Source organism: Phytophthora cinnamomi, assembly GCF_018691715.1.
Source record: "Phytophthora cinnamomi strain GKB4 chromosome Unknown Contig44, whole genome shotgun sequence".
NCBI classification, from domain to species: domain Eukaryota; phylum Oomycota; class Peronosporomycetes; order Peronosporales; family Peronosporaceae; genus Phytophthora; species Phytophthora cinnamomi.
Window position 1 is genome coordinate 728816 of NW_027150977.1, and position 137377 is coordinate 866192.

The 137377-nt window shown below is 52.3% G+C and overlaps 35 protein-coding genes across 36 annotated transcripts; 18 read left to right on the plus strand and 17 right to left on the minus strand.

Annotated features, from left to right (window-relative positions):
* Positions 1 to 12372: 12372 nt before the first annotated feature.
* IUM83_13765 (Secreted RxLR effector peptide protein) lies at positions 12373 to 14831 on the plus strand (the record flags this gene model as incomplete). The annotated part of the gene is made up of 3 exons (XM_067938463.1): positions 12373 to 12404; positions 12480 to 12601; positions 13396 to 14831. 3 exons carry the CDS (start codon positions 12373 to 12375, stop codon positions 14829 to 14831), a joined length of 1590 nt encoding a protein of 529 aa, XP_067790770.1.
* A 1346-nt stretch (positions 14832 to 16177) lies between these two features.
* IUM83_13766 (uncharacterized protein) lies at positions 16178 to 29517 on the minus strand (the record flags this gene model as incomplete). The annotated part of the gene is made up of 2 exons (XM_067938464.1): positions 16178 to 16257; positions 29238 to 29517. The coding sequence occupies 2 exons, from the start codon at positions 29515 to 29517 to the stop codon at positions 16178 to 16180; spliced, it is 360 nt and encodes a 119-aa protein (XP_067790788.1).
* A 1416-nt stretch (positions 29518 to 30933) lies between these two features.
* Positions 30934 to 31149, minus strand: IUM83_13767 (uncharacterized protein; the record flags this gene model as incomplete). Its single annotated transcript, XM_067938465.1, has 1 exon — positions 30934 to 31149. The coding sequence occupies one exon, from the start codon at positions 31147 to 31149 to the stop codon at positions 30934 to 30936; it is 216 nt and encodes a 71-aa protein (XP_067790736.1).
* Positions 31150 to 39992: 8843 nt separating this feature from the next.
* Positions 39993 to 40315, plus strand: IUM83_13768 (Histone-lysine N-methyltransferase EZH2; the record flags this gene model as incomplete). The annotated part of the gene is made up of 2 exons (XM_067938466.1): positions 39993 to 40145; positions 40214 to 40315. The coding sequence occupies 2 exons, from the start codon at positions 39993 to 39995 to the stop codon at positions 40313 to 40315; spliced, it is 255 nt and encodes an 84-aa protein (XP_067790694.1).
* Positions 40316 to 40557: 242 nt separating this feature from the next.
* IUM83_13769 (TKL protein kinase) lies at positions 40558 to 41785 on the minus strand (the record flags this gene model as incomplete). The annotated part of the gene is made up of 3 exons (XM_067938467.1): positions 40558 to 40897; positions 40965 to 41152; positions 41213 to 41785. 3 exons carry the CDS (start codon positions 41783 to 41785, stop codon positions 40558 to 40560), a joined length of 1101 nt encoding a protein of 366 aa, XP_067790718.1.
* A 504-nt stretch (positions 41786 to 42289) lies between these two features.
* Positions 42290 to 44519, plus strand: IUM83_13770 (Glycosylphosphatidylinositol-mannosyltransferase I, PIG-X/PBN1; the record flags this gene model as incomplete). The annotated part of the gene is made up of 8 exons (XM_067938468.1): positions 42290 to 42416; positions 42487 to 42563; positions 42647 to 42679; positions 42757 to 42991; positions 43057 to 43739; positions 43812 to 43921; positions 43996 to 44185; positions 44262 to 44519. 8 exons carry the CDS (start codon positions 42290 to 42292, stop codon positions 44517 to 44519), a joined length of 1713 nt encoding a protein of 570 aa, XP_067790794.1.
* Positions 44520 to 44713: 194 nt separating this feature from the next.
* Positions 44714 to 45688, minus strand: IUM83_13771 (uncharacterized protein; the record flags this gene model as incomplete). Its single annotated transcript, XM_067938469.1, has 1 exon — positions 44714 to 45688. One exon carries the CDS (start codon positions 45686 to 45688, stop codon positions 44714 to 44716), a length of 975 nt encoding a protein of 324 aa, XP_067790795.1.
* A 746-nt stretch (positions 45689 to 46434) lies between these two features.
* On the plus strand, positions 46435 to 47061 carry IUM83_13772 (calcium-binding protein; the record flags this gene model as incomplete). Its single annotated transcript, XM_067938470.1, has 1 exon — positions 46435 to 47061. The coding sequence occupies one exon, from the start codon at positions 46435 to 46437 to the stop codon at positions 47059 to 47061; it is 627 nt and encodes a 208-aa protein (XP_067790796.1).
* A 101-nt stretch (positions 47062 to 47162) lies between these two features.
* Positions 47163 to 54303, minus strand: IUM83_13773 (putative microtubule-associated protein; the record flags this gene model as incomplete). Its single annotated transcript, XM_067938471.1, has 3 exons — positions 47163 to 47288; positions 47368 to 48208; positions 53285 to 54303. The coding sequence occupies 3 exons, from the start codon at positions 54301 to 54303 to the stop codon at positions 47163 to 47165; spliced, it is 1986 nt and encodes a 661-aa protein (XP_067790797.1).
* A 198-nt stretch (positions 54304 to 54501) lies between these two features.
* Positions 54502 to 54933, plus strand: IUM83_13774 (translation initiation factor SUI1; the record flags this gene model as incomplete). Its single annotated transcript, XM_067938472.1, has 2 exons — positions 54502 to 54532; positions 54635 to 54933. The coding sequence occupies 2 exons, from the start codon at positions 54502 to 54504 to the stop codon at positions 54931 to 54933; spliced, it is 330 nt and encodes a 109-aa protein (XP_067790791.1).
* A 346-nt stretch (positions 54934 to 55279) lies between these two features.
* On the minus strand, positions 55280 to 55869 carry IUM83_13775 (Mitochondrial/chloroplast ribosomal protein 36a; the record flags this gene model as incomplete). The annotated part of the gene is made up of 3 exons (XM_067938473.1): positions 55280 to 55417; positions 55525 to 55586; positions 55680 to 55869. The coding sequence occupies 3 exons, from the start codon at positions 55867 to 55869 to the stop codon at positions 55280 to 55282; spliced, it is 390 nt and encodes a 129-aa protein (XP_067790792.1).
* A 170-nt stretch (positions 55870 to 56039) lies between these two features.
* Positions 56040 to 65204, plus strand: IUM83_13776 (Phosphatidylinositol kinase (PIK-L4); the record flags this gene model as incomplete). The annotated part of the gene is made up of 3 exons (XM_067938474.1): positions 56040 to 57056; positions 63141 to 63294; positions 63436 to 65204. The coding sequence occupies 3 exons, from the start codon at positions 56040 to 56042 to the stop codon at positions 65202 to 65204; spliced, it is 2940 nt and encodes a 979-aa protein (XP_067790695.1).
* A 205-nt stretch (positions 65205 to 65409) lies between these two features.
* On the plus strand, positions 65410 to 68140 carry IUM83_13777 (uncharacterized protein; the record flags this gene model as incomplete). Its single annotated transcript, XM_067938475.1, has 13 exons — positions 65410 to 65476; positions 65544 to 65608; positions 65687 to 65845; positions 65931 to 66199; positions 66265 to 66532; positions 66614 to 66701; positions 66795 to 66835; positions 66936 to 67187; positions 67267 to 67312; positions 67383 to 67489; positions 67554 to 67687; positions 67760 to 67843; positions 68134 to 68140. 13 exons carry the CDS (start codon positions 65410 to 65412, stop codon positions 68138 to 68140), a joined length of 1587 nt encoding a protein of 528 aa, XP_067790793.1.
* A 64-nt stretch (positions 68141 to 68204) lies between these two features.
* IUM83_13778 (uncharacterized protein) lies at positions 68205 to 69034 on the minus strand (the record flags this gene model as incomplete). The annotated part of the gene is made up of 4 exons (XM_067938476.1): positions 68205 to 68634; positions 68695 to 68825; positions 68893 to 68955; positions 69032 to 69034. 4 exons carry the CDS (start codon positions 69032 to 69034, stop codon positions 68205 to 68207), a joined length of 627 nt encoding a protein of 208 aa, XP_067790798.1.
* Positions 69035 to 70115: 1081 nt separating this feature from the next.
* IUM83_13779 (putative HECT E3 ubiquitin ligase) lies at positions 70116 to 72369 on the minus strand (the record flags this gene model as incomplete). The annotated part of the gene is made up of 2 exons (XM_067938477.1): positions 70116 to 70154; positions 70240 to 72369. The coding sequence occupies 2 exons, from the start codon at positions 72367 to 72369 to the stop codon at positions 70116 to 70118; spliced, it is 2169 nt and encodes a 722-aa protein (XP_067790697.1).
* A 1466-nt stretch (positions 72370 to 73835) lies between these two features.
* On the plus strand, positions 73836 to 75227 carry IUM83_13780 (uncharacterized protein; the record flags this gene model as incomplete). Its single annotated transcript, XM_067938478.1, has 6 exons — positions 73836 to 73902; positions 73994 to 74004; positions 74070 to 74123; positions 74187 to 74345; positions 74417 to 74685; positions 74777 to 75227. The coding sequence occupies 6 exons, from the start codon at positions 73836 to 73838 to the stop codon at positions 75225 to 75227; spliced, it is 1011 nt and encodes a 336-aa protein (XP_067790799.1).
* A 1409-nt stretch (positions 75228 to 76636) lies between these two features.
* IUM83_13781 (iron sulfur cluster assembly protein 1) lies at positions 76637 to 77116 on the plus strand (the record flags this gene model as incomplete). Its single annotated transcript, XM_067938479.1, has 1 exon — positions 76637 to 77116. The coding sequence occupies one exon, from the start codon at positions 76637 to 76639 to the stop codon at positions 77114 to 77116; it is 480 nt and encodes a 159-aa protein (XP_067790731.1).
* Positions 77117 to 78308: 1192 nt separating this feature from the next.
* Positions 78309 to 79886, plus strand: IUM83_13782 (ESTERASE/LIPASE/THIOESTERASE DOMAIN-CONTAINING PROTEIN; the record flags this gene model as incomplete). Its single annotated transcript, XM_067938480.1, has 3 exons — positions 78309 to 78746; positions 78860 to 78941; positions 79021 to 79886. The coding sequence occupies 3 exons, from the start codon at positions 78309 to 78311 to the stop codon at positions 79884 to 79886; spliced, it is 1386 nt and encodes a 461-aa protein (XP_067790800.1).
* Positions 79887 to 80016: 130 nt separating this feature from the next.
* IUM83_13783 (uncharacterized protein) lies at positions 80017 to 81408 on the minus strand (the record flags this gene model as incomplete). The annotated part of the gene is made up of 6 exons (XM_067938481.1): positions 80017 to 80467; positions 80559 to 80827; positions 80899 to 81057; positions 81121 to 81174; positions 81240 to 81250; positions 81342 to 81408. 6 exons carry the CDS (start codon positions 81406 to 81408, stop codon positions 80017 to 80019), a joined length of 1011 nt encoding a protein of 336 aa, XP_067790732.1.
* Positions 81409 to 82128: 720 nt separating this feature from the next.
* Positions 82129 to 82989, plus strand: IUM83_13784 (zinc finger protein; the record flags this gene model as incomplete). The annotated part of the gene is made up of 1 exon (XM_067938482.1): positions 82129 to 82989. The coding sequence occupies one exon, from the start codon at positions 82129 to 82131 to the stop codon at positions 82987 to 82989; it is 861 nt and encodes a 286-aa protein (XP_067790728.1).
* Positions 82990 to 83369: 380 nt separating this feature from the next.
* Positions 83370 to 85160, plus strand: IUM83_13785 (T-complex protein 1, zeta subunit; the record flags this gene model as incomplete). Its single annotated transcript, XM_067938483.1, has 3 exons — positions 83370 to 83481; positions 83559 to 84037; positions 84129 to 85160. The coding sequence occupies 3 exons, from the start codon at positions 83370 to 83372 to the stop codon at positions 85158 to 85160; spliced, it is 1623 nt and encodes a 540-aa protein (XP_067790727.1).
* Positions 85161 to 85365: 205 nt separating this feature from the next.
* On the minus strand, positions 85366 to 85854 carry IUM83_13786 (Vesicle-mediated transporter; the record flags this gene model as incomplete). Its single annotated transcript, XM_067938484.1, has 2 exons — positions 85366 to 85656; positions 85723 to 85854. The coding sequence occupies 2 exons, from the start codon at positions 85852 to 85854 to the stop codon at positions 85366 to 85368; spliced, it is 423 nt and encodes a 140-aa protein (XP_067790730.1).
* Positions 85855 to 86033: 179 nt separating this feature from the next.
* On the plus strand, positions 86034 to 87223 carry IUM83_13787 (T-complex protein 1 subunit zeta; the record flags this gene model as incomplete). Its single annotated transcript, XM_067938485.1, has 5 exons — positions 86034 to 86088; positions 86181 to 86382; positions 86476 to 86855; positions 86956 to 87086; positions 87176 to 87223. The coding sequence occupies 5 exons, from the start codon at positions 86034 to 86036 to the stop codon at positions 87221 to 87223; spliced, it is 816 nt and encodes a 271-aa protein (XP_067790729.1).
* Positions 87224 to 87300: 77 nt separating this feature from the next.
* IUM83_13788 (FAD synthetase) lies at positions 87301 to 88158 on the minus strand (the record flags this gene model as incomplete). Of its 2 annotated transcripts, none has more annotated exons than XM_067938487.1 (1): positions 87301 to 88158. In XM_067938487.1, one exon carries the CDS (start codon positions 88156 to 88158, stop codon positions 87301 to 87303), a length of 858 nt encoding a protein of 285 aa, XP_067790733.1. The 2 variants fall into 2 exon arrangements, with proteins under 2 accessions (XP_067790733.1, XP_067790734.1); XM_067938486.1 differs by having other exon boundaries at positions 87301 to 87900.
* Positions 88159 to 88960: 802 nt separating this feature from the next.
* Positions 88961 to 89947, minus strand: IUM83_13789 (alpha/beta hydrolase; the record flags this gene model as incomplete). The annotated part of the gene is made up of 1 exon (XM_067938488.1): positions 88961 to 89947. One exon carries the CDS (start codon positions 89945 to 89947, stop codon positions 88961 to 88963), a length of 987 nt encoding a protein of 328 aa, XP_067790753.1.
* Positions 89948 to 90594: 647 nt separating this feature from the next.
* IUM83_13790 (Elicitin-like protein) lies at positions 90595 to 91629 on the plus strand (the record flags this gene model as incomplete). The annotated part of the gene is made up of 1 exon (XM_067938489.1): positions 90595 to 91629. The coding sequence occupies one exon, from the start codon at positions 90595 to 90597 to the stop codon at positions 91627 to 91629; it is 1035 nt and encodes a 344-aa protein (XP_067790833.1).
* A 2010-nt stretch (positions 91630 to 93639) lies between these two features.
* Positions 93640 to 94386, minus strand: IUM83_13791 (DDE-domain-containing protein; the record flags this gene model as incomplete). The annotated part of the gene is made up of 1 exon (XM_067938490.1): positions 93640 to 94386. The coding sequence occupies one exon, from the start codon at positions 94384 to 94386 to the stop codon at positions 93640 to 93642; it is 747 nt and encodes a 248-aa protein (XP_067790690.1).
* Positions 94387 to 94437: 51 nt separating this feature from the next.
* On the minus strand, positions 94438 to 97824 carry IUM83_13792 (uncharacterized protein; the record flags this gene model as incomplete). The annotated part of the gene is made up of 3 exons (XM_067938491.1): positions 94438 to 94715; positions 96573 to 96891; positions 96985 to 97824. The coding sequence occupies 3 exons, from the start codon at positions 97822 to 97824 to the stop codon at positions 94438 to 94440; spliced, it is 1437 nt and encodes a 478-aa protein (XP_067790819.1).
* Positions 97825 to 99323: 1499 nt separating this feature from the next.
* Positions 99324 to 100307, minus strand: IUM83_13793 (Histone-lysine N-methyltransferase EZH2; the record flags this gene model as incomplete). The annotated part of the gene is made up of 1 exon (XM_067938492.1): positions 99324 to 100307. The coding sequence occupies one exon, from the start codon at positions 100305 to 100307 to the stop codon at positions 99324 to 99326; it is 984 nt and encodes a 327-aa protein (XP_067790820.1).
* A 744-nt stretch (positions 100308 to 101051) lies between these two features.
* IUM83_13794 (Histone-lysine N-methyltransferase EZH2) lies at positions 101052 to 101687 on the plus strand (the record flags this gene model as incomplete). The annotated part of the gene is made up of 1 exon (XM_067938493.1): positions 101052 to 101687. The coding sequence occupies one exon, from the start codon at positions 101052 to 101054 to the stop codon at positions 101685 to 101687; it is 636 nt and encodes a 211-aa protein (XP_067790705.1).
* A 449-nt stretch (positions 101688 to 102136) lies between these two features.
* On the plus strand, positions 102137 to 103120 carry IUM83_13795 (Histone-lysine N-methyltransferase EZH2; the record flags this gene model as incomplete). Its single annotated transcript, XM_067938494.1, has 1 exon — positions 102137 to 103120. One exon carries the CDS (start codon positions 102137 to 102139, stop codon positions 103118 to 103120), a length of 984 nt encoding a protein of 327 aa, XP_067790823.1.
* A 1414-nt stretch (positions 103121 to 104534) lies between these two features.
* On the plus strand, positions 104535 to 106352 carry IUM83_13796 (uncharacterized protein; the record flags this gene model as incomplete). Its single annotated transcript, XM_067938495.1, has 2 exons — positions 104535 to 105467; positions 105561 to 106352. 2 exons carry the CDS (start codon positions 104535 to 104537, stop codon positions 106350 to 106352), a joined length of 1725 nt encoding a protein of 574 aa, XP_067790821.1.
* Positions 106353 to 109892: 3540 nt separating this feature from the next.
* Positions 109893 to 110117, minus strand: IUM83_13797 (glyceraldehyde-3-phosphate dehydrogenase; the record flags this gene model as incomplete). The annotated part of the gene is made up of 1 exon (XM_067938496.1): positions 109893 to 110117. The coding sequence occupies one exon, from the start codon at positions 110115 to 110117 to the stop codon at positions 109893 to 109895; it is 225 nt and encodes a 74-aa protein (XP_067790822.1).
* A 263-nt stretch (positions 110118 to 110380) lies between these two features.
* Positions 110381 to 110818, minus strand: IUM83_13798 (Glyceraldehyde-3-phosphate dehydrogenase; the record flags this gene model as incomplete). Its single annotated transcript, XM_067938497.1, has 1 exon — positions 110381 to 110818. One exon carries the CDS (start codon positions 110816 to 110818, stop codon positions 110381 to 110383), a length of 438 nt encoding a protein of 145 aa, XP_067790688.1.
* Positions 110819 to 112258: 1440 nt separating this feature from the next.
* On the plus strand, positions 112259 to 112567 carry IUM83_13799 (uncharacterized protein; the record flags this gene model as incomplete). The annotated part of the gene is made up of 1 exon (XM_067938498.1): positions 112259 to 112567. The coding sequence occupies one exon, from the start codon at positions 112259 to 112261 to the stop codon at positions 112565 to 112567; it is 309 nt and encodes a 102-aa protein (XP_067790689.1).
* Positions 112568 to 137377: the final 24810 nt, after the last annotated feature.

Genomic DNA, 137377 nt, shown 5'->3' on the forward strand with positions numbered 1-137377 from the left:
GCTGGCATCGGCGGTGACCAAGGTGACGAATGGAAAAGCACTGATCCCTGCAATCAACACATACGGAGGACGCGTCAAACTACCAAGCAGACGAGAGTTAGGTGTATGGATACCTATAAATCGAGATGTTGAACTCTTACGGATGCATTGAGAGTTGGAAATGGAGCGTGTACAGACTTGGTTGGACGAACTAGGTGATACTGATACGCCCTTGGACGACGAACACGATGTTGACATTGGCGCAGATGAACCCGAATCACGAGTACTTGTATTGAAATTACTACGAGCCTACCGTGACCTAGCTAACGCGCAAGAAGAATGCCCTCCCGCTACGACGCTCAATGTTGAGCACCACATTGATATGGGAGATGCTGCTCCGATTATGATGCGGCGGCGACGACAAGCGCAGACAGAGGACGCTGTAGTGGACTCTAATGTGGACTCTATGCTGTCGGCGGGTGTGATTGAGCATGGAGAAGGTGCCTGGGGCTTTCCCGTGGTGCTTGTTCGCAAAAAGGATGGATCCGTACGATTTTGTGTTGGCTATAGAGCCCTCAATAGCATTACACGCAAGGACGTCTATCCGCTGCCACGAATAGACGAAACCTTGGAATCGTTGGGTGGAGCACGGCTGTTCACTACGCTAGACCTACGTTCTGGTTACTGGCAGATTCGTGTAGCAGAGGAAGATCGTGATAAGACGGCCTTTATGACGAAACGCGGGCTGTATCGATTTAGACGGATGCCATTTGGCCTAACTAACGCCCCAGCCACCTTTCAACGACTGATGAATGGAGTTCTTCGTGGCCTGACCTGGATGACCTGTCTTGTCTATCTGGATGACATAATTATCTTCACGAAGGGCGGAATCGAACGCCATGTGGTGGAACTCGCAGGTGTCTTAGAGAGATTAAGATCGGCTGGTTTAAGTCTCAAGCTTAAGAAATGTACGTTTGCAACTACTTCTATCCAGTACCTGGAGCATCATTTGAGTGATCGAGGAGTGCAACCGGCTGAACGACTCATAAAGTCTGTGCGAGAGTTCCCACGACCTGTGGATGCGGTAGAGGTCAAGCGATTTGTCCATCTTGCCGGCTACTACCGTAACTTCCTTGCTGCTTTCGGATCTATTGTCGAACCTCTTACGCGACTACTCAAGAAAGACGTGAAGTGGCAGTGGAGTGAGGCACAAGAATTTGCCTTCGAACGGGTTATGATGCTACTAACTACGCGGCCCCTGTTGCTCTACCCTAATTTTGAATTGCCGTTCCGCCTGGTGACAGACGCCAGCAAGATTGGTTTAGGCGCCTGCCTCGTGCAAGACCATGGGCATGGCTGGCAGCCGATCGCGTATGGTAGCAAGGTGAATAGTGCAGCTGAATCAAATTATTCGATCACTGAGCTTGAATGCCTCGCGGTTGTCTGGTCCGTGAAGATGTTTCGCCCGTATCTGTACGACAGGGCATTCAACCATCACGGACCATGTAGCGTTGAAATGGCTCATGACACGACCGAACCTGGCTGGACGACTACATCGATGGTCACTAGTTCTACAGGAATACGAGTTTCAAGTCGAGTATCGACCTGGTGCTACGAATGTGGTGGCTGACGCTTTGTCGAGAGCGCCTGCAGCAGTAAGAGCAGCGGTAGGACGGCGACGGCGACGTCAACCGGCGACAGCGAGGGCAAGTGATGTGACGGACGCGGGCGAGAACTCGCTGACTGACCATGAGACGCTGGTAGCGAGCGCAGATGTGACGAAGGATGGCGGTGGTTCAATGGAAGCCGCAAGGCCTAGCGACAGCGCGCATACGGTGACTGCGGGCGACGGACAAGATGCCGCGGTACTGACGGCGACGACGGCGGTGTCGACGCAAGATGGAACGACGACTACGGACAAGGCGATGATGCAAGCGGCGCCAGTGAGCGAGGCGGTGCAGATGGCTGCAACGGGCAGAACGACGACGGATGACTGCACGGGACGCGCTGCTACAGCCATTGCTGAAGCGGTACGCGCGGACGACATGGACGGCGAGGCAGATGTGGCGGCGCTAGCGATCACGGCACCGATGCCAACCCGGATCTCGACGGACGAGACTACGACGACGCCGGACACCAAGTCGACAACGAGCGCAGGCGTCCAGGAGGTGATCGGCGTTGAAGCAACCCATGGACACGGACACGACAACACGGCAAGGATGCAGCTCGTGCAGCGACCGACGCGCGAGAAGCGACTGGTAGTTGCACAGCCCCTGACGACACGGTGATCGACGTGATGATGGACCAGCGCGACGACTCCAAGGACGACGCGGTCGAGAAGCAGGTCGACACGACGAACGCGGTGAGCTACACCGTGACTACCGTGAACGTCGCGGAGCGCGAGGAAGACGACGAAGTACCGACGTACAGCTCGGCACCTGCGGCGAACGACGGGGTTTCGGTGAGCGGCTCCGTGCAGTACGACGATGACGATGACTCAGTGACGCCGAACACTTACCGAAGCGAAACGAACACAGCGACGACGACAAGTGCACGGGTGCGCGATGATGACGCGAGCCGCATGGTGACGGGCGCAAGGCCAATGGAAACAGCTGCGACGATGTGGAGCCCAGGACGATGATAATGACAACGACGGCACCAAGTGCGAGTGACGTGAACGACACGGCACCGGGCAATGGGTCACCAATGGCCACGACGACTACGACCTGGACGGCGAGCATGGATGCGCCGTACGGCGTACGAGAGGCAATGACGGAGACCGCAGTGACGCGAACGACGCCGAACGCGGCTCCTCCCCTGACGAGAATGGCGACCCAGCAGAACGACGATGCCCCTGTATCGCGCAGTGATGCCGCGCGTGATGATGGATGGCTTACTGCGACGACCCCGAGACGCACCAAGGGCACAGTACGCGCGAAACCAACGACGACGCCACGCCACGCGTCTGTAGGTCGACGACGCACGGCGACGGCACCGACACGAACGAAGCAGGCGAGCACGGATGCGCCGACGACAGTGCCGACACCGGCGGTGACAACGACGGCACCGGCGGTGACAACGACGGCACCGGCGGTGACAACGACGGCACTGGCGGTGACAACGACGACACCATTGACGACGGCGAAGCCCGAGACCAAGGGCGCGACCCACAAGAACGCGACGAATGCGACGACCGTGGCGACGCGAGTGCCACGACGCCCAAGGCCATGGCGAACGACGCCACACTGATGACCAACGATGCTGACGACCTGTGCGACGATGCCGAGGCCAACCCTGCAGACGACTACACGCTCCAGTTGAGCGACGATGAGATCATGACGGCCCAGCAGCGCAGCAAGTTCGTGAAGAGACTACTGGTAGCAGGCAAGTACGGCAGCATGGAGATAGTGAGCAAGTACGGACTGGTGACGATTGAGACGGCGAATGGTTGGCGAGTGGTGTTGCCACCAACGCTATGGTCTACTGTATTCAAGGAAATGCACGGCAGTGTGTGGAGTGGACACTTGCGTGGCCCTCACACGTATGATCGCGTGACCCAATTATACTGGTGGCCTGGACTCTATCGAGAGGTCAGACACTGGGTGCGCGGATGCCCAGAGTGCGGCTCCAGGAAGGCGAAGCCGCGTGAAGTGATACCGCCGCTACGAAGTTTGTGCGGTGGTGCAGTTGGAGACCGGTGGGCGCTTTATGTCGCCAGACCCTTTCCAGTAGCCGACGGTGATGACAGATATGTCATCGCTGCAATCGAATACATAACGAGGTATGCAGTGGCGAACTGCGTGACGGAGCACACGGCTGAGACGGTGGCGACGTTCGTTATGCAGGAAGTGGTGCTACGGTTCGGGGTGTTCCGCGAGCTGTTGACGGACGGAGCTCCGAAGTTAGCTGGCAAGGTAATCGAGGAGTTAGTGCAGCTCCTACAAGCTCATCAAATCAATCCCGTGCCTTACAGACCTCAACTTGTCGGGCTGGTGGAGCGCTTTCACCGCTCATGGAAAGACTGCGTGGCGACGTTCATGCAAGACGAAAGACAAGTCGATTGGAACCTTTGGGTAAAATTCGCTGTTTATTCTTATAACTCGGCTAGGCATTCTACGGTGGCGTTGAGCCCGAACGAGCTTATGATGGGACGACGACTGAGAGCTCCCAACGAGCTTCTGCGACGAACGGAGGTGACGGAAGCCGGTGAGCTGCCAGCTTACCACGCGAACCTTTTGAAAGCAATGGAGCGGAGTCATGAGAGCGCCGAGCAGGCTCGAAGACGTGAACAAGAACGACAAGCTCGGTACTACAACCGCAAGACGCGGAACAAGCGGCAGTTTCAGGTCGGCGATTTGGTCTGGATGCACAACCCGCCCCGTGGCAAGAAAGCGACGAAGTTCGTGCACCAATGGATGGGACCACTACGGATCGTGGAACCTGCTGGCTACGACAATTTTGTGCTGACACGAGAGGATAAGACAGGGAAGGCGGAGACGTTGATCGCCCACGTGTCTTTCCTCATTAGCTATCACTATCCTGAGGCGCTACTCGCGCAGGTCGCGCGTGACATTGACGAGCAGCTCGATTATGAAGATCAGCGGCCGACGCGGGATGAACCGGAGACAGCAGCGGCTGTACGGTCAGCGAAGGCGCCTGCTGGGCGAACGACGAGAGCTGGAGGCTCGAAACGAATGCGAGCAGCCGTGGACGACGCTGTTGTGCGCGACGTCACGCGTGGACTCGTGGTGGAGCGACGTAGGCGACGACGGCGCAACGGTGTAGGGCAGTACGTGCTCGAGTATGAGCTGTGCCCATGCAGTGACCCAAGTCGATGGACTACAGGTGACAGCGGGCTATGGCTCGACAATGGACGTGCACGGGCGCGATGGGCGTCAGTGGCGGAGTACGAACGGCTCTACAGAGACGACCGGGTCGTGGAAGACCCGGGTGTTGAGGAAGTCGTGTAAGGAGGCCAGAGTCTCGGCGGAGAGCGAGATGGCAGACGTGGCACGGATATCAGCCTACGACGTTGAAGCTGGCGTCAGCGTGGTATATGAATCCGGTCGGCCTCGCAGTCAACAGGATCTGTTGCACGGAATCTACGGAACCTCCGGGATCTCCGGACTCAGCGAGCCTCGCGAGACGAGCTCATTCGAGATTTGGACGGCCAGCGAACAAGCCGACTGGATCCGAAACGTGTATTCCGGATTTAGACGGCCAGCGGACAAGCCGCCTGGATCCGAAACGTGTGCTCGGGAACGAGCACGACACACGAACGTACGGTAAGCTAGACGTAGCGTGAGGCTACTGACGACCTCGGTGGACGGCTGCACGGCGTGGACGACAACGGAGTACCGGACAAGGAAGCACGTGGCTTCCAAGTCTCTCGACGGCTGCGACGAGTAGGGTAGGCGCGTGTGGGCGTACACCCGAGTGGCTAGAGCAGGCGTACGAGCGGAACTCAAGTTGTGCACGGCAAGTGGGCGTGTATTGTAGTTAGTCAGTAGTGGCTACTGCGACTAGCCTGTCTAAATAAAATAGGTGTCGCTGCCAGTCGGGCACGCACCGGCGCGGTGTCTTGCGCTTGGACACCGTCGGCCAGACGGACTTCGGACTGCATCAGCACAGTCACGACCAAACCCCGAACGTGTGGGGTACCGAACACGTTGCAGGCCGGTACAATAATAAAAATAAAAAAGCAAGAAAAAAATCCTGTACAGTAGATAAAATGATTTAAGACACGCTAACAGTTTCATAAAACACACGTATATGTGGAATTACCTTATCTAAGTGAAAGAGCACTTAGATGTGCTAACACATGGCGTCTGCCCGCCATTCACTTAGTAGTGTTTGACTAGGTTCGCACACTAGCTACTTTAGGTTCGCACCTCACTTGGGAAGCACCAACAATGCCCACGGAACTCCGCACGCAGCCCGGTCGACCACGCCAGCACAAGCCGCGCACGTGCTGGAAGTGTGCGAAAGTATTCGCACGACCTGCCAACTTGCGCCGTCACCTTCAAAAGGTAAACAAATGCGACAAGAAGTCGAAAAAGGCGCAGCAGGAGGCGCGGAAGATAGCGAGTCGCCTCAGCAGTCGAGTCCACTACCTAAAGAAAAAGCTCGAGCGCTCCGGCGGGCTCGCTGTTGATGATGCAGCCAAAGCGGCTTGGGAAGATCCCGCCGCAGCCCTGGCGTCTGCCAAAGAGCTCGTCAAGGTTAACTTTGCGGACCTCGTAGACCTTTGTTAATCGGAGATTAATAAATTGGTGCTCCCACTCTTACCACTGTTATGCAACCATTCAGTTTTGTACCCATACGTGTTACCGAGAGTGTTCATACAATTGTGTCCAATTTCCGTCAGACCTTTCGATTCCCAACTGCAATGGGGTGTCCGAAAGGTGGCAGAATCACTGCTAATTCACTTCAAACTCACCACAACCAGTGCGTAAACGTACATTTTTAAAAAATAATCCTCTAAAATTGATCAGATAGCATTTCTAACTAACAAACGAATTTCTAAATGAAGTGACGCAAATTGCTACCGACTAAAACAAACGATATACACTCACACTCTCCATTTTAGACGCCTTTTTGACATTGTTAACTAAAAATAAATTTCTACATGAAATTATGCGAATTTCTAAAGACTAAACTAAATGGTATACACTCAGACTTTGCCTTTTAGACGGCATTTAGTAACTGTTAACTAAAAATAAACTTTTTTCATGAAGTTATGCTAATTTCTACCAGCTAAAATGAATGATATGCACTCAGTCTTTGCCTTTTAGACGCCGTTCTTCGCTCTTTTGCGCTTGTGATTCTTCTTGGGACCAAGCTTTTAGCCACGAGATCCCATTTCCTCTGGTTCAATCAAGACAGTGGGCACTCGCACGGTCTCATCTCGGGAAAGAGGAACATCAGTTGGCCTTGGCTTGAACGGAAAATTGTATGTGTCGTTGTAGTGACGCATAGAAAGTCGTTCGTTGTCAGAGAGTGTCCAGTGCTGAACCTTCAACGATTGCAGCTTTTACTGCGTGCACACACGGAAATTCAAGGTCTACCCAGTCTCCACAAGTACACTCTCTGTCGGGTAGGTCGACTTGGCGCCAGGGATGGATGTACCCGGCCTGCTTGATTGGTCCTATGAATTGGATTGAGTAAGAACCAGCCATGCATGGCGTAAATTGGAACTTGTCTGCTGCCTTGGTTAAATCGCTGAGTTTGGCTTGTAACCTTGGTATGAGATTGGTATCCGCTGAATTACCGATCCATTTAGCGGCAATTTGGCGTCGAGCTGACCGCAACTCACTCCGTTTTCGAAAGTAAATGCTAAAAGCATCTAGGGTCTTGGCACTCCGACACTCGTTTCCGATCCAATTGTTGGTTTGCTCCAATAAATTTGACGTGATCTCCCCATACGTTTGCAGTTTGTAGTATTCTGTTAACTTGTATTTTATCCAGTTCTGAGGAGCCAAATTTTTGTTGTCTTCTAAGTAAGCCATGACCTTGGGATTGACAGCTAACAACTCGGATTTATACAAATTGTAGTCGTTCTCACAGTCGGTTCTCGCGAGGTTGCAGATCATACCACGATCTTCGGTGGTGAGCGGGATCTTGCTACTTGTCATGTTGCGCATAATATGCCATAGACAAAACCGGTGACCAGCGTGCGGAAAAACCTCTGATACAGCAGAGAGGAGACCTTGCTGACGATCCGATACTGCTGTAAATTTGTCGAGCCTACAGAGAGCTTGCTTGACGAGGTTTAGAAACCAGCACCAATGCTCGTAATTTCCTTCGGGACAATGCTAAATGCAAAAGGCACAATAGACTTGTCGAAGTCTTTTCAGTAGCAAACCAAAAACACGCCATACTGGTTCATCTCCCCTTTTAAATGCGCACCATCGAAACCAAACAGACGTCTAGTGTTTTTGGCGATGTGAATCCCAACATCAGGAATAAATCCAGCTCGCATAAATGTGCCATCGGAATACGTCTCGAACCTCCAAACTGATCCAGGATTCTTTACAGCCATCAGCCGCAAATAGGCTTCCAGTTTTTGATAGCTATCCTGTCTATCTCCATGGAGTTTGTAATCAATCTGCATTTTGATGCGAGAGATTGCCGTACGGGACACACCGAGGCCTTTGCTTCTTAGAAACGTCGAAATTACAGTCCCTGTCATGGTTGCGGTAGAGCGGTCGTGAGCAGGCAGCATCTCCTTTCTACCAGCGAGACAATTTCCGCTGTTTGTTGAGTCGTGTTTCGCAGCGCTTTCTCTGCTCCTTGCACGATCATTCTACACACGGAGCAGACGTCGATTCGACGAACATGACGTGGTTGTGACTGAAGTTTGGATTAGTCAATCTTCAAACTCCGTCTGCTCCAGCTGCATTGAAATAGCAGGGACATTCTTGTGCAGGTTTAGCGCCGTCATTGAGCTGTCGTCCGTTCAGTCTTTTACAACAATACTTCGCGTTGCCGCCGTTGTTTTTCTTGGAGCTGTTGCCTTTCACATACAGCTGGAAGCCGCATTTCGTAGCAAATTCCTTGCACCGACGTTGAACAGCACTCTGAGAGCCAAATGTATCCAAACCGATATTCTTGCGCGTTCTGTATGCTTCCCCAAACTGAAAAGTACGTGGTGTCGATTCGTTCACAGGCACATCAGGACGAAGTATTCCCATTGAATGGGCTGTCTGGATATGGTCTCTTGATAAGACCCAGCCTTGACAAGTATCACCCGGAGTGGATCTCATCCTGGGCAAAATGAAGAGTGAAAAATGAACCAAAAATGCTGTGCTTATCTCTTTATATAGACATCTTCCCCGAGTGAGACGGTGAAGGCTCAACGGACTCAGCTTAGAAACACGTAGCCATTTCTAATTTGCGCTACCCGAGATATGGGTTATTTCTAATTTCGTAGCGAACTTAACTTCTTACTACAGAACCGGACTTAAAGACCAGTCCACTTAGATGCTGCAACTGCTCGCCATGTGTTAGCACATCTAAGTGCTCTTTTACTTAGATAAGGTATTGTGAAAAGCACTCAGAATGTCTAATCGGATAGTAAGTCGGCTGATTTAGTGCCTTATTTAGAGACGGGAACCCTTATTTATTTCGACCCATCCCTTATTTAGAATTGGGTACCCCTAATTATAATCGGTCTTATGCAGCATCTCGTCAAAGCTATTTTAGAGTCGGAATCGATTTGGTCTCTAAATAGACTGAAATGTCAGCTCCAACCTAGGCATTCCGAGGAAGTCCGCACAAATAAATCCACCGAGCAAGCGGCTATGCAAACACTAGCCAAGATATCAGTTAAAATAGGAGGAATCAACAGGACGAGCAGAACCAGCGTCCGTGTCGAGGACGCGGAGTTTCACTTCGACCCAGAGGGCAGCTTTGATGACCTCTACGCGAGAGCGGAAGAGCGCATCGTAGCCGCGCTAGCTGCTTTCGATATTAGAACGTTGCGCCCTGATACTAATCTCTACGCTAAGCCAAGTCAAGGCGCCACTAGTAGTGCAGCACCACAGCTCTCCATCGAAATTCTGCGGCATACATCGTGTCTCCGCTGTCTCTCTCCCTCACCACTGATGGCTTTAGAGCCCAGTTCCCAACTCCTATTTAAGCCGACTTACTCAGATTAGTACCCACATTAACTTCCTATTCAGTACAAATTACCACGTATCGTTTTTGCTCACAGCCCTGATTTACAGAGCTATACGGAGTGACAAAATCACCGGTTTTCACAATAATTCCTCCACGTAAATTCATATGCGTAAGTACTCAAAATCATATGGCATGCAAAGATGGCTGGTGAGTCCTTGTTGTCCATTGCACGACTTTGTCTGCCAGCTTTTTGTGTCTGCCGGCTTTGTAAGTCGTTGTCTGTAACCAGCTGCTTCAGCTGCAAAATAGCAATTTCACTGCAAACGTGAAAGTCGAACACAAAATTAAATTTTGTGCATATTTAGGCCGTGTTCGACTTGTGCAGGTAATAACTGGATTGGGGCGTAACCAGCTGCTCAGCTGCAACATAGCAATTTAACGGTAAACGTGAAAGTCGAACACAAATATGCGCAAAGAGCCCTAAATGACTGGTTCCGAAAAACAGGGTAGGGCTTGTTTTCAAAGCAGTTCAATCTCCTGCCCCTAGGGACCACATAATGAGATGTGGTCCACATCTCGTCTTGCAAGACCGCCATGGCGGCATCAGAAAAGAAGAAGAGGCGGTCTTGGACCCAGAGGAGAACCATTTTCTTCAGTGCTATTTAGCGAGCGTAACAATGCGTCGTTAAGAACCGACAGCGCCACCTTGCCTTCTTGACAGCAAGGCAGCAATAGCCTGTACCAACCACAAGTCGTCGTCGTCACCACCGTCCATTGGGGTTTTGCAAAATGCTACTCCCTGGAGGATTTATACCTCTCTTTAACAGGCGATCCAGTTAAGAAGAGGGAAAAAAGGGCCCAAAATGGGGAAAATCGTCGAGCCAAGTAATTGCGGTCTTTATTTTCAGGTCGTGAAACTAGCATCATCAGATAGATCGATATTTCAAACCTATAAATATGCTGTCTTTATTCACTTGAACGCAGCTCACATCTTAGCATGAGCGCTCGAAAACAGCGCCTCCGCCTGATTGCCCTTGGTGTGAATGTGATGCATGTCTAAATTCGGAAAACGAGGAGGTAGAGTGGTCTGCATTGCCCCATCTCTCCACAATGTGTAGCTTCGTCTCCACAAGGACGGCAAGACGGCGGTGAGCTCGTGGGAGGGTGAACACTTTGTCCATCGCGCAGTTCGGCAGGGAGAGCGCGTAGTACGCACCACCTTCGGTCCTTGCACTCGGTCTCTGTGGCTCAGGTAATGAGCGGATAGATTCCGCACCAGAGTCTTCTCGTTCCCCCTCCATTTGGAATTCTGCGACACTGAGAAATCCCCCCCTCCAACGCATCGAGACGTGCACGTGGCCGAGCCGTCTGTACCACTATCAAATGTCTCATACCTCCAAATCCCTACAAATGCTTCAAACAGCGCTAGTATCGGCATGCTGCTTGCATGCCTTGCCATGGCACAACCAGTGCAGCTACGAAAGCCGGGCTTGATTCATTCGTCATTAGAAATTCTAGTTATGTTCCGACTAAAATGTCATTGAAATAGGACAATTTCCGCATTTTTTTTTTTAGTTTCCCCCAAAAAAGTCCCTCTTCACTGGATCGCCTGTTAATAAACAGGTTAGTATTTATGATGAGGTGACCGGATTTGCGGTTGCTGGTTCTGTATCTCCATTCAACCAGTCGCCCACAATACTGTAGCAGCATTTGACGTTTTGAAGTCGAACACGCCCTTAACGTTTTGGATCGGACATATTAGAGGAAGACATTGCAGGGGAATAGACCAGCGGAGGACAGAAGGGAGATGTCTTGGGGGAGGAAGGATGCCCGGAGGTGCTTGTGTATTAGCGGTCAAAAGACGGAGTGAGGACTGGTGGTCCCTGGTGGAGGAGATAATTCCCCTGAGTGTCTCCTCCCCAAGGCGAAAGCATACGGGTATCCGGGCCGAAAGCATACGGGTTTCCAGGCACAAAGCACACCAGTATGCTTTAGCAAAAGGCAGTGGCTATATAGCCCGACTGGGGTGGAAAAGAAAGGCTTGAGGTGCCCGACAACGCCCGACCGATGCCCGACACTGCCCGACTAAAAAAAAGATTCAGTCCAGCATTCGTGTGAAACGCAATGCATGTATACATATATTCGGATGCGAAATACTTGGTGAGCTAAGCGATAAGTGATGCTCGGTAACACCCAACTACGATCTATTGAATGACAGATGATCCAGTACTATTGTAGTCAAATGTCTTACGAGTACTCCTTCCAAATGCAAACCCTTAATTCTGTTTTGCAGACCCGCAGTTATTTCTCTACGCAACCCACTCAGTTCCTTGTCCAATTATTGCGCTGAGCTATCATGTGTAGCGCACGTTTCACTAACCTTAAAAATGGTAAAGAGCAATGCAATTATCAACTTGTTGAAAGGGTTAACTTAGCGCACATGGCAATGTATCTGTAGCGCAGATACTGCATATGTGAATTGTTGTAATAGACGTCAAGCTTGGTCTTATGTACCGTTGGAGACAAAAGCGGAATGCATTTCAACTCGGCTGGGAAATCAGTCTGCTGCGTGAGCCCCCGACTGGCCCGACTGATCGACTTGCCCGACTGACACCGACTGACTCGACTGACTGACATGCCTGACTGACCGACTTGCCGACTGACCGACTGACCTGGATGGCAATCCGACCCGATTAGGCTCGACCAGACCAAACCAAGACCAGTCTCACCTGTGCACTGCAGCCCTCCGCCGGGGTTTCCTGCCGAGATCACTTGCTTGTTGACTTGGATTTGTATTTTCCGTGGTGCGTGCACACCAACGTCCTAGCATAATGTCCCCACGAAGCGGAAATCACCCTCATCAACGTCACCGTGTCCAGCCAGAGCCCGCTTGGTCGCGACACGCTCACGAAGCTCTTACGGAAGAGGCGCAAGCGAGCAGAGCAGAGAGCCGTTGCCTCTCGTTGGCACTCGCCGTCCGTGTGTCTCTCCGCCGAGTCCCGTGCGTCGGCCTCTATCTGCACCGCCGAACCACCAGGACCAAGATGATGATGCTGCCCGCCGACGAGGTGCCGCCGCCGCCGTCCTCCCGCGGCGGAAGCAGCTCCGCCGCGCTCGTGCTGGCAACCACCACCGCCGACGACGACGACGGCGCGCTCCGTTTCCCCCTCCCCGTTTGGCGCTCAGAAATTTTGTGGCTGGCAGCGGTATACGCGAGGTACCTATACTATCCGCAGTGCGAGGAGCAATTGATTTGCTAGGGAAAGGGTAACCCAGTCGGGCAAAATAGTCACTCTCTTAGCAAAATTAAATAATACAGTTTGTATCGAATAGCATGTGTTATTCAAGAGAAATACCTTCTTACACAGAAGAGTCAATAACAGCTGTAGTCGAGAGCGAGTCCCATGTTCTTATCATGATGCTTTGCATCATGCAAAGCATCATCAGAGATGCTCACTTTTACCGGTAACAAACAACATTCGGTCATTACAGGTAAAGCCTTACTACACCAAAGGTAAGGTACTGCACCATCTTCATCACCACTCCTTAAAAAAAAAAACTATGTATTAGTCTCCACCCTCATGATGATGGCCCTCAGAGGGCCTCGTCGGTACAAAGGTACGGTGCTGCACCATCTTCATCTCTACTCCTTAAAACAAACTACCGTAGTCTCCCCTCATTCCGAAACGGATTGTCAGTAGCGTAAGATGCGTGGTGCCTCTATGGCTGTACTCTTGGCTGTTGCTGTTCTTCTGGCATGTATTGACACCGGAACCGCCCTCGCCGTGACGTCAGCCGCCTTCACAACCGCAGATATCCCGTTTGGTCACGAAAGCAGCACGCGGTCCTCGAGATTGCTGCGACGATACGAAGATATTGGCGAGGAGAGGGCTGGCGTACTTGACAAGGTCACGGAGCTGGTTAAAGCGGGCGCGTCCAAAGTCAAGCAGGGCGTGGCCAAGGCGCACGAAGTTGGGCTATTCCAGGCATACCTGTACTCAGCTGATGACGGACTGGAGGTGATGAACAAGTTGAAACTCGGCGATAATATTGCCGACGTTTTGGCCAACCCAAAACTGGGAACGTTATCCGAGTACGTCGGCATGTTCAACTACAAGTACCCAAAGAATAAAATATCGGTAAGTGGAATTCTCTCGGCCAAATACGGGGACGATGTTGTGGCGATGGCGCTGGTGGCCGCCCCGAGAAGTGGGTCAACGAGTCAATTCCGACAAGAAATGAAAATTTTGAGGAAGGAGCAACGGAAAGAGTGGTTCAAGGAGGGCAAGTCCGCTGACGATGTTTTCAATCTACTAAAGCTTGACGATGGAGTAACATCAGCGAAGTTGGACGTGCTAGAAAACTACATCAGGTTTGCCAACAAGAATAAAGTTCAACAGACGGATCTTCTCGAGACTTTGACGAAAGGATATCATGGCGAAAGCAATCTGGTGTCGGCTTTGAAGCGCGCGAAGAACGATGGGCATACAGGGGAACTTGCTCTCCAGATGGAGAATTTGTTACTTATGAAGTGGCTGGAGAAAGACGAATTGCCAGAAAAAGTCTTCAAGATGTTGAAGCTGAACGATGACTTCGCGTACGCTTTCCGATCCGATAACATCAAGTCTATCGTGGCCTACACAGTCGAATTCAACAAGAAGAACCCCGCCAAACATATATCCCCTATCAATATGTTCACGGCAAGTTACAAGGAAGACGAAGTGGCACAGGCGCTAGCAGCTGCCATAACCACGAACAGAGATGATTTCGCTGAGAAGTTGTTGGGGGGGCAGTTGGTAGATTGGTTTCGGAGACGCAAGTCTGTTGACGACGCGTTCGCATTACTGAAGACCGAACAGGACGCAACAGCAGCAATTAGTAGTGGCAAGGTGGATGTACTGGCTGAGTACATTATTCTCTTGAAACGCAAGGGCCAGCGCGAAAATTTGATCAAGACATTGGTGAAACACTTCGGTGGTGACGGGAATCTTGCAGTATCCGTGGAGAGGGCAATCGCAAACCCAAGAGTAGCCAACAAAGCCAAGGCGTTGCAGGAAAAGCAGTTTAGCATGTGGCTGAAGGCTGATGTGGAACCAAAAACCCTGCTTTTGTCGGTATTCAAGGTCGAACGGGCAACTGATGAGCAGAAAACAATTGCAGCCAAGTACAAGACATACTACGAGAAGTCTCCACTAACGCTCAAGGAGTTCCTGATCCCAAGGCGGGCGTAGAGTGCTGAGTTTAAAAGGGCATTTTGTAGCGGCCAGAATGCCTTTAATACTTACAGAGGTATGGTAGGAAGAGAAAAACACATTAAAACCGCGAACGGTTGGCATTTACATTGTAGTTACGCAAAAGTTAGCTCAGGCTTTCAATATTAAACCGGTGAGGACACATCCGGGTTCACCCTACAGATATAATAATGTTTGTGATACCGGTAGTAAGAAAACAGCAGCGGTATAGTGAAGTCATAGTTGTCGTTCGTGTTACTGGACATGCATATTGTAATGGGGCATCGGTAGAGCGTGGCCACAACACGTTGGTCGGCGGAGATGAACGGCAGCGGCATGCCGTACAAGTTGGGCGACGAGCCCAGCATGGTCTACGAGAACGACTGGCACGAGTTAGTGACGGAGGGTCGCTGGACGGCGGAGACGACATGCCGAACGAGTTGGGCGACGAGCCCAGCGTGGTCAACGAGAATGGCTGGCATGGGTTCGCGACGGAGAGTCGCTGGATCCAGACGGTGGCGAGCACGGAGGACCGCACGAACACGATCTTGGCAGCGAGCGGTCGCGCCGAGACGGCGGCGGCCGGAATAGACGGCTGGTAGTGGCTGACGGCGAAGATCTCGTAGCTGAAGGGTCTGCAGCACGAGCTGGCCCAAAAGCTGCGGTGAACGATGGCCGCTCAGTTGAGAATTGGCAGGCGCGGAGGCAAGCGGACCCAGTTGAGAATCTGCTCGCACGGAGACACGCGGACAGACGGGAATTCGCGGGCTCCGAGACAAGTGGGCACATGCGACATTGGCGGCTTGGTGACGAGCTGCTGGACGACGAACGAGGGCGACAGCTCTCATTGAACGAGAACGAGGGACGGTGGAGTGCCGACAGGTACTGTGCAGTCATTGGACGAACGAGGGACGGTAGAGTGCCGACGGGTGCTCTGCAGTCCATTTGGCGAACGAGGGACGGTAGAGTTGGTGCTCTGCTGTCCGTGGCTGCAGCTGGACGAGCAGTTGAGTGGTTAGCTGGGTTTCAGGCGGCGTGCGGTGCCAGCGGGTGGTGGACACAAAGTCCGTCATTAGCCGTGTACATACTTGACGTGGGATCTGGGGACGGTGAAGCTGCGTGATTGCTAGTGTGGCTGTGATTGAACGAACGAACGAACGAACGAACGAGTGTGGAGGTAGCAGCTCACGTGAGGTGGGTGAAATCTCTTTGTATTGATTGAGGTCGGTTCTGGTTGTTAGCCGTGGGCTAGTGACTACGAACTACCTGAGGACTATTGAGTAATCTAGCCTCTTTAATAAATTGGATCCGTTCGTGTATACGAGCGATCCGGCGCAGTAGCTCGGTTAGCTGCTGCCGGCCAGTGCGGAGTTGACTTCCAGTCCTGCGGTCGAACGGACGCAGCGGAGCAGTGCGATCTGCCCAACTAGCCGGGCAAGATACAAGGCTTGTTACAATATAATCAAAAGACTCGAGGGCAATCAGGGAAATAATAGGGGTTGCCAATGCCCGCAGCAGCAACTAAAACTTGGTTTTGATCAACATGTTTATTGACCAGTCGCGAGCAGAGAGTTTGACCACCACAGATCAAGATTTCAGATGCCATGCCCGACAGCGCGCCAGGAGGCGCTTCGAGAGCTGCGCACAGCTTTAGTCATTGTGCCAAGGGACTCTTTGGACTACTTGCGCTGAGACCTTGTGTTCCGACTTTAGAATCGCGTTGTAGCAACGCTTGCTGCACACAACCCGATCAAACGAGGCCTCGGCGTCAAATGACACGTATAATTTGAAACAGGCCAATGTCTTGCTCACTTTGGAGCAAGTCGTGTAGCTGCTGCTGCGCGCTGTCTCCTACTTCGGGAACGTCCTGGATACCTGCTGGCCGACGCCAATATCTGGTTCCCACCCCTGATCGTCCGTTTGCACGACCGACCGAATTTTATTAGGTGTCACGAAACCTCTGTGCAACACTGAGCTAATGTCAACCAAAGTCGACACTAACTCCTCTCACTCCTCGTCCTCCGTTTGGACGCAGGTGTCGCCAGCGATGCCAGTCCCACTGACGCTTCCGTCAACACCTCGTCTGTAACGAGGGGGGGTACACAAAATATCTATTGAAAGTTTAGATGCTGTATTTACTATAATAGTGCCCCATGGAGCACTCCGTTAGTACCCCCTGCTAGGGTGGGGTACAATTAAAGGGATGGGGGCACTACAGAAGTCAAGTGAGAGCCATGTTGATTTAGGAAGAGTCCTAAAAGCTGCATGTCCTTGCTTAGAGATCAGTCTCTCCAATGATGTCGATGAACGCGTCGCCATCTTCAGACTCGCTGCTGTTTTCAGCTTCCACAACTACACCGTCGTTGGTAGGTAGATGCAGCCGCGCGATGTTCAGTCAGCAAACTGAAAATTGCCGCTCATTTTCCACTCGTCAATGTTTCCTTGGAGGTTTGAAGCACGCGTAGTCTGCAACTCCTTTTCCGTGGTGAACTTGCGCTCCATTGTCACGACTCACATTTGACAATGAGAGAGATTGCACCAAACCGGCCAGACCTTGCTTTAAGCGCCAAAGCTGACTTTTTGCTTACGATGTCTGATAATTCTGATAATTTGAATCAGTGGTGGGGTACTATTAAAGGGATGGGGCATTATTATGGTAAATACAGCACATCCTCACCTTGGTGTAAGTCAAACCAATGGATACATTGAAGTGGGCCACCACAATGAGTGGTCCACACCTACCCAAAGATCCTATTGGTAGAAAGCAGCATCTTTCTACCAATTAGAGACGTGCATATTGGCGGGGCTCTCACAGCCAGCCGCTGTCAACCCTTTCATAGATGATAAACAGTTTTAGCAGATTTAGGAGGAAGATCAATTTACAATCAATACAGTTCTCATTTTACCTTAAACTAGCTACTTGGTGTTTTCATTTGGATTATTTTATACTTGTGTACTCAAGTATAATTTATTCTAATTAAAACTAATCTACAACTTCCTCATACACGTAGCGCAACGTGTAAGCTTAAGTAGTGAACCTAAGTATGCCCACTACACCTGGTAGCACTTTGTAGTCCGTTGACCGACCGACTACTTGACGTTCGTACAGGGTGTACGAACGCAGAGCCGAGAACCCCATGAGCACGGAGGTGCCTATGGAGAGCTCCAATACGCCTGCAACGCATGTTGCACGCGCGCACTGCCCCCACCTGTCTGCCCCAGAGTGGGAAGCCCTCCAACGACTGTCAACAGTCACCGGAGAGGTGGCGATAGCTACGATGCTGCGTACGCTATCGCCGACGGAGCAACATGGTGTTGCTCTAGGATTCATCATGAAGGAGCAGCGTGATGCTGCTTCCTCAGTGACGGCGTCGTCAGGGACTACACCGCGTGCTCAATCATTGAAATTGAGCGTAAGCAATTACGTGGGAAGAGAGAGAGAGAGCCTCTCCTCCGGTGGTTTGTCGAGCTTGACACAGCCACAGCGGCTCGACGCATCGTCGACCCGCTGTCGAAGGTCGCATTCGCCATGTCCTGCCTTGGCGGACGCACAAGGAGTTGGGCGTATGGGCGCCGACTCTCCGATCCTACGTGCTTCAGCACGTACGAAGTGTTCAAAGAGGAGCTCAGACAAGCGTTGGAGCCCCTGCAAAACGAGTTCCGGTCGAGGGCGGAGTTCCTCGACCTACAGCAGGGTAAGCATGACGTCCGTGCTTATACGCAGCGTGCACGATACTTGGTCTCAAATATCGTGACTAATCCAATTGACGAGGCGATCAAGGTCGTCACGTTCACGAAGGGACCGAGAGATGGCCCTGTGAAGACCTATCTCTTCCGAGAGTATCCGAGTACTCTCGAAGCTTCAATCATGCAAGAGGAGTTTAGCCTGCCGCAGGCTAAACTCCATGCAAACGTGCCGAGGCCGCAACCGCGCCCGGTAGTGAGGACGGGAGGTCCGAAACCGATGGACATCTCGAACGCAACGACCGATGGTTACCAGCAGCAGGGAGGCAATGTGCAATGCTTCCGTTGCGGAAGGATCGGTCACTTTGCACGGGAGTGCCCAACGCCCGTGCCCTCTGGAGGTGGCCGTCATGGCGATGCTAAGCATCGCCGCGGACCAACAAAAAAGCGAACATCCGGTGGGCGCGGGGCGGCCTGCTGGTAATGCAGTCATGCGTGCCGACATCGAGCACCCGACACTGAGGACTGCAGTCTCCAGTGATACTAGCTCTCGTTGAGATAACAGGCCGAACCTAGTCATCTTGGCGGAAACGTCGAAGAGAGCAAACGACTCGCTTCGAGCTTTGGTAGATTCGGGCGCGTCGAACACCTTTGTTCGACTACGAAGCTTACCGAGGCTTGACTTCGAGCAGATACAGGTACCTCGAAGTTTTCTGGAAATTTGATTGGCAACTGGTGCCATCGTGAAGACCGAGAAGCGCGTCGTGAGTGTGCACTTCTCGTACAAAGAACGAGTGTTTGTCGAGCACTTCATCGTCCTGGACCTGGACGATAAGTAGTAATGGGCATACCGTGGTTTGCACGACATGATCCGGTAATAGACTGACGCTTGTGCACTTCGGTCGCGGCAGTGGAACATAGAGCGATGGCCCTGTTACCGCAGCGCACGCACCAGCAGGTATGCGCGATTCGCCAGTCGAGACAGCGCTTAATGCTGTGTCCCGGAGTGCTCAAGGGGTGCGCGTGGATGCGCACAAGTTGGGATCCCCGTTGGTGGTGCTGCCGACGTCGGAAGACGAAGATGTGTCGGTTCCGGGAACCAACACTCGAGTTCAAGTGTGTAAGGGACAGTCCCTGACCCGAAGAAGTCAGGTCGTCGACGACGCGTTGGCTCCGGGAGCCGACGCACCCTCGGTCATGAGGGGCTCCGCCAATGCATGGCGTCGAGGTGACAATGGCGTGTCAACTCCGGGAGTTGACGCTGCAAACAGTGCGGACGGTTGCAAACGTACCACACTGAAGCAATTTGCATGCTGTCGTGCAGCCGGGCTGCAGGACGAAGCGCCATGCGGTCAAGCCGGGCTTGATACCGCGCGCCCGCGGACAGGGTCCGCCGGCGAACAACTGTCCACGGCCCGGCCTGGGCCAGAAGAACAACTGTGCGGAGCCGGGTTCCGCACAACAAGAAGACGGCGCATGCGAAGAACGCTGCGCAAGTCTCGGTCCGGGACCGAGACGCCACAAGAACTGTCTGCCGGGCAGACTGAGGCGGTGACGCCGGACGTCGAGACGCTAAGCGTCTTGACGCGCACCGATACTGGGTTCCAGTATCGTGAAATAGAGCTCGCTAATCCCCCGACGAAAGCGTCGGAGTCGACTTCGCTTCCAGTCATGAGCTGGAAGCGCTTCACGCGCGACTTGCACGATGGACGCATCGAGCAGGTCTGCGTTCTTTCGGACAGAGAAAGAACGAAAAGCGAGAGAGAAGACCTGAGGCAGCTCTTCATGAGAAGTACCACTGAGTGAAGACACGCTCAGGGCGAAGACGAAGCGAGAGCGCTTCGAGGAACAAGGCTGGGACTCGCTGAAGTCGAGTCCCTATTACGAATTGCTGAGGGAGTACAAAGACGTACTCCCGGAAGAGATTCCTGCAGAGCTTCCGCAGGACAAAGACATATAGCACGAGATTGATCTCATGCCGAGCACGAAGTACTGTGTCACTCGGCAGTGGCCACTACCGCGAGAACAAGTAAAAGCGATCGATGACTTATTTGAAAGTCGTCGCAAAGCAGGACAAGTACGGGAATCAAAGTCCCCGCACAGCGCTCCGACGTTCTGTGCTAAGACGCCACAGGACGGGTGGCGCATCGTTCATGCGTACAACAAGCTGAACGATGCGACGGTACCTGCTCAGACGTCGATACCACAAAAAGATGTCATCATCGATTCGATGGCCGGGAGAACCGTTTACAGTGCTCTCGACTTGCGAGACGGGTTCTATCAGATCCTAATGCGTGAGAGCGACACCCCTCTCACGGCGGTGAGCACGCCAAGCGGCATGCTCTGGGAGTGGCTAGTGATGCCACAGGGGCTCAAGAACGCCCCTGCGACCTTCAACAGGTGCGTGACGCATTTGTTGCGCTCGGTGCGCGACTTCGCACCGAGCTACTTCGATGATGTGTTCATCCACAGCCGGGCTGTGGACGGGAAGACCGACGTAGAATGCATAGGGTGCATCTCCGGAAGCTACTTGAGCTTATGCGAAAGCATAAGCTCTACGCGAACCTGAAGAAGTGTATCTTCGGGGCGAGCGAGATACCCGTCCTCGGGTGTCTCGTAGGGAAAAATGGTGTTCGCCCTGACCCAGAAAAGGTCAGAGTGATTAATGAACGGCCAACGCCTTCAAGTGTCAAGGAACTGAGGCAGTTCCTTGGATTGGCCACGTACTTGTGCAAATACGTGGAGGATTATGCGGGCGAGATCCGTCCGCTGTCACAACTTCTTCAGAAAGAAGCTGTGTGGAATTGGACAGCCGATTGCCAAAAGGCATTCGATGCAGTCAAGCGGGGCTTAACTGAGGCGCCGATCTTGGCAGTGTCTGACCAAGATCGCCCATTTCACGTAGTGTGCGACGCATCCGATTTCGCGATCGGATGTGCGTTGATGCAGCACGATCACGAGGGCCGTGATCGTGTCGTCTATTACCAATCGTGTAGTGGGTCTAACTTGACTCACTACTGTTGCTTACACGTTGCTCTACGTGTATGAGGAAGCGTAAGTACTTATTAACAACTTGAGTTAAGTATGCCTGAGTGCACAAGTATAATATAAATCGAATAAAGACTCCAAGTGACTTTGTTTAGGTAAAATGAGAACTGTATTGATTGTAAATTGATCTTCCTCTAAAATCTGCTAAAAACTGTTTATCATCTATGAAAGGGGTTGACAGCGGCTGGCTGTCAGAGCCCCGCTAATATGCATGTCTCTGATTGGTAGAAAGGTGCTGCTTTCTACCAATAGGATCTTTGGGTATGTGTGGACCGCTCATTGTGGTGGCCCACTTCAATGTATCCATTAGTGTGACTTACACCAAGGTGAGGAAGTATCTAAAAATTTTAACAAATATTGTATCTGTTAAAATCGCAAGTGGCTTGTAGCCACTTGTGCGTGTCACCCCGTTACACCATCACCCCCTTAAGGTTAGACGCGCGGGGTCCCCGCACGTCAATCTCTGAACTGGTCATTCGTCAATTCTCCGCGTTTGGAGAAGAACCCCGCGCTCATTCAACGATGAGCGCGCCCCAAGAGAAGAAGAACCCGAAGGCGGTGGAGAGTCATCTCTCCATCGACGACTACTTCGAACGCCAGAAGGCGAAGTATGGCGACGTCCTCGACTTCGACGACGACGATGATGATATGGAGGGCGAGGAGGACTCGTCCTCAAAGCGCAGAGACTCAGTGTCGAGCGAATCACTCGACCCCTACGCTAAGAACATTCGCCCGCGTGAAGGGGACGAATTGGACGCTTCGAGTTCGAAGCGTTCACGAACTGAGAGTGATACCCCACTCGCTTCCGCTGGGGCTATCAGTTCTCCGCGCGCTGCAGTTGCAGCGGGTGATTTTAAAGCTCAGGGCTCTCCGCGCGCTGCACCTGCAGTGCGCGATCCATGGATGCCGTCCGCGTCCGAGATCGCGGACCGGTTTGGGAACTCGGTACCTCCGAATGAGGTGCCGCTATACGTATGCAGCGCCATCAAGGATGACGCCGCGGCTGCCGAGCTGCACTTTGATGCGGAGAGTCATCAAAGGCGCGATTATTACATCGGACGCTTGCATGAGCTGCGATGGGTTCAAAGCAGGAAGATATCTTCTCGCAGCAAAGTGCCCGAGTGACAGGCACTTTGTCAAGGTTGGAATGCTTTTCTTGAGAACTTCAACAAGAAGCCGAATGCTTACCGTGATCTGATTAAGCAAGCGCGTAATCGCTTCGAGACGTACTCGAAGCGTGGAACGTCCACCAGCAAGACGTTCCGCGGCTCCCATGTATCTTGATGGGGAGGAAATCCTCTCCAACGAATACGAAAACGAGCCCCTTGAGTGTTCGTTTTCGGGATACTATGGTCAACAATCCGCTCAACAATCCAGCGGGTTGAGCCGCGGGCGTCACGGATCGGCGGTGGCGGGGGTGGGAACACGCCCCGGGTATGATCAGCCCCGGGCTGATCAGAACGCGTCTCTCCACGACCGGGTGACCGCCGTGGAGCGTCTGCAGGGCGCTGAGTTCGCTGCCCTGAAACAGGAGCTGGCGAACCAGAAGGCCCAAGTCGCGGCGGTCTCGCAGACCGCCTCGAATATCCAGGTCGAGTTGGGGACCCGGATGAAGAAGTTGCTCCAGCGCGTCCGCGCGCTGGAGGAGAGGCTGCTCGTCGCCAGGGCCAGGGCTTCCGCTTCTGCCTCGGCTCCTGCCGAGGCTTCGAGTCAGCCGAGCTAGATGGTTCGTGCTGCAGGTATGGCTTCAGCCGTCCGACGTAAAAGGTCGGATGGAGGCGCATGCTAGACGGTATGTCTAGCGTGCAAGCGTTGCCGTGCCGTGCCAACACAGTGAACGGCCCGATGAAGCGCGGAGCAAGCTTACTTGCTCCGAAATCCGAAACTGCATGTTTAAGCAGGTTTTGGTAGATAACAGAACACTTTGAATTCATTTGGGTTGCCCCTACCAACATTATCAGCACTCAGCTTCTGTCTATCCACAGAAGCTGCAATCACGTCCTGGACAAACCGAATTACGGGTTGTTTGCGATGGATGAAGTCTATCACATCCGAGCTGAAGTATTTCAGCTCGCTCTCCGCTAGAGGCCCGGTCTCTGCGTGGTTCTTCGCGGTGTCTGCGCCCTGCGCAGACTCATGCGTATTGTTGGTCGTTGCAGCTGACACTGTGCAAGTGTCAGCGGTTTGATGCGGCTGCTGTATTGCAGTCGTAGATCCTCCCCCACTTAAAGTGGGTGCCATCACTCCGAGTAAACTCGGTAGACGGGGATGCCGCATGGTATTCACGTAAAACGGTGTATGCCCGGTCGAGGCATGCACCGAGTTATTGATGCCAAACTCTGCCATCGATAAACACTCGCTCCAGTTTTGGAACGAGTGAGCGTAGCTCTTCAAAATGTCGACGAGCACGCGATTCACGCGCTCGGTTTGGCCGTCCGTCTGCGGATGATCCGCAATGGACATTGAAAGTTGGCTCCCAAGAAGTGTAAACCCTTCTTGCCACAGGTGTGCTGTGAAGCGCGGGTCTCTGTCAGACACAATGTCGGACGGCATGCCATGGTGTTTGAACACCATGTCGACGAACAGACGGGCCGTCTGCTTCGCGGTCACTTCTGCCGGCACCGCAGCAAGATGGTACATCTTGCTGAAGCGGTCGACGAAGACCACATCACCTGTATTCCCTCCACTATCCGGGGGAAGCCTAAAGATGAAATCCATAGACATGGACTTCCAGCACTCCGACGGAGTCGGTAGTGATTGCAAAGGAGCCTGCGCAAACGGCGCAGGCTTTACGCGTTGACACACCTCGCAAGCACGGACGTACTTGTGCACCCACTTGTACTGGTGGGTCCAGTAGAAGTCGCGCGTGAGAAGGACGTATGGCTTTTCACGTCCGAGATGTCCCGCAGTCGGGGAATCGTGATATTCATACATGATCCTGAGTCGCAGGTCATGGTCATTCGGCACGACAATACGATCCGCGTTGTCGTCGACTGCATTGCAAAGAAGCAGTCCATCGTGCACCCGATAGCGATGTGCACGCGCACGAAGATGCTTGGGCAGCTGCTGACGAACCTTGTCAGAAGGTGCTGTGCCATAGGCCAGCAAGAGGTTCGCGTCCGCGTCGTGCGCGTACGCGGCCTTCACGTCGTCCAACAGAGACGATGTGGGTTTGCTCGATCGCATGGCATCTATGACATTGACGTCAGCAGCTTCTGCATAGTCGGGCTGACGTGATAACGCGTCGGCCACTACATTCAATCTTCCGGGTTTGTATTCGACCCGGAAGTTATACTCCGCAAAGAATGAGAGCCATCTCGCCATTCTTTGTGATATGTGTGGCGATTTTACTGCGGGTCGCAGTGATGCATGGTCGGTGTAGACTACAAACGGTCTACTTCCAAGCAAATACACTCGGAACTTTGCGAGTGCGTATTTCATGACAAGGCGTTCCTTGTCATGTACCGGATACTTACGCTCAGCTGGCTTCAGCTGACGCGACTGGTAATAGACGACACGATCACGGCCCTCGTGATCGTGCTGCATCAACGCACATCCGATCGCGAAATCGGATGCGTCGCACACTACGTGAAATGGGCGATCTTGGTCAGACACTGCCAAGATCGGCGCCTCAGTTAAGCCCCGCTTGACTGCATCGAATGCCTTTTGGCAATCGGCTGTCCAATTCCACACAGCTTCTTTCTGAAGAAGTTGTGACAGCGGACGGATCTCGCCCGCATAATCCTCCACGTACTTGCACAAGTACGTGGCCAATCCAAGGAACTGCCTCAGTTCCTTGACACTTGAAGGCGTTGGCCGTTCATTAATCACTCTGACCTTTTCTGGGTCAGGGCGAACACCATTTTTCCCTACGAGACACCCGAGGACGGGTATCTCGCTCGCCCCGAAGATACACTTCTTCAGGTTCGCGTAGAGCTTATGCTTTCGCATAAGCTCAAGTAGCTTCCGGAGATGCACCCTATGCATTCTACGTCGGTCTTCCCGTCCACAGCCCGGCTGTGGATGAACACATCATCGAAGTAGCTCGGTGCGAAGTCGCGCACCGAGCGCAACAAATGCGTCACGCACCTGTTGAAGGTCGCAGGGGCGTTCTTGAGCCCCTGTGGCATCACTAGCCACTCCCAGAGCATGCCGCTTGGCGTGCTCACCGCCGTGAGAGGGGTGTCGCTCTCACGCATTAGGATCTGATAGAACCCGTCTCGCAAGTCGAGAGCACTGTAAACGGTTCTCCCGGCCATCGAATCGATGATGACATCTTTTTGTGGTATCGACGTCTGAGCAGGTACCGTCGCATCGTTCAGCTTGTTGTACGCATGAACGATGCGCCACCCGTCCTGTGGCGTCTTAGCACAGAACGTCGGAGCGCTGTGCGGGGACTTTGATTCCCGTACTTGTCCTGCTTTGCGACGACTTTCAAATAAGTCATCGATCGCTTTTACTTGTTCTCGCGGTAGTGGCCACTGCCGAGTGACACAGTACTTCGTGCTCGGCATGAGATCAATCTCGTGCTATATGTCTTTGTCCTGCGGAAGCTCTGCAGGAATCTCTTCCGGGAGTACGTCTTTGTACTCCCTCAGCAATTCGTAATAGGGACTCGACTTCAGCGAGTCCCAGCCTTGTTCCTCGAAGCGCTCTCGCTTCGTCTTCGCCCTGAGCGTGTCTTCACTCAGTGGTACTTCTCATGAAGAGCTGCCTCAGGTCTTCTCTCTCGCTTTTCGTTCTTTCTCTGTCCGAAAGAACGCAGACCTGCTCGATGCGTCCATCGTGCAAGTCGCGCGTGAAGCGCTTCCAGCTCATGACTGGAAGCGAAGTCGACTCCGACGCTTTCGTCGGGGGATTAGCGAGCTCTATTTCACGATACTGGAACCCAGTATCGGTGCGCGTCAAGACGCTTAGCGTCTCGACGTCCGGCGTCACCGCCTCAGTCTGCCCGGCAGACAGTTCTTGTGGCGTCTCGGTCCCGGACCGAGACTTGCGCAGCGTTCTTCGCATGCGCCGTCTTCTTGTTGTGCGGAACCCGGCTCCGCACAGTTGTTCTTCTGGCCCAGGCCGGGCCGTGGACAGTTGTTCGCCGGCGGACCCTGTCCGCGGGCGCGCGGTATCAAGCCCGGCTTGACCGCATGGCGCTTCGTCCTGCAGCCCGGCTGCACGACAGCATGCAAATTGCTTCAGTGTGGTACGTTTGCAACCGTCCGCACTGTTTGCAGCGTCAACTCCCGGAGTTGACACGCCATTGTCACCTCGACGCCATGCATTGGCGGAGCCCCTCATGACCGAGGGTGTGTCGGCTCCCGGAGCCAACGCGTCGTCGACGACCTGACTTCTTCGGGTCAGGGACTGTCCCTTACACACTTGAACTCGAGTGTTGGTTCCCGGAACCGACACATCTTCGTCTTCCGACGTCGGCAGCACCGCCGACGGGGATCCCAACTTGTGCGCATCCACGCGCACCCCTTGGGCACTCCGGGACACAGCATTAAGCGCTGTCTCGACTGGCGAATCGCGCATACCTGCTGGTGCGTGCGCTGCGGTAACAGGGCCATCGCTCTATGTTCCACTGCCGCGACCGAAGCGCACAAGCGTCAGTCTATTACCGGATCATGTCGTGCAAACCACGGTATGCCCATTACTACTTATCGTCCAGGTCCAGGACGATGAAGTGCTCGACAAACACTCGTTCTTTGTATGAGAAGTGCACACTCACGACGCGCTTCTCGGTCTTCACGATGGCACCAGTTGCCAATCAAATTTCCAGAAAACTTCGAGGTACCTGTATCTGCTCGAAGTCAAGCCTCGGTAAGCTTCGTAGTCGAACAAAGGTGTTCGACGCGCCCGAATCTACCAAAGCTCGAAGCGAGTCGTTTGCTCTCTTCGACGTTTCCGCCAAGATGACTAGGTTCGGCCTGTTATCTCAACGAGAGCTAGTATCACTGGAGACTGCAGTCCTCAGTGTCGGGTGCTCGATGTCGGCACGCATGACTGCATTACCAGCAGGCCGCCCCGCGCCCACCGGATGTTCGCTTTTTTGTTGGTCCGCGGCGATGCTTAGCATCGCCATGACGGCCACCTCCAGAGGGCACGGGCGTTGGGCACTCCCGTGCAAAGTGACCGATCCTTCCGCAACGGAAGCATTGCACATTGCCTCCCTGCTGCTGGTAACCATCGGTCGTTGCGTTCGAGATGTCCATCGGTTTCGGACCTCCCGTCCTCACTACCGGGCGCGGTTGCGGCCTCGGCACGTTTGCATGGAGTTTAGCCTGCGGCAGGCTAAACTCCTCTTGCATGATTGAAGCTTCGAGAGTACTCGGATACTCTCGGAAGAGATAGGTCTTCACAGGGCCATCTCTCGGTCCCTTCGTGAACGTGATGACCTTGATCGCCTCGTCAATTGGATTAGTCACGATATTTGAGACCAAGTATCGTGCACGCTGCGTATAAGCACGGACGTCATGCTTACCCTGCTGTAGGTCGAGGAACTCCGCCCTCGACCGGAACTCGTTTTGCAGGGGCTCCAACGCTTGTCTGAGCTCCTCTTTGAACACTTCGTACGTGCTGAAGCACGTAGGATCGGAGAGTCGGCGCCCATACGCCCAACTCCTTGTGCGTCCGCCAAGGCAGGACATGGCGAATGCGACCTTCGACAGCGGGTCGACGATGCGTCGAGCCGCTGTGGCTGTGTCAAGCTCGACAAACCACCGGAGGAGAGGCTCTCTCTCTCTCTTCCCACGTAATTGCTTACGCTCAATTTCAATGATTGAGCACGCGGTGTAGTCCCTGACGACGCCGTCACTGAGGAAGCAGCATCACGCTGCTCCTTCATGATGAATCCTAGAGCAACACCATGTTGCTCCGTCGGCGATAGCGTACGCAGCATCGTAGCTATCGCCGCCTCTCCGGTGACTGTTGACAGTCGTTGGAGGGCTTCCCACTCTGGGGCAGACAGGTGGGGGCAGTGCGCGCGTGCAACATGCGTTGCAGGCGTATTGGAGCTCTCCATAGGCACCTCCGTGCTCATGGGGTTCTCGGCTCTGCGTTCGTACACCCTGTACGAACGTCAAGTAGTCGGTCGGTCAACGGACTACAAAGTGCTACCAGGTGTAGTGGGCATACTTAGGTTCACTACTTAAGCTTACACGTTGCGCTACGTGTATGAGGAAGCTGTAGATTAGTTTTAATTAGAATAAATTATACTTGAGTACACAAGTATAATATAATCCAAATGAAAACACCAAGTAGCTAGTTTAAGGTAAAATTAGAACTGTATTGATTGTAAATTGATCTTCCTCCTAAATCTGCTAAAACTGTTTATCATCTATGAAAGGGTTGACAGCGGCTGGCTGTGAGAGCCCCGCCAATATGCATGTCTCTAATTGGTAGAAAGATGCTGCTTTCTACCAATAGGATCTTTGGGTATGTGTGGACCACTCATTGTGGTGGCCCACTTCAATGTATCCATTGGTGTGACTTACACCAAGGTGAGGAAGTATCTAAAACTTTTAACAGATATTTATCTTTTAAAACCATAAGTGACAATTGTCATGCACAAGTGACTGTTGTCACTTGTGACTTTTGTCATGCACAAGTGACAGTTGTCACTTGTGACTTTTGTCATGCACAAGTGACTGTTGTCACTTGTGTGTGTAACCCCATTACACCACGTGCCCGAGTACGCGTTGTACACGTTCGTGAACAGGGCCACCAGCTCGACCTCTAGCCGCACTGTCGCGTCTCCACTACCGCCACCGATCATCTCCGTGGGCAGGCCGGTCCCGCTGATCCCCGGGATGACGTTCGTGTCTCCAATGGTGCCACTCATCTGGATCACGTATCGGCGCGGCGCCGTCGCCCCCGCCTGGCAGATGTTGATCATCCCCTGGGCCACGTTGTCCATGGGGTCGTCGATCTCTGTCGGCCTGTCGACCGCCTCCTCCATCGCCCTCGGCTTCGGGTGCTGCTTGGCGAGCTTTTTCGTTGTCTTATCCAGGCAGCGATAGAACTGCGCCAGCAATACTCCCTCACTGACTGGGTTCCTGCCCACGACGTCTCGGAGGCCAGCTGCGAAGTCGGAATGGTCTCGCTAGGCATCGTGCGCTGCATGCTGACGCGCTGCTGCAGACTATCTAGCTTCTCGTCGTAGCGCCGCAACAGGGCATTCGTCAAGTTGGTCCACGTTCTCTTCCGTTCAGGCAACCTACGGTTCATGTCAACCTACCAGTTGGCCGCGTTATCCATCGACTTGTTCCCAAGATGAAGTATAGCGATTTGTCCGACCTCTCACCGCGTCCGGACTCCGCTGCGCCTTGTAGTGCCAGATCGACACGACCGACCCGTCGTCGACACAGACACCTTCGGTGAGGAGGTGAACGTCGGCTGTTCTAGGTCCTTCACGCTTTTGCTGCGTGTCCGTCGTTAGTATCGCCGCTGTCCTTGCTCTCGGTGACGCTCACGTTCTCGCCGTTCATGACGTCCACGGCCTCGTCGCCCGAGCTATCAGAGCCGAATCCGTGGCTGCTCGCTGAGTCGTCGCTGCTCTCAGAGTCGCTGCTGCTCGCCCCACGTCGTCGCCCACAATGAGGACGCCAGTCGTCGTTCGAGCCTTCACTACTACTGCCATCACTTCCGTCCAGCGGCGGAGGTCCATCTCCAGTCACTCGTCTTCGTCCGGCCCGGTCGCCAGTACCTCGTCGTCTAGGCTGCATCGAAGTTTGGGCGCCCTCGTTACGCTCCCGCTACACGCCTCCCGGAGGCACCGGCCGCTGCTGCAACGCCCAGCGTTGCGCTGCAGGCTGCGTCGGCGCCACCATTATCGTTAGCTGCTGCAGAGCAGCAGTCACCTCTGCCCAATACGTTGTCGGGGCTTGCTCCACTCGATCCGCCGCTGCTTGAAGGCCCTCGAGCCGGCACGTAAGCTGTTGGATCCCAGCCGTCACTGCGTCCCAGTCGCACACACACACACACACCCGTCGTCGTCGCGCTCGTCGCGGTCGTGGTGTCCACGCTAGTCGTCGTCGATCCAGTTGTTGCTGTCTCCGTCGCCCTCGTACATGTCGCTGGAAACGGGGGCTGTGACTGGCGCTCAGCCGTCCTGCTTTCCGGCACCGCCCGTGTCTCGGTGACTCCGCCACTGCTCGTCGCAGCCGCCACTGGCACGCGCTCGTCAACTCGCTCACCATCTCATGTCGTGACCACTACCGGCTGCATGGTCCCAACCATCGTCATGAGCTGGCACAGCGCCACCGCGATTGCGTCTATCTCCGTCGTCTCCTCCGTCGCATCCGCGTTCGTGGGTCTTGACTAGTCGTTCGGAGGGGATTCGTTGTCTGCAGCCCCTCACCAGGCGATGGATCCATCAGCGCTGGTTCCTGCGCCGTTTGCTCTTCGCTGGGATGATTCTGCAGCTCATCTCCACGTGCGACGTCGGGTGCTCTTTTGAGGGCGGGCCCGTCTCGCCAACGCTGGACTCATCGCCCTCATCGTCACGGTTCTCCGTCTTCGTCTTCAGGATCCGCTTGGACTTGCCCGACTTGAACGCAAACTTCACTCTCGCCGGCGGCATCGTCGTCATGGCTCTCGCCACTGCACGTGTAGCTTCGCCCAAATATGTAGAGGTAGGCCCCTGTATAACCGCTATGAAACAGGCCAATTGGTATGCTCGGTTGTGGAGCAAGTCGTGCAGCTGCTGCTGCGAGCCGTCTCCTACTTCAGAACGTCCTGAACACCTGCTGGCCGACGGCAATATCTGGCTGCCGCGCCCGATCGTCCGTGTGCACGGCCGACCGACTTTTATTAGGTGTTACGAAGATAACCTTTTTTATGGGTCAACCGCTGCGCAGGTCAAAATTGGGTCAACTCTTTTTATGGATCTAAAGTGGTCAAAAGGGGGCAACCTTTTGTTATGGTCAAAATTGGATCAAATTTTATCACCAGGAAGAGGGTATTCTACTAGCTGTATAAAAGTGGAAGACCTGCGGTTTCTCATGTCGTCGTGCGTTTGCGTGGCCATTAACTATATGTTAGAGTGTTGTGGGATAACTAGACAGTTGTGAAATCGCTGGATTTTTGTGTGTTGTTGTGACTTAATATCTACCCCACTATTGTAGGGTTGCTGAGAATTGTTATTTCGTTCGCACTATAGTCATTGCTCCATCGCGATTGCCAGTAGTCTGGTCGCTCGCTAAGTCGTTTCGTAACGTGGGTGGTCAGAAATCTTGGTGTTATTCGTACAGCGCCTAAGCGGTCATTTTGAAATCTACCAATTTCAAAATACCACCACCACCACAACCGCACCGCACCTAAGCACCAAGCCCCATGAACGCAAGATATGCCTCCGATGAATCGATGTCCAACTGGCTCTTGTCCAAAGGATCTGAGTTCAGCGACACAGAAACGGTTATACTGCGGGGTCAATCATCAAGCTCGGAAGTCGAAGAGAGTGATTGTAACCAAGTTGAAGCGCCGACGTCATCCGAAGATACCCATTCAGCTAATCGCGGCAGTTCAGCCGATCACCCCGCTGCCGGATTGGAAACGGGGACTGCCCATTTTGGAGGCTATTCCTACGCTCGGTACCATTTCAACGTCCGAACGGACACCAACCACTATCGCTGCAGCGCCTACCGACGCACCAGGTGCAAGGCGAAGCTCTTTGTGGGGCCCCTTGGTACCACACAGACCGACGAGCACATGCACGATTGTGTCCCTGGCTTTCGCCGAATCCCGACTGGACCGACACCACCTATCAGCGATCGCAAGGAGGAGATCTTACGGATAAAATCTGTGTCCGAGATGTTACTTCGACTCTGATGGAAGTCTGACATATGGTGCCCGACCAATTTTACGTGACTGAAAATGAAATAGTGCGTGGGGCGACAAAAAGCAAGTTTTGGGTCGACTATATCGGACCCGTGCGAAGCTCTTTGGCCGGGAGATTTTTGGTCGGTTGGAGCGGGAATCACTTTGTGACGTAAAAGCGAGTGCTGGATTGAAGTTCTTCGACTTCCATGTGACTTATTACGAAGACAAAGTACAACATCGACTGATTGACTGGACTCACCTGCAGCTTATGGATTGCATGAAGCAGCGCCAGAGTTCAATTTTTGTCGACGCAACATATCGGTGTGTGTCGGTGCCCTTCCAACAATTGGTTATCACGATGCTTTACGACTCTATAATGGAGCTCTATTTACCAGTTTGGTACATCCTCACGACTGGAAAAACGTCTCAAGTCTACGATCAGCTGTTTCACAACATTTATATCTTGTCAAGAAAAAAGATGGTCCCTGCACATGTTGTGTGCGATTTTGAGTTCGCCATGATTAAAGCCGTTTAGAGTCGATTTCCAGAATCAAGAATCGTCGGATGTTTGTTTCACTTCAAGCAAGCCCTCCGCCGAAAGATGTTGAAGTTGAAAATGTCAGAACCTGAAGTTGATTTGGCTATGCGGGAAGGTTGCATGGACAGGTTGACACTCATTCGACGTATGGATATCACCCTTCGAGGCGTCCATGACGTCCGGTCGATGATTCAACGCGACTGCTGCGACAGGAAAATCAGTTACTCCAGGGCCAACTGGAAGAAGTTTTGGAAATATTTCAAGAAAGTCTGGATCCACAAGTTTGTCTCAGAGTGGTGGAACATTAGCAGTGTGAGCAAGGATATCGTAAATCGGACTAACATCCACTCGAATGCTACAACCGCACCCTTAATTCATCTTTCTCTGGAGCTCACCCCGACATCACCCAATTCATCAATGTGATCGAGCAGCAAAGTCGCGAGAATGTTCGTCTACTGGGAGGCATTTCGAACCGTAGAGCCCATGCCCCAGCTCATGCCAACTCACAGCGTGCACCAGGGTTTGAATCTGACTCGGAGTTTGAAATTGATTCTGACTGATTTGGAAGTCAATGACTCTGACTCTGATGAATCTGACTCAGGTAATGATTCAACCTGGTCCATGTCACCTGAATATTAGGACCCGAACTTTTTAAGTAGTTAGCATAAGAAACATATCTTTTATTTTGGTAGACTTGCATTGTTCCTGATTTAGTCAGTTCACAAAAAATACATCATCAAAAAAGCGTAGGACTAGCTGTTTTGTACCGCACTAAAAAGTGACTTGATCAGTGTATAGTAGTATTGTGAAATAAAAAATGGTAAAGTAGAGTGCTCTTGCCAACCGAGAACGTTTGTGGCCAGGGAGTGATCCCATTTACCATCCGCCAAACGACTTAATGACCAAATTATCACGGTGGGCTATTACTCGTGATCCTTTAATCAGCCTGATATATAGGAGACTCACTCCTCCTAAGAATAGCGTACCGGACGACCCAAATCCTTGGTTATGTCTCAGATCTGACGGAGGATTACCACACGACACTTACCCCAAGCATCGAGCTCCTCTACAGGTGTGGGATTTGAATCCACGCCACCTGATAGACACATGTCTATCTAGGCGCACGCCCTATGGGCATACTGAAATTTTCATGACAAAACAAGTGCTACTAATACATGTTCTTGAAAAACATAATATATATTGTATATTACAAATTATAGATTATAAGAGGTATCGAAGTTATACAATCACTTGGTTTGCTATGGATCAAATATGGTCAAAGTTGATCCGTGGTTGACCAAAGAAAAGTGTTGATCCAATTTTGACCTGCGCAGCGGTTGGCCCATAAAAAATCGCTCCGTTACGAACCCTCTACTCAACACTAAGCTGATGGCAACCAAAGTCGACACTAACTCCTCTCACTCCTCGTCTTCAGTTTCCACGCAGGTGTCGCCAACGATGCCAGTCCCACCGACGCTTCCGTCAACACCTCGCCGTTCTTCCGCCTCTCTCCCTTCTCTCGTCTGTAGAGCTGCTGCTCCGCTCGTTGTGCGCGTGCGTCCGAATCGTTCTCTGCTGCGGCTTCGGCAGCAAAATCCATTGTGAGCGGTCTCCTCTCGCTGTCCTACGCCCGATGACCCAGTTCTTCAACGTCGACTCGACACGAGTCTCCGCTAGCCTCTCGTTCGTGCCTTCCTCCGTGCCACTCTTCTCGGGCCATTCAGGAGCCGTCCCCTCAACCTCTTGGACCGCTCCCGTGCAGCCCATCGCTACACTGCCGTCGCTCGGGTTGGATGTCTGTGGTGATGCGCCTTCCAGAAATCGCAAACTCAGATCCCAGAATCCCAGGTTAAAAACCTAGGGATTCCATAGCCAGAGTGCGCGATCCCGGAATCACTCGACGCTCGGACCGCGTCGGGAGGGCGTGTGCGTTCCCTCGGTTGTGATCCCTTGGGTGGTTCTTGACAGGAGCTACGCTGTGGGCCCAGACGTGGGTCGGCCACACTAACTGCTGCTTGATACCAGAAATCTCCAAATCCACTTGAGCGAAGCTTGGCCCTGGCCCTGTAGATCCCAGTCTGCACGTGTCCACTCGAACCCGAAATGCCCCCGGGTTTTTCTTGAATGTATAAACGTCACTCTCCACAAACTCTTCTTGCCCACTTCTTCTCAGACCCTGGGCTCGGGTCTTAACAGCCTCCACTTTCCTAGCGACTCCGGCTTCGAGTCGCTCCAGTCGTTCCACTTCTTCCGGGCGGTTCAGAATGAGAACCGCCAACCGGATCTAAGCTCGCTCCTTGATCCGAAGGAGCCAGAGAAAGTTGACTCGGAATGAGTCTGCCGATCCCAGAGTTCTGCGTCTGCAGTCTTGGGGCAACCGCCCATCACGCCGACTTGGGCGAATTAAAACTTGGACCCAGGAACCGCTATCCTGGGGTCCAACCCACACGGATTTCCCAGCAACGCTCGCAAACCACTATCACGATACGTCGCTGTGCCTGAAACCTCAGAGCCGATCACCTTCGACCCGAATATGAAGCATCACCAGCAGTCCAACCGAAGCCAGTCAACCGATGAGCGGGGCGCACACCAACCAAACCAATAACGAAAAGAAATCCGAAATCAACTTAGTTGGCGAACTTGACTTTATTTGGAGCAAGTATTTACACCGGCGCGCGCTTGGTCCTTGTGCCACTTGAGCCCTTTGCGAATCCGCGGCACTCTCTCACGTTCTTGGGGGCAACTCGAACTCTGATTATATAATTAACACATGCAAACGGAGACCTACCGGCGCCAGGGCGCCGCTCCGCGTCAAATTGCCACACAGTGAAGTTACTGACTGCGCGTCTAATCAATGTGAGCGTCTCATCATCCCAGGATTGGCTGAAAAGCTGGGTGCGTCTAATCATCCCGCTCTTCAACCCATCTCGGGATTGGCTGAAAGCCGGGCAGCCTGGGCGTCTAATCGTGCCAAGCGTCTCATCATCCCAGGATTGGCCATAATCTGGGACCTGAGTTGGGTGCGGAGTGCCGTCAGCAAATTCCGACGCCAAAGTTGAGTTGTACCCACATCAGACCTGGTTTGTATCCAAGTTGACCTTTCGCCCACAGCTGCTTATGCCAATCATTCTCGGCCGGTCCCCGACCAAATCTCGTCGTCCACCCCAAGTATCCAGCAAGATTGGGGTGGTCCACACCAGACAAACCGGGACACGGGTTGCACACTGGGATCACCGACACCGGGATCCATCGTCGACACTGAAATCCGGGACGCCTACCTAAGGGACACCGCACGGCCGCACATTGGTCTGACATCTGAGCAACCACACTGGAATTGGTCACCTGGCACTGGGATCAACCACTTCAAGCTAGGATCCGCCACGCTATGCCCGGACTCGCACCATACTTCGGGATCTGAGCGACCACGCTGGGATACAAGTCACGATATCGGGATCACCACGTGATACTGGGATCAGCCATGCCAATTTGGGATCCATCACACCATACACAGGCCCGCGCCGAGAACTGGGGTCCCAGATCCTTCACTCCACACTGGGATCGACCATACCGATCTGGAATCGGCCAAGCCATACTCAACCTCGCATCGAGCGCTGGTATCCCAGAATCGTCACTGGGGTCCAAGAAACCGTACTGAAGCTTACAGCGGGAGCTGAAATCCGAGGAGTCATACCCAAACTGTCACCGTGTCACACTGGGATCCGAGGTTGATCACAGACATTCAACTCGATGCTTACGCTCTCAACACATCTCAGCTTCATGGTTCTGCTATCAATAACCCGAGCACACGTTCGTGGCATCTCAGCGACTGACTCCAAAGCCGTAGCCGAACACTGGGATCAGCGAAGCACTTACCGGGTTCGTCACACCATACTGGGAGGCGAGGGTGTCAGCAGACACTACGCGCATGCTGCGCGCTCCTCACAAGCGATTATTCCTCGTTTGTGATTCCAGAAACACGAGTGTACACGTCCTTCGTCACCTCTGCCAACACAGGGACCACCCACGAACTCTGGGATCCGGGATGTTGCACACAGACTCCACACACCACGTACGCTTCCAGAATGCCACCATACCACTGAACCACTCCTGCAACGTCATTGCGTAAGCTAAACACGCCAAAGTCCAAATGAGATCGGAGAGCGAAAGTGAGATCACGAGCCAACTAAAGTACGTTCGTCATCAACTTTGGAGCCAGCGCCGAATCGCACACACGTTTGTCACAGGACACTTGATTTTGGGTAGAAGGGAGTCACGGGTGGGTTGAAACAAAGGATTTTGGCCAACCTTATCACACGTCTGCTCCGCGTCGCCAGTCGTCACCGTCTCCAGCGTCCCGCGGTCGTCCAACGCCGCCTTCTGCTGCAGATAGGTCCACCGTGTCAGCCCACCTATTACAAATTGATACACAAACCCTATGAATGCTCTGCTCGCAACTGCTGGCATCGCAGGAGAGAGCCGAGTCTTCTGCGGTGGTCTTGTCCACGTGGCGGCATGCCGTCAGCTTGCACGTGGTCATTGCAGCCCTGTTGGACCTTTGGACTGCTAGAAAAAAAAAGTGAGCTGCTGCTGCCGCTTGACTGGAACGATTTTCGTTCTGTTAACGGATGTTTTCTGGCCAATCACAGCCCCGAAAAACAATCCGACTTGCTGAATCGAAAAATCTGAGCTGCTTCTGCGGACATTAACAACCCTAATAAACTTTCTCAACGACCACGGTACCGTGAATAAAAAAACACTGGTGAGAACATCAAGCTGCCGCGAATTTACGTCATGCCTAAACTTTAATGCTTGCGTGAGTGAAAAAAGTGCGTAGGGTGGCTCCTCTTTGGTTTACTTCTCTGCTTCAAGATGATCCACCGACCCTGCCGCCAAATTGCTTCTAACTCTGAAGAAGTACGCCATATTCCGAAGCGGGTCCGCCGAGTTTAACAGGTATAGCTTCGTGGTCGGACCGTTTATCGCGGCAGAATCTAGTGTTACCCGGTATTTTTTAAGAATTTGTTTCAGCGGCGCGTTATCGGACCAAAGATGCCCGTGAATAGACCACCACTGTTCGACGCTCTTTCAGTCTAAAATGGAACAAACTTCGAACCAATAAACTTCCCCCTTCGGTTAACTTGTGGCACCCACGGTCACCTCCTCCGGCGCCACTGAAACAAATACAGAAATAATCTCGCAGTCGAAGTAACCAGGTCATGACTGCCCAGTTTCGAAGTTCTATTGCTTTGATCTAGGACGGCTAAAAGAGCTGCACGATTATTACCTGCCATGTATATAGTGCCGAAAGAAGTGTGCTACAACTACACGTAGTGGCTAACGTAGGGAACTAGCAGATAGAAATCCCGCCAACCAATTGTAATGACGCATTACGAGGTTGTCGTTTGGCTGTCGTTCCAGGAATTCACGAAACTCCACTTGCTCGTCACTATCGAATTCACCAACTTCACCACTCGTCATTCACATCCATTGCATACCCGTCAGCAACGCAGCAGCAGTAGCAAGTAATTGCAGTCAACTCGGCGGAGATGGCGCTGGGAAACACGCTTTTCCGGGTGATAGAAGCCTGTAATCCTGCAGCAGATGCGGCGCGGCGCATTCACGAGGTCCTTGTCCCTATGAGTCGCGGCGTGGACGCGATATCGACGACTTTGGGACACGATCAGTTCAGGTTTTGGGTAGATACGACAACCTACACCCAGTTGACCACTTGGACGGATGCCGTGCAAACGGCACTTGACAAGGCGGAGGCTGAACTGCTGGAAGCGGAGCAACAATTTCTCCGACTGGCCGACTTGACGTAGTCCGATTTGTCGGTTTTCGAGCGCGCCAGAGTAGGCGCCTCCATGGAGACGGCACGGTCAACCATTCGAGAGCTTTGGGGCATGACCAAAGCGCAGCAAGAGGAGGTCAACATGATTCGGGCGATACTGAGAAGTGCCGAAAGAACCGTTTGGCTTTGAGCCCGATCAAGAGCACCATGCAGAAGTTACGTGAGCAGCGATCGATCGAAGCTAGCAAGTCGATAGTATGGACTCGATAGTTTTTCGTCTAAAACACATCAAACATTTTACCCGTAGTGGCGAATTATGAAGTTGAAACCTCTTCTCGCTTCTACGCGTGCTGCAGCACCTCGAGATGTCGAGCGTGCTGTCTCAAGACAAGCAAGAGTACGTGCAGATACTGGCCTTGATGACGAAGGTACTGAGCCAGTCAGCGTACCCAGGGTGCTCTGGAGGCAAGGCTCAATCAGATAAGAGTGATTTTGGCCTCCCACGAGGCTCAGTAGGTGTTGGGGACAGTGCAGAATTCGGGTCCGCACGCTGGTGAGAGATTATCTGCGTCGAAGAGACTTTTCGCGTCGACGAGCGCATCGCTGGAGTGGGTAAACTTTTCACGGATGTGCACAAGTCAACAACAACGATTCCTGGTGGTTATGCGCTCCTGCAACCTGAAGTTGCTTTACGCGAGGTGGATCGGATCCAGCCAAAGGAAGCTAACGTCGTCCAAATGATGAAGGAGGTGCAGGGCGTGCTGACAGACTGGGAAGCTATCGCGGAGAACCGCATTCCGGTGCACGCATTTTCGCGTTCCCATTCCATGTTGACCCATTTTGGAGGTTTGGGTGTTTCCCTTTCAGCCTGGGTTTTTCGTTTTTCGGCGCGGCAGTTTTTCGGTGCGGCAAATCACGAGCCCAAATACCGGTATTACCGCTCAAGTGCGTGTCTGCTCGTACGTGTCTTTGAAGCTATGCCGACGGTGTCCACTGCGGGGCAAGTCGAAGTTGCACTTGCTTACCTGTCTACCATGGATAGACAGGGTGAATGTGGTCGCTTCCCGTTGCCACGAACGCTCTCCAGAGTTCTTGCAACCGCGGTAGGTCACTGCAACCTCGCCTCATTCTGCAACTTCCCCTCGACCGATCACTTCGCCTGATCTGTCCGTCCGCGCTACTCCCTCCCTAGGCCAAGTTCAGCAACCAGCTACCCAGCTAATACAGTAGCGACCAGCTATTACCGGCTTGCCCACCCCACTCACTCCTACCCATCCAATCCACCATGGTCCAAGTCGTCAAGCGTCAGGGCTACAAGCTCATCAACCTCTGGACGACGGCCAAGGCCACCCTCCCTGTCGTCTTCTGCGCCACCTTCGCTGCCGTAGCCGCCACGGGAATGTCGCTGCGTTACCTCTTCCAGAACCCCGACGTGTACGTGAGCGCTTCGCCGAGCTGCACCACACGTTGGAGCCGCGCGAGGACCGCGGGTCGTCGTGGCGGCAGTTCCGCTTCCGGGTGGCGAACCTCAAGCGCAACCCGATCAACCAGTCGCGCCAGTTCGACGACCTGTTCGCCAAGGAGGAGAACCAGAGCGTCAAGAGATAGGTGATCGTGATTACGATTGCTGCACAGTTGCTACCGGTAGTGATTAGCCTCCGAATACTGGTGGTTCATATAGGTAGCAGCAGGAATCGTGCACAATTTTGTAGACTCTTACTTCGTAGTATATTCAATGCTGAGCATTCCGACAATACACAGTGGGAATAGAATGACACGCGTGCAGGAGTACAGTAAATCACTGGACGCGGAGTAACAACTTCAACACGGTTCATATTCGCTGCAACAATCTAAATCATGCCTGAGGTGAGTCCGTAGTTTTTCTTGGTCGACGGAGTCTTCGGCCTTGTCGAGATGTGTCGCTGTACTGCAGTTGCCTCAGAGAAGCTTTTCGATAGGTCAATAGCCAGCCCCAGTGGCACAACATTCTTGGCCTCTTCAATCAGGAAAATGACGGTGCTGAAGGACGGCCGTTGCATCGGGTCAGGGTCCCAGCACGCTTTCATGATCCGATGCAGGATCTCGGGAATGTGGGGTAGAAGCTCAGGTCGAAGATCCTCGTGCGCCACGAGATAGGCCAGATTGATGGCGTCCTTGTCCAGATAGGGTTTTTTGAAACAAAAGAGCTCCCTGGTAGCAGTAAACGTGTTAGAGCAGTCATAATCTTAGATCAGACACAAGCCATGAGGTTGCGCACCATAATACGATGCCGTAGGAGTAGACATCGATTTTTTCCGAATAGTCTTCGCCACGGAACACCTCCGGCGCTAACCATCGCGGCGTACCACACATGGTCTGTGCATTGGAGTTTTTGTCAAGACTCCGTGAAAGACCGAAATCACTCAACTTGCATCGAAAGTCTTCAGTGATAAGCAAATTCTCCCCCTAAGAAAGAGAATATTAGTTCTTAGCTTGAAAGGCACCTGTGTTACAAGGATGCCATACCTTAATATCGCGGTGGAGTACGGAAGGGTTGAGTGAGTGAAGGTAGGCGCACGCTCTGGCACAGTCCATCGCGATTTCTAGTGTGAGACCCCACGTAATGTTGAGCTGCTTGCTACGAGCGAGTTGTAGAAGATCGGCCAGTGACCCAGCGCAAAGTTCGGTAAGAAGACACAGTGTCGGTGGCTCTAGCACGGCACCAAGAAACTGGACGATGTTCGGGTGCTGCAAAATAGACAGAATAGAGAGCTCGTTCTTGAAATCTTGCACAGTCTTGGCGGAGTAGCGCTGCGCCAGGAGTCGCTTTAGTGCAATGTGTTTGCCCTTGTAGAACGCCTTGTACACGACGCCAAACGTGCCAGTGCCGATCTGACTTTCGATCTCGATTTCCTCGAAAGGAACTTTTAGTCCAAAGAAAAGCGAATTGTCAATGCGCCGCGAGTCGGTGATCGGGTTCACGCGATGCTTCTTCTTCGCCAGTGCAACGTAGACGAGGGTGCCAGCTTGTGTAGTCGACTGGAAGTGGTGCGTCAGCGGCGACACTGTCACGGGCTCGTGCGAGAACATGCCACCCATGACATCAAGTTCTCCAATCTTCGATCCAAGCGAGCGTGCTCCGTGCAGCTGGCCACGAAACAATAAGCGAGGAACTGTGATAAGGAACGCAGGAAGCGAGTCCTAGACTCGTGGTCAGCCAAACCAAATCAAATGCGCGGTGTTGTGCGTGCATGATATATTTGTACTCGCGTATTTTCATCTCTTTTTTTTCATCCTGTGGAAACTGTCGAAGACGACCTCGGTCTTCGTCGACCGACAGTGCATCACATTGATCGGCACGATACAACACACTCGCCAAAAGATGCTACCTTTTTTACGCGGGGGGCTCCGTTGTTTCTCATCACTGCCACGTTGAGTGAACATACAGAAGAAACCTACAAGAACGCAATCACCTCGTTTTTTTTAATCAAATTGCACTGTACCTCGTTAAAATAAATACTCTCAATCAGAACTTCACTTCAACTATTATGTACTCCACACAAGTTTCGTGTTCACGACACCAACACTCGTAACACGACATCAATGCGACGCTGGACGATACCCCTCCTCGGCGTCCTCGCCGCTGGTGCCGGCGCTGCTGCCAGCCCCTCGACGTTGGCGCTATGGCCGCAGCACCTCGATGCAGAGCTATCGGTCTCCCATGCGGCAGGTGCGCTTAACCCGCAATGTGTTGCTCTGCAGCCGCGCGACGTTATCGTCCTGACCAATGTTACCTTCAGGTGACCAAACCATTGTCGAGGCTTCCCATGGCGGAGCTCTGGGCACCTTCAACACGAAGATTGATGCGCCATCTGAGGTATACAAAGTGCAAGAGTGAGCGTATACTCTTGCACACCACTTGGATATTTTACGAAAATATGTTGCTGTGTACATGTACAGGTGCAACTCGACCCCCTCATCGATGCAGTCGACGTAGGACGCTGGTTTGACAAGGTGGAGAGAAGTGCGTCTTACTAATTTTTAGAGTCGTATACTTTACGTGGTGGTAGGTCTCGTGGGTCCCAGCTTCGGATGCACAGAGCTCCGTGTTTGATCGGTTCGTGGCGAACTTGCCACAGTTCGACAGAGTACACGCCGAGGGTATTCATCTACAAGTCAAGCTGAGAGAAGGCGCCTCTTGGGGCGACTTGAATGAGACGCACCGCGAACGGATTGAAACGAATGTTCGCGGAGTCTTACAGAGTGCGCTCCCTACGCTTGAAATCCGGCCTGATCTGTCGAGAGGTACGGTTTGATACTTTGGCAAGGCTGGTCGATGGAGGCTCATACTGCCGTGTGCATTCATGAAGGGTTTTTAGCCAGATCTTTTTGCGATTACCGGGCGTGGAAGACAAATAATCCGATGCAGGAGACACTTCGTGAACCAACTGCGGGATCGTCAAGGCTCTGCTATTCCTCGTCTTTTCCCCTCGCGTCGAAGAATGAAAGTGATTCATTCTTCAACAGGATCCTTGATTCTCCAAACTCGAAAGTGGAACGCGGTTTGGCTGAAGCGAAACGAGGCTTTAGTTTTAGTTTTATTCGACGTGAACACCGGTTTGCTATGGTGACAGTTGGTCGTAGCTCAGTTTCTTCACCGACAATTGAGGTCGAGTATTTGGAGACCTGGGTCGCAAAAAAGTTGGATGCAGAATCTTGGAGGACTGTTCTTCGACTTGGGAAACTTGAGAGCAGCCTGTTTATAGTGGCATCGGTCAAGCAAGACGCTGATCTCTACACGATCCAGTACGTTCAGCTTCAACGTGAGAGCAAGCTGCCGCAGTCGCTGTCTGTTGTAAACATTCAAGTACCGATGATGACGGCAACAGCGTCGGTGCAGACAACTATCGCTGGTGAGGGCTTCCACCGTCGATACGTCATGGACGTGAAGACCATGGAACACGGTACTTGTGCCAAATATTCTGAGGACCAAGTACTTCTTGTGCGCATTCCAGTATCAAATACTGCCTATCTTGATCTGGACGAGATTCGGGTGCGTTCAATCCAAAACAAATTCATGGTTGTGCTGCTAATATTACATCTTAATGTTTGGCTTGATTTGCAGAGAATGGAGCGCTTTGGCGAGTTGAAGCTCTTGTCCTTCACGAAGCACATCGAAATTGAGCGACCATCTCCGGTTTCAGCACAACATGTTGTCGGCCTAGAGTTTGCCGTGTATGACTCGATTCCACCTGTTGCGCTGGATGGAGTCTCGTAAGTCTCATGAAATGCTTCTTGCTTTTTGTCAGGCCGGCGACCAACCAAGTGCACCTGGAGTATCCGATTCACTTCCGTTATCAAGCCCCATCAGAAAACGACCTATATCGACAATCCTATGTTATCGCTCCTGATATCTTTTTATTTTGCCGAGATGCAAAGCGATCTGCTGTAAGAAAGCCAACGCAAACGAGAGTCGATGCTGCGAGTAATTTCTTTCAGGTAAGCCGGCAACGACTCTTTTGCAATGAAAGCAACGGCACTAATCCTGAAATTCCTGTGTGGTCGTGATCATTAGACTTGGGGATTGACAGGCTACGCAGACCAAGTAATATCAAGTGGGGATGCCCGATGGTTCCGCCTGGCGACGACATCCCCTCTTCCAGTAACTGAGGTACTCACCCCTGTCGGCTACCTGCCTTCAGGTGGACTGGTTAGCTCCGTGACACTGCTGTTTGCGAGCATGGGTGCGGCGCTGCTTCTGTGGGTTTCCGCTGGTGTTGCAAAGCGAACTCAAATGCCGTCTACCGCTAGTTGGAAAGCTAAAGCTGAGTAAACCATTGCCAGTCTCAAAACACACGCCATTGAGCCCGCTTGGTAACATCTTCAATCTTGCCTTACATATACCGTTTTTATACCTGCCGCGCTTTGTTTCCTCGATGAGAAATAGGTTGTGCCTCAATACATAAGCTCTCCGACTAGGGAGTCCCAGCAGCCTCCTGCTTTGTTTTGCTTTGGTTTGTGCAGTGTTCAGCTGCTGTAGTTTTCCTCCGTCAGCAGCCGCAACGTCAGGGTGGCGTGGTCCAGCACCGTGACGGTGTAGTGATGCATCCGTCGCGTTTGCAAGTCCCTCGTAATCGGGGTCGGTGGAAACGACCCAGGCGTGACTGCCCCCATGTAGTAGTTCATGCCCAGATCGTCGTCGTCACCCCCGCCAACCGTGACTGTGGCGCGGAAGAGGTTGGCCGGCACGTTCGAGTGCATCATCTTGGCCATGCGGCGCGTCATCTCGGACGGGATGTTGGCGCCCTGCTCCAAGTACTCCACCGCCCATCCAGGCTCGAACTCATCGTCGCTCTCGCCAACGTCACTCCGGCTGCTGTCGGACCCATCGTCGTCTTGGTCGTGCGTTCTGTGGTATTGGTGCCGCGTGCTGTGCTGCGGCAGTCTGTGGCTCGAGTCCGCGAGGTCGACCGGCGACGTGCACGGCGTCTGCGTCCGCCCCTTGTCGGAAGGCTCGGCCGCGAAGAACCGTTGGATGCCGAGGAAGAGCTGCTGGTAGAAACGTTTGACTACGTGTTGTTCCTCGTGTTCGTCTGTGCTGTCGTCGCTGCGGCAGCGTCGGCGGTGGCGCCGGACCTGCTGCCGGCTGCGGGCCGCCTCCTCGAGCTCCTTGGCCACGAGCGAGCGCCAGAACTCGGTGAACTGCGCGTCCGAGAGCGAGATGACCGAGTCGGCCACGCGGTCCAGCGAGTCCACGGCCGCCACCGGCAGCTGCGTCTGGAGCTGCATGTACCATTGCAAGATGGACGACGCGCAGTACTTGGCGCAGCTCCGGTCGAGCTGGTACAGCACGAAGGCCAGCGTGCGCAGCAGCGACTTTTCGACGGCCACGACGACAGACATGGCGCCCGACGCGCCGTCATCTGCGGCAGACGCTGCCGGTGCCGGCGGTGCGGCTGACACATCGCCGGCACGTCGGCAAACTTCCGTGGCGCCGGTCATGAGGAGAATCAATCAATGCGGCTCGAGATGCTGAATGGCGTACTCTCACACACGCGCACGCACAGCTGGGTCGCTTGAGGCGAACTGCGCGTTCCGGTCCCTCGGCCTCAGGCGGCGATATCTTGGGCGTAGAGGCCCTATGCCACCGGGCAGAAACGGCCGGCGAACAACTGGCCGCGACTGTGCGAGTTGTAGCACGGCCTTCCACGTTTAGAAGACGGCACACCAAGCACCACTCGCGCTTGAAAAGATCCCAGGCCGCTGCTGGCTACGACTCAGTGCTTCGCCCAGATGAGTGCGCACAGCACAGCAGCAGGCTTGCTCATGCGGTATTCTCGAGAGCTGCGCCTGATCGAGTTGTTCGTGGCCTCGACGCCGTCCGCTCGGACCGAGTCGTCTTCGCCGAAGCATCCGCAACGGGCGGACCGCCAGCGACCGATCATCCTGACTCAGTCGGCCCTTGATCGACTTGGCATTGCCCATGCGTAGCAATTAACGTCGCCGGCATAAAAGCCACGAACGATCAGCGCCGTCGCCATGATGCAGCTCTTCATGGTCGAAGTTGCAGTCGAAGTTGCAGCCGACATGGCTACACTACTTCAGAATGACGGTACAGTAGCAAATAATCAAGTTGCGTACCGACCAGAGTTCGGTGTCATTAGCCCGTACAAATCCCGTACAAACCTCTGTCCGACATGCATCGGACGGCCTTCAGTGATCCTTTGACCCTACAACACCAAGTCAATATGCTGCACGGTGCCGCGCTCCGCTCGCTGCTGCGCAGCCGCCCTTCCTCGCTGCTGGCGCCGCGCCTGGTGCGTCCGTCGTTGTCCTTTGCACCGCTAATCGCTGCGCGCAGCTCCCGCTTCGGCGCGCAGGGCTCGTTCGCCAAGAGTCTGCAGACGCAGACGTTCGCGTCACTGCCCAGCCGCGACGACGAGCTGGCCGGCAGCGGCAAGAGCAAGAGGCAGCAGATCCAGGAGCTGCTGGAGGAGAACGCCGCGCTCAAGAAGGAGGTGGAGGCGCTCAAGGTCGAGGTGGCCAAGAAGCCCGCTGGGCTCGTGGCCACGATTCAGCAGTACGGCATGCCCTTCTTCTTCTGGTGGACGTCGCTGTACCTGGTGTCGGGCCTGTCCATCTACGCGGCGCTGGACGCCGGGCTCATCTCGGGCGCCGCCATCATCGACGTCATCATGCAGATCGGGCTCGACAAGTTCATCGACCCGACCCGCCTGGACCCGACGTACGGCAACATCGCCATCGCCTTCGTCGCCAACGAGTGCCTCGAGGTCATTCGCTTCCCGTTCACGTTGGCGACGCTCAAGTTCGCGAAGAACACCTTCTCCCGCAAGAAAGTGGAGGAGGCCAAGTAAACAGGCGACTGCCGACTGGGCAGGAGAGACTGCAGCTTTATCGACCGGTATCAAGAGGAAATAGAGGAGAGTACGTGCTAGAATAGGTCGGTGTGGGGAGGCTACGACAGCTTCCACTGGAAAATCGACCGGTCGTTCCCACCGACGGAGATGAGGTACTTGTCGTCGAAGCTGAAGCGCACGTTCGCAACGTGCGACGAGTGGCCTCGGCATGCAATGAACTTGGACTGCGGATACAAGAACAACATGAGTGAGTGAGTGAGCGCACGTCAGGCTTTTGTAGTTTCCTAGGGCTGCAATACGTACCCCCTTTGGAATGCACGGATAGCGGAAAAACTTGACGTTGCTGGAATCGTCCCCGGACGCTAGAATCGTACGCGATGAAGATGCACTAACGGCGTTGATGTCAGTGCCGTCTGCACATTCGGGCCAAATGCCTTGCACGGGCCAGCCCAAAGTACACGTCCAGGTCGCCCACTTCACATCCCGTAGAGATGACGCTCGGGTCACATGATTACTCGATGCTGTATCGCAGAATAGGTACTCGTACCCGCCGCAGTTTGACTGCAGGTAGTTGCTGTCCTCTGAAAAGTCGAAGTGCGTGATGTAGCTACTGTGCTTACTAAACGGCTTGCGCTTCTTGAATTCAGATGCCCCAGAACCAACGGTGTAGAGGTAGATGGAGTTGTCATGAGATCCCAAAGCCAAAATGTTTCCGCAGGGCGAGAACTTGATGTCACTGATCCACTCCTTCCCGGGTTTATCCTCAAACACGAGTTTGTCGGTATCCAGATCGCGTACACGGAAAACAGCAAAGCCACCCTCTCTCGACTGCGTCTGCCCCTGCTTAGGTGCGGGCTTCTTCCTTTGCCGTACACCATTGTCACCACCGAAGCCCACCGCTACCAGCTCAGAATCTGGTGAATAAGCGCATGCACGAGCTTTCGCAGGGAGGGCACGCGCTTGGATCAAACGCTTGGCGTCCATATCCCAAACGCGTAATGTACGGTCATCTCCGACTGTCACAAATTGCCTCTGAGAAGGATGCACTGCTAGTCCCCAGAGTTCCAATGCAAAATGGCCGGAGAACAGTGGTTGTCCGCTATTCAGAACACTGCCGCTTGCCACGTCGATCTCGATGATGTCACTGGAGCAAGTGCCAACAAGCAGATTTCTACCACTGGAGCTTAGAAAGACGCTGTTGATGATTCTTCCGAAGCTACTGATGTGTAACGCGTCCAGATCGAAGCACTTAAGCGATTGATACGCTGAGCTCCACATGATAACGCGACCGTCCTTCCCACCTGAAAGCAGCACAGGGGCTTTTCCAGCAGGGTTATCAGCGAGGGTTGTGCTAGCCACTACTCGAATTTCTCCGTCGTGTGCCTTGACCGTTCTAGAAAGATCACTCCCCCGCCAGACATACAGCTCACCGCCTGCCGTCCCTGTGACAAAGTCCCCTCCAAAGTTGCAGCCTGACGGGAACGTCTGAATACTTCCTTGCTTACCAACTACTCCCTTTTTCGAGACGATGGTTTTGCCTTGAACAGTCCAAAACAGCACGTGTCTGACACCCCCAGTGATAATAGTGTCGGCGCTTGTCCCAAATGAAGCAAAGCGGTTCACCGCCTTATCGCCTTTGCCTGTAGCCAAAAGTTTTGCCAATGTCCAGGACCCATTGCTCGCATCACTCCAAACTGCCAGCGAATGGTCATCATCATCTCCCACACTAACCAGTCTCGTAGAATCACCGCTAAACGCTAGTGATACGATACCGCGTGCGTGAAACTCCTTCATTTCACACCGGAGCTCACCCGTGTGGGCATCCCATATCCTCAGAGCAGGCTTTTTCCCAAGCTCTCCTGTTGCGATAAGGTTGCGTTTAGTGTCGCACACAGCAAAACTGATGATATCGTCGTTGTGGCCGACATGGTGCTTTTGCAAGTGATTCGTCGAGTCGTAGATGATCCCCACTGCAGCCGAGTGGTAAACGATTTCATCCTGCGCGTTGTATACCAGGTTTTGTTGCGACGCCTCAGACTGATAGCCATATACCCATTCAAGCTCAGGCCTTATGTCTGGTTCGCGGGAGTTCGGAGTGGCGGCATTTGTTGGCGCGACAATTGCTCCAACCCAAGGTTTCACCGCCATGAACTCATCACCCGCAGGATCATCAAATTCCTCCTCCTCCGATTCGGCTGACAAATCCGTGGTTTCCTCTGCTTCTACCAAACTCAACTGTTTCGCTGGCCCTGTCGGGATACGTTCGTCCTCTCGTAATACTTTCCACTCCATCAACGATCGATCATTTCCCCCGATGCTAATGGCATAGCCATCATCATACGACCACCGCACATTGGTCACATGAGAGGAATGCCCACGGTATTCCAATGAGCTTGCATTTTTTGTGACACAAGGATATCGGTAAAGCTTGACTAGACCAAAGTCGTCCGAGGTGACCAATAAATCTTCCCGTGAGTTCCGGGCAACTGCATTCACATCCGTCCCATCTGAGCACGGTGGCCAAATGCCTTGTACTGGCCACCCAAGTACACATGTCCATGAGTGCCATTGTGTATCTTTTGTGCTGCTCGCAGACGTGATGTGTTTGCCTGTTGTAGCGTTACTGAAAAGGAGTTCGTAGGCACCACAATTACTTTGTAGCACCTGGCCATCCGCTGAGAAATCAAGGTGGGTGATGTAGCTCTGATGTTTATCGAAGACTCCTGCTTTTGCCACCTTAGTGGCATTCCGATCAAGACGATACAGATAAATCTTATGGTCATGCGATCCGACTGCAAGAACGGAGCCACTCGGTGAAAACTTCATCTCACTAATAGCTTGCTTGGACGGTCGATCTTCGAACACCTTCTTCGTTAAGTCACTATAGCAAAGTATTACGACTCCTCCTGTTTTCGCTTGTGCTGTTTTCGATAAACTAGCGTTACGCCCTCCAAACCCTATTGCGACGATATCTGCCGAGTCCATTAGAGCGCAGGCACGAGCAGCACATTCTAATCGTTGGAACCGCAGCTGGACCTTTTTAGCCAGGCACCAAACTCTAATAGTTTGGTCATCACCAACTGTGCAGTACTCGGGCTTGGCTGGATGACAAGCAAGTCCCCAGACCTCCATTTTGAAATGCCCTCGCGTAATTGTTGACAACGTTGGCTGTGCTCGACTAGCATCAAGCTCAAGTAAATCACTACCTCCAGTACCAACTAAGAATACTCGAGGCGAGGATTGACTGGAGCAAACGCTCCGAATTTCGGGATTTAACAGTTTAGCCCCCTGTAGCGTATACTCTTTCATATCAAAAACAGCCACCTTGCTTAATTGGTCGTTCCAAACTGCAATCTTCGAGTCCTTTCCACCACTGATGATCTCTCTTTCAGTTGCATACAGTGCCAGTACAGCTCCGTCATGAGCAAGAACTGCTTTACTTACATCTACAGAACTTTGAAATACGAGTAAATGTCCACTCGAACCACCCGCAATAACCATTTGCCCGAAAGAGGCTACACAGTCAAAGACCGACGGCACCTTTCCATTTTGATACGCTTTCGTCCCGAAAATTGCCCTTTTTGATGTGAGGTTCTTCCCTTGCTCTGACCAAAAACGAATATGCTTATCGCCGCACGTAACCCACTCCTTCGTAGCAGCATGGTAACACATTCCGCGCACATTGTTGCGCTCACCGCGAGATTGACAGGATAATACCCCCGTCTGCCATGAATAAATTGCAATGGAATGATCATCGTCACCACCAACGCTTCCGAGTTTTGTACCATCGCTTGAAAAGCATATCGCGTTCACGAAACGCTGGTGGAATCCTTCCAAACAGGGTGCTACAGCTTCTCCACTAACCGAATCCCAGACATAGATCTTAGGGATTTTACCCATTTGTGAAGTTGCGAACGTTTTACCATTCGGATGAGCACACAGTGCCACAACATCATCGTCATGACTCTTGAAAAATGCCTGACGTTGAGAACTTCTGTCGAACACAATACCCAACGCCGCAGTGTGATACACCGCCTTGCCATTCGAATCATATCGCGCGTTGTTTGAAGCGGTTTGAGCTTGATAGCCATGAACCCGTTCCAGTTCTAGCCTGGTATGCGGAGATGTGCTGTCCACTTTCATCGACGCAGCTTTCGATGGAGCGACTACAGCTCCTAACCAAGGGCGTACCGCCATAAACTCATCACCGATGTCATCGTTCGTCGCCGCTACCTCCAATGGATCGTCAGCTCTCTTGCTGAGTAAGTCGATCCCATCACTGTCGCTGTCAGTCTCGCTGTAGCGACGCTTGAGGTTGTCTTCTCCTTTGGGCTGTTTATCGTGCTTCCAGACAAAAATGCATCTATCGTTTCCACCAACTGAAACGATGCAGCTATCATCAGGAGACCATCTCACGTTTGTGACATGGGAAGAATGCCCGCGTAGTTCAAGGTACGATGCTTTTTCCAGGGCGCAAGGATACTGAAAAACTTTGACCTTTCCGAAGTCGTCGCCTGTTGCCAGCAGTTTCCCGTTGTTAGATCGATCGACGGCATTTACGTCTGTGCCATCACTTTCAGGCTCCCAAATTCCTTGTACGGACCACCCCAGCGTGCTGGTCATACTGTGCCACAACTCGTCGCGGAAGGTAGTGGCATTTGTAATGTGCTTTCCAGTTTTCACTTCGGTAAATAAAAGCTCGTATCCACCCGAGGTACTCTGCAAATAATTCCCGTCCAGCGAGAAATCAAGGTGTGTGATGTAACTCGAATGTTTGTTAAATACGTGAGTTCGTGAGAAACCCTTCAAGACATTATACAGATAAATTTTAGAGTCGTGACTTGCAACTGCTAGGGTTCGATTGTCGGGTGAGAACTTGATATCACCTACCCAACGTTTTGCATCGAAACAGGCCTCCTTTGCACAGGTTAAATCAATAGCACTGTAAACCACGAAACCTCCATTAGGCTGCCGTGTCTTAGCATTGCCTCCTTTCAACTGAGACCCACTTCCAGGTTTACCGGAGTCCTCAGTTCCAAGGCCGACTGCGATTAGTTTACCGTCTCCAGAGTAAGCGCAAGCTCGCCCTGGAATTGGTAGTTCTACGAAACCCAATTCCTGCCGCGCTACCAAGTCCCAAACGCGAAGTGTCTGGTCATCTCCGACTGTAGAGAACTGCTGTTTCGTTGGATGAGTATCCAATCCCCATAATTCCCCCTGGAAGTGCCCTTGGATAAGAGCTTCCGAGTGGATGTTTTGACCAGTCTTCGCGTCTAGCTCATAAATTTCCGACGCTAGGGTGCCAACAAGAATTGTTCTTCTGTCAGGAGAGAAACAACAGCTTCGAATTGATTTTCGCTGAGGTTGCGAGGATGATTCAAGCACATTTTGAATCTGTATTGGGGGCCCCACTTGCTTCAGTTTATCATCCCATTGAGCGATTTCACCATCTCGTCCTCCCGATAACAAAAGCCCTGATGAGTAAAACAGCGCAGTAATTGCCCCGCCATGGGCCTTTATGACATTTGTTAGTTGCCGTCCAACAAAAAGATACAAGCAACCATCGCTTGTCCCAACAACTACAGCCTGATCGGCTGTTTCGAGATATTGTGCCACAGGAAACGGTTGCAACGACCCCTTTTTCCCCAGCAAACCTTTTTTTGAGACAAGTTCTTTCCCTTCCAGGGTCCAAAACTGAATGTACTTTGGGCCACACACAACAAACTCATTTGATACCCTAGGGTTCGTAGTAATGTGAAAGGGGGCTGCTTTGTTGCCTTTCACTGAGATTTTCAGTGAAGCAGATTTCCAGTTGTTGCTCGATTCGTAAACTGCGATGCTGTGATCGTCGTCACTTCCAATTGATACAAGCATCTCGGGGGTCAGAAAAGCTAGCTGCAAAATGCCGCGCTTGTGAAACCCTTGTAGAATACATTGTGCTTCCATAGATTCTAGGTCCCAGACTATGATTTTGGGCTGTTTGCCGATTTCTCCACTTGCAGCGAGGGGAAGACGAGGGTGTAGACACAAACTCAGCACATCGTCGGTATGGGCTAGATGGTGGCGCTGCTTCATAGTTTTCGTGTTTAGAACAACGCATGCTGCAGCGGCAGGATATACTATCTCTTCAAAGCGTCCAGCTTTAGCACCAGCCGTAGTTGAGATGAAGCGTACATTATTCTTGCAATCTTGCGCGCTATAGCCAAATATCCAGTCCAACTGAACTGAGACCAGCGGGGCTCCTTTCGAGAGGGGTGGAATTTTGCTAGGAGCCACAATAGCCCCGATCCATGGCTTTACTGCCAAAAACATGTCGCCAACATCATCTTGCAGAGCGTCCACTGGTACACCCGCAACAGTCGTAGAATCTGAGGGCTCAGAGTGCTTATCCAGTTTGGCCGCCAACTCGGAAGTTTCAGCAGCCTCCATCACGCCTCCCGCATCTCCATATGCAAGACCACCATCTTCGGAACTGGCATCTGCTACATCAAACAAATCAAATAGTTCCTTGGCTCGTTTGTTCTTCACGCAGAACTCCCGAAACTGCTCACAGGTGATAGTGACCAATTCCTGCTGTTCAACCTTCACAATAGCCCCACAATTGGAGATCTCGCGGAAATTCGATTCCGCCAGGAGGATAATCTCCTCTTCATCCACCACGGGATCCACGCTTGTCGTCCTAGTGGCGAGGCTAGGTGCGACCGGCTGTATGATCTTGGCCAGTCCCGCCAGCGTCGACTTCAACGAGATCGTGAACTCGTCCAGATCCAGCGCGCCGTCCTCCGACATATCCCACGAATCAAACAGCAAGTCAATCTTCTCATCCAGTGGGATTGCAGCTATGAACGCAATTGCTGAGAGGAACTCGAGCGCGTCGATCGCAGCCAGACTGTCGCTCGAACTCGAGTACTGCTGGCTCTGCAGCACACGATCGCTAGGCTGCAGCTGCTGCCACCTCCTCTGCATGAAAGGGTCGGCGAACAGGTCAAAGGCGGCGTCTGCGTACTGCGCGACGCGGGCATTGGAGCCCTGCAGACTGGAGACGCCGCCGGCGACTGCGCGGCAGCAAATGGAGCGCAGCTGGCTCTTGGACAGCGCGAAGCTCGTGGCCGAGTCGTAGAACGCGCGCCAGAACGCCTCCACCTCATGCAGCCGCAGGTTGTCGAACGGCAGGATGGCGTCGGCCAGCGCCACGGCCTGGCGGTCCTTCACGGCCGCGAGCAGCAGCGCGTTGCCCATGCTACAATGCTACCGTCGATGGATCGCACCCTTTCGCCACTTCAATTTCAGTTTTGTCCAATCGGGTTCGAGATAGGATTGTGTGAGAGTTGTGTGTCGAGGACCTCTGATTTTCATCCAATCATGGCGCGGAAGAGAGCATCAGGAGAATCCGTAGCGTCGGGCGCCACTCAATACCAAACGCGACAGGTAGCGAACATGGCCGACATCCAGAACTTCCAGACCTTCGGTGCGTTCTTGCAGCCGCTGCAGCGCGATAGGAATTATGACAGGGCGTGGGCTAGATGCGGGACGATGTGCTGATATGTTTGCGACGCTTTTCGCTGCGTAGACGCCTTCGCCGACGCCAAGGACGACTCGAGCATCGGCGGCGGCAAGGTGCACGTGCGTGTGCAGCAGCGCAACGGCCGCAAGTGTCTGACGACGGTGCAGGGCCTGGCCGACGACCTGGACGTGAAGCGCATCCTCAAGGCCTTCAAGAAGAACTTCAGCTGCAACGGCGCCATCGTCAAGGACGACGAGCTGGGCGAGATTATTCAGCTGTCGGGCGACCAGCGGACCAACATCCGCGAGTTCCTGCTGGACCAGGAGATCTGCTCGGACGCCCAGGTGGTGCTGCACGGTTTCTAAGCCTCTAGGGCCTTGTAGCTTTGTAGCTGTAGCTGCCACAGCCGCTGCCGGTGCGAGGGGGAGCGTCGCTGGTTTGTGATTCCGAAGAGTTAGATGGAAAGAGCGAGGGAGATGAGGTGGTGGACCTCTCTTCCTGCTTCTCGGCAGCTGCTGAAAGAATATATTTGATGCTTCACTAGTTGAGAGAGCCCTCGGTAGCGCTAACTGCAAGTTCAGTCGTCCTCTTATCGAGCTGACAATAACCACGAACACTTTTTCCAGCGTAGAAACTTGAGATCCTACAGTGCCGGGAAAGCGTCGACGGACACCTGCATTTTGCACCCCCTCGAACCAGCAGCGTCGACGTCTACGTGCGGTCACTGATCTTGAACTCCGGGAAGTCCAGGTCCGGCTGCCAGATGCCCTGGATGGTCGGGCGCTTGGAGAACACCGGCTTTTTGATGCGCGTCATTTTGCGGCCGCTCGAGTTGCGAAGACGCTCCAGCTAAACAAAGTAGCACGGCGAATACAGCATTTACGTCAGCAACAATAGCATAAATTACAGGTGTCAATTGGGCAGCCCATAGTAAAGTTGCGGGATCCGATCCGCACCTGCTTCAGAATGAAGGGGATGTCCTGGTTCTTGATGTCCGACACCTTCTGCTCATTTGTGACTGCAACGCACAGCACCACCTCGCCCCACTAATTAGCACCTAATTGCCGTCCAATCCACAGCAAACACCGTCGTATAGAATTGCTGCACGCACCGTAGTCGCCGATGAGCACGGGGTGGCGCGCGCCCTTGAGCTCCGTCTCGAACTGCACCTGCGGGTTCTCCTCCACGAACTGGAGGAAGCGCTCGTCACCCAGCAGCTGGCGCACGTAGCGACTGCTGCCGCTGTGCTGGCAGTAGCGGATCGTCACCTGCTTGAGCTGCCACACGCCCTTGGTCGCCATTCTTGAGCCTATTGAGCGTGCGGTCGGAGTGGCGCGGACGAATCGCTTGGCCTGGGGGACCGCACTTAAGCGGACATTGCCTGCAACTTATGTGCGCCACACCAACCTCACTTAAGTACGTTGAAGTCCGTCGTCCAGCGACCTGCATTCCGCATTCCGCATTCCGCACTATGGCGACCCGCGCGCCGGCGCCGGCGCCGACGTCAGCGCCCGACGAGGCGGAGAAGAGCGACGTGGACAGCCTGCTGCGCCTCGTGCGTGCCCACCAGCGCCAGCACGACGACCGCACCTACGACTCGAGCTCGCCGGCGGCCATCCGCCGCTGCAAGACCATGCTGACCAAGCTGCGCAAGCTGCTGCCCAAGCTCATGCGGCCCGTGGCCACGCTGCCGACCGACAGGGCCGTGCCGGTGCTGCAGGACCTGTGCCAGCTGCTCGCGCTGCTGCTGGGCGGCGGCGCGTGCCCGCACTCGATGACGCTCTTCATGGAGAACGCGAACGCGGCGGCCTCGGGCTTCCCGTCCTACCCGACGCTGGCCACGATGCTGTTCTACATGGTGTCGTTCTACACCAACGAGCGGCTGCGGCAGGCGCAGCGAGACGTGCGCAACGTGACGCTGCAGATGGTGCTGTTCCTGCAGCGCAACGACGTGTACGGCTTCATCCACTTGTTCCGGGACACGGTGCAGCTGCTGGAGGACTGCTTCCTGCTGGAGGAGTCGCTGAAGAATAGAGACGATACCGATGTGCTGCAGGGCGGGGCGAGCATTGCGTGCTACCTGGACACGGCGATACACGTGTACCAAGACGCGGACGGCCCATTGGGCGCGAAGAGCAACGTCACGCTGTGCGGGTGCATGCCCATTACTGATGGGAACCAGCTTTACGAACGCAGGAAGCAGCTGAAGCAGATGCTGCCGTCGATTCATGTTAGTTCTTATGGGATGGTTGTGGCGCTTCGGGAGTCTGTGGTTGCACTGGCGGACCGGATTATTCGGGAGCATCATGCGATGCTGGAGGGTGACCCATCGTTTGACAGGTTGTGCCAGTTGGTGGAGATGTTCATTGTAAAGAATGAGGCTCTTGTGAAGAACGCAGATGGAGGTTTTGTGAACGGCGCCGTGTCGACTCAAGGGGCGGGCGAAGTTACTCGAAGCACGCTTCGACTGCTTCACACGATGCTCCAGGTGAGCATGTCTATGGAAAGACGGTTTGTCCGCCTGACTCTGATGTACTTGAAATCGAGTTGTGTCCATGAGAACAACCCCCGCATACTGAAAGCCTGTGCTGCCATTCTTGAACTGGTTGGTTCAGCGTACCCACGATTGTCCAAGTTTGCCACTGACGTGCTGTGGCCACCTTTTGAGTCATGGGTATGTGAGAATATGCAACCTATTTGTGGGGCTAATCGGGAAAGCAAAAGCACCGTAGAATCAATTTGGATGGTCGTGCTTTCGATTTTGAACCTGTACACTCGCCAGTCCAATACCGCGTCTCCTGCCTCGCTATTCGTGGATCTGTTGGGGTATGTCGATGTGCGAGTATCGAACCCCGCAGTCACTTCAAGCATCATTGACGGTATTCATCGTGTATTGTCGACGAAGGTAGTGCTGATAAGAGTTATCCGTTTTGTATCCAAGGAGCTGGTGGCTAATGGCTCCGCTAGGACAAAGTCGACTGAATATGTCAATACAACAAGGAAACGAAAGCGAAATGAGATCTCTTTGGGGAAGCAGAGTCCATCTAATGGCATGCATCGTGATAGCAACGCAGAGCTGCACGAAAAACTTGGCCAATGGATTCTTGATTTGATCTCGATCGGAAACGGGAGCGATCGAAAAAGCATAGTTGCAATTTCCACAGGCTTGCGGGTCATTTTGCCACTCCGTCGGTACATAGTGGCATTTGTACGACTGGAAAGTTTTGCCATATTCCGAGCCCTTCTTCAGCGTGTGGATCTTCTTCTGAATACGTACGCGCCCTCACTCACTTCTATCACGAGTGAGTACTTAGATCTATGGCTTGTTTTACTTCGATATTTTGACGATCACGAGCTTGAAAAATATCGGGTCTTACTGATCAAAGTTATTGAGAGTATCGAGACTCAGCAGATCTTTGCAAAGAGTATCGAACGAGACAAATCATTTGCAGCGCCCCCCTGCTGGGAATATTTGGAATTCTTAGAGCTCTACCAGCTTCATCCAAAATGCCACGACATCCCTCCGTCCGAGAGCTTGGTCGAAGTTTCATACGACTTCGTCCATAGTTCAGAGGCGATGCTCGATGCAGTTCTTCAGAAATCTGTGGTTTTACGCGGGCCATTCTTGGTCTACTTCGTGTGGTCACGACCTGTGATACTCAATCTGAGTGATGAGGATGCTTGGCGGAATGCTCTTCCCTGGAGAATTGCTTACCAGGGCATCCTGCAAGAGACATCGCTCGATGCAGCAGTCTGTTCCTATCTTGCCATGGCCCCTTTACTGGCGTTCTTTGTCGTAGCTGGATCTATAACGTCCCCCAAAAAGATGGCTACGTGTGTTATGGAGGCTATGTGCGCGAAAATTCAGCGTACGAGGTCCAAGTTGATCTCGTCAAGTATTATACAAGCGTGTGGAGCAATGCTCTGCGCAACAGCGTACGGTCAGGCCCTAGCGGATGGAATAAGTAACCCGCTCGAAAGAAAAGATAGCGCTGCCCGTTGCCGCTCCAGCAGTTGCCAATGTCGAGACCTTGTCAGCAGCTTCCAAGCTGTGCCAATTCCTCTCGCTCTATTCGAGCCCATACTTTGCGATGAGACTGGTGGCGCTTCCGAGGATATGCAGATCGTCAAAATAAACGCGCTGTCGAGCGTATTTGAGCATTGTGAACTCGACTACGGGAACGATCAGACTGCTGTGCGATTTGTGGACTATCTTTTGACATGTTTTGAGCATCGCTCTGGGCTCGTTCGCCAAGCAGTACTAGGATCGATAGTTCATCACCCCCGCCTTCTTGATGCAATGATTGACCCGGCTAGGGATGGTCTTGCTGGATTAATGGAGCGGTTAGAGGCTCTTATGACGGCTGCCGAAGAAAGCACTGATGAAAATTTCATCGCGGCGATTATGCTGACTTCGGGTGCCGTTGGTTGTGAATGCGACCCACAACAAGGCGATCGTGGGGATAATTGCATGTGGATTTTGCTACGGCTAGTATCTATGTGGAACCGTTTTCACAATGCAAAACGTTTACGATGTGCAGCTATGGCTCATGACCAAATCTGCCACATCACTGTCCATCACAATGTGTCATGGAGACGTTTATGCGTCGATTTTCCGGAGTTGCTCTATTTCTCTCTAGTCGACGAATTGCTGGAAACTCAAACGCTGCAGTTGTTCCTTCGTACCTTTATGGGTGGAAAAGTTGACATCAAAGTTTTCTTGCGAGCAAGCGCGTCATACGTTCTTCCGAAATATGTTGTGAATCAAAACGAGCGGATGTTGCATGCGTACGTCGACGAGTACAATGGTACCGGGGAAGACGCAATTATGGCCGATAATGGTGCAGAAGGTGATCCACCGATGACTATCACTAATCTTCTCTTGAATCATCTTGACTACGTGTTGAAAGACCTGCTCATTCATCAAGTCCAAACAGTCTCGAATAAAAACCGTCTGGCAGAGTGGGAGTTTTTGTTCAAATTCTTACCAGAGAACTTAACTGTGCGTGATGTGATTACGCACTCTCCACTGCGGCTAATGAATTTACTGGCGTGGGAGCTGGGTGGACCTCAATCTCGAATGGCGAAGAGAGCGATACGAGAGGTCGCAAATTGCTTGAGCGAAGATACGCGGGAGGCGGAAGCGATCGAGCAAGTGGCAAGCCTACAACCTGGGGAGGGTTGCATGCCTCGCCAGTATTTCTTGGCGCTGATGACTGATCTTGGCAATCGAATAAGCGGTAAAAATCCGATTGCCACTAAAATTCGTGCGATCAAAAGCATCGATAGGTTGTTGGAACTCTACAGCAATTCATCTCTGGACTCAGGCAGCACTCAAAGCAATGGTGTTGTCGATATTTTTGTTCCAAAAGTAATGGCAACACTGAAGGTCGGTCTCACGGAACGTGAACTGCACGAACATGCACTACAAGCTTGGGGAAACTTCCTGCGAATGCTCTCAACTAAAGCTCTCGAGGTGAACCTAAGTTCAATTATTGTCAGCTTTCTCCCATGTCTCGGCCATGAAGCCTCTGCAATTTTGATCGAAGACAGTTCGATCACCGGTTGTCAGTGCTGGAACGTGGAGTCTCTCGAGCTCTTAAAGTACGATAGTACAGCTCACATTCAGTCTTCAAGCGATCGTAACGAAGTTCAAACGCGATGTATGACGGCAGCAGTGGGTATTCTGCGGTATTTGTTCATTGAAAGGAGAGCTGAGTTAAAGCCAGCGTTTCCAAAAATCCCGTTGCTGCCTTCGATTCCAGAGCTTGATGAGATATACGCTGTTCTGTACGAAGAAGACGGAGACCCAAGGTGTCGGCCTTTGCGCGAGTACTTAATGAACTTATCCTCATATGTAAACCATCTTGATGTGGCCGTTCGTGAAATGGCACTCACTCAGTTGTTACGTTGTCTGGTGGTCCGTGGCACTGAGTTGGAGGCATTGATGCAGAACGAAGGCGACATATTTATTGATCGAGCACTGGCGAGCGTGGTGCAGTCGATTCTGCAACTTTCTCGCGCGGAGAGCCACGAAGCGATTAAATTACTCTGCGCTCGGTGTTTGGGGGCCTTGGGGGCAATTGATAGTGCTCGCGTCCCATTATACATGTTTTACACGGCTGGTGGGACCCAAGGTGGTGCTACAGTTGCAAAAGAGAAACAAAATCAAAAAGGCGAGTACACGACAAAGGATTTAGCCTGCGCACTTATTGAAACATGGCTGGTGAAAGAACTGCGTGCGGCGCCCGAAAATACGGACTCGTTAGCATTTGCTATCCAAGAGCTTTTAAAATTCCTGGCAGAGATGACGGCGGATCCACAACACAGCGGTCAAAGCTTGGCGTCGACAAATACCTATGGCTCGTCCTACAAGTCAAGGCAGGATTCCAGCGCTCCCATGCCCGAATGGATGAAAAGAAGATTCGAACGGAAAGATGTCCTTCAGTTTGTTGAGCCATATTGGTCAACAAACTACACTGTTTCAGGTGGGCGTTCTTCTCGACGCAATGGAAGCAGCGGGTCTGAACGCCGGTCATCTGCGAGCGCGGATCGAAGCCTGCAGATTGCGCATGATGACATTTCGTTTTATGAACAGTACGGTACCTCATACGAAGAATGGCTATTGATGTGGTGCCGGCGATTAATTCATCTTTCCCAGCCTCCGGAGCGAAAGATTTTCTGGGCATGCAGAACTGCGCTAGCGACGTGCCCTCAAATTTCTCGATTTTTGTTGCCATATCTGATACAGAACGTGCTTCGATCTGGAAGATCCGAAGTTGGAGAGGAGCTCAAGAAGGAAGTTATGGCGGTATTGGATGGCCAGGACTGCGGTGTTTTGATGGATGATGTCCTGATGGCGCCACCTGATTCGGAACAAACTAATGACTCTGTGAACAGCGCGAGTATTACACCTGAAAAGGCCGTTGGTGAATATTTCCGCCGTCATGACCAATGCTCCCAAACAATTTTTTCGACGATCGATGAGCTGAACGAATGGATCTGGACTAGCGAGAAAAAACGCCTTGCACTTAGTGCTAGTGCTGCCAGCCGCCAAACGTCTGCATCTGCACGAAGTGAGATGCCCTCTGAGATTGATGACCATGAAAAAGATTATTTGGAAGAGTTTATTAAAGGAATTCCTAGTCGCTCACTTTCGAACGCGGCATATCAAATCAGAGCGTATGCCCGAGCGATCCAATACTTTGAAGTCTATCTACGACAGCAGGAGTTTACTCCGACCGAAGCAAGGGACGCCAACGTTACCATGGTGGGGCCAATTCACCTGTCACTGATCTCCAAAAATGCATTTTATCTCCAGCAGTTGTACAAGAGCGTAGATGAACCTGACGCGCTTGTCGGTTTGGCAACGCTGCGGCGGTTGTATGATACCTATCGGCACGATACTGCCGATCTTCCGGGTGAGGCTCAGGAAGAGGGCTTGGACCTCTCGGACTTGATGCATCAGATTGTTGACCATGAACAGCTTGCCCAATGGGAAGACGCTTTAGCTTGCTATGAACAAGCAATACAAGAAATTCAGTCGGCTTTATCCTCCCGATCGTTACCACCAAGCCGAGCACACTACAGCCAACTTCAAATGATGCAGCCTCCAGCTCAAATTTTGGATGCGGAGGACGCTCACAAAGATCCTGACTTGATCAAACCCGAGTTGTATTCTGGAATGATTAGCTGCTTAATTCAGCTGGGGCGACTTGAAAGTGCATTGCAACATATTAACGGCATCGTGACGCAAGAACCGCAATTTATGGCTACACTGTATCCTTTTGCACTTGAATGCTCTTGGCGACTATCACGTTGGGAGCTGCTAACCGACTTGCTGAGTGCCGAAAAGCAGAACCCCCTCCTTCACTCATCAAGCAGTTCTTCTGATGGGACAGCTAGTACTCGGTTGAAGGGGTTTGACGTCTCACAGTTAATGTTGGTTCGTGTGCTCCACAGTTTACATGGTGGGCAACAAGAAGAGTTTCAGCGCCACCTGAAGGCAGCACGTCTTGAAGTAATGGGCCCTCTCGCTGCGGCATCTGCTGAATCGTACCAGCGTGCTTACCCACTTCTGCACGATCTTCACTTTCTGCATGAGGCAGAGCAGGGGTTCATATTTCTTCAGAAAACGAAAGAATGTGATGACCTGGATCGACGGAGTCTTTTGTGGAAAAAACAAACCCCATGGAAAATGCGCTACGATGCAATTGCGACGTCCCTCAAGTACCGTGATCCTATACTCGCATTACGTCGAGTACTTTTGCATGAAGCAGGGCTTCGCAGTGAAGTGTCCGAAAACTGGCTACTTTATGCGAAATTAGCCAGAAAAGAGGGATTCATTCGTACAGCTACCAGTGCGGTGATGCACGCTGAAGCATTAAATAACCAATACGCGACGATAGAGAAGGCTAAGCTACTGGTCAGCCAAGACCGGATGCACGAGGCCCTGCAAATTCTGGAGCCGATGGACATCGACGCAAATACGTTGGATTTTGACGTTGAAGACCCACATTTTTGTGCTAAGAACTTACTTTTGGCGACTAACTGGATGAAGGAGTCTGGTCAGCGTCAGGGTAGGAAGGTGATCGAGCGGTATCAAGCTGTCATTCACTTTGATCCAACGTGGGAGAAAGGGTATTTTTTCCTGGCTAAATACTACGAGTATTTGCTAAGCGTGAGCCACCCGGTTGCTTTAAGTGGATCAATGCGTGATGAATCAGGTGAGCTCGTGATAGACTCTGTATTTCACGGGCATTTGATCAACTTGATGAAGAATTATGTGCTAGCACTATCACACGGAACAAAATTTGTTTTCCAGTCGCTTCCACGCTTACTAACGCTATGGTTTGAGTATGGAGAAGTATTATACGCAAGCGCTACCACCGGACGAACCAGCAACAAAGCAAACAAGACCTTGAGACAAATTGAGATCGGGCTGAGTCAGTCCACTACTGAACAAAAAATTCTCGATGATATCGATAAAATTGTCAACGAAGCCGCTGATTTGCTGCCAGCATATGAATGGCTCGTGTGCTTTCCACAAGTAACGTCGCGTATATGCCATCCCAACCCTGTTGTGGTCGATGGTGTCAAGAAAATTATGATTCGAGTACTGCAGGCTTACCCGACACAAGCAATGTGGCCGTTACTTGGTCTCTCAAGATCATTGAATCAGCAGCGACGTAATCGTGCGCGTGACATTATCTCCACGGCCCAGAAGGAGTTTCTCTCTCAGGGGCTTAAGGAGATAGGAGATAGCTTCTCCGAGGGAATGCGGATGGTCGAAGAGCTGATTAGTCTTGCCAGCCACGACCCTGGTAACAATCAACGCAAGATCCACATTCGCCTGAGTCGGATTCGGACCAGAATTCTCGTACCAACTCAAGCTGCGCTCACCACAATTTTGCCGGCGACAGGGCTGGCTCCTCGCGATGAAGAGCACGTTGCCTTCTCAGCGACTGCTCAAATTTACATCAAGGCTTTCAGTGATAAGGCTGATGTGATGATGACCAAGGAAAAACCCAAGCGCATTGAAATTCTAGGTACTGATGGGCAATTATACTCATTCCTGTGCAAACGTGAGAAGACCGGTGATCTACGCAAGGATGCACGCATGATGGAGTTTAATTCGATGATCAACAAACTCTTACAGAAGGATCAAGAAGGCCGCAAACGCAAACTCCGTTTGCGCACATACGCGGTGGTGGTTCTAAATGAAGAAAGCGGGCTGATGGAGTGGGTAAGGAACACAAAGGCTATGCGGCAGCTCATCGGACAGATTCACAAAACGGAGCGTGGGTACATACAGCCTGTTCGGTTGACGCATGAAATCAAGGAACGATATCTAAGCATGCAGAAGAAATACGGCAATGACCCTTCTGCGATGGCGCGCTACTACCGTCGCAAAGTGCTTTCGATGCCAGTTTTCACACCGAGATTTCATCAGTGGTTTTACAACAACTTTGCCGACCCGACGGCATGGTTCGAAGCTCGACTCACCTTCTCGCGCTCGGCGGCCGTTTGGTCCATGGTGGGGCATATCATCGGCCTCGGCGATCGCCACGGCGAAAACATTCTGATCGATTGCACTAACGGTGAGTGCGTGCATGTGGACTTCGACTGCCTCTTCGATAAGGGCCTCAAGTTAGCAAAGCCGGAGATCGTGCCGTTCCGCTTGACGCCGAACATTATCGACGCCTTCGGAATCACGGGCTACGAGGGTGTCTTCCGTCGCGTGAGCGAAGTGACCATGCACCTCCTTCGGGAAAACAAGGAGACGTTACGGAGCGTACTCGAGTCATTTATTCACGATCCATTAGTGGAGTGGGGCCGTCGTGGCAAAGCCACGCAGAGCAGCAGTGGCTCAGGTAAATCTGTGCCCGACCTGTCTAGCGAGCGCACCAAAGAGGAGACGCGCCTCGTGCTCAAGACCATCGATGACCGACTGCGCGGCATCTACAACCTGGGCGACGCGATCCGCCCGCTTGTGTCGGCAAACCATCGCAGCATCTTGCCGGAGACTGATTCGTTGCCGCTGTCAGTGCAGGGCCAAGTCGACAAGCTCATCCACGAGGCCACGTCGCTGGAGAACCTCGCGCAGATGTACATCGGCTGGATGCCGTTCCTGTAGACGACAGCTGCAACCACTTCAGCCAAAAACAGCTGGTATTTAGAATGCATACTGCTTTTTACGGTAGTTGTTTTGCAAATTTACGTGTGTCCTTACTGTGTTTTATTTTTACCAAAAACAGTTTTATTTAGAACGCATACTGATTTTATACGATGTACAGAATTTGGCTTTCAAATTTACGTGTGTCATTATTGCTTTTTTTCTAATGGAGGTGATAGCAGTGGGCACCGCCGCCATCGACGTGGTGCACGAAGTGGCCGCGTACCCGGAAGGTTTGCTGCCTTAATTTGTATGGTCACTGACTGTTATAGGTATACTAACGCCCTTCTACACCGATAGAGGACACGAAGGCGCGGTCCCTGGCGACTTGGAAGTGCCGAGGCGGGAATGCAGCGAGTGCTCTGGTACGAACACCAGTTGCAGTCCATGGGAGTGGGGAAACTGCGGGTAACCTAATTTTTTTCACAAATGTGTATGCATAGGTTGTCTGTTCCCAACTCGGGGGTTGCTGTCGATGGCTGAGCACGTCGACTGACCCGGCTAAAGACAGTGACGCCGCCTTCATCCACGCCGATCTGGCGAGCTTTAACGTGGACTGTTCATTGGCTGTCATTGAGACGGAAGGCAGCATGCCAGTGTCGGTGAGTCTTCCAGAGAAGAATTCCGTTGAGATTGCAGTCTTCTTAAATTTTGTATTTTGCTTTCGTGGGTGTGTGACGTGAGTAGTACATTTTGTCGAGTCGAGCAACGGGGTCGCGCACAATTGTGCACTCGCGTACAATTGCCGAGTTAAGCGTAGAAGCTTTCAAAACGCAGGTGGAGCGATACCTGACTGAAGTCCAGCGAGATGTGAATGCCTCTGTGTGGTTTCACTTCGAGGGGCGCAACATGGAGGCTGTGAGGCAGATGATGCTGCACCTCCGAGAGAGAGCACCGCACGCTAACATTTCGGTTGAGATCGAGTTTCCGAGATATCCGTGGACTCTTGCGAAGACGTGAGCAGGATGTCTCACCGCCGAGCTGTTGAGTGTATCTTACTGACACGTGCGTTGATCTGTAGACTGGCATCACTGGCGGACTATGTGTTCATGTCCAAGGATTACCTCAGGGACAACATCAATATTCTTAGCGCGCAGGAATTCTTCGAAAGGATTCGGAGCCAACAATGGGATGAAGACTGGAACCGATGGGTCAAGGCATTTATTTGTCCATGGGGCTCTGAAGGTGTCTACTATCTAGAGATGAGCGGGGCAACGGTACATCATATACCTGCTGCTCAACTCGATCAGGTGGTGGAGTCGAACGGAGCGGGCGATTCATTTATTGGGGCAAGTCTTTCGGGATTATCGCGTGGCAATGTGCCTCTTGATCTCGTTCTGAAGACAGCGTGCGATGTTGCTACTTTGAAGTGCTCCCAACATGGGTTCAAGCTTCCAGTGGACAGGATCTTGAAGTGGCGACAGGACCTGCAAACTGTAAATGGCAGCGAACAGGATGGTGCTTAAATATTCACGTGTGAATGTGCTAGAAATTGGAAAGTCTTAACACAAATCTCTGTGTTCAATATGTTTAATTTGTTTTACGACGTAGATATTAATCAAGATCGCGGTTCGTGGATGAGTGATGCCGAGGTGGTAACTCATACCGTGACTTCAGAAGTTGAGCTGGAGCTGGAGCGGATACCGTCAACGCATATTGATGCTCATTTCTTTGCTGTGCCTCTTCTGGCAGCACTGGTCGAAGACGGTGATGGAGACATTGTGGTGCCTCGAAAACAGGCTCGGAAGAGAAGGAAACCAAGTGATCGAGTTGACTTGCTTGATAAAGCTGCCAATGAAGCCAATCCAGCCCAGAATGAGAATCTCAGAGGGACAGACGCCACCTTTCGTCTTGGAGGCGCGCACTTGTACTACTTGGGATACTGCAGGCACTCAGCTTTGGCGAGCTGCGCTTCTCCTAGCGGAATATATCAACAGCTCGCCGGTCAGATTGGTATTGATGATTTAAGGGCGCATAAACACTTGGGGTATTGACTTATGTGCACGGCAATTGCTGTCTGTAGGAACTTTTCGGGGGCCAGACTGTTCTTGAACTCGGTTGCGGAATTGGTAGGACAGCGACTTGACATTCAACTGCAAACGTCAGAGACTCACATGGTTGGTGGTGTCCATTACCCAGGCTTTACTTCTCTCGTGGCATCCCGCATGAGTCGCTGTGTGTACTCAACTGACTGTGATGAAAACGCTCTCCAACTAGCAATGCGGAATGCCAAACGCAATCACCATGTACGGCGTATCTGCACCATCGAGTGAGATGGTAATAAGTTGTTGACGCTGCTGTCGTACACAGGGAGATTTGAGGTTTCGTTTGCTTGATTGGGGTGATAGCACCACAATCCCCACATCCGGCGACACTTCGACTTTGTGCGGCTGGACGCTTAATGACAAAGCCGAGCTGGAAAAGTTGACATCAATTATTGCCAGGTAACGAAACTTCCCACCACATCATGTTTCAAGAGTACTGACGCACTGTCGTACATCGATTCATCTTGACAGCGATGTTTTCTATGATGATGCCACCACGATTCTGTTCTTGCGCGCTCTTCGTCGGCTAATGATGCAGTACTGTCGTGCAAAAGCGTACGTATCATTGGAACGACGCTCCGTCTTCTGTGCCGTGGCTATGCGAGTTGTTTCACTCGGCTATGATGCCTTCCAAGCCCATATTTGCTCACATGACCCCAATTCAAGCCACACACGCGTATGTGAAAATCAAGTGCGATGCCTGAAATGCAGTGCAGCAGCCACAGGACGAGAAGAAGAATACGTACTCAGATTTGTTGTGCGCGAAATTGGCATCAATGGCTTTCCCCAGCGCTTCAAGTATGAAAGGGTGTCGTCATTAATGCTCTGGGTGGTTGATGACGTAGTTGTTAGTTAAGTTTCAAGGATAAAACGAAGACAGCATAATGTTTGAGCCATTCATTGTACGTGCCAACATCTACACAGGAGCACCACTGAGCGTAGTTCTACCAGAGAACGTCCGCACCAATGTGCTGCGAATACCACCAGCAAGACTCGACACTCCCCAAGACCGAGCCGAAGTACCGCTTCCTTGATCTGGCATAGTCCCAGTAGCTGAAGATCCAGCATTCAACCATGAGCTCAACGTACTCTCCAGCCGCTTAAATCCTCCCAATGTCATGAGCTCCATGCGATTGCTGGGCAAGTACGGTGTAGCTGAAACGGCACTGTCGCTCATGTCCGTGTCCGTGCTCGAGTCAGTGTTGTTGCTGCTGTTACTCGTGGATCTAACAAGCGTGTTGTACTCGATTTCGAGCTTAAAACTCCAAGTTCGCAAATGCATGACAGCTGCCTCGAAAGGAGCTGCTTGCAATTCATTCCGTTTCCCGATGCTCCGTGCGAAATTGCTGCAGCCAAGGATCAAAATTAGCGCGCAGTAGAAAAACTTTCAAGAAGTTAATACGTACTCTATAGTAACGGTGATGCATTGGTCAAGCAGTCTTGGAAACAAGTCGACGTAAGATGGTGAAGGTTCCTCCAACATCCGCTGCCCCATTGGCTCTAGCAACTGCTGCACGAGGCGTTCAATGAATTCTCTCTGCAAACACAGACAATGAAAGTATGAGTTTGACGCAAGGTAATCTTCGCTGGGTTAAAGAGCTTACCGCGGAAATCCGAGATCTACCGGCATCCTTGTTCGCTGCAGGAGTGCACATCTGTTTGGCAATCTAGTATTTTACGCAAAACAGTCACAACAAGAACTTTTGTGAGGCTTTTACACATTGTTCGGACTTGACGCCTTACCATCTCGACGACTTCAACGAGGCTCTCAGTTAACGACGCAAGGTGAACTTTGGCTTCCGCGTCAACATTTGCAAGTTCCAACGTAATGTGATGGATTTGAGGGACCGAGCTCGGTTTGTTGTCTCCAGTAACTCGTGGTGTGCGCATGCTACCAGTGTCCGTTGGATCTCGAGGTGTCGACGTTATCGAGGAACAAGATGACGATGGTGAGGGCGGCTGTGATACAGGCTTTGCTGCCTTTGGCTGATGATGGGTTCGTTTAAGATGAGCACTGTCGTGATCAACACCTTCGCTACTCTCCATGAAGCGTAAAATCTGAGCAATACGAAGCGAAAACCGGGTGAGGACGTCGTGTTGGGCTAGCATCGCCCACAACACCGCGTCAGTTTCACTTCTGTAAGTAGGGCCTTCTGAGGTCGTGCTCTGGTGTCGGAATGCAACGGAGTTGTTTCCCCACACAGATCGTGTCGCCGTAGTCCACGCCAGATACTTCCGAAGTGTAGGCAACAGCATGGACAGCAACATCACAAATGGACACACATTTCTTGAATTGGTGCGCGGATCAACAGCCTCTGCCAGCTCGTCGAGTGCCTGAAGAATTTGCCGACCGAGTTGCGATACGTTTGCTTCGGTAAAGCTTTCTCCACTTGTACGACTTAGTCGTTGGTGCAGCTCGCCGTAGAGCTGGGCACTCGTCCGAAAGAACGACAGATTAACTGTTGTACTGTTTGAACTCTGGGAAGGTGCCTGGTTAGGGCGTTCTGGGATTGCCTCGGGGACTTCGCTACCTTCGCTCCGGGGCGGATCGCTATGTCTCTTCGCACTCTTCTTCTTGCCCCGCTTGGTCATCGTCACGACGCTGTTGCAGACACGTTCGCGGAGTCCTAGCGAAGACGAATATTGATCGCCGCTCGTGCTGTCAGCATCAGGCCACGCCAACCGACCAGACATGCAGCCGCTACAATAATAGCAGGTGAAACCATCGAGCCGCTCTTCTGGCAACAAACAAAACATTCTATCAGAGGATCCATCATTTACATACTTTACCACTTAGTTTTGCTCGTCATTGCTGTAGTACGCTAGACTACTCGAAGCCAAAGCCAGTGATCTCCATCTGAATAACCTGGAACATAACCGAAAAGCAAAAAATATCGAGCATTAGAAATCTCCCACGTCAGCACACAACATAGAACTTCGATGAGACTTACTAGGGATAGATATGACTTTAGATCCTCCTTCGTCTCGTACACCGGCAAGTCGACGCGGTTGAAGCACGTGTGCGCACGCGGACACATTCCTAACGGAGGTGTTCCAATTGAAACAAGCTGAAGCGTAAACGGATGCACAATGCCACTAGCACTTGTGAGCGCCTTGAACCCTTCGACAGGTACACGCGAGCAGCCTGTTGCGAACTGGAGTAGTCGAGCGCGTTGGTCATCTGTGAAGGAGCCTACGACATCCCAGAACCATTGCACAACTTCGAGCTCCTGCTCGATCGCTTCAGAATCACTGTCCGTCGCTTTGTGTCGAACACGCGAATTGTTTTGCCAATCCGTCACATTAAGTGTGGGTAGGCCACTGAGGTAGAAGTCCAGCTCCTGATAGTCGAAGATCGTGAGCAAGGACTTCGGAATGACCTCGTATAGTCCCTTGAGCAGCGCAGTCAGCTGGTCCGACACGCTGTCCAGCATCCGATAGCGCAGCACCAGTGATAAATACTCCATTTTGTTCTCATCGGTCACATCGATGTTACTTCCGCCCGGTTTGAGCTCCACCGTCTCACCCGACGGGGTCTGAATGCTGAAGGTCACGCACAGAGCGTCCACATGATCATTGTCTCGCACCCAGCTCAGATGCTTGAAAAGTTCCTCGTCTAGATATTCCAGGTCGGAGAACGTGATAGGGACGCCCAGAAGGTGTTTCAGCAACGGGAGCGACATGCTAACTTCCAGAACAAGACCGTCCAGCACTGCCTTGCCCAGCAGCCTGCCAGCGAATGTAAAATACTGCAGGTGATCCTGTCCTTCAGGCACACTCTTCGCAGACTCTGAATTGATCCAGTAGCTGGAATCCTCCGCATGTGTCGTGACAAACAGTCCTCGCTCGGCGCTGAAGAGCTCCTTGCACACGAGTCCAAACCACTCGCGCAACACGCCGCCTGCATCCAGCGCTGGCTCGCCAATGAATCCAATGTTCAGGTGCTCCTGCATTCTCGACTTATCCACTGCCGGCCCTGCCAGCTGCGGCACCGAGTCGTCCAGAATATCCGATCGCCGCACGTCGATCTTGAACATGGACTCCGTGTAGGGCACTGCAAGGTTGGTGATCTGCTTGAGGAACCAGCGTTTCTTCTCTCTCCAGGTCATGGCCAGCACGCCTTCAAAGTCCAGCATCTCTTCTCCCTCCCCTCCTTTCGGGTCGACATCCAGCGCCACCGAGTCCGTCTTCCTCCACGCCACGGCTGTGCCCGAAGAGTTGAGCTCGGTGAAGAAGCCCATGGACGCCGCGTTTTTGCGGTGCAGCTGTTCGGCCAGGTCTCCGTGCAGGTTCTTGGCCTGCGGGTTCTTGGCCAGGAACGAATTGTTCCTGAGCTTGGTCACCAGCGAGTCCGCTCGCGCGAACACCGAGCCGGGCGCTGCCGGCTCCATGGTGCGCACCCAGACGAATCCCCCATTGGGCAGCGGCACCCGCTGCCACAGCCGGCGCCTGCTGGCGCCGCGCTGCTTCTGGTTGAGCTGCATCTCGTTGAGTCTGCGGTAGCGCAGCGCGCGCTGGCGCATGCTGGTGGTGGCCTCGAGCTCCTGCGCGGCGTCGCCGAAGGACGACTCGCTGCGCAGCATGGGCAGCGTCTTGGCCTTGTGCAGCGTGGACTTGGCGTCGCCCAGGATGACGTTGACGTCGCTCGAGTCCGAGCTCTCCACCAGGTTCTCCAGCAGCGTCGAGCTCAGCAGCGTGGCGTTGTCTCGCAAGCTCAGGAATGTGGTGCGAGCCACACGCCGTGTGTGCGTGTGTGTGGCGGGGTTTGTGGCTGTATCCTCCAGCGTCTCCTCCGTGGTGGAGAACTCGGCCGACGTGCCGCAGAGCAGGCACAGCTCGTGGTTCGGGTGGTTCATGTGTGCGCACACGAGGCACTGCCACTCGCTGCGGCCGGCGTCCAGCACCGTGTCCACCAGGTCCTCGCGCAGCTGCAGTCCACGCAGGTCCACCGAGTCGATGGCCAACATATCGTCGTCCAGTCGGTGGCAGTAGCTCGCGCACAGCACGATCACGCAGAACAGCAGCAGCACGCACGCGCCCGCCGCGATGAGCGCGCCCCCGAGGGACGACGAGTCGCTCATGGCGTCGATTGATTAATTCTTGTTCACTTGAGTAATGGCTGCGGTGCTGGAATGGAGGGGAGGGGGTGTACCTATGACGGAGAAGCAGGATATTATGCACACAGGGGTGGAGCCACCCAACGGCTCCTGAGTTGATCTCTGTGTCTGTGTGTGTGTCTGTATCTGCGTTTGGGGCCGGTACGACGCGAATTTTTTCAAGTGAGTTTTGTTTTTCAGCCAATGGAAGGGGAGGAGAGGAAGGAGTGGAGTGGTGCTGGATAGCGGCGGAGTGCGGCAAGCGGAGTGGCGTACACACTGGAGGACGGCGGAGTGGCGAAGTAGCGAAGTGCGGACGCAGTGCGGAGTGAAGCGGACGGAGTGCGACAAGCGAAGTCTGAATGCGGACGCTTTTCGATTAACTCGAGGATTTGTCGCCTCGTCGCGACAACACCGTGTTGGACGTAGACTACGTGTACGGTACAGGTGGAACGGATCTCGTCCCGGCGTGGCACCACTGTTGTACATGTAGCCTCAGGAGTTAGAGAAGGCAACAGCAAGGAGCGAGTTGTCGCGTCGGGTGACGCGTCCAGCGGGTGCTGTCGGCTGCATGCGTATACTGTACGTGTACTGCAGTGCCCGTCTCAAGCTTCATTAGCGTGGCGGCTGAGGTTGAGGCGAGCCCCGAGACGAGCTTTGCAGAAACGGAGCTTTACGAGGACCACGCTCGATGAGCAAGTCTGCCATTTCTGGTGGTCACTGCAAACTCCAGAACTCGCTAACAGGGCTCTAGGGGCCGCAGCCGTTGATAGACGGAGGTGTTCTGCAGTTTGTTGACCACGTGCTCGGCCAGAAGCAGTTCGAAGTGGCGATCCCGGGCGACCTGACGGCGTCCAGCAGATCTCAGAGCTAAAGGGTCTATTGTGTGGGGCAGTCCATCGACGATCGTGATCGGAGTCTGCTCGACGACGTCGGACATGTCTAGAGTCCGGAACCGGACACAGAGATGGAGTACCTTGCACTTTGAAGACTGGTTGAGGAGGTGTTTGACGCCACAGAAGAGCAGTCGTCTCCAATCCTGAGAACGCTGTGTGATGACCTTCGTTGCTACCGATGCTCAGGTATGAGGATGTCACGAGTAGCAACTTCAGAAGCAGTGGCCATCTTGCTTCAGGCAGAGGATAACGTAGGTTGGACAGCACCAACCGTTTCCAGTCGATCTTATCCCGCAGCCTGCTCGCATTGCGTCCACACACTTTGGCCGCAGCTATCCTACCGTCGCATCCGGTGCAAGTCGTTTTGTGTATGTTGAGTATTGTGATTCCCGGCCGAATTTGCCTGATTGAGGCGGTTCCAATCGCCCGTGGGAATTTTGAGTAGAACCTACAATACTACGCAGCAGCTTGCTGCATGCAAGATGCCTTCCAAACTCGCACTTAGCGGAGGACGTTGAAGTTCAAAAAGTTCACGTAAATCGCCAGCACCAAAGCATGGAGGTCATCGGCGTGGGGATCGCGATCCTCGACGTCGTGCACGAGGTGGCGGCGTACCCCGAAGGTGAAGGCTCTCGTCTGGTATACGGCGCTCAATGGCATGAAACTAACGTTGTCCGTTGCCTGCCTGGCGTGCTATGACTCGCGGAGTGCAGAAGACTCGAAGGTGGCCGTGAGTGACATGCTCGCATTGGCGAAACGGTGCTGAGCTGTGTGGCAATGAACACGTAGACCCGGTCCCTATCGACGCGGAAGTGCAGGGGCGGGAACGTCGCAAACGCACTGGTAACGGGGTATTCCTTGCAGGAAGGCTATGGAGACTTGTTTGCCAACTGCGCTGGCTGTTAGGTGGTGTGCGCTCAGCTAGGAGCTCGGTGCCGGTGGCTCGGTGTGTCGACAGACCCAGCCACAGACAGCGAAGCTGCGTTTGTCCATGCAGACCTCGCGGCGCACGGGGTGGATTGCTCGCTGGCATCTATCGAATCTGAAGGGAGTATGCCCGTCTCGGTATGTGTCCACCCCGCCCAAGGCAGCGCTTTCACTGTTCGACATTATACTAACGCCGTCGTGTTGATCAGTATATCCTGTCCAGCCGCGCGACGGGGTCCCGCACGATCGTGCACTCGCGAAATCTCGCCGATCTCAGCTACGAGGCGTTTGCCAAGCAACTCGCGTTGTATCGGAGAGATATCCAAGCCGATGCGAGCACACCAGTGTGGTTCCACTTCGAAGGCCGCAACCTGGAAGAGGCCGAGCAAATGATGCTTCACGTCCGAACAACTGTGCCCGCTGCGAATGTGTCCGTGGAAATCGAGGCACTGCGGAACGATTGGGATTCAGCAATGAAGTAAGTTTGCTGCAGTGAGGGTGTTGAATTGAGTAGCAGGGGGGCAGCGGTGGTCTGATGGTGTCGCTTGTTTTGTGTTACCTTGGGTGAGGCTGATTTCACTGGCGGACTACGCGTTCATTTCAAAGGACTACATCCGTGAAAAGTTGGGGTTTCAAACCGCCGACCAATTCTTCAAAGCCATCATGAGTCAGCAATGGGGTGATGCCTTGACTGAGCAGACGAAAGCCTTCATTTGTCCCTGGGGAGCGGAAGGTGTGTACTATCTCGAAGTGGCTGGGCCGCAAACGCATCACATCCCTGCCGCTCGCGTGGAGGAAGTTGTTGAGACGATTGGGGCGGGGGACTCTTTCATCGGGGCCAGTCTTGCCGGGTTCGCGTGTGGAAATGTACCGTTGGACCAGATACTGAAGACAGCGTGTGAAGTGGCCAGCGCCAAGTGCTTGAAGCAAGGATTTACGCTGTCGCAGGAGGAGCAGCAGGTCTGGAAGCAGCGGCTTCAGCGTGGAGAAGAAGTGAGCACAGGCACCTACGCGGCTTGATCAAGGATTGCTACAACAGTGTTGGTGTTGGCTCAACACTTAATTCTTTCGAAGCGAATGAGGGAAGGAAGAAGTGCGCTGAGTCTTGTCTTGTGGTGTACCCGTACATGTATGAGTCGTTTGAACCAGGAAATGCTCGACGTTCGTGTCACTTGAAGTCACAGACGACGAGGCTGGAGACGTCGTGCCTGAATGGTGTGCGTCAGCGTCGCTATCAGTGCCTCCACTGTCACTCGTTGCATTGCCATCGGTTCGCTTCGCAGCGTTTCGGAGTCGACGCGTCAACGCGAGCGCGGGGCTTTATGATTCAATTTGTGCAAATACATTAACAGCAACGCGAGCAACAAATGTTGGCAACAGATACCGCGAGACACGTGCCCGGGCATTTGCCCGTCGAGCAGCACCAGGCCGCGACACGTGCCAGGCACGGTGCCTGCGGCTAATGGTAGCCGCGAAAGCGGGTGGCCACCTATCAAATGGGATCCGTAGTCCTTCGCCTTTAGTCACTACGAAAGGTTCTTGCACTGTAGGGTATCACCTTTTGTATCCTCAACTATTGTAGAGGAGCTCATGCAGCGACATACTAGCGAAAACTTCGTCTGCACCGCTCCAGCAAACTGTTCGCCGTTGACGCTGCAGTCTCAGTTTCCTTTCGCTGAACGGATTGGGCTGCATCGCTGGACTCTCCGCGTCAAGTGAATGTGCCCACGGGATCACCGCAGTAAGGAATCGTCTCAAATCTGCAAAAACATGCCAAACTTGCCTGCAAGCTGCAGTCAGCGCGCTTCAACCCGTGCAACAACCAGTGCAACAACCTGGAAGCTGCACACAAACTCGACGGCTTGACCCCCACGACGCGCAGATTACTCGCAGCGCCAGCACTCTCCTCGGTCAATACTAGGCCTCTAAACTGCAATCCCCCCAGGCACCTGTTACTCCGGCCAGATCACCGCCAAGGGGCCAGCTACCCCCACCCCACCAAGAGCGATATGCCCAGCAGCTCAGCCAGGGCGACAAATGCGACCAGCGTCCTCTGCAGACACATGCAGCTTGTCGTGGCTCCGGGTCCAGCCTAGGAGCATTGCTCCTTGGCTCCGAGCAAGGGGGCAAACGGACATGAGCGGCCTGCCCTTCCGGTGGTGGTGATGACCCCCATTGCAGGAATGTATGTAGGCTTTTGTTAAACGGGCGGCCGCGGTGATTGGCCAAACGCACATCTATCACCTGTCCAATCAGGGCGCGCCGCGCGCGACCATTGGACCGAGGCACGCGTCCTCTGCCGCCTCGTATTGGCCAAAAGTCCGCTCGGGTGTGTGGCCCACACGAGGCAGCACAGCCCTCGACTCGAAGGTCACTCATTTCGCAACGGAATCCGTCGGAGGAAGAAGCCCCCCGAAGCTCGAGGCGTTATGATCGCTCGTTCGGCTCTCAAGCGCTCCCTGGGCGCGTTCTCGGCCGCCCGCTCGGCCGCCGCCGCCCCCGCCTTTGCGCAGCAGACGCGCATGTACCACGAGAACGTGATCGACCACTACGAGAACCCGCGCAACGTGGGCGCCATGGACAAGAACGCCAAGGACGTGGGCACGGGCCTCGTGGGCGCCCCCGCCTGCGGCGACGTGATGAAGCTGCAGATCCAGGTGGACGAGAACGGCACCATCGTGGACTCGAAGTTCAAGACGTTCGGCTGCGGCTCGGCCATCGCGTCGTCGTCGGTGGCCACCGAGTGGCTCAAGGGCAAGAGCGTGGAGGAGTGCCTCAAGATCAAGAACACGGACATCGCGTCGCACCTGAAGCTGCCGCCCGTGAAGCTGCACTGCAGCATGCTGGCGGAGGACGCCATCAAGGCCGCCATCTCGGACTACAAGCGCAAGCAGGCCGCGTCGGGCTAAGGCGGCACAGGATAGCAACGGTCTTGTCGTCGCCGCGCTCGCTCCCCATCTTCGTTGAGGCAGAAGACGCTCCAGGCAGGACGCGAGGACGCCGGCGCTCGGTGCGGGCAAGCTTGGCCCGCACTCGGGGGAAACGACAGGTCAAAGAAAAGCATACAGTACGGAAGGAGAGAGAGGAGAAAAGCTGTGAAATAATCAGTTGCTAATTTATTGCCCGCCATTCACCACCAAGTCTTCGCGTTGCTTCGTCTTGCCATGGCTGTCAAATGGATCTCGACAAGATCATCTCGGCGCGGCTAGCCTGTCTGTCGAGCAGCTTGAAGCTGTTCAAGCTGGACTGCCACTGGGTTCTGGTGGTCCTGCTGCTGCGGATCCCGCGAAGCACGTGGTGCGTCCTCGAACAGCAGAGGGCATGTGCACTACAGTTGCGAGCTCAAGACATGAAGGTAGAGCCCAGGAAAGGTTGATCTTTGTCGACGAACGCAGGCTCAACGGCTGTGGATTTTTCCGTCGCGCAGCGGTATTACTGCTAACAATGTGTACAATATGCACTCGTATACTACGTTTATCCTGCCGCCAGCGAACGAGAACCTTCAGCTATCAAATGTCTCCGGGGCCGTGGCGATGTGATCGCTGCAGCGACCTGCACTTCAACGGGCACCATAGAACTTCGTCCGCGGGCGTTTGCGGCGCCGCTAAAGTTGCTGGAAGCCGCTGCCCCACCGCCAGCGGCCCATGCCTGTCATGTCAGCCGCTTGCCAGCCGCTCACGGATGACCAGGCTGCGGTCACTCCGACCCGAGTCAACTTCAGCTTGATCTGAGACACGACCCGACTATCGTCCGCTAAACGGCCACCGTTTTTACCTAAATCCGCGCGATTTACGGCAATTCCGCCCGAGCAAAAGAGAGTGCGAGCGTAAACCAGCATCGCCACGCCGCCGCGGACCTCTCTGCTCTGCTGGCCCAGTTCCAGATTTGCCGGACGTCCGCCGCTGCAGCGCTGGAGGTACTGTACAGCACTGCACACGCACAACGCTGCGCTTGACCCACCGCCTCCAACGCGCGTATTCTTAGCGCGCTGTGTGCGTTGTGTGCATGCCGAACCACACCGTCAGCAGCGCCAAGAAACGCCCCAAAGCTCCGTCCGCGCGCCGAAACAAGCCCCGAGGCCCCTCCCCCACGCAGCTCGCCATGGCCGAATCGCTGCGCACGGGCGTGCGCTCCGTGTACCTGCCGCAGCACATTGTGGTGTTGGTGCACGGCAACAACGGCTCAGCCGCCGACTTCGACGCCGTGGAGGCGGCGCTCAAGGCCAAGTTCGGCGAGCGCCAGATGCTCATCATCAAGTCGCGCGCCAACGAGCCGGACACGTCGCTGGGCGTCGAGATCGGCGGCACGCGGCTCGCGAAGGAGGTCGTGGAGGCCGTGTTCGAGTACGACCTGAGCCCCGCCGTGAGCAGCTACAAGCTGTCGGTCATCGGCCACTCGCTCGGCGGGCTCTACGCGAGATACGCCATCGTCCAGATCATGGACACGCTCAGCTGCCTGCACGTGGAGTACGTGGACTTCGTCACCATTTGCACGCCGCATCTCGGCTCCAGGCGCGCGAGAGGACCCTCCACCGTCAAGGTTGGCATTCGTATGCGCAGTTGAGACGTTGTGAAGTTGTGCCGTCGACTAACTCGTGGGGTGTTGTGTTTGTTGTTTTTTGTGTGTTTCGGCGTTGATGTTGGGCTCTACAGAATATTTTGCGGCTTGGGGTGCACAAGGTGTTGTCGTCACGAGCGATATACGGACAGACTGGCATTGATCTTCTACTAGATGGTGAGTAGTTGTCTTATCGCGCGACGACTAGAGTTGTCGTTGGTACGGTACTGACAGAGGTATGTTTGTGGCGACGCAGCGCAAGAACAGCAACAAGAAGGGGTGGCCGATGCAGATGCCGGTGAGCCCGCTCGCCCGCTGTTGGAGGTGATGAGCGACCCCGAATCGGAGTTCGTCCGCTCACTCAAGCGCTTCAACCACGGCACGCTGGTTGCGATGACAGACGGTGACGTGGTGGTGCCGTACCCCTCGGCATCCATGCGCAGCTACAGTCCCTACGTCAGCACGTTCCTGACTGAACGCTACATGGATTGGCGATGGCATGTTCGCCACACTGGGTTCTGCCCATGCGATGGTAATAGCCGCGCCCACCCTGCGTACGCGGCGTTCTTGGAACGATTGAACTCCAAGATCGATACCTCAATCGAGGTTGAGAAGCACGAGCTGGGACTTGATGCAACTTGCGCCCCAAGATATCCCAGCATTGAGGGCTTCGACTGTGACAACAAGCAAGAGGTTGAGTTCCCTCACCAGATGCTATGCAGCCTGCAACATTCGCTTCCGTGGAGACGCATTGACGTGACGGTGGAGCCGTGCGGTATGAAAGGCAAGATGCGTCTGCATGACTGGCCGATCAACAAAATGCAACCTCCTGACTGTCGCGCGGACGAGTTCATTGATCTGCTGTGTGATATGATCGGAGCCGACCACCAAATGCGACCCCTTACTACACCAGACACAGTCGGTATCATACACGAAAGCCCAGCACTCGCGCTGGCGCGTCGACTCCGAAACGCTGCGAAGCGAACTGATGGCAATGCAACGAGTGACAGTGGAGGTGCTGATAGCGACGCTGACGCACACCATTCAGGCACGACGTCTCCAACCTCGTCGTCTGTGACTTCAAGTGACACGAACGTCGAGCATTTCCCGGTTCAAGTGTAGCATGTTAAAGAAGACTCATAAATGTACGGGTACACCACAAGACAAGACTCAGCGCACTCCTTCCTTCCCTCATTCGCTTCGAAAGAATTTAGTGTTGAGCCAACACCAACACTGTTGTAGCAATCCTTGATCAAGCCGCGTAGGTGCCTGTGCTCACTTCTTCTCCACGCTGAAGCCGCTGCTTCCAGACCTGCTGCTCCTCCTGCGACAGCGTAAATCCTTGCTTCAAGCACTTGGCGCTGGCCACTTCACACGCTGTCTTCAGTATCTGGTCCAACGGTACATTTCCACACGCGAACCCGGCAAGACTGGCCCCGATGAAAGAGTCTCCCGCCCCAATCGTCTCGACAACTTTCTCCAGGCGAGCGGCAGGGATGTGATGCGTTTGCGGCCCAGCCACTTCGAGATAGTACACACCTTCCGTTCCCCAGGGACAAATGAAGGTTTTCGTCTGCTCAGTGAAGGCATCACCCCATTGCTGATTCATGATGGCTTTGAAGAATTGGTCGGCGGTTTGAAACCCCAACTTTTCACGGATGTAATCCTTTGAAATGAACGCGTAGTCCGCCAGTGAAATCAGCCTCACGCAAGGTAACACAAAACAAGCGACACCATCAGACCACCGCTGCCCCCCTGCTACTCAATTCGACACCCTCACTGCAGCAAACTTACTTCATTGCTGAATCCCAATCGTTCCGCAGTGCCTCGATTTCCACGGAGATGTTCACAGCAGGCACAGTTGTTCGGACATGAAGCATCATTCGCTCGGCCTCTTCCAGGTTGCGGCCTTCGAAGTGGAACCACACTGGTGTGCTCGCATCGGCTTGGATATCTCTCCGATACAACGCGAGTTGCTTGGCAAACGCCTCGTAGCTGAGATCGGCGAGATTTCGCGAGTGCACGATCGTGCGGGACCCCGTCGCGCGGCTGGACAGGATATACTGATCAACACGACGGCGTTAGTATAATGTCGAACAGTGAAAGCGCTGCCTTGGGCGGGGTGGACACATACCGAGACGGGCATACTCCCTTCAGATTCGATAGATGCCAGCGAGCAATCCACCCCGTGCGCCGCGAGGTCTGCATGAACAAACGCAGCTTCGCTGTCTGTGGCTGGGTCTGTCGACACACCGAGCCACCGGCACCGAGCTCCTAGTTGAGCGCACACCACCTAACAGCCAGCGCAGTTGGCAAACAAGTCTCCGTGGCCTTCCAGCAAGGAATATTCCGTTACCAGTGCGTTTGCGACGTTCCCGCCTCTGCACTTCCGCGTCGATAGGGACCGGGTCTACGTGTTCATTGCCACACAGCTCAGCACCGTTTCGCCAATGCGAGCATGTCACTCACGGCCACCTTCGAGTCTTCTGCACTCCGCGAGTCATAGCACGCCAGGCAGGCAACGGACAACGTTAGCTTCATGCCATTGAGCGCCGTATACCAGACGAGAGCCTCCACCTTCGGGGTACGCCGCCACCTCGTGCACGACGTCGAGGATCGCGATCCCCACGCCGATGACTTCCATGCTTTGGTGCTGGCGATTTACGTGAGCTTTTTGAACTTCAACGTCCTCCGCTAAGTGCGAGTCTGGAAGGCAACAACTTGCTTGGTGCGGGGCGGCATCTTCGAGATGCAAGTATTTTAATTAATAATGCACAAGTTGCCGCTTGAAGAATAACGCCAGGTCAATGACTTGTCGTTGAGCTATTTGTGGCCTGGTGTCCTCATGTGTCGGGTTTAATCAAGCGTTTTGACGACTAAGACTTCATGTGCGTAACAGTGTTTTTCTCAGCTTGACACGCTGCGATTGGAGAAAGCCTCGCCCTCTCGCCGTCGTCCTGCGAGCAGCAGACGATAGTAATGAGCGCTTCGCTTCCTGGTCAGCCATCCCTCAGTCAAGGGTTGACTCAAGTCCTCGCTGCCGATGTTCACGAACATTCGGCACATAGCATCGCGTTGACGTGGTTCAGCAGTGCTGAATCAGCACCTTCTCGAAGCCTGGAGTAGAACTTTCGAATGCTCCGATATCCAGTTGAGCCAATCGGCGACACTCCTGACCGCCTTTTCCACCAATCCCCGTCCTCGCAACAAAAAGTTTGCTCGTTCCTTTCTCACACCCAGATTGCCGTGATCACCAAACGCCGTTTCTCTCCGACGGCAGTCTACAATTTGCAGCAAACAAAGCAACGCGTCGAGTGTATACAAGTCCCGACAACTTCAAGCGAGAAAGCAGCCGACAAGTAACATGAGCGCAAGCAGCAGCAGCAATGCGCCGAGCGGGCCGACCGAAGCCCCGCCGCAGCCTCAGCTGCATGGCAACTTCGTCTTCTTCGTGCCGCCGCCGCCCACCGTCTGGATCCAATTCAACGACGGCATGCAGGTGGCCTTCACGCCGTCTCCGGCCCAATACCTGCAGTCGGTGTTTAGTGGCGCGCCGCTATTCGGATCCGCGCCCAGCGACGGCAGCAGCAATGGCAGCGACGGCTTCCTGAACGTGCTGAACGAGCTGTTCCAGCGCGCGCAGCAACACGGCCCACCCCCGACCAGCAAGCCGTTCCTGGACAAGCTGCCGGTCAAGATCTGGACCACGGACATGCAGAAGACCGAGAGCCACACGGAGTGCGTCATCTGCCTCAGCGACTACGAGAAGGACGACAAGGTCATCTCGCTGCCGTGCGGCCACACCTTCCACAAGGACTGCGGCATGACGTGGCTGGTGGAGCACAACGTGTGCCCCACCTGCAGGTACCAGCTACCGACGCAGACGGAAGCCGCCACGGCGCAGGCGGCGACGCAGACAACACCCACTGCAGCACCGTCAACAGAGCCCGAGCCCGAGCCGGCAGCGGAGGAATCGACGACGAACGTCACGGGCGTGCGTCGCCAGCGCCCGATGGAAACGTTCCGCCCGCGTGACGTACGCCAGCGCGTGGACGAACCCGCATCGGCGGATGAGGACGCTGAGCTGGACAGCATGCTGGAGCAAGAGGCCGACCGCTTCGTGAAGGAGGAAATGGAGAAGCGCCAAGCCGAGTCGACCGACGATGGCATCGAGATTGACGACCGCGACGTGGACGAGTTTATCCACGAAACGTCGAGCGACTAAACCGCCTCGACGGTGCCTACACATAGCGATGTAAATTACAGCATGGAACCTAATACTGTAGTAAGAAATCAATAAATTATGTCGAGCAAGATCGTGCCTGAGCAATGCATCAACCAATGCAAGTCGCACACCTATCAACAGTCTTGCCAATGTGGACGGACGTCATCGTGTTCTACGTCCACTTCAAGTTCCTACAGCTGCAGAGCACTTTCAGAATCCCGCCACACAGTTGAAGAGTGTTCTTAAATAGGGTGGTTGAGTGGTTCACACATTCGTACCAAAACGACGGTACCCTCGCTCAGGCTCGGCGCCACCATCGAGATCGCAATCCGCCCCGCCCCTCGTCGCCCCGAACACCAGAGCCCCGACACGCCCGCAGCATGAGCTACCGCGGCATGAACCCCAACGCCGAGATCGTGAGCAAGTCGCAGGCGCTCATGGTCAACGTGAGCGCCGCCAAGGGCCTCCAGGGCGTGCTCAAGTCCAACCTCGGTGCGTGCGCGCCAGCCAAACAGAGTGTCCTGCAGACCCAAAGATCCTCACTCACTCTAGCTTCTGTCCATGTCCAGGCCCGCGCGGCACGCTCAAGATGCTGGTGGGCGGCGCCGGCCAGATCAAGCTCACCAAGGACGGCAACGTGCTGCTGCACGAGATGCAGATCCAGCACCCGACGGCGGCGCTGATCGCGCGCGCCGCCACGGCGCAGGACGACGTGACGGGCGACGGCACCACGTCCACCGTGCTGTTCATCGGCGAGCTGCTGAAGCAGGCGGAGCGCTTCCTGGCCGACGGCCTGCACCCGCGCATCCTGTCGGAGGGCTTCGAGCTCGCCAAGGACGAGGCGCTGCGCGTGCTGGACAGCATGAAGACCACACCCGAGGACATGCTCAAGGACCGCGAGCTGCTGTGCAGCGTGGCGCGCACCTCGCTGCGCACCAAGTTGGACCAGAAGCTGGCCGACCAGCTCACGGAGATCATCACGGACGCCGTGCTGACCATCGCCGTGCCCGAGCGCCCCATCGACCTGCACATGATCGAGATCATGCACGTACGTGCGGTGTTGCGTTGTATTTTTTTGGGGTATTTCGTGAGGTTAACGTGATTTTTGCTGTTGCTGTTTGTTGTTTGGGTTCGTGTAGATGATGCACCAGAGCAGCAGCGACACTCGTCTCGTGAAGGGTCTGGTGCTGGACCACGGCTCGCGCCACCCGGACATGCCCACGTCGCTCGAGAACTGCTACATTATGACGTGCAACGTGTCGCTGGAGTACGAGAAGAGCGAGGTGAACTCGGGCTTCTTCTACAATAGTGCCGAGCAGCGCGAGAAAATGGTGGAGGCCGAGCGCAAGTTCACGGACGACAAGGTGCGCCAGATTATTGAGCTCAAGCGCGAGGTGTGCACGGAGGAGAACGGCAAGACCTTCGTGATCATCAACCAGAAGGGTATCGACCCGCTGTCGCTGGACATGCTCGCCAAGGAGGGCATCCTGGCGCTGCGTCGCGCAAAGCGCCGTAACATGGAGCGGATAACGCTGGCTTGCGGCGGTATGCCCATTAACTCGACGGACGACATGGACGAATCCATGCTCGGTTACGCTGGCAAGGTCTACGAGCAGACCCTCGGCGAGGAGCGCTACACGTTCGTGGAGGACGTGCAGCACCCCAAGTCGTGCACGATCCTGATTAAGGGCCCGAACGAGCACACGATTGCGCAGATTAAGGACGCCATTCGCGACGGTGTCCGTGCTGTTAACAACGCCGTCGAGGACAAGGGCGTTGTGCCCGGCGCTGCTGCCTTCGAGCTGACTGCCCACGAGGCTCTCAACAAGTTTAAGGGTACGGTTAAGGGTCGCGCTAAGCTCGGTGTGCAGGCTTTCGCGGACGCTCTGCTGGTGATCCCGAAGGTGCTGGCTGAGAACTCCGGCCTGGACGTGCAGGACACTTTGATCGCGGTTCAGGAGGAGCACCAGAACTCGGGTATGTTCGTGGGCATCGACCTCTTCTCGGGCGAGCCCATGCTGCCGGAGCAGGAGGGTATCTGGGACAACTACCGGGTGAAGCGTCAGTTCATCCACCTCGCCACGACGCTGGCGTCGCAGCTGCTGCTGGTCGATGAGGTTATGCGCGCTGGCAAGCAGATGGGCGGCGGCGGCGGCATGCCCGGGCAGTAAGTAGGGAGACGGATGCGTAAGTAGTTTATTTCCCCCCACCAATCCATCTACTCACTGAGTCATCATAATAAACCGAGAACTCCACACAACAGCAACAGCAGCAACAGCAACAGCAAGCAAGGCAACGAGCGACCTGCAGCTCTGCAACTAACAGTTCACTATTGTTCTTCTCGTTGTCTTGCACAGTTTTTTTTTCTCTTTCTTTTCAGCGGACAAACATTAGATAGAATACCAGGATGTCGGTGATCGACAGCGCCACGATGACCATGTAGAGACACATTTTCTTCCGGTACGAGCGATCGGCGATGATCTGCAGCAGGTGGCGCACCTGGCCCGTCATGCTCGAGGTCTCCGAGACCATCCCCTTCATGTCGTGCAGCTGCGAGCGCTGCAGCTCCAGGTCCACCAGCACGTTCTTGGCCACCTCCTCCGACTCGGCCACGGTGCGGCGCGTGCGCTCGATGTTGTCCGACGTGCGCATCAGCGACCGCACGCTCTGCCCCACACAACAAATAAATAAATAAAAATATTTAAAGTATTTTATCTGTTGACGGTAACGCACCGGGTCCGCGGCGAAAAAGGTGCTGTAGTTGTTGAGGTTGGCCGGGTCTGGGCCCCCGCCCGTGACGCCGCCGCTGGTGCCGCCGGCGAAGATGCCGCCGCCGCCGTTGGACGCATTGTAGCTGCCGGACATGACGGTCCCTCGCTCCGCTCAGGAGCTCTTCGCCGCTGAGATTTATCGAATGAAATGGAAGATACAACGGCTAGTCGCACGTGACGTTCGGTGACGTAAACGAGTTTCGCCACAATATGCACAAAATGTTGGTGTGCGGCACACTCCTCATTTTGAAGAGCTACGCGAAGGCGGTTGCAATGAGCTTCGGGAAGACCAACTACCGCGTGGGCGGCACGCGCGGCGGCGCCGACCGTACGTCGCCATGGATCTGTCTGTTGTGGTGATGTGGTTAACAGTATATCGCACTAACTGCTTGCAAATTTGTGCGGCTGCTGGCGCGCCAGAGTTCAAGTGGGAGGACGTCAAGAACGACAAGTACCGCGAGAACTACCTGGGCCACTCGCTGCAGGCGCCCGTGGGCCGCTGGCAGAAGGGCAAAGACCTCACATGGTACGCCAAGACCAGCAAGTCGCAGCGCGCTGAGGCGCTGCAGGCGGAGATGGCGCTGGCCAAGCAGCGCGACGAAGACCTCATGAACGAAGCTCTGTACGTCGGCGTGGACAACCTTCGATAGATAGATAGATACTGTTGGCTCACGAGGGGCACGATGTGCTGTGTTGTGTTGTTGTTTAAACTTAGGGGCATTGCGCCGAAGAAACGCCATGAGCCTGCTGAAGGGCTGAGTGCGTCGGAGATGAAGGAGCTGCTGAAGCGCGGAGAGGCGGAGCGGGATGGCATGGACGTGGAGCGCGTTGAGGGACTTGGGGCGGCGCCCGTGGAAGCTGAGGGGTTCGTGACGGGGCCGAAGCGGACGCTGGCTGAGAGGTTCAAGGATCAGCTGGAGAGCGGCAAAGCGGACACGACGTACGCGCTGCCAGGAACTGTCAACGCCCAGATGACCGAGAGTGAGGCGAAGGCTGCGAGGAAGGAGGCGCGCAAGGCTGAGAAGGCGGCTAAAAAGCTCAAGAAGAAGGAGAAGAAGGAGCGAAAGAAGGAGAAGAAGGCGAAACGGCACCATGGTCATGAGTCTGATGAGGAAGAGGAGGAAAGGCATCGCCACCGTCGACACCACCACAGGGAGGAGGAAGGCGGACGGCGCTCCCGTTCGCGATCTGCTAGCCGACAACACCGCAGCGTCCGATCCCGATCTCGTTCACGATCTCCAGGCGGCCGTCGTAGGTATGAAGACTCGCCACAACGTGCACGGCTCGAACGTGACTCGCGTGGACGTTCTCCTGGCAGTCCTTCGAGTCGGTACCGTCGCCATCGCCACCGTTCATCTTCGCCATCCCCTGCGCCTAGGAGGCGTTCACGGTCACGGTCGCGTCGCCGCTACTAGCGTCTGCAGCGTACGAAGGGCTTTAAACAACTGGATTTGCATGCTTAATGTCCTTGGGTTCTATTAGCTTGGGGGTATACATAAGAGAGCGACAAGCACGAACTCTTCCATCTCACTCGTCTGGCTTAGTCAGACTTTGATGTGGTGTGTGCCTTCTTCTGCCTTCCGCATCGCTCCGAGCTGCCGTCCTTGAGATCGTAAGCAGGTAAGTAGTATCCCTCTTTGCCATCCTCGCCCTTCCTCCAAAGCTCTGGGTTCTGCACAGTGTCGAAAATGTTTCCTAACGACGTGTATCCGTGGTCGTACAACGAGCAGTATTCAAGCTGACAGTCACGCAGGAAGCTCCACACGTCTGCGTACGTCCACTGCAGGATCGGGTTCACGCGGAGGAATGGGGGCCATCCAGGGCTGCTAGGCGAAAAGTGCTCCATGTCCTCCGTATACGGGTCGCCGCCACGCACACCCATGTACACACCCTTGATCTTGAGCTTCTCCAGGATGTCCTTCACCCCCTCCACAAACGAGCACTTGTACACATGGCAGTTGAGCGCGAACTTCTTCGTGCACAACTCCGTGAACTCGCGCACCTCCGGGAACTGGTCGTGCGAGTCGAAGTACATGACCGGCACGCGCTTTAGCTGCGCCTGCACGCGCGCCTCGAGCTCTTCTTCCCGGAGCAATTCAACCGAGACGAAACTGTTCCGCGGCGATGTAACAGTCGTCATGTGGTCGTCTTCGGCTTCGTGTTGGGCCTTCGCGTGCTCCTGCTCGGCCTCCTCCAGCACGCGCTTGGCCACCACAATGCGGAGCAAGTGCAGAATCACCGTCGAGTCTTTGCCCCCGTTGAAGCTGAAGGACACGCCCTCCAGGCCGAAGATGTCGATGGCGCTGCGCATCACGTCCAGAGCCTTCTGCAATCGCTGCTGCATGGCCGCATCGGCGCCCGCGAAGAAGAGGTCAAATCGCAGCAACGTGGCCTTCATGCTGTCGTTGGTGGTCATTATTTTGCAGCTTGGAACGCGTTAAAACTCCAAGAATTACGCGCTGTAGGCGAAGAAATAGCGTTGACGTCGGACTTGGCCGCAGTACAGTCGATTTTCGTGGAATGACACGGCTAATAACAGCTCAAAAGAAGTGCCAGGAGCTTGCCAACACGATGGAGGAGGTGGTCGTGCTGGATTCAGGCGCAGAAAGTGGCTGGGGGCGACGCAACGGCGACGTGAAGCTGGGCGGGTCCGTTGCTGCGGCCGTGTCGGAAGTTGTTGAGTGACTGTCGGCGTAAACTGCTGACGTGGGGCTGGGATGATGAGCAGCGCGTGGATTGGTCCGATTAAGCTTAATTTCGACGAATGGAAAATAGGAATCGTGTTAGCCAATGAGTATCGTTTGTAGAACAGCCGAAAATCGAGAAGAAACATGTGACGTGTGTAAGATTGAGCTGCTGGAGCTCGAGGTGTTTGTTTACACGGCGCCGTGGTGTCGCGGGCGATCGCGAGATCAACCATCAAAGTTGACAATCGCCTGCAGCAGCTGGGGCAGCTCGAACGTACAGCACCGTCATCTTCATCGACGACGATCGACGGCGGATACCTGTGCACTTGGGCCACCACCATCGTCCCGTCACCGTACTTGCTCTCTTCCTCTTCATCCACTCCACACACTCCTTCTGAGGACGAGTACAGCTGCATCGCGTCCTGCTCCGTGCTCATACTTCTCATCCTGCTTCTCCTCCTTCTGCTTCACTCTCTGATGTTTCCTTCTCCGTCTGGGACGTGGTCGGCCATTTCAGCTGCACTGCTTCAACAGCGACTCGACCCATTGGTGTCTGGTGTGGAGAGCTTTTTTCGACACCTGTGCGTCGGGTGCATGAGCGGCGAAGTTGTGCCACCCGCCAGGCCAAACGTGAAGCTCGGTCTGCACCCCGCACTCCCATAGCTTGCTTGCATAGGCGACAACTTCGTCTCGACACACCTCCGCTGACCCCACTTCGAGGTATGTCGGTGGCAGACCGGATAGATCCGTGGTTCGAGCTGGCGCCTCGAAGTCCTTCACGTCCTGCGTTCCACTCCGTGACCCAAGCACGCAGCTCCACGCGAAGCGGTTGCTGCGACTGCTCCATTGGCCTCCTTCCGCTTCAAACTGACGGGCACTCACACTCTCGTTGCGGTCATCCAGCATCGGCGCTACGAGTACCTGACCACAAATATTCGGTCCGCCACGCTCACGCGCTAGAAGAGTTACCCCAGCACAAATTGCGCCGCCTCCGGAGGTTCCAGCAAGCATGAATCGGTTTGGGTCGATGCAGAGCTCCTTGAGGTTGTCTCCAGTCCACTTGAGTGTTGCGTACGCGTCCTCGAAAGGAATCGGCGACGGGTGCTCCGGTGCAAGGCGGTACTCAGGCGAAATGATGATGGCGTTGCATGAATCAAGATAGGGTGCGAGGGCAACTAAGCCTGTGAAGCGGTTGCCGATGATCATGCCGCCCGGGTGGTAGAAAAGAATGCCGGGGTGTTGCTTGGTTGCATCGAACTTGGACGGCCGAAGGATCGACACGAGGATATCTCCGTGTGGACCAATAATGGTGCGCTCCTCGTGAGTGCTGCCACTACAAGACAAAGCGAGAATCGGTTCCGCAGAGACGATCGAGGATGCCTCTTGGCGCAATGATGGAAGGTCGTTGATGCTGAAATGCAGTGACATGCCATCGGCAAACGCTTGGTCTAGCACAGTCTGCAGCTCGGGGTCGTAGGGCGGTCGAGGGGGAAGGTTCATGGCTGTCAGGAGCGGTGGAGGCCGATTATTGCAAAGGCAAAATCGGCAGAATAGGAAGTGCCTCGGCGAATCTTTGTGGACGGCCTTCCCAGCCGCACAATTCTGTTCCTGTGGCCCTGCATGACTTCTCTAATTGTTCTCTAATCGTTCTTCGTGTTCCTAGTCAGTTTTGGTAAGCATTAGCGGGGCAAGTATTATATTATACTTGCACGGCAATAGCACAAACAACTCTACAGTATATAGTGTAGTTGCAGTAATGGGTTGTGTAGATGACTCGTTGCCTATAGTCGTTCGTGATAGTCAACTTTGTTACATTGAAAGGAAGTGTTTTGGCTTGACCTGAGCACCCACGGCCATTCGCTGTCCAAACATTCACTGTCCTACGATTTCTACTGAAGTATGTGGGGGAGAAAGCCTGCAGAGACTACTCGAACCCAGTCTCTTCTCGTCCCTCGTCTTTCTCTCGAGAGAGAGAACGCGGTGGATGCTGATGTCGTTCTTTCTCAAGTGCCAACTCCATTCGAGAGCTTCTCGACTCCCAGCCTGCTCATTCTCCAATTTGCTTCCAAGTTGGCAACCAGATCCAGACATCCACAAACTCTCTCAAGCTCCCCCCGACACTTTCTCCGCATCGATCAAGCCCCAAGATGCAGTTCGGCGCCGCCTTCCTCCTCCTGGTCACCATCTACGGAGCCGCAGCTGAAGACGCTTGCCCTCCGAACGAAGTGATGAAGTTCGCTGAGCTGTACGCCAACCCGCACCTGCATCCGTGTCAGAAGGCCTCTGCCGGCTTTTCCCTGGTTCCGCCGTTGGGCTACCCCACCGAGCCGCAAGTCAAGGCCATGTGTGCTTCTGACGCCTGTCGTGCGCTGATCAAGGGCATCCTCGACCTCAAGCCTTCGGACTGTTACCTGCCTTTCTCCGGCGGGAGGGTGAACGCGTACAAGATGGCGTGTAGTTTCCAGGATGCTTGCGACGCTCACATGGACAAAGATCACGAGAGCCAGACGTACCAGCCAACGCTGAAGCCCGAAGACAAGTATCACGCGACCCCGAAGCCGACCGAAGACAACAAGCATTACCCAACTCCGAAGCCCACCGACCACAAGTACATGCCAACCCCGAAGCCGATGGAGGATGACAAGCAATACCCGACTCCGAAGCCCTCGGACGACAAGCACTACCCGAATCCGAATCCCACCGACAAGGATCACTACGAGACCCCAAAACCGACCGAGGACAACAAGCATTACCCAACTCCGAAGCCCACCGACCACAAGTATATGCCAACCCCGAAGCCGATGGAGGATGACAAGCAATACCCGACTCCGAAGCCCTCGGATGACAAGCACTACCCAACTCCGAAACCCAACGATGACAAGCACTATCCGACTCCGAAGACAACCGAGGAGAACTACCACCCGCCCCCGAAGCCTACAGACGACAAGTATCACCCGACTCCAAAGCCGATAGATGATGGCAAGTACCACGACAAGCCGGAAGAGCCGAAGATTGTCAAGGTCGACAATGTGAACAAGTTCAGCCAAACGACCCAATCGGTTGGAAAAGAAGCAGACAAGGATGCGGAAATATTGAAACCCCCGATGAACGGTACTGCTTTTGAGCTCTTCCCGATGCCCAACACGACGTACAAGGCGACCCATGCACCAAAGACCGAGTAGCTGACTGCTGTGCTTCACCCGAACACCAACCACGAAACCCTTTTCTCCAAGAACCTGTTCAACCTCACAAGTAGTTAGCTAGTTTAGTTAGCTGCGGCTATCTTCCATGACCGTTATTCTCCTTTACCCCACTGTGGAAGTAAAATGAAAATATCGATTCCTCAAGTGCTTCTGAAAGCCACACACGTCCTATATGAGCTGTACCTAGCCGTTAGCGCCCTGTTCCATCCTTCGTAGCTTCCAAATCAAGCCACTTTAGCTATACACAGGCCTCTCAAAATTAGGCAGAAATGCCTACCTACCTAATTTGACCTCAAATAGATTAGGTAGTTCGATACAAACGGGGATGCAGGTGGTATAATATACCATGGATGGCCAATAATATATTATTCAAGTGCATTGTCTTAATCTTAGCGATGCGTTCAGCTAGATCGAGCAAACTGAAGTACTGCAGCGACTGGAGTTGGCCATCCATTGCATAGTTGGTTAGAGCTGTTCTCGGCGGGTTCTTGACTTGCTTCAAGACGCTGAACTCCCTAAAAAAAAAGTAGTGTCTACCGGCTCGACCTTCACGTCATCCAGCGCATACAGTAGGTAAAGCTACCAGGCAGCTCATCCGAACGACCTGCTCGCTCGCATGGTGGAGCTGGACCGCGTGGCCGAGTCCACGTACAACACGACGCAGCAGAACGGTATCTACCTCTCGCAGCATGTGCGGGCGAGGAGGAGGACGTAGGCAGTAGAATACCATCTACTAGTTATTAGCCGTAGCATGTCTGACTAAAGCGAAATACATGGACACTCCAATTGTTACATGTATCGCAGGCAGGATGTGCTTATGCTCACGCAGGAACCAGCAGTGCTTTGCCGGCGGTACGGCGGGCCCAAACGACGCAGTGCAACGTCTTCAGCTGGCGCGATTTCGCGGCCAAACGCTTGACAGAATTTGCATCTTGCCACGGTAATTTCTCCATCAACAACACTTGAACCCAAAGACTGAAGGCCAAGCTCAGCCTCGTATTTGGGGATCCATTTTTGTCGCTGCTCCAGAGGGGTGGTTTTAGTTTGCACAAGGGCAGTGCTAAGAAGAAGAAGAATGATGTTGATTAATTGGGAGGTAGACTTGTCGTAGTGCTGGCTAAGTGAAAACTAAATTAAACCCAAGGCTGAGGTATCCACACACGCGTAATTGTGAGTTGAACGTCGTCACCAATTGGTTCAGGGAACCCCAGGCGGCGCAAAACTGTCCTGATGTCAGCACTATCAAGATTGAATGGTTGATCGGCGATAGAGATGCAGGTAGTGTAGCTGAAACGAGCAGCTCAAACGGGGAATGTTTGGGCTGATCGCACGCACACCGTGGAAATAGATATCGTTCTGGAGACACCATAGCGCGTGGAACACAATAGCTGTGTAGATGCGCCATAAAATGCGAAGAACCTCACGAAGATGACGCCATTCGTCATGGACATGGCGGTCGGACGGGAAGATCAACAGCCTCCACCCCGGGGAGCATCGAAAAGTGGGGCCCGTGGCTCCCATATCTTCCGCCATAACCGCTGGGCGGGTCACATTCGAAGAAGCAGTCTCAATGGCCCGAAAGGGCAGTGTTTTCAGGCATATCGGGAATTAGGCATTTTGTAAAAATAGGATTATATATTATGCACTTTCCCTTCACACACTACCTAATTATGAGAGGCCTGGCTATACAGAGTCTAGGTGCGGTGTACAGTAAAAGCTCTCACTTCCGGTAACGAGGTCCGACCATTTCCCAAGATTTGCAATTTTATTTTAAAGGGACCGCAATGAAGCACACGTAAAATATATATTATAAGCTCAATTGCGAAGCACGAATTATAATATCTTCTACGTTGACGTCTTCGTCGTAAGTAGTGCCATTGGAATCGCCGCACCTTTCGTCTACACCGTTAAAAACAATACCAGTATGTCGGAAGCAGTTTTCTATGGCCGACTTACCCTGCAGCTCTTGCCAAATCTCCTTGCTCCACCTCATTGCCTGCAACTGATCGACGGCGTAGGACTCAGCTTCTTCACGTCCTTGACCTTTTCGTACACCCAGTGAAGCTGCCTTCTCCTGTACGCCCGCTTGAACAGTGCAATGATGCCGGCGTCCATGGGTTGCAAGAAGGTAGTTGTATTCGGCGGTAGGAACTCCACGCGAACGTTTGTACACACCAGATCGCCCGTCCTATGAGAAGACGCGTTATCTAGTAGCAGCAGGATATGACGCCCTGCTGCTCGCATTTCCCGATCCAAATTATGTAGCCATTCACGAAAAATCGGTCCTGTCATCCAGGCCTTTGCGTTGGCCCGGTATGAGAAGCCGAGGCTTTCAGCAGAGCACTTCTCAAAGCAACGGGGCTGCTTGGCGCGGCCCAGAAACAACACCGGTAGCGCGTCCGTGCCGTCAGCGTTGGCCGTGAAAGCAAGCGTAATACGGGTCTTCTTCTTCTTGACCCCTCGCGCCCGTTTCGACCAAATAGACCGTGCCGGGGCCATTGCATTGCAAAGCCCCATCTCGTCCATATTGTAGATGTCCTTAGGAGGGTAGAGATCCGTGATTTCTTGGAGGCGTTGACGTCCTTGGGCCACGGCGGCGGGGTCAGCGGATCCGGCCTCGCCGGGCCGATTACGGTAGCGAAGGCGATGCCTCCGTTCAAATGCAGTAAGCCAGCCGTCGGAAAACCCCAGCTCCCACGCGTCACACAGCTCACGCTGAATGTCTCTTGCTTTCATCCTTATCAGCTCGCGGGACAGACAGACGTTGTGAGCCTCCACCGCTTGGATTCACGCCCACAGTCGCGTCTCCAGCTCCGCCGAGGTCACCTTCACGGGCTTGCGGCGGTTGCCATCACCGTAGTCCTTGTTCATGATCAACGCGGCCTTCTTGAGTATGTCCGAGACGGTCGACTGGGCTGACGCGCGCTTGAGTTTGTAGTGCGCTTTAACCCATGCTGCGAGCGCCGCTTGTGACATCGTGGGGCAGTCGGTTGCCTTTTCGATGAGACCTCGCTTCTGATGTATTTTCATCCAGGCCCCCATGGCGTGCTTCTGCTTGTGTCGCTCTGTGTTATTTCTGTAATGAAAACCTGCTAAAGGTTGGCTGTGCGGTTGCTCTACGGCAATGGTTGGTGTGCAGTAGTTCGCGCCAAAACGCCCGCCAAAGTTTTGTAACAATAAACCTTTCCAAATAGATCGCATCTTTTTATCCGGGATATCACTTTATACCAGTACCGGAAGTGGGCGTGCTTACTGTACAGGACATGACATGTTGGAAATGATGATGATGATGATTTTACGTATTCGCGTACCGTAACAAGTTACATACATTGTATGTAACTGGTTACGGTACGCGAACACGTCAATCATCATCATTTCCAACTGTATCTCCATAAAATCACATCGACACATGTAAACCCACCCCAGACAAATTGCATACATACGCTGTTACCCTAATTAGTTCTCTTCCGAGCTGTTGGTCTCACGTCGCTGTCGCATGCAGCCAAGCCACTGGCTCGGGTGACATTAGCGTGAGGCAGTGCCTCTTTTTTTTAATTAAAGTAGGAGGAACTGCCTCAGGCAGGATATCCTCGCGCGGAGGAAATCGATGGCTCGGTTTTTTTTTGTCACTGTGGCGTTCACCAGTTCATCCTAAACCTCCCAGAGAGTGCACTATCTTGTATCCAGAATGTCTAAAACTTGTGCAGACATGAGAACGAACGGTTACCAGACGTTTGGGCTTGTAGAACCCCACTACAAGCATCCAATCCAGTGTGTTCGTACCACTCCTCACGTTTCTGGATCCCCCTCACTGCTCTCAAGTTGAGTCTCAACATGCGCATGTCCGTCTCCATTACGATTTCTACGACGCTCCTGTTGCTGTTTAGCGTATCAAGTGTAGCAAGTTCCGCCACAGAGTGCACCGCCGACGTGAGCAAGTCCATCAACAAGGCCCTTGATAACAAAGTCTTCGGCACATGCAGTACGGGGGTTCGACTAGTCATCCACTCGCTCTTCGACATACTCGTCGCTTCCGAACGTGACTTTCTCCTCTTTTGCCGATCACCGAGATGCATTGAACCGATGGAGACCCTGCTGAACTCCATTCCGACCGACTGCCTCATCCGCTACCACGGATCGGAGCGCAATTTGTCCAGCGACGTCTCTACAGTGTATTCCAAGTGTGCCGAGGTTGTTAGAGCCGCCGATCAGATCGCCGAAGAATACCTGTACATGTACTTCTTGGACTGAACAGTCGATAACTGCGACTATCTTCCATGACCGTTATTCTCCCACTGGAAATAAAATGAAAATATCGATTCCTCAAGTGCTTCTGAAAGCCACACACGTCCTATATGAGCTGTACCTAGCCGTTAGCGCCCTGTTCCATCCTTCGCAGCTTCCAAATCAAGAACTACATGTATACCACCTTGATAAATCCAAGCTGGCTCACTCCACAGACACAATGTCGTCGACTGATGATACCCTGATTTCTGAGGCGGAATTCTCTACAGAGTAAACTTGCGATACAAACGATTTCACGTCCAACCACACACCAGCAATAGAGCTTGATGAAGACTGCGTCAATAAATGGTGCACGAGCCCATTCTCATACCCGGACGCTGGCACTGAAAACTCCATCGTTGCCGAGGCAATTGCTGCACAGGCGGCTGCTGCGTCGGCTTCGACGACCGGTGCACTTCCAAGCAGCCAGTGGCGTGGGTTCTTCACATCAACGCATGCTGGCACCAACTTCGCCGTTCGGCAATCTACACTTCTCCAAGTCGTAGAATCACGCATGAGCGCCACACACTTATTGGGATCGAGTTCCTGCCCGTTTGGCACAGTCCAAATTGTGGCCTCCATGCGTTTCGGGGTGATGTTATCCGGCGACGGTAGGTTTACACCACAGTTCACCACACCTGGGAGAGACTTCTCATTCAGCAGGTTCTTGTTGATACCAATCTGACCGTCGGCATTCAAGAAGCCGTACTCAATCTCGCTAGTTTCAGGACGGAAAATTGTAAAGTTCTCGTCGGGGACCCCAATATGCGTCTTTGACTCGTTAAACCGGCATTCCGGGAACGGAGCTAGCGGTAATGGCGGCTCCTGCCAATTGCAAACACTGTCCTTGACGAACAAGATCTCTTCACCATACGTCATATAGTCCGCGCCACTCATAAACACAACACGCTTGCCAACTCGGAGCAGCTCTTCGAACGTAGGCCACTTGGTGCCGTACTATTGCCACAATCAAATTTAAAGAACGTCAGTGTCCAAATTCTCGAAACCATCAATACATCACCACAACAGGAACAGGCACACAAAACCCACCGCCAACTCAATCGGGTGTAGAATCTCCTTCTCGGGGAAGTACTGCTTCAAGTAGTCCAGCAGCTTGCCCACTTTCTTCCACTTCATGAGGTCGGTCTCGTCATCGAAGAACACCATCAAGAACTCATCCGCATTTTCCGGAGCGTGCAGCCACGTCGACAGCTCCTCCAGTGCCTCCGTCAGCGGTCGCTGCTCCTTCGACGGGATGCTACTCAAACTGGGCTTGCAGCCAATAGTTTCCGAGTCCCACTCGATGTCCGTGCCCAGCATCTTGGCGATCTCGTTGAAAACCTCGATCATCCCGTCCAGAAGCTTGGACTTGAACCCGCCACAGTGGGCGATGCGCAGATCCCCATCGAACCAGTGCACGTCCAGCTCTATAAACCTCACGCCCAGGTGCAACTGGTCCGTGAGCGAGAAGAGCTGGTCGTTGGTGTGCACCTCCATGCCCTTCTTGAACCACGAGAAGTACTGCAGGTAGCCCTCAAACACGTGGTCCTCCACGCCGTATCCATCGGCATAATTGATGGCCGAGTTGTGCGTGCCCGGCAGCGCCGCAGAGCAGAAATTGCGGCGGTACGCGAGCTTGCGCTGCAGCTTGAGCGCCTTCTGCAGCCACTGGGCCACCTGCACGGACCCGCGCTGGCACACGATGGCGCACACGCCCTTCTGGTCACAGTGCTTGGTCTTGTCGCATTGCACGTCGGCCGGGACGAGATCTGGGACGCTGTCGAGCACGCGGGCCTTGAATTGGGCGCGATGTTGCGCAATTTGGTTTGAAGACGGAATAGTCCACAGATCGTCCGATGCTGCTGCGACGGCGGCGGAGAGAGACAACAGGACTACAGAAGCGAAGGTGAAGACGACGGAGAGGCGTCGGGGGGAGCGTCAGGGAGCGGCGCGGGGCCTGGGAGGCGCGCGTGAAGTGCGCCATGGGCAGCGATGGAGACGAATCAGTTATGGGAGTGATCTTTATTTTCTCAGAACTTGTGTGGCGTACATCATGTTGCGCAGAAGGGCACTTCAACTTCAACTTTTGCGCTCACTGGTCTCCAACGCTCTTTTGACCTGTAGCCGATGGGGTTTCCTCACTTCATAGTCTGCAATCTTCGAAAGTCGTTTTGATTCGAGAAATCCTGTTGTATTTTATAGTTGGATTTACGAGCTGGACGTTGGTAAGAAACAAGGCTGTTCACAGTGACAAATTGCTTGGTTTCCAGTCTACTGTAGCAATAACCCTGCGTTGGCTCGCGGGTTTATCGGTGGAATCTACAACAACACATTGATCGTCTTTTGAGCACGGGCAGCCGAGATCGTAGGCTTCTGCTATAAGAGGCTTCCGTTGAGATATGGTGGCAATCTGGGAACAGCTAGGTTTCCAATTGCTGAAGGGGCTCCATCAGCCTCTTACCTGCGGTCACTAGTAAACAAATCCAAGTTCAGTGACGTGACATTCAATGGTATAGTATGGATATACGTAGTACGCTGAGACGCAGGATTGCATTTCCCCAACCACACACTTGCTTTATTCTTGTGTTGTAGTGGAAGGTGTAGAGGTTTTTGGCCACAAGAATCTGTGTATGCGCTAGGAATACTTCAAGACACTGATTCAAGCAGAGGTAATCAGAAATCAACTTGCTTTCGAAGATGGTGCCTTACAAGACATTTTTGGCAGCATACACAAGCGAGTTCCTCGCCAACAATTGAAATTACAGGCATGAGCCGAGCTATTTTCCTGTTGCTACTGGAGTACGTGTATAGCGACCACGTTGATGTTTCAAGTGAAGCTGCGATCGAGTTGTATGTCGCTGCGGATAGGGTACGTTTGGTTCAAGGTCTTTTGTTCACATGCTTCTTGGGTGTTAGGATCATTGTGGACGCAGTTCGAAATTGACAGTCTCAAGCTACTTTGCGCGAACCAAGTTCGTCAATCGTTGACCGTCGAGACGGCCGCTGGCATTCTAAAGCTTACCGATCAACACCATGCAGCAGAACTGCAGAACGAATGTGTAGCGATGATCATTGCAAATTTCGAAGTCGTGTCAAAATCGCAAGGGTTTCAAGACTTGCTGATCACCAACGCGTCCCTGGTCTTGGAGATTCTAAAGCAACGCTAGAATTTACATAGAGCGGTATCTGCGCGAGTGCTCTACTGCCAAAGAAGTTGAAGAAGTATCACGAGTAAGATCACGAGGTCATAAGATCGCTCCTCCATTTTTTTCATTGATGCCGTAAAGTTTCGATGCAGGAGAGCTAGCGGTGCGTTGTCATCTCTTTCCGAAGCATATCATCGCCTAATGGATTTCGAGTCCGCACGGGTGTGTTGATCTCGCGCTGTTTTACGGGGTCACAGCGTCCTTGTGGCCGTGATGGCCGTCGTGCGTCGGACTGCTCGACTTGTCGCCCTTGAGTTTGTCCTTGACCTCGTTCACCGCCTCCTTGGCGCGCTCCACGAAGGACGGCGACGCCGATAGAGACTTCTCGGCGATGGTGATCTGGTGGCTCAGCGTGCTAAGGTTGAAGTTGTCGCGCAACGTGGCCTTGACCAGCTCCTCGACGGTGTTGGAGCTGGCGAGGATGCCTCCTCCGCCTTGGTTGTGGTAGTGGTCGCCCTTGTTTCCGAGGAGGCCGTCGCCGTGGTTGGCGTCCTTATCCTTGTCCTTGCTTCCGAAGAGCCCGGTGTGCTTGTCGTCCTTGTGTTTGTCGCTCTTGCTGAATAGACCTCCGCCCTTGGACTCCTTGTCCTTGTCGTCGTTCTTCCCGAAGAGGGCTGCGACGCCCTTGGACTCTTTGTCCTTGTCCTTGTGCTTATCACCCTTGTTGAATAAACCGGTGTGCTTGTCGTCTTTGTGTTCGTCCTTGCTGCCCTTGTTGCCGAAGAGCCCGCCGGCGTTGGCCTCCTTGTCCTTGTGGTCGTTGCCACCGACGACGTTGCCGATGACGCCCTTGACGCCCGTGGAGCGGCCGCTCTTCTGGTCATAGTTGCGTGCCGTCGTCTTCAAGACGTCCATGGCCTTGGCGGTGGCGCCCATCATGTTGCGAGCGGAGATGACCTCGGACTCGGACGGTTGGTGACTCTTGTTGATCTGGTGCGCGACGTGCTTGAGGTCGGCGGAGGTGTCCTTGGCCGTGCGCATGTCGCTCCGCAAGTACGAGGTGGCCGTGTTGACGAAGTGGTTGCCGTGGCGACTGTCGTATTCGGAGAGGTTCTTCTTGAGCAGCTTGAGGCACCTGGTGGCATCGTCGGCGGTTTGGTTGAGCATCTTCTCGAGGGAGGCGAACTCCTGCTCGGCGGTGACATTGCGGTCGCTGGATTTGCCCATTCTTGAGTGTCGCTTGCGCGGGGGGTTCGTGGGTTGGTGTTGTTGTTGTTGTTGTGTTGGTGGGGTATCGACTCGTGCGTATGCGGTCACGTTTCGGAATGAGCTGAGGTTGTCGGGGCTGGCGCGAGCGGGACTGGCGAAGTGAGTTTTTTTAGTGTACTAGTGGAGTTGTCGTACTTGGTTGTTGTCCCCTCCCCCTTAGTAGTGCTCACTAGCTGTGGCGCGTTTCGCATCGCTTAAGGTGGCTGCAGACGTCTCCCATGAAAACGTAGGATATTGTGACAAGTAGTTGTGCAGTAGTTTCTCGAGAAATTGTTAAGGTAAGGAGATTTGAGAAGCATCGATGAAGAACGGAGTGCGGTGGTAATTTTTCTATCTCCAACTACTCATTTTAGTGATGCTTTTTGTTTCCACTTGTTTTCAAAGAAGAAAATATGGCTGGCGTTCTAGTGTTTTCTATCTCTCTCAACTGTACGCATTGGCTCGTATATTTGCACGCATATAAGCCAAAGCATCAATAGCCGTAAAGCAACCAGCCTTTAGACTTTCCGACGCCATGTTTGATAGTATTCAACTCGTACTAGTAAGTTATTGTCGTTGTTGTTGGGGGTTGATCGCTGTCGCACGGCGCAGCAGCCATTATTTTGTGGAAGTTGCTGTGCGGCATGGCTACCCTCGAGACGAAAGACTCATTCTGTAACGCGATCGCAAGAGCAAAAACCGCAACACCGGCCAACACCAAATATGGGTAAGTCCGACACCAGCATCGCCGCCGAATTCTTCAAGCTGGAGCTAGTACTACTCCAGACGGCAGATGATGCAATTCATTGCGTCAAGGCTCTCAAGGACAACCTGACTGAATACGACACTCGCCACGGGCTGCACTTCGCCAACACTTCGAAGTCCTTCATGAGAGGAAACATCCGTGTCGCCAAGGACGCAGCTTCAGATCTCCGGCTTGTGGCTGACCAGGTCGCTAAGAGCAAGTTTCAATCCGATTGGGAAATTGCTGCGGCCCGCAGCAAGATGAACGCTGCCTCGGATGCAATCAAGGGATTGAAAGTGGCGGCTCGCGTCTACGATGAAATGAACGGGAAACCGACGGGTATCACCCGCATCATCGACAACGTGCTGGTCGGGAAATACGACAAAAAGAAAGAGAGCAGCATTCTAGGCACTGCGGACACGCTGGAATTGGTGGTGAAATCGACGCTCCGTGGCTCGTTCGGCGGGTTTTCAGCCTTGAAGCGCCAGATCTCCGTTGCAGAGAAGTCTCTGACACCCTCACTGATTGAACGCGCCAAACAAGCAGTGGAGGACGTCGTGATCAAGTTAAAGGAAAACTCCACCGCGAATCGGAGCGTGAGCATTTTAAACTGAGCGTAGCAAGGATCAGCTTACAAACCTCATGGTGTTTTTCAAATTATCGCGTAAATATATTGGAATTTGACTTGCAAAACCATGCGAGAACTTCTGTTAGTGTTATCAACGAAAGCTTTATGCTGGCAACGGTTGCGACACCGTAGTCATTCGACAACCTGCAGATGCTCTTCGATGGGAGACGTCTGCAGCCACCTTAAGCGACGCGGCACGCGCGACAGCTATAATATAGGATGCAAACTTTCTCCATGTGAATAGTGAGCACTACTGGGGGGGGACAACAACCTAGTACGACAACTCCACTAGTACACTACAATACTCCCTTCACCAGTCCCGCCCGCGCCAGCCCCGACAACCTCAGCTCATTTCGAAACGTGACCGCACGAATCGATACACCACCACCACCACCGATCAAACCAACGAACCCCCCGCGCAAGCGACACTCAGACATGGGCAAATCCAACGACCGCAATGTCACCGCCGAGCAGGAGTTCGCCTCCCTCGAGAAGATGCTCAACCAAACCGCCGACGATGCCGCCAGGTGCCTCAAGCTGCTCAAGAAGAACCTCTCCGAATACGACAGTCGCCACGGCAACCACTTCGTCAACACGGCCACCTCGTACTTGCGGAGCGACATGCGCACGGCCAAGGACACCTCCGCCGACCTCAAGCACGTCGCGCACCAGATCAACAAGAGTCACCAACCGTCCGAGTCCGAGGTCATCTCCGCTCGCAACATGATGGGCGCCACCGCCAAGGCCATGGACGTCTTGAAGACGACGGCGCGCAACTACGACCAGAAGAGCGGCCGCTCCACGGGCGTCAAGGGCGTCATCGGCAACGTCGTCGGTGGCAACGACCACAAGGACAAGGAGGCCAACGCCGGCGGGCTCTTCGGCAACAAGGGCAGCAAGGACGAACACAAAGACGACAAGCACACCGGTTTATTCAACAAGGGTGATAAGCACAAGGACAAGGACAAAGAGTCCAAGGGCGTCGCAGCCCTCTTCGGGAAGAACGACGACAAGGACAAGGAGTCCAAGGGCGGAGGTCTATTCAGCAAGAGCGACAAACACAAGGACGACAAGCACACCGGGCTCTTCGGAAGCAAGGACAAGGATAAGGACGCCAACCACGGCGACGGCCTCCTCGGAAACAAGGGCGACCACTACCACAACCAAGGCGGAGGAGGCATCCTCGCCAGCTCCAACACCGTCGAGGAGCTGGTCAAGGCCACGTTGCGTGACAACTTCAACCTTAGCGCGCTGAGCCACCAGATCACCATCGCCGAGAAGTCTCTGTCGGCGTCGCCGTCCTTCGTGGAGCGCGCCAAGGAGGCGGTGAACGAGGTCAAGGACAAACTCAAGGGAGACAAGTCGAGCAGTCCGACGCACGACGGCCATCACGGCCACAAGCCCGCTGTGACTCCGTAAAACAGCGCGAGATCAACGCACCCGCGCGGACTCGAAATCCATTAGGCGATGATATGCTTCGGAAAGAGATGACAACGCACTGCTAGCTCTCCTGCATTGAAACTTGTCGGCATCAATGAAAAAAATGGAGAAGCGATCTTATGACCTCGTGATCTTACTCGTGATATGCAATGGCTCACTTCTTCAACCTCTTTGGCAGTAGAGCACTCGTGCAGATACCGCTCTATTTAATTCTAGCGTTGCTTTAGAATCTCCAAGACCAGGGACGCATTGGTGATCAGCAAGTCTTGAAACCCTTGCGATTTTGACACGACTTCGAAATTTGCAATGATCATCGCTACACATTCGTTCTGCAGTTCTGCTGCATGGTGTTGATCGGTAAGCTTTAGAATGCCAGCGGCCGTCTCGACGGTCAACGATTGACGAACTTGGTTCGCGCAAAGTAGCTTGAGACTGTCAATTTCGAACTGCGTCCACAATGATCCTAACACCCAAGAAGCATGTGAACAAAAGTCCTTGAGCCAAACGTACCCTATCCGCAGCGACATACAACTCGATCGCAGCTTCACTTGAAATATCGACGTGGTCGCTATACACGTACTCCAGTAGCAACAGGAAAATAGCTCGGCTCATGCCTGTAATTTCAATTGTTGGCGAGGAACTCGCTTGTGTATGCTGCCAAAAATGTCTTGTAAGGCACCATCTTCGAAAGCAAGTTGATTTCTGATTACCTCTGCTTGAATCAGTGTCTTGAAGTATTCCTAGCGCATACACAGATTCTTGTGGCCAAAAACCTCTACACCTTCCACTACAACACAAGAATAAAGTAAGTGTGTGGTTGGGGAAATGCAATCCTGCGTCTCAGCGTACTACGTATATCCATACTATACCATTGAATGTCACGTCACTGAACTTGGATTTGTTTACTAGTGACCGCAGGTAAGAGGCTGATGGAGCCCCTTCAGCAATTGGAAACCTAGCTGTCCCCAGATTGCCACCATTTCTCAACGGAAGCCCCTTATAGCAGAAGCCTACGATCTCGGCTGCCCGTGCTCAAAAGACGATCAATGTGTTGTTGTAGATTCCACCGATAAACCCGCGAGCCAACGCAGGGCTATTGCTAGTAGACGGGAAACCAAGCAATTTGTCACTGTGAACAGCCTTGTTTCTTACCAACGTCCAGCTCGTAAATCCAACTATAAAATACAACAGGATTTCTCGAATCAAAACGACTTTCGAAGATTGCAGACTATGAAGTGAGGAAACCCCATCGGCTACAGGTCAAAAGAGCGTTGGAGACCAGTGAGCGCAAAAGTTGAAGTTGAAGTGCCCTTCTGCGCAACATGATGTACGCCACACAAGTTCTGAGAAAATAAAGATCACTCCCATAACTGATTCGTCTCCATCGCTGCCCATGGCGCACTTCACGCGCGCCTCCCAGGCCCCGCGCCGCTCCCTGACGCTCCCCCGACGCCTCTCCGTCGTCTTCACCTTCGCTTCTGTAGTCCTGTTGTCTCTCTCCGCCGCCGTCGCAGCAGCATCGGACGATCTGTGGACTATTCCGTCTTCAAACCAAATTGCGCAACATCGCGCCCAATTCAAGGCCCGCGTGCTGGACAGCGTCCCAGATCTCGTCCCGGCCGACGTGCAATGCGACAAGACCAAGCACTGTGACCAGAAGGGCGTGTGCGCCATCGTGTGCCAGCGCGGGTCCGTGCAGGTGGCCCAGTGGCTGCAGAAGGCGCTCAAGCTGCAGCGCAAGCTCGCGTACCGCCGCAATTTCTGCTCTGCGGCGCTGCCGGGCACGCACAACTCGGCCATCAATTATGCCGATGGATACGGCGTGGAGGACCACGTGTTTGAGGGCTACCTGCAGTACTTCTCGTGGTTCAAGAAGGGCATGGAGGTGCACACCAACGACCAGCTCTTCTCGCTCACGGACCAGTTGCATCTGGGCGTGAGGTTTATAGAGCTGGACGTGCACTGGTTCGATGGGGATCTGCGCATCGCCCACTGTGGCGGGTTCAAATCCAAGCTACTGGACGGGATGATCGAGGTTTTCAACGAGATCGCCAAGATGCTGGGCACGGACATCGAGTGGGACTCGGAAACTATTGGCTGCAAGCCCAGTCTGAGCAGCATCCCGTCGAAGGAGCAGCGACCGCTGACGGAGGCACTGGAGGAGCTGTCGACGTGGCTGCACGCTCCGGAAAATGCGGATGAGTTCTTGATGGTGTTCTTCGATGACGAGACCGACCTCATGAAGTGGAAGAAAGTGGGCAAGCTGCTGGACTACTTGAAGCAGTACTTCCCCGAGAAGGAGATTCTACACCCGATTGAGTTGGCGGTGGGTTTTGTGTGCCTGTTCTTGTTGTGGTGATGTATTGATGGTTTGGAGAATTTGGACACTGACGTTCTTTAAATTTGATTGTGGCAATAGTACGGCACCAAGTGGCCTACGTTCGAAGAGCTGCTCCGAGTTGGCAAGCGTGTTGTGTTTATGAGTGGCGCGGACTATATGACGTATGGTGAAGAGATCTTGTTCGTCAAGGACAGTGTTTGCAATTGGCAGGAGCCGCCATTACCGCTAGCTCCGTTCCCGGAATGCCGGTTTAACGAGTCACAGACGCATATTGGGGTCCCCGACGAGAACTTCACCATTTTCCGTCCTGAAACTAGCGAGATTGAGTACGGCTTCTTGAATGCCGACGGTCAGATTGGTATCAACAAGAACCTGCTGAATGAGAAGTCTCTCCCAGGTGTGGTGAACTGTGGTGTAAACCTACCGTCGCCGGATAACATCACCCCGAAACGCATGGAGGCCACAATTTGGACTGTGCCAAACGGGCAGGAACTCGATCCCAATAAGTGTGTGGCGCTCATGCGTGATTCTACGACTTGGAGAAGTGTAGATTGCCGAACGGCGAAGTTGGTGCCAGCATGCGTTGATGTGAAGAACCCACGCCACTGGCTGCTTGGAAGTGCACCGGTCGTCGAAGCCGACGCAGCAGCCGCCTGTGCAGCAATTGCCTCGGCAACGATGGAGTTTTCAGTGCCAGCGTCCGGGTATGAGAATGGGCTCGTGCACCATTTATTGACGCAGTCTTCATCAAGCTCTATTGCTGGTGTGTGGTTGGACGTGAAATCGTTTGTATCGCAAGTTTACTCTGTAGAGAATTCCGCCTCAGAAATCAGGGTATCATCAGTCGACGACATTGTGTCTGTGGAGTGAGCCAGCTTGGATTTATCAAGGTGGTATACATGTAGTTCTTGATTTGGAAGCTGCGAAGGATGGAACAGGGCGCTAACGGCTAGGTACAGCTCATATAGGACGTGTGTGGCTTTCAGAAGCACTTGAGGAATCGATACTTTCATTTTATTTCCACAGTGGGAGAATAACGGTCATGGAAGATAGTCGCAGTTATTGACTGTTCAGTCCAAGAAGTACATGTACAGGTATTCTTCGGCGATCTGATCGGCGGCTCTAACAACCTCGGCACACTTGGAATACACCGTAGAGACGTCGCTGGACAAATTGCGCTCCGATCCGTGGTAGCGGATGAGGCAGTCGGTCGGAATGGAGTTCAGCAGGGTCTCCATCGGTTCAATGCATCTCGGTGATCGGCAAAAGAGGAGAAAGTCACGTTCGGAAGCGACGAGTATGTCGAAGAGCGAGTGGATGACTAGTCGAACCCCCGCACTGCATGTGCCGAAGACTTTGTTATCAAGGGCCTTGTTGATGGACTTGCTCACGTCGGCGGTGCACTCTGTGGCGGAACTTGCTACACTTGATACGCTAAACAGCAACAGGAGCGTCGTAGAAATCGTAATGGAGGCGGACATGCGCATGTTGAGACTCAACTTGAGAGCAGTGAGGGGGATCCAGAAAAGTGAGGAGTGGTACAAACACACTGGATTGGATGCTTGTAGTGGGGTTCTACAAAGCCCAAACGTCTGGTAACCGTTCGTTCTCATGTCTGCACAAGTTTTAGACATTCTGAATACAAGATAGTGCACTCTCTGGGAGGTTTAGGATGAACTGGTGAACGCCACAGTGACAAAAAAAAATACCTGAGCCATCGATTTCCTCCGCGCGATGATATCCTGCCTGAGGCAGTTCCTCCTACTTTAATTAAAAAAAGAGGCACTGCCTCACGCTAATGTCAGCCGAGCCAGTGGCGCGACATCGACGTGAGACCAACAGATCGGAAGAGTACTAATTAAGGTAACAGCGTATGTATGCAATTTGTCTGGGGTGGGTTTACATGTGTCGATGTGATTTTATGGAGATACAGTTGGAAATGATGATGATGATGATTTACGTGTTCGCGCGAACGTGTTCGCGCGAACACGTAAAATCATCATCATCATCATTTCCAACTGTATCTAGACTCTGTATAGCCAGGCCTCTCATAATTAGGTAGTGTGTGAAGGGAAAGTGCATAATATATAATCCTATTTTTGCAAAATGCCTAATTCCCGATATGCCTGAAAACACTGCCCTTTCGGGCCATTGAGACTGCTACACATTGCTTCTTCGAATGTGACCCGCCCAGCGGTTATGGCGGAAGATATGGGAGCCACGGGCCCCACTTTTCGATGCTCCCTGGGGTGGAGGCTGTTGATCTTCCCGTCCGACCGCCATATGTCCATGACGAATGGCGTCATCTTCGTGAGGTTCTTCGCATTTTATGGCGCATCTACACAGCTATTGTGTTCTATGGTGTCTCCAGAACGATATCTATTTCCACGGTGTGCGTGCGATCAGCCCAAACATTCCCCGTTTGAGCTGCTCGTTTCAGCTACACTACCTGCATCTCTATCGCCGATCAACCGTTCAATCTTGATAGTGCTGACATCAGGACAGTTTTGCGCCGCCTGGGGTTCCCTGAACCAATTGGTGACGACGTTCAACTCGCAATTACGCGTGTGTGGATACCTCAGCCTTGGGTTTAATTTAGTTTTCACTTAGCCAGCACTACGACAACTCTACCTCCCAATTAATCAACTTCATTCTTCTTCTTCTTAGCACTGCCCTTGTGCAAACTAAAACCACCCCTCTGGAGCAGCGACAAAAATGGATCCCCAAATATGAGGCTGAGTTTGGCCTTCAGTCTTTGGGTTCAAGTGTTGTTGATGGAGAAATTACCGTGGCAAGATGCAAATTCTGTCAAGCGTTTGGCCGCGAAATCGCGCCAGCTGAAGACGTTGCACTGCGTCGTTTGGGCCCGCCGTACCGCCGGCAAAGCGCTGCTGGTTCCTGCGTGAGCAGAAGCACATCCTGCCTGCGATACATGTAACAATTGGAGTGTCCATGTATTTCGCTTTAGTCAGACATGCTACAGCTAATAACTAGTAGATGGTATTCTACTGCCTACGTCCTCCTCCTCGCCCGCACATGCTGCGAGAGATAGATACCGTTCTGCTGAGTCGTGTTGTTCGTGGACTCGGCCACGCGGTCCAGCTCCACCATGCGAGCGAGCAGGTCGTTCGGATGAGCTGCCTGGTAGCTTTACCTACTGTATGCGCTGGATGATGTGAAGGTCGAGCCGGTAGACGCTACTTTTTTTAGGGAGTTCAGCGCCTTGAAGCAAGTCAAGAACCCGCCGAGAACAACTCTAACCAACTATGCAATGGATGGCCAACTCCAGTCGCTGCAGTACTTCAGTTTGCTCGATCTAGCTGAACGCATCGCTAAGAGTCCACGTACCTAAGACAATTCACTTGAATAATATTTACCACCTGCATCCCCGTTTTTATCGAACTACCTAATCAGAATGCCTATTTGAGGTCAAATTAGGTAGGTAGGCATTTCTGCCTAATTTTGAGAGGTCTGTGTATAGCTAAAGTGGCAACATAATACAGTTGGAGAGTACATAGCTATACAATGCAGAGAACACCGGCTATAGTAGTGTTTGGTCACCAACTCCCCAAGCTCTCATATAGATTTACTAGCCGAGCGCCGCCGCTACGCGGCGGTGGGTCTATGGTGGGCCCCAGTTGGGTGGCCCGGCCAAAGCCAAGCAAAAAATGTGCGCTCCGTGGGAATCGAATCGGTGATCTTATACTTGTGGGTTAGTCACAGCACCAAGATTGGTAGTCGGCATTAATACCATTAAGTAAATAGACTTCTTTTTGAATTGGCAAAACCCGTAGACATACTAAACATTCATAGTCACAATGATCCAAACATTCTTCACTCCGTTCTTTATATATATCAGGTGTCTAGGAGTATCGTTAAGAGTTCAGGTCACGTATACTAACTCGAAGTACTGTGTATCGCGCACACACAGCCGAATCCGTAACGTATAATACCGAATCGTACGCGATAGAGTGTTTAAACACCATGTGAATGCGTTCTACAGTACGATACTTGATTGCATGTTTAGGCAAGCACATAGATCGAGATAGCTATTTTAGACTCAATTGCCAGCTTTAGACCTGAAACAAACGCGGCGGTGCTTCTAAGATACCAGGCGTAGCAAAATTTTGAGTCATTTCCTGTTTAGGCAACCCAGACCCGTACTGCCATGCCTACTAACCGTTACTGCCTCTAATTTTCCTAGATTTTCAGAATACTCTTTCAAAAGTGTCTGACAACATTTTGACAACAAAAACGAATGCCGCTAACACTATATATTTGTATTTTACGCCTTCGTTCTTATATTTGCCACCCCTCTATGCGTAATTTTTCACAGCTCCGTCAATTATGCTCCGATGTTAAGGTCCACCACCGACACGTTGGGCGTCGGCACGCGGAACGCCATGCCCGTCAGTGTGTCGTTCGCCATGGCAGCACCTTGCCCACGACCTTGGCGGCGTCCGTCGTCGACGGGAAGATGTTCTGGCCGCAGCCACGGGCGCCGCGCCAGTCCTTGTCGCCCTTCGCCGGGCCGTCCACGGGCAGCTGCGTCGCCGTCGTCGCGTGTGCAGTCGTCATCAAACCCTCCACGATGCGGAACTTGTCTTGATCACCTTGGCCAGCGGTGCCAGGCAGTTGGTCGTGCACGACGCGTTCGACACCACGTGTAACGCACAGCGTTATATATTACTGGTTTCGTAATTTATATTTGTTGTGGTACGTATTACACGGGACGGATTACGGGACGACGTACGGGACGAAGTTTACGGGTGACCCGTCAAATAACAATTGTGTTCAACAAGGAGAGTGAGTACTAGTCTAGGTACAAGAGACTACGGACTTTAAGTTATTAATACAATATCACTTTTCTTTTTGCCCTTTACGAGCCCAAGTGTCGACTACATCACACCACGGGCCCCGAACCGTCCGACACCACGGGCGCCGAGCCGTCGTGGTTCACGCCCATCACCTATATGGGCGTGGCGTCCTTGGGCGGCACAGAGATCACCGCACCACCTTCTTGCAGCCGCCTTCCTGGCCTTCTCCGTCGTGAACTCTCCCGTCGACTCGCACACGTACGTGGCACCTGCCTTGCCCCACGGGATCTCCGACGGATTGCGCGCCGCGAACACGTGGATCACCTGGTCGTTTACCACCATCTTGCCGACCTTGGTCTCCACGGAGCCGTCGAACTTGCCGTGCGTCGAGTCGTACTTGAACAGATACGCCATGTACTCCAGCTCCATGAACAGGTCATTGATGGCCACCACCTCGGTCTTGGGTTCTCGATGGCGGCGCGGCACACGAGGCGGCCGAAGCCGTTGCGACTTGCTCAGGCTCTGCACAAGCCACGCCTCGCGTCTCCCACCTCAGGCAGCTCATTGCTGATCATCAAAGGAACACGAGTGGCGGGCTACATCAACGTCCGTACCGAGCGAGAGGTAAATTGCCCAAACAGCTGAACCATTTCGCAAAATGTTGTCCGCAGACCATAAAAATATGGTGACCATTTCGGTCGAAAAATTCCGGCCAAAAAGCTAATGCTGAGCTCCACCCCCACCCCCACCCACACACATTAGGTTTACAAGTATTATGCTTTGCAATGCGTTTGTCGTTTTCACCTAGTGTTTTGCCCGAGTTATAATATCTGGCGCCCGATATAAAAACAGATGGCCATTAAATCCTCCAAGTTATAATCGCCAGCCTCGATATCGATATCGATTTACGCTATCTGTGGTCGAATTGCCGATCCAAAAACGCAATTCGGGCCGATTTATTTTAAATCGCGATGGCTGTGTACGGATTATAATGCCGCTGTATATATACAAAATATGCAATTGGACACTTACATCTGGACACTTGACGAGTGGTCGGCAGATCGCACTGCTGATCTGTCGAAGCACCGCAGTTTCCGAAAACCTTCACCTTGCACAAGTGCAGCATGTACTCTCTCGACTACCGTTGGCGAGCCATTTCTCTTATGCATGTGTATGGAATATGTATGCAGATGTTAGCGATATATTTGGGCCTAACGTGCGAACACTGCAACGTTGGTACAAGTTGTTTTTGACCGATGGTGTGGTTGACGAAGGAGGTCGAACTAATCGCTCGTCGCGTTGGCCGAACGACGTGTTCGAAAGTACGTGAAAGCCCACCCTACATTTTATTTAGAGGAGCTACAGCAGTTCATACGAAACGCTTTTCCTAAAGTAAAATGGTAGCGTAGTATCGACATGCGGTCTTACATGGCGGAGTGCAGCTTTCGCGACAGACAAGCGGAAAGCCCAGCGATACAGGAGCCGCTAGTGCACTCACAAACGAAGCTAACGAGCCATCAAACACGTCCAACAGAGCCGTATCGGAGTAGCAGTGGCCGGCGACGTTACCTCGGTGTCCTGAGAACCAACGATGCGCCCGTTATATTTAGTAGGAAGAGGTGGTGCGACTTACCTACACCTGGAGGTCGATTTACTACCATGTCGCATGTTTATGTCTTCGAATTATTTTATCTCAGAGATCGATCTAAGCCCTAAATCCGAGCGACAAAATATCTGCAAACCACAATACATGTACTACTAGTAGTACAGACAGGGGCGTGAATAAGGAACGGGTGTCATCCTATAACCTTAAAAACCTAATATTATGCAATTCTAGAGGGAAGAACTTGAAGCACTGACATCGCCATTGGCCAGCTGAGCTGCTGGCAGAGCTGGGTTTTGAATCTGGGCGGGAAATTCGAATTTGACACGAACAAGATGGAGCGGCAAGCACGGAGAATGCGCCTCACCAAGCAGCAACAGCTCGACCTCTGTGCAATGCGCACCCGCGAGCCAACGTGGAGCCTCGCGACGCTAGGAGAATGGGCTCGGGAGATGTTTGCGCTGGACAAGGCGCCGGGCAAATCGTCCGTCAAGATGATCCTGGACAACGAGAGCTCGCTCAAGCGACCAAGGTGTGATCGCGTGGATCAAGCGGCGTGTACTGCAAGACTGCGGCGAAGAGGCAGTCTGGAGACTGTGCTGCGAGCTGGACCCCTTTGTAATCGAGACATCGGACGCAGTCACGTGGTGCAGCAACGCGTGTAATGCGCTGGACACCGACATCATCAAGTCTTGTTGGCGCCACGCGTGGACCGGACACAGATTAGTGACATAATTAACTAAATCAAGTATTTTGTCCCATCAATGGCAATTTATGCCCTCTAATTGGCTCATACCACTTGAAAGTTGTTATATATCAGGCGTTCCTTATTCACGCCCTCGTCTGTATTCCGTTTTACGCCGAATTCGACGGAACGACCGATTATGCAGTGGCTCTAGATACCTTCAGTTTATCAGTGTTTCCAAACTACATCCTCTTTCGGGAACGTAATTCATTCCGTTACCGCATCGCCCCTGTCCTAAGCGAACTGCAATGTATGCAGTTTACGGTACATCTGTTGCCAAGTCTCAGAATTAAATGATAAAAAGTAAAAGTTATAATAATTATTGGTATTTTGGACCAATCAAAAAGTATGGACGCGGCGGGAATTGAAACCGCGTCCATCCGCATAAAATTGCGGCGCTCTTTCCCAATTGAGCTACGTGTCCAAGCTCGCTTGGTTACCTTCGCAATTAAGTCTCATCAAAGTAATGTGTTGTATTGTGCATCTAGAAAAACTCATCGTGGGAGCTGCTGGAATAATCATCATCACTACAAACCTGTTTTCCTGCTGCAATTTGGGTAGAAGAGTGCAATAGTTTCGTTTACAGAATAGCCAGCAGCCAGGAATTCGAGAAGACGGCGCTTGTGCGCATAGTCGACTGCAATGCGGGTGTAGCGCTTTGGTTTTTTGCCGGTTCCTGTGGTGCGTGGTCTACCCATAGCACTTTGAACACTGAGACCGAATGGCTGGTGGCAGCCTATAATTAGCTGGTCAACATGGAATTTTAACTACAGACATGCGGTGTCAATGCATTGTTTTCATTGGCTAAAATAAAAATTCGCTTAGGACAAATCTTCGCTTAGGACAGGGGCGATGCGGTACTGTGTGCGTCACCCGGGGATTCTGCATTGGTAGGCTTTGGGATTACGTTTCGCACTGTGATTATGTAGCTTTCGCCCTCTACCTAATAGTACACGCGACCAGCTATCATTTCCGTACCAACCTGAGAGACACCAAGTCGCCACCGCATCGCTAACATGTCAAGAACCCACAAGACAGCCCTGTGCAGCGTGCCGGAGTGCAGGAAACTGGCCCTCCAAGGCAACGTCTGCAAGGCGCATGGTGGTGGCAGGCGTTGCTCCTATCCGCTTTGCCACAAGTTCGCCCAAACCAAAGGTTTGTGCGTTGCACATGGAGGCGGACGTCGCTGTGCATTCGACGGTTGCCTCAAGCTTAGCCAGTGTGCTGGGTTCTGTAGCGCACACGGAGGTGGTTGCCGATGCAAAGTTCCCGGTTGCAAGAAATTCGTCCAGGCGCAAGGTTACTGCAGAACACACGGAAGACAGTTCTTGTCTACCGCCACCGTGAAGCGAAAGTCAACCAAGTCGAAGTTCTCCGCGGATTCCGCTATGAATGTACGCAGCGTTGATCGGCAGCAGCGGGTTGCAATAAAATGCACCAGCAGCTCCACGTCGCTGCCACTTACAGCCCATTATACCTCGCCTGGGTGGAGCAGTACTGGGAAATGGATCTACGAGTTGCCGTTGTCGCACCCAGTGTCTGCTGTGGATTCGAGAGCTGTTGAAACTAGTGGCGAACTGGGTTACGACGACAAAATGGTATTCCCACCGTACTACCCTCGCTTTGTTGGTGACATAAGAGGATGGTGACCAAGCGGATTATAGTGGGAACTACATACGAGTAGTAATTCTTAGAATATTACTCCGGCGTTTTTTTTTCTAACGGTAATTTACCAACAAGAACGATCCTGGAACGTTCTTTCCAACCAGACGCTATTTCGTCGACAGCACCGCTAACCACCCTCTGGTGCGAACGAGGCCTCCTCCACACCTCCAAGCACCACAGAAAGGATTACGATAGCTAGGAGTAAATGGAAAATGTATTAAAAGCAATGCATCAATTTTCGCTCAGATGATGCTCGTACAACTCGTCCCCGGAAGTAAACTCGCTGTCTAGCGAGTCACTTTCAATATCAAAAGTGGTACCTAAAGATAGGTACTTTCAAAGTGATACGCAAAGATTGCAACAAATGACTCGCAACTTTATTTTGATCCTGACAAATATAAAGTTAGTAATATAGTAACATGGCGTATTCTCCTGAGCAATACCAGGCTAACAAAGAGCGCATTAAGGCAGCGCAGAAGCGCTATTACGAGCGCACGCGCGAAGCTCGCTTAGCTTATCAAAAAGGCTACGACGACAAGAATCGAGAGAATATTCGAGAACGCAAACGAAAGTCTAAGGTCGAACCTAACCAAAACGAACTTACTGAGAAAACCGAACTTAGTTAATTAATTATTTTTTCTCTCACATAAAAAAGTCAATACTGATATAGACATGACTGATATATAAAGTCGATTGATCCTGATACAAGATCCAAATTTTATAAAGTCAGCCCCACGGAAAAATATAGACACTGATATATAACGATGTTCGCATACGAGCTTGAAGGACTAAAACGATTAAATATTCGAGCTATTCGATGGGGTAGTAGCTATCGAGTGAAGGTTCGTGGACGCACGGGTAAGATGGTGTATGTTAGCAACCTATCGCGTCCCAGTAATCAGAAGTTGGTTGCGAAGCAGTACAATGTCTCTGTCGCCGAGCTCAAGAAGCAAATGTCTCCTGAGTTCAAGGCGGACCCAAAGTACCGCTTCTACAACGGAAACCACATGGAAGCTCACCTATATGAGGGGATTCAGCCTAGCGAGTTCTACGAGAAGCTCGAGAACGTTCTTGACAGTCAAAAGAGTTCCTTCAAGGTAAATATTGCCCTCGGCTACGACCTTGTTAGTCTAACTGATGATAGTGAAACGCGCTACTTCCACCCAAATATTGGAAATACGTATGTATTCGACGCACCTATTGCTATCAACAGCAAATCTGACATCCGTAAGAAAATAATTTCTGAGATCCGATCGATGGAGCTGGCAAACAAGCTGAACTACCCCAGTTCTGGATACAAGCTCAAAGCGATTACCGGCTTCAAGATTTACATCTACCACCGCAACCATGCTCTGGGAGATAGTGAAGCGATCATCCCGGCAGTTATTCGTGAAAACAAGCACGTAATCAACTTCCCGAAGACCAACAACAAGTGCGTCTTCCATTGCGTTGCCTGGCACTCGGTGCAGGACCCTAAGAAGGATCCTCGCAGAATTCAGGCACATGTAAAGGAAGCTTTCAAGCGTTATTGCTCTTTCAAGAGTATCACATACTCTCTGGGACTATTTCGCAGCTTTAAGCCTATTGATCTCCTCCAGCTCGATGAAGTAGAGGAATGCTTCAAACTATCTATCAACGTTTTCTCGATGGATGAGGGTACTGGTAAAGTGGAATGCATTCGTCGATCGGACAAGGATTACGACGCTATGGATATTCTATCATACGAGAATCATGGCCTCTACATCAAGAATGTTGACATGCTCCAGAGCAAGTACCAATGCGCGAAGTGTGAGATGGTATTTGTCAGCTCCATCAAGCTTAAGGACCACTCTAAGAATCAATGTGAGCGAGTAAATATTGAAAGCTTCCCAGCTCAACCAACCATCTATAAGCCAGCCCCGAACGCTATCAGATCATTACTTACGAAGTACTCAATCAAGAATGTTGACCAATACATCGACCATTTCATGGTTTACGACTTCGAAGCAATCTTAAAGCCGACAGCAGTCCAACACGGGGAGAATACTTTCTTCACAAACGAGCATATCCCCGTATCGGTTTCGGTAGCGGATAGTTTAACCGAGGATGTACGTTGCTTTGTTAATGATGATCCAAAGGCATTGCTTGCGGATATGTTCAAGTACATTGGTGAGGTGTCGGTGAAGATCCAACAGTACAATGTTGCTAAGTATCAGCCGCTCTTGAGAAAAATTATCGATGCTCATGGTCTGACGGGTATGGAGATTCCTGGAGTCTCTCTTGGTAAAACCTATACGACGGAGGATGTGGATAGCTGGATTCAGGAAGGTAAGTACACCAGCTTCTTCGATTTCCACAGTCGTATCGGTTTCGGGAAGCAGCAATGTTGTAACGGGGTTACACGCACAAGTGCCTGCAAGCCACTTGTGAATTTAACAGATAGGTTATCTGTTAAAAGTTTTGGATACTTCCTCACCTTGGTGTAAGACACACCAATGGATACATTGAGGTGGACCACCACAGTGAGTGGTCCACACATACCCAAAAGATCCTATTGGTAGAAAGCAGCATCTTTCTACCAATCAGAGACATGCATATTAGCGGGGCTCTGACAGCCAGCCGCTGCCAACCCCTTTCATAGATGATAAAGAGTTTTTAGCAGATTTTAGAGGAAGATCAATTTACAAACAATACAGTTCTCATTTTACCTAATCTAAGTCACTTGGAATCCTTTTCTTACTTAACTTATATTTGTGTATTCAAATATAATTAACCTAAGTAATTACTAAGTACTTACGCTTCCTCATACACGTTGCGCAACGTGTAAGCAAAAGTAGTGAGTCAAGTTAGACCCACTACACCTGGTAGCACTTTGTAGTCCGTCCAACGACCGACTGCTTGACGTTCGTACGCGGCGTACGAACGCGGAGCCGAGAACCACATGAGCACGGAGGTGCCCATGGAGAGCTCCAACACGCCTGCAACGCATGTTGCACGCGCTGACTGCCCCCACCTGTCTGACCCAGAGTGGGAGGCCCTCCAACGACTGTCAACAGTCATTGGAGAAGCGGCGATAGCTACAATGCTGCGTACGCTATCGCCGACGGAGCAACATGGTGTTGCTCTGGGCTTCATCATGAAGGAGCAGCGTGATGCTGCTTCCTCAGTGACGGCGTCGTCAGGGACGACACCGCGTGCTCAACCATTAAAGTTGAGCGTAAGCAATTATGTGGGAAGAGAGGGCGAGCCTCTCCTCCGATGGCTTGTCGAACTCGACACAGCCATAGCGGCTCGACGCATCGTCGACCCGCTGTCGAAGGTCGCGTTCGCCATGTCCTGCCTTGGCGGACGCGCAAGGAGTTGGGCGTATGGACGCCGACTCTCCGATCCTACGTGCTTCAGCACGTACGAAGTATTCAAAGAGGAGCTCAAACAAGCGTTTGAGCCCCCGCAAACGAGTTCCGGTCGAGGGCGGAGTTCCTCGACCTTCAGCAGGGTAAGCATGACGTCCATGCTTACGCGCAGCGCGCACGATATTTGGTATCAAATATCGTGACTAACCAATTGACGAGGCGACCAAGGTCGTCACGTTCATGAAGGGGCTTAAAGATGGGCCTGTGAAGACCTATCTCTTCCGAGAGTACCCGAGTACTCTCGAAGCTGCAATCACTCTTGCCATGCAAGAAGAGTTTAGCCTGCGGCAGGCTAAACTCCATGTAAACGTACCGAGGCCGCAACCGCGCCCGGTAGCGAGGACGGGAGGTCCGGAGCCAATGGACCTCTCGAACGCAACAACTGCTGGTTACCAGCAGCAGGGAGGTAACGTACGATGCTTCCGCTGCGGAAGGATCGGACACTTTGCACGGGAGTGCACAGCTCCCATGCCCCTGGAGGTAGCCGTCGTGGCGATGCTAGGCATCGCCGCGGACCAACAAAAAACGCGAACATCCAGTAGGCGCGGGGCGCCCTACTGGTAATGCAGTCGCGCGTGCCGACATCGGGCACGCGACACTGAGGACTGCAGCCCCAGTGAGACCAGATCTCACTGCAAGAAACAAGATGACAGGCCAAACCTAGTCATCTTGAGGTTTACTCGAAGAGAGCGAGTGACTCTCTTCGAGCATTGGTAGACTCAGGCGCGTCGAACAACTTTGTTCGACTACGAAGCCTGTCGAGACTTGACTTCGAGGAGGTAGATACACCTCGAAGTCTTCTGGAGGTACGACTGGCAACAGGTGCCATCGTGAAGACCGAGAAGCGCGTCGTGAACGTGCGCTTCTCGTACAAACAACGAGTGTTTGTCGAACACTTTATCGTCCTGGACCTGGACGATAAGTTCGACTTGGTAATGGGCATGCCGTGGCTTGCACGGCATGATCCGGTGATAGACTGGAAGAAGCGCACGCTCGTGCGCTTCGGACGCGACAGCGGAACAGAGAGCGATGGCCCTGTTACCGCAGCGCGCGCACCAGCAGGTGCGCGTGGCTCACCAGTCGAGACAGCGCTTTATGCTGCTGTCCCGGAGTGCCCAAGAAGTGCGCGAGGGCGCGCACAAGTGAGACCAACGTCGGCAATGCTGCCGACGTCGGAAGAAAAAGATGTGTTGGTTCCGGGAACCAACACCCACGTTCAAGCGTGTCAGGGACAGTCCCTGACCCGAAGCGGTCAGGTCGACAACGACGCGTCGGCTCCGGGAGCCAACGCACCCTCGTTCATGAGGGGCTCCGCCAATGATTGGCGTCGAGGTGACGGAGGCGTGTCAACTCCGGGAGTTGACGCTGCAAACAGTGCGGGCGGTTGCAAACGTACCGCACTGACGCAATTTGCATGCTATCGTGCAGCCGGGCTGCACGACGAAGCGCCATGCGGTCAAGCCGGGCTTGATACCGCGCGCCCGCGGACAAGGTCCGCAGGCGAACAATTGTCCATGGCCGGGCCTGGGCCAGAAGAACCACCGTGCGGAGCCGGGCTCCGTACAATAAGAAGACGGCGCACGCGAAGAACGCTGCGCAAGTCTCGGTCCGGGACCGAGACGCAACAAGAGCAGTCTGCTGGGCAGACTGCGGCGGTGACGCCAGATGTCGAGACGCTAAGCGTCTTGACGCGCACCGATACTGGATTCCAGTATCGTGAGATGGAACTCGCTAGGCCTCCGACGACGGCGTCGGAGTTGTCCTCGCTTCCAGCCATGAGCTGGAAGCGCTTCACGCGCGACTTGCACGATGGACGCATCGAGCAAGTCTGCGTTCTTTTGGACAGCGAAAGAACGGAGAGCGAGAGCGAAGAGCTGAGACAGCTCTTCATGGGAAGTACCACTGAGAGTGAAGACACTCTCAGTGCGAAGACGAAGCTAGAACGCTTCGAGGAACAAGGTTGGGACTCGTTAAAGTCGAGTCCCTATTACGAATTGTTGAGGGAGTACAAAGACGTACTCCCGGAAGACATTCCTGCGGAGCTTCCGCAGGATAAGGGCATTCAGCACGAGATTGATCTCGTGCCGGGCACAAAGTACTGTGTCACGCGGCAGTGGACACTGCTGCGAGAACAAGTAAAAGCGATCGACGACTTCTTTGAAAGTCGTCGTAAACAGACAAGTGCGGGAATCAAAGTCCCCGCACAGTGCTCCGACGTTCTGTGTCAAAAAGCCAGAGGGCGGATGGGGCATCGTTCATGCCTACAACAAGCTGAACGATGCGACGGTACCGGCACAGACGCCGATACCACGAAAAGATGTCATAATCGATTCGATGGCCGGGAGCACCGTTTGCAGTGCTCTCGACTTGCGAGATGGATTTTATCAAATCCTAATGCGTGAGAGCGATATCCCTCTCACGGCAGTGAGCACGCCAAGCGGCATGCTCTGGGAGTGGCTAGTAATGCCACAGGGGCTTAGGAACGCCCCTGCGACTTTCAACAGGTGCGTGACGCGCTTGTTGCGCTCGGTGCGCGACTTCGCACCGAGCTACTTCGATGATGTGTTCATCCACAGCCGGGCTGTGGACGGGAAGACCGACGTAGAGATGCACAGGGTGCATCTCCGGAAGCTACTTGAGCTTATGCGAAAGAATAAGCTCTACGCGAACCTGAAGTAGTGTATCTTCGGGGCGAGCGAGATACCCGTCCTCGGGTGTCTCGTAGGGAAATATGGCGTTCGCCCTGACCCGGAAAGGTCAGAGTGATTAATGAATGGCCAACGCCTTCAAGTGTCAAGGAACTGAGGCAGTTTCTTGGCTTGGCCACGTACTTGTGCAAGTACGTGGAGGATTACGCGGGCAAGATCCGTCCGCTGTCACAGCTTCTCAAGAAGGAAGCTGTGTGGAATTAGACAACCGATTGCCAAAAGGCATTCGATGCAGTCAAGCGGGGCTTGACTGAAGCACCGATCTTGGCAGTGGCTGACCAAGATCGCCCATTTCACGTAGTGTGTGACGCATCCGACTTTGCAATCGGATGCGCGTTGATGCAGCACGATCACGAGGGTCGTGATCGTGTCGTCTACTACCAATCGCGTCAGCTGAAGCCAGCTGAGCGCAACTATCCGGTGCATGACAAGGAACTCCTTGCCATGAAGTATGCACTCGCAAAGTTCCGAGTGTATTTGCTTGGAAGTAGACCGTTTGTAGTCTACACCGACCATGCATCACTGCGCACTGCAGTGAAGTCACCACACATTTCACAAAGAATGGCGAGATGGCTCTTATTCTTTGCGGAGTATAACTTCCGGGTTGAATACAAACCCGGAAGCTTGTATGTAGTGGCCGACGCGTTATCACGTCGGCCAGACTACGCAGAAGCTGCTGACGTCAATACCATTGACGTCACGCGATCGAACAAACCCACATCGTCTCTGTTGGACGATGTGAAGGCCGCGTACGCGCACGACGCGGACACAAAACTCTTGCTGGCCTACGGCACAGCGCCTTCTGACAAGTCCCGTCAGAAGCTGCCCAGCGCGTGCACACCGCTTTCGAGTGCACGACGGACTACTGCTTTACAATGCAGTTGACGACAACGCGGATCGCGTTGTCGTGCCAAATGACCATGACCTGCGACTCAGGATCATGTACGAGTATCACGATGTCCCATCTGCGGGACATCTAGGACGTGAGAAGACATACGTTCTTCTCACGCGTGACTTCTACTGGCACCACCAGTACAAGTGGGTGCGCAAGTACGTCCGCGCTTGCGAGGTGTGCCAACGCGTAAAGCCTGCGCCGTTTGCGTAGGCTCCATTGCAATCACTACCGACTCCGTCGGAGTGTCGGAAGCCCATGTCTTTGGACTTCATCTTTGGCCTTCCGACAGCGGAGGGAAGAACGCTGTTGTGGTCTTCGTCGACCGCTTCAGCAAGATGCACCATCTTGCTGCGGTGGCGGCAGAGGTGACGGCGAAGCAGACGGCCAGACCCGCGCTTCACAGCGCACCTGTGGCAAGAAGTGTTTACACTTCTTGGGAGTCAGCTTTCAATGTCGACTGCGGATCACCCGCAGACGGACGGTCAAACCGAGCGCGTGAATCGCGTGCTCGTCGACATTTTGAAGAACTACGCTCACTCGTTCCAATACTGGAGCGAGTGCTTATCGATGGCAGAGTTTGCCATCAATAACTCAGTGCATGCCTCGACCGGGCATACACCGTTTTATGTGAATGCCATGCGGCATCCACGTCTACCGAGTTTACTCGGAGTGGTGGCTCCCACTTTAAGTGGGGGAGGATCTACGACTGCAATACAGCAGCCGCAGAAAACCGCTGACACTTGCACAGTGTCAGCTGCAACAATGGACAAACCACATGAGTCTGCGCAGGGCGCAGACTCCCCCAACAACAAGGCCAACGACCACGGGTCTGCGCAGGGCGCAGACACCGCAAAGAACCACGCAGAGGCCGGGCCTCTAGCGGAGAGCGAGCTGAATGACTTCAGCTCAGATGCAATCAACTTCCTTACCAAAAGACAAGCCGTGATTCGGTTTGTCCAAGATGCAATAGCAGCTTCTGTTGACCAACAGAAGCTGAACGCAGACAATGTGGGCAGAGGCAACACAAATGAATTCAAAGTTAGTTCATTGGTTTTGTTAGCTACTCAAAACCTGCCTAAACATGCAGTTTCGGATTTCGGAGCAAGCTTTCTTGCTCCGCGCTTCATCGGGCCGTTCACTGTGTTGGCACGGCACGGCAACGCTTACATACTAGACATATCGTCTAGCATGCACCTCCATCCGACCTTTTACGTCGGACGGCTGAAGCCATACCTGCAGCACGAGCCATCTATCTCGGCTGACCCGAAGCCTCGGCAGGATCCGAGGCAGAAGCGGAAGCCTTGGCCTCGGCGACGAGCAGCCTCTCCTCCAGCGCGTCCGCGCGCTGGAGCAACCCCTTCATCTGGGTCCCCAACTCGACCTGGATATTCGAGGCGGTCTGCGAGACCGCCGCGACCTGGGCCTTCTGGTTCGCCAGCTCCTGCTTCAGGGCGGCGAACTCAGCGCCCTGCAGACGCTCCGCGGCGGTCACCCGGCCGTGGAGAGGAGCGTACTTATCAGCCCGGGGCTGATCATACCTGTGCTCCCACCCCCGCCACCGCCGATCTGTGACGCCCGCGGCTCAACCCGCTGGATTGTTGACCATAGTATCCCGAAAACGAACCCTCGAGGGGCTCGTTTTCGTATTCGTTGGAGAGGATTTCCTCCCATCAAGATACATGGGAGCCGCGGAACGTCTTGCTGGAGGACGTTCCGGAAATGGTGAGGGCGTACGAAGAGCAGTACGCGCTGGCGCAGCGGAAGTAACACGAGCGCTGCGGTCATCACTAGCTCCCGAACCCTCACGTGCTAAGAACTTAGCACGGAGCTCTTTGAGACTTTCGGGCACACGGAATGACGTGTACCCGTTCAGGTCGCGGTCGCTCAAGCGGACCGCGCCTGGGAAGAACTTCGTGCACTGAAAGCCCTCGGGCACAGCGCACGGCACATTAGCCTCCTCCGCAGCAACGTGGAGTTGCTCCAACTTTCCACACTTCGAGTACGTCTCGAAGCGATCACGCGCTTGCTTAATCCGATCTCGGTAAGCACTCGGCTTCTTGTTGAAGTTTTCAACAATGGCATTCCAACTTTGACAAAGTGCCTGCCACTCGGGCACTTTGCTGCGAGAAGATGTCTTCTTGCTTTGAAACCATCGGAGCTCATGGAAGAGTCCGATGCAATAATCGCGCCTTTGATGCGTTTCCGCATCAACGTGCAGCTCGGCAGCCACGGCATCATCTTTGATGGCGCTGCATACGTACAGCGGTACCTCATTCGGAGGTACCGAGTTCCCATACCGGTCGGTGATCTCGGACGCGGACGGCATCCACGGATCGCGCGCTGCGCCGGCAGCGCGCGGAGAACCTAGCGCTTTAGAATCACGCGCTGCAGCTGCAGCGCGCGGAGTACTGAGAGCCCCAGAGGAAGCGAATGGGGTATCACTCTCAGTTCGCGAAAGCTTCGAGCTCGAAGTGTCCGATTCGTCCCCTTCACGCGAACGAATGTTCTTAGCGTGGGGGTCGAGCGATTCGCTCGACACTGAGTCTCTGCGCTTTGAGGACGAGTCTTTCTCGTCCTCCATGTCCTCATCATCGTCGTCGAAGTCAACGACGTCGCCATACTTCGCCTTCTGGCGCTCGAAGTAGTCATCGATGGAGAGATGATTCTCCACCGACTTCGGATTCTTCTTTTCTTGAGGCGCGTTCATCGTTGAATGAGCGCGGATTTCTTCTCCAAACGCGGAGAATTGACGAGTGGTCAATTCAGAAGATTGACGTGCGGAGACCCCGCGCGTCTAACCTTAAGGGGGGGATGGTGTAACGGGGTTACACGTACAAGTGGCTACAAGCCACTTGTGAATTTAACAGATAAGATATCTGTTAAAAGTTTTAGATACTTCCTCACTTTGGTGTAAGTCACACCAGTGGATACATTGAAGTGGGTCACCACAATGAGTGGTCCACACCTACCCAAAGATACTATTGGTAGAAAGCAGCATCTTTCTACCAATCAGAGACGTGCATATTAGCGGGGCTCTGACAGCCAGCTGCTGCCAACCCCTTTCATAGATGATAAACAGTTTTAGCAGATTTAGGAGGAAGATCAATTTACAAACAATACAGTTATCATTTTACCTATTCTAAGTCACTTGGAGTCTTATCGGATTTAAATTATATTTGTGTATTCAAATATAATTAACCTAAGTAATTACTAAGTACTTACGCTTCCTCCTACACGTAGCGCAACGTGTAAGCAAAAGTAGTGAGTCAAGTTAGACCCACTACAACAAGCGCAAGTGCGAGGTCGCGACGGCAAGCGATGACCTGTTGGGTTGGGATCAAAGCTGTGGTAGCCATGACAGCTGAATCGTCCAGCATTGGATTTCTGTCAGTGGTGTAGCTGCTCGCTCTGGTAGCACCGACATTGCGCTGCCAGCAGTGTCGCGAACATCTCGTGTGATGCACGCTACGTGACATTCTTAAATTACGAAGTCTTCGTTATTTATGAACCAATAAATCTATCTGCAATAATATGATTAGTAGTAAAAAAAATCCATAGCTCTTAACCCTTTAGCAACGACACGTATGGTAGAGGTACTTACGGATATGTACTAGAATCAATTACCTTTCGACATTTGAACTTTCAAACCAATCAGGTCACGGTGTAAGTGGTCAGTATACCTCTATCTATCAATTGCGGCTTCATTCCGATTTGCCGTCTGCAGGACGAAGATGTCTCTCTCCTCCAGCGACTAATTATACGGGTGGTGCGGTCAAGTACCGTGCGCGTGGGCGGCGTGCGAGGCAACAATGAAGGAGAGCGCGGCGAGAATGCGAAGCAACGGCTCTATTAGCCCTAATCGACGTCGACACAAGGCGCTCCACAAGGCGCTCACTCGCGTGTTCGTCTACCTCCAGTCAGGGAGAATGAACGGTCGATTGCCTGTTTGAACGCCTTGCTTCGGTGGCCGGCCATAGTGCTGTCGCTGATTTCGGGTCGATGTCGATTTCTGGTCGGGATAGTGTATTGTATAGCGACGATCGAAGTGACGGGAGCACTTCGGCGTAGCGCTCAGCTGGTGTGCTTCGTGTTGTATTGCCAGGCCCATTATCCCACACGGATTGGATGTGCAATGTAGGCCAGCCAACAACAGCATAGAACCGAATGCCGCGTTTATCTAGCTTGGAAGACATGTACGTTCTAGTGCGAGAGCGAGCTTTTGTTCGGACGGATATCTCATCGAGACTGCTGGTTCCAACTGTCACTGCAATTTCTGCAAAGCGCTTCCGATAGTGCTGCAGAAGCCATCGGCATCGCTAAAGGGGGTCACGCACTGTTGCAAAAGTCACTGAAGTTGCGCGGTGCAAATGAAGTGCACCTCGGATGCGTTTGAAGCGATCGCGCGACATCGTCTCGATAAAAGCAGGCTGCCCTAGAAATCTATCAGACGACCAATAGTCCGAGATAGCATATCGGGGCACAGACTCATTGCAGTCTCGAGTCCAATGTGCACCTTGAGCTCGCTGTCAATCATAGACTTACTTCACTACTCTCAAGCTTAATCGAAGTCCATCCACGTATGCTCTTTCGCAGCGATGCTGTTACAAACAGCGCAAATAGGCCGAAGGCGCCGTCCTTTTTTTTTTCAATGCACTTCGGACTGTCGTCTCCATTAACAGGTGCAACCCACTTTTCCCCTGAATCGCAATGAGGTAATCGTTTTCAGACAGTGTTGCTGATGTTGGTTGCGTTGACGTCAGCGCCGTAGCCGATCGAGGAACGGGCTGGGGTAGTGGCATTCTGTGGTCTCCCAAGTCGAAAGGCAGGTCGTGCATCAGATCGTCGTCGTCGGACAGGTCGTCTCCTGTTGCCAGATCATGGAAGTGCTCGTTGTCGCTCCAAACGCTCTCACAGTCGGGCTGGACATCCCAATTGCCCGTAACGTCCTCTCCCACTGCTTTGTGGCGTGAACCAGACAGTCGGAGAATGAAAACCTCTGTCAGCCTTATACCGCGCACAGGTGCTGATCATATCTGCTCACGAGTGGCTGTGGTATAGGTCTATTGATATCTGTAAGTGAAGGCGGCAACATCAACTTACCCCACAGTTTTCGCGCTGACCAATTAGAGTTTGGATCTAGCTGTCTAACAGGTCTCTCGGAAACCGTACTGAGGATCGGCACTAAAGGGTTAAGCTAACAGGACGCAAGATGCGCCATTTTGCGAGCTTGTTTGTGTAAAACGCCTAAAAGGGCGAAAAATGTATCCTTGAGCCACGAAAGGGTTAGTAGTAATTCTTAGAATATTACTCCGGCGTTTTTTTTTCTAACGGTAATTTACCAACAAGAACGATTCTGGAACGTTCTTTCCAACCAGACGCTATTTCGTCGACAGCATCGCTAACCACCCTCTAGTGCGAAGGAGGCCTCCTCCACACCTCCAAGCACCACAGAAAGGATTACGATAGCTAGGAGTAAATGGAAAATGTATTAAAAGCAATGCATCAATTTTCGCTCAGATGATGCTCTTACAACTCGTCCCCGGAAGTAAACTCGCTGTCTAGCGAGTCACTTTCAATATCAAAAGTGGCACCTAAAGATAGGTACTTTCAAAGTGATACGCAAAGATTGCAACAATAGAGTCTGCACTTTCAATATCAAAAGTGGCACCTAAAGATAGGTACTTTCAAAGTGATACGCAAAGATTGCAACAAATGACTCGCAACTTTATTTTGATCCTGACAACTATAAAGTTAGTAATATAGTAACATGGCGTATTCTCCTGAGCAATACCAGGCTAACAAAGAGCGCATTAAGGCAGCGCAGAAGCGCAATTACGAGCGCACGCGCGAAGCTCGCTTAGCTTACCAAAAAGGCTACGACGACAAGAATCGAGAGAATATTCGAGAACGCAAACGAAAGCCGAAGGTCGAACCTAACCAAAGCGAACTTACTGAGAAAACCGAACTTAGTTAATTAATTATTTTTTCTCTCACATAAAAAAGTCAATACTGATATAGACATGACTGATATATAAAGTCGATTGATCCTGATACAAGATCCAAATTTTATAAAGTCAGCCCCGCGGAAAAATATAGACACTGATATATAACGATGTTCGCATACGAGCTTGAAGGACTAAAACGATTAAATATTCGAGCTATTCGATGGGGTAGTAGTTATCGAGTGAAGGTTCGTGGACGTACGGGGAAGATGGTGTACGTCAGCAACCTATCTCGCCCCAGTAATCAGAAGTTGGTTGCGAAGCAGTACAATGTCTCTGTCGCCGAACTCAAGAGGCACATGTCTCCTGAGTTCAAGGCAGACCCAAAGTACCGCTTCTACAACGGAAACCACATGGAAGCTCACCTATATGAGGGGATTCAACCTAGCGAGTTCTACGAGAAGCTGGAGAACGTTCTTGACAGTCAAAAGAGTTCCTTCAAGGTAAATATTGCCCTCGGCTACGACCTTGTTAGTCTAACTGATGATAGTGAAACGCGCTACTTCCACCCAAATATTGGAAATACGTATGTATTCGACGCACCTATTGCTATCAACAGCAAATCTGACATCCGTAAGAAAATGATTTCTGAGATCCGATCGATGGAGTTGGCAAACAAGCTGAACTACCCCAGTTCTGGATACAAGCTCAAAGCGATTACCGGCTTCAAGATTTACATCTACCACCGCAACCATGCTCTGGGAGATAGTGAAGCGATCATCCCTGCAGTTATTCGTGAAAACAAGCACGTAATCAACTTCACGAAGACCAACAACAAATGCGTCTTCCATTGCGTTGCCTGGCACTCGGTGCAGGACCCTAAGAAGGATCCTCGCAGAATTCAGGCACATGTAAAGGAAGCTTTCAAGCGTTATTGCTCTTTCAAGAGTATCACATACTCTCTGGGGCTATTTCGCAGCTTTAAGCCTATTGATCTCCTCCAGCTCGATGAAGTAGAGGAATGCTTCAAACTATCTATCAACGTTTTCTCGATGGATGAGGGTACTGGTAAAGTGGAATGCATTCGTCGATCGGACAAGGATTACGACGCTATGAACGTTCTATCATACGAGAATCATGCCCTCTACATCAAGAGTATTGATATGCTCCAGAGCAAGTACCAATGCGCGAAGTGTGAGATGGTATTTGTTAGCTCCATCAAGCTTAAGGATCACTCTAAGAACCAATGTGAGCGAGTAAATATTGAAAGCTTCCCAGCTCAACCAACCATCTACAAGCCAGCCCCGAACGCTATCAGATCATTACTTACGAAGTACTCAATCAAGAATGTTGACCAATACATCGACCATTTCATGGTTTACGACTTCGAAGCAATCTTAAAGCCGACAGCAGTCCAACACGGGGAGAATACTGTCTTCACAAACGAGCATATCCCCGTATCGGTTTCGGTAGCGGATAGTTTAACCGAGGATGTACGTTGCTTTGTTAATGATGATCCAAAGGCATTGCTTGCGGATATGTTCAAGTACATTGGTGAGGTGTCGGTGAAGATCCAACAGTACAATGTTGCTAAGTATCAGTCGCTCTTGAGAAAAATTATCGATGCTCATGGTCTGACGGGTATGGAGATTCCTGGAGTCTCTCTTGGTAAAACCTATACGACGAAGGATGTGGATAGCTGGATTCAGGATGGTAAGTACACCAGCTTCTTCGATTTCCACAGTCGTATCGGTTTCGGGAAGCAACAATGTGATTACAGGAAAATCAAGCAGCAGCTCGATCAAGTACCAGTATTTGGTTTCAATAGTGGTCGCTATGATATCAATTTAATCAAGAAGGATCTATTTGCTGTCATCGGTACCGACAACATCACATCTGTAATCAAAAACCCAAGCTACATGTGTATCGCAACATCGGACATGAAAATGCTCGATGTTAGCAACTACGTACCTGCTGGTACCAGTTATGATAAATACCTCACAACATATCTGGGCGGATGCAAATGCGATGATAAAATCAGATGTGTTTATGGTCTCGGTAAGGGGCTATTTCCGTATGAGTATATCAAATCATTTAGTGTACTAAGTGAGAGTACAATTCCTCGAAAATCAGCTTTTGATAGCAAGCTTCGTGGTACGAGCATTAGTGATGACGACTACAAGCGCGTCCAATTCGTCTGGGAACACTATGGGATGACTACGATCAAGGATCTCCTCATTTGGTACAATAATCTCGATGTAGTCCCATTCATCAAGGCTATCAAAGCTCAGCGTGAATTGTTCAAAGGTTTTGATCTGGATATGTTCACAGATGGTGTGTCGCTACCTGGGTTATCGGAGAAAGTTATGTACCAGACTTGCTTCAACAATCTCCAGTATCCCAGCAAGAAGCCTGCCAAAGCTTTTAGATTCCCAGCAAAGCGAATGAGTGGCTACAAGAGTCAGGATGCGACTGCAAAACGCGAATTTGGTATGACGTTGGAGCACCTTGATACCTTGCTAAATCAACAAAAGTACCTTTGCGCTCTATGCTATATTCCCTTAACTAGCGACACTGCCTCTGCTGATAGAATCAACAACAAGCTTGGTCATATCAACGGAAATGTCTTGATCAGCTGCGTTTCATGCAACACCGCTAGAAAGAACATGTCGTTCAAGGGCTTTCGCTACAAAAAATTGCTCGAGTTCAACTCAGATAGACTTGTGTTCTCGATTGATAGGGAGGAAAAGGACATTTACGCTAAGATGAAAGCGAACATCGCTGGAGGACCTTCGATCATTTTCAACAGATATGCTAAGCGAAACGAAACGAAGATTCGAGGCAGTAAGATTTGTAAGAAGATTATTGGATATGACGCCAATGCTCTATATCTTTGGGCTCTTGGTAATGAAATGCCATGCGGACGTTTGACTACTATCGACGCGTATGATGGTATCATTGATGACATTAAATCAGACAAAATCTTTGGATTCCTGGAGTGTGATATTCGTACCCCAGAGCACTTGAAACAGTATTTCAGTGAGATGACTCCAATCTTCAAGAATATTCTGATTGACTGCACTTCCGAGAGTATTATTGGCAAGCATATGTATGAGTATAACGAGTCGCGCAAGCAGAGTCGTGCTAAGCCCGCTCGCAAATTGATTGGTAGCTACTTTGGTGAGAAAATATTAATATACACCCCTTTGCTCAAGTGGTACCTATCTCATGGTATGGAAATCACTCAAACATATAGCTTCATCAAGGCAAGCTCCCACAAAGCGTTTGAACCATTTATGGAGGCTGTATCCAAAGCCAGACGAGAGGGTGATGCTGATAAGTCGAAGGCTATGATTGCTGAGATGATGAAGCTTGTAGGAAACAGTGCTTTTGGTCGATCTGGTATGGATATGAGCAAGCACAAGGTGGTCAAGTACGAGTCTAACGATAAAGCCATCAAGAACAAAATCGAGCACTTCACATTCCATGGGCTTGAGGAGCTTAATGATGCATGTGAGATTACTATGAAGAAACGCCGCCTCAAGAACAAGAACCCAATCCATTTGTCGATTGCCATCTATCAGCTCGCCAAATTACGCATGCTTCAGTTCTACTATGACTGCATCGACTTCTACTTCGATCGTTCAGATTTCCAATACCAGGAAATGGACACTGACTCAGCCTACATTGCGTTCAGCTGTGAAAATCCATTCCAACAGTGTATCAAACCAAGCCTACGCGAACACTTCAAGCAACACAAATACGATTGGTTTCCACGCGACTACAACTCAGATGTTGCCAAATTTGATCGACGAACCCTCGGATTGTTCAAGGATGAGTGGTCTGGTGATGCTATGGTATCACTATCATCCAAGAACTATATCTGCTATCTACCGGACGCTGAGTATAAGGTGAAGGTTTCAGCTAAGGGTGTGCAGCAAGGACGTGGTCGCAATGAAAATGTGCTGAACCCCAATGGATTCGAAACGGTAGTTCGAGATCGCATCACCCTAAAGGGTACTAACAAGGGGTTTCGTATCAGTAAGGAGTCCAAATCGATCATCACCTATAGTCAAACGAAAACGGCCCTATCATACTACTACGATAAGCGGCGAGTACTTCCGGATGGTATAACTACCACACCGTTTGACATCTAAGATATGCTTCTGGGAGGAAAGCATACTTTTTTTTATTAGCTTATGTATATAAAGGCGATTATGGACAAACTATTATCGAAGTTATATTATGATCCTAAAACTGGTTTCATAGGTGCTCAAGCTCTATATGAGAAAGCTACAGTTTTTTTTTTTTTTTTAATTTTGACAGCCGTTAACATTAACTCTCGACTTGGGTATGCTAAGCTATTATCCAATAAGACAGCGCCTAAAGTTTTAGTAGCCATCAAAGCATTCATTCGAAGTCATAAGGTTAATATTATCACGACGGACAATGGCAGCGAATTCATGAACAAGCAAGCTCAAGACTTATTTAAGTCAAAAACCATTGATCACTACAATAACGAACCGGGTGATCATGGTACTATGGGTAAAATCGAGAGATTCAACAGAACTATCAAGCAGAGACTAACTAAAATGTCTCCGAAAAGGCTAACGCACAAGCTTATTGACGATGTTATCGACAACTACAATACTACGTTCCATCGATCAATCGGTATGACTCCAAACGAGGCTAAAGGTAAGGTAATGGAGTCTGACCTTATCCATAATCAAACGGAAGCTACAAAGCTTGAAAATGAATATGAAATAGGGTCAAACGTCTTATATCGATTAAAGAAGCAAACATTTGATAAGGAAGCGGCTCGATGGAGTAAAGCTGTCTATACGATTGTAGGAATTGATGGCTATCGGGTTCAGATTCGATCAAAAAATGGTCATACTCTCTACAAGCAGCCAAACGATCTTAAACTCGTCCAGCTCCAGACAACTGATGCTACAATCAACAGAGGTGATATTCTTGAAGCTGAAAAGATCTTGGATCATAAAAAAAGGAAGAATGGAAAGTACAAATATTTAATTAAATGGGTAGGAAACGAGCCTGACTCGTGGGAGCCCCAAGACAATCTGAGATTGATCAATAAGAATCGAAGAAGTAAATTGGAACAAACTTATTTCACAAGATTATCGAAGCTAGATCAGGCAAGCATGCTGGCATTGGCTTAGGCATCTCAATAATCCTCTGATCTATTTTTTTCTTAGACTTATGCTTACTAAGCTCCTCAGCCTCTTCAACGACCTTGCTATTATCATATATGTAAGCGGACAGCGGATCGTAGTCAATATACTCAATATCCATAATTTTCTTAACTATACTATATGTATACATAAGTTCAACATGCCTTGCATCGCGATCACCCTTTCCAATAAACCATGCTCAAGAGAGCCTCTCGCTTGTGGATTCTGTACTCAACACTCGAAAGATTACAAGATCCAAATGTATAAGAAGGAACTCAAGAAAATGCATCAGAGGATGCGTTTCTACGCTGAGAAACTCAATAAAATGAATACGATGCTCAGTGATATCCACCGCCTTGACTACATCAAGTATCGACTTCAGCAGTTAGACTCAACACGCCCATACCGCTACCTATGCTGCGATCCCGTTTATAAAGTCGAAGTCGAGGACATATTTGGGCTACCAATCGATGAATGTCAAGAAGCTTATATAAGGCTACTCGAGAAGCGCAACACAATTGTTCATAAGTTCACAATGCAACTTTGGGACACGCCAGACGAAGTACCTGAAACTATCGAATATAAGAAGCGATTTTATAAATAATATCGGTTGCCACATATAGAGCAGAGCTTAGAGATTTCAATTTCAGGTCTGCGACCCTTCGATTTTCAATCTACTAGCATTCGACATGTTTCCATCATTTACATCCCTTGCTCAACGCGAGCAAAAGCGTATCGATCTACTCGAGCGGACGAAGCTCCGTGTCAGACAGAAATATGCAGCTCTACAGATGTACGCGAAAGCATCATGGGCATCGGACGCAGGCAAAACCATCTCACTTGACAAGCGGGCCACTCAGGACTCGAATGATCAAGCTGGAGATGGTGATTTAAAAAAGCCTTCAGTAGCAACTGAAAATCAAGATGACTCACTAAAATCCTCCTAGAAAATACCTGAGTTATCATCGGTTGGAATCAATACTGATCCACTGAAAGCGCCTATTATGGTTGATGCTGAAACTACTGCCAGACCAGACATGGCTGATGCTGAAGCAGTTGCTAAACCAAATGTGATGGATAGACCGGCTGGTGTTAAACCTGATACCGCTGATGCATGGATCGAGACCTCAGAAACCGCGGTCATTCGAGATCATGAAGATCAAGTTGCATCAAGAAATTGGATTAAAGCATTCTACAAAGCTAATCCAAACTGGGCGACCATTGGAATCAACCCAGTTAAGAAGGATGGTAAAGACGATAGAAAACGTGTCATTCGGGAAAATGGATCTCTTCGATCGGTAAAGAGTGGCAAAAAATTTAAAAGTTATGGCTTAATCGATTGGGTCGCTACCGAGGCTAAAATACGAGATATTCTCAACGATGGTGAAAGCAATTCGATTGATGAACTTGGTGCCGTGCGCGTGAAGATAAGAGAACGCTCGAAGAGCGTTCGATCGGCCAACAACGTCGGCCTCCCCAACCGCGATCAGATAGAAAGAGAAGGGGCGAAGATGATATTGAAGATCTCGATAAAGCGCTAAAAGATCCACGGCTTACATTAAAATATTATAATAAATCGACTTCGACAAAACTCGATGATGATGAAGCTAAATACAAGCTGACATGGTTTATCATTGAGAATAAAGCTATGTTAGAGGCTAACAACCTACAAAAACGCATAACTCCTATTCTTAGAGATGGTAAGGTGTATTTGGGTGGATATCTATGGATTGACAGCCATTTTAGGATCTTCGTGTTTGGTATAGATTCTAACAAGCAGCACCCCGCTGTGCAAAAAAATGTAAATTGGTCTGCTACGCTCGAACGATTCTTGACCATTGTCAAGGAGAAAGGACTTAGCTTAGTATCAAATACTGAGATGGCTAACGAGAAATTTGCTAAACCTTATGAATTAGCAGATGATCTCATCGATGAACGACCCGGTGTTAAAACCGGTAAAGATGAATACATGGACAAAGAGCTTGCTATCCCAGAACTTGAAGCTAAAACCATGCTCACGGATTATTACAGGAAGCTTGCTGATAATAAAGTGAAGATAATAGTAAGATTACGTCCGATTGTTAATTCGGATAAAGGTTCGAAGATCCACCCGACTTACTACCTAGGTGAGCCAACTCATAACAAACCCCTATATTTTAGAAACGCTCAGCACAAGCCTGTGAAAGGTGACGCAATGTCGCATTTGATGAGAAATACTCGATGGATGGACGCATTCCAATCCTTACTAACTGAACTAGAAGACTGTGGGAAATATGTTGATGATACCGGAAATCGAAATATAGAAAAAAACCTCAATGATAATCTAAAGTTGCTACGAGAAGCCATCTTCAACAACGCTGCTGATATCAAAACACCACTTGGATATGAAGCTTATGGCGATGAGACCCTTCAAGAGCTACACCATGACGCAAAAACCGCTTTTCAAGAATATGGAGAAGCTCAAAGCCGCTTGGAGAAAAATATACACGATTCTAAGAAGTCGGAATCAAAGGCTGATAAAGACGCAGTAAGAGCGTTAAGGGCAGCGGTAAAAGCTACCAAAACAGCATATTCAATTAAATTTCGTGCTTACCAATCCAAGCTTCAGCAGCAGCGAGAAAATGATCAAATGGGCGATAATGATACGTTAATGTCAGCTTCAGCACTTGCTAAGGTTGAACGGGCAAATGGGCTGAAAGGTCGCGGACTACAAGGGGCAGGTGTCGTGCCATTGGAAGGTGTTGAGCGTAAAGGTAGGACTTACAACCTGAATGACATTCAAGGCAAAGCGACTCCATCAGCATATGTTTATCGCAAGCTTGGCTCTAAATTTATCAGATTGCCAGATCTTGACAAGAGGATGCTGACCATCGTTCAGCCAAATCGCAGAAAGGTTGGTCCGATGCGTGAGATCAGTGATTCTCTACAGACCATGATAAAGGATCTGGTATTTAGAAACGATATCAGTCAGGAGAAGTATGATCATCTATCTATTGATGATAAGAAGCTATTCAACGAGATACTTGAGATGACCCATCTTCAATACAACTTTGATCAGCATCTTGAGGACCCGCTCGAGTCGCTTCGGATGGAATACGATAAGCTCAAGGGAGAACTGATGCTTGGCAATACAAATCCATCGATTCTAAAGCAACTCAAGGTAGTATGTGTGGATATGTACAGCAATCGATTGATTTCTGATTCTGAATTCAAATTGATTATCACGCGACTACTATAAGAGCAGAGCTTAGACGAAGTCAAGGTCTGCGACCCTAACAAGGTTATAGCTATGTTAGTACTCGACCCACGAAATATTTCCAAGAGCGGAGGGCTCTATAATCTAAATGCTGATCAAAATCTTGCTGAGCTTAAATCCATCATGAAGGATCTCCTCGTTAAGGAGGTTCCATCGCGTAATCGTCCGACAGTGTGGGCGACTGATTCTAAGCCATACTCGAAAAAGACTGTCTCAACACAAACGGATGCCTCTGGCGAACAGTGGGAGAAGCACAGTGATACTAGCGGATCAGGCGTATGGGCCTATAAAAAAAAGAAGCGATCGGTCAAGACCTTTGCACTATGAAGTCGTTGAAGCACCTTTTTTTTTTTGGCGCGGGCTAACGCCCCGCCCCGAGCGACTTCACGATGGTGGGGGAGAGGATAGAAGATCCCTCAGGGGAGAGAGCCCTGAAAGGGCTCGATCGACCAACTTCGTTGGTCTCTCATACGGGCACCCTCGCCTCGCGACTCCGCCAAGTGCGGAGAGAGCCCTGAAAGGGCTCGATCAACCAACTTCGTTGGTCTCTCCCTTAAGGCTCTTAGTCAGCTCTATTAACTCATCAAGACGTGCATATACATCGTCTCGATCCGCTTTGAGAATCTCCAACTCAGTCTGCTGTCTCAAAACCAGCTTATGAAGGAGACAGGAGACCTTGCCATAGTCAACAGTCATCTGAAGACCTTCCAGATCAATTGTTTCATCCTCGACGTGTAAATCTGGATTTGAAACGTAGTTGATACAATGGTAGAGGCCTGCCTTCAGCATTTCCTGAGCACAGTATCCGAGGTGCATAGGAGTGTCCTCCGAGTCGTTTTTGTATTTAAACATACAAGGCTCAATTTTCAGTAGACCATCGCACACAGAGTCCTCCACCGGTTCAAAACAATGCTTTAGACGTCGATCACTATATGTATAATAAGCAGTAGAGCTAAGCATTGAACCAGCACAAGCGATAGCTATTGGAACAGAGCTTATAGGACCAACTGTCGAGACAAGACCTCCAGATTGCTTGAAGTACGCTACACCAGTTGCTCCAGCGTCTATAGTGGTTGAAACGGTTATTCCCACGTACAATCCATATAGAGGCGAAGTACTACCAATACCTACCCTACCAGTAGTTGCTTGAATAGTAATATTAGTTTGATCATTGGTTCCTAATCTAAAATCATTGTTTGTAAAGGTTCCTATATACAAAGAATTGGTTGAAGTACTCTTGCTACCATTATTAATTTCGATAACCCCTCGTACTGGTGTTGCGTTGCTGCCATACCAGTCTTGAACAATTGTGAAACTACCATCTAGCCATTGTAATCCATCGGACACAGTCGTAGCAAATGCGGATTGAGTCGCCGTTTGAGTAGGGTTGATTATTACGCCTGATACAGCTTGAGTTAGATTACACCAAATATCGCCGCCAACACCAACACCGCCTCCGACCACGAGCGTACCTGTAGCTTGACTCGTAGCGGCAATAGCTCCACTCATATAAGTACTGCCCGAATTGATCCAGAGAGCATGTTTGTTGGTTAGACTGACATTGGTTCCGGCCGATGGAGCATCGGCTATATATACGCTGGCTGCTCTAGTAACAGTAACGCCAGTATTACTTGCAGCGATGGTGCAAGCAGCAAAACTATTCATTACAGCAGATGCAGC